General features: G+C 41.6%; 3 protein-coding genes across 3 annotated transcripts; all 3 read left to right on the forward strand.

The window, feature by feature from the left end:
• Positions 1-5,449: 5,449 nt before the first annotated feature.
• CCDC187 (coiled-coil domain containing 187) lies at positions 5,450-66,025 on the forward strand. Its single transcript, XM_063431627.1, has 25 exons — positions 5,450-5,600; positions 8,299-8,360; positions 10,073-10,116; positions 18,140-18,236; positions 19,647-19,743; positions 20,259-20,854; positions 25,202-25,291; positions 26,197-26,286; positions 30,650-30,775; positions 31,910-32,484; positions 33,172-33,263; positions 34,125-34,720; positions 35,171-35,264; positions 40,712-40,833; positions 43,814-43,914; positions 45,167-45,280; positions 47,388-47,467; positions 57,719-57,822; positions 58,127-58,197; positions 60,223-60,410; positions 60,614-60,701; positions 60,995-61,141; positions 61,717-61,877; positions 64,788-64,858; positions 65,795-66,025. The coding sequence occupies exons 2-25, from the start codon at positions 8,303-8,305 to the stop codon at positions 66,007-66,009; spliced, it is 4,017 nt and encodes a 1,338-aa protein (XP_063287697.1). The 5' UTR covers positions 5,450-5,600; positions 8,299-8,302; the 3' UTR covers positions 66,010-66,025.
• Positions 66,026-69,093: 3,068 nt separating this feature from the next.
• On the forward strand, positions 69,094-78,611 carry LOC134572579 (centrosome-associated protein 350-like). The gene is made up of 5 exons (XM_063431628.1): positions 69,094-69,241; positions 70,435-70,505; positions 71,492-73,866; positions 76,868-77,040; positions 78,152-78,611. The coding sequence occupies exons 1-5, from the start codon at positions 69,120-69,122 to the stop codon at positions 78,165-78,167; spliced, it is 2,757 nt and encodes a 918-aa protein (XP_063287698.1). The 5' UTR covers positions 69,094-69,119; the 3' UTR covers positions 78,168-78,611.
• A 5,448-nt stretch (positions 78,612-84,059) lies between these two features.
• Positions 84,060-134,337, forward strand: QSOX2 (quiescin sulfhydryl oxidase 2). The gene is made up of 12 exons (XM_063432879.1): positions 84,060-84,346; positions 95,060-95,160; positions 102,839-102,887; positions 103,904-104,012; positions 106,467-106,557; positions 110,714-110,859; positions 112,639-112,779; positions 113,596-113,725; positions 118,751-118,873; positions 118,963-119,113; positions 129,375-129,563; positions 133,545-134,337. Exons 1-12 carry the CDS (start codon positions 84,100-84,102, stop codon positions 134,048-134,050), a joined length of 1,983 nt encoding a protein of 660 aa, XP_063288949.1. The 5' UTR covers positions 84,060-84,099; the 3' UTR covers positions 134,051-134,337.
• The last annotated feature ends 9,842 nt before the right edge of the window (positions 134,338-144,179 follow it).

A 144,179-nucleotide genomic window follows, 5' to 3' on the forward strand; every position in this document is an offset into this window, starting at 1 on the left:
CCCCCCTGTTTTAAAAAAATAAATAAATTGTATAGCCCCCCCAGATGCTGGCCAACCATTTTTTAATTTAAAGTCTTCCACCCCATTCCAATGACCCCCTGTAATTTTCTGGGCAGCTCGATGAGATGCTGATATAATAAAAATGTGTATCAATGTTTCTACATATCTTGCAATCTGGCAGAACGTGTGTCTGCTTCCTGCCAGAATCAATAGATTAGGAACCCTCAAAGCTGTCCTTATGTACTAGCAACAGGCCAGGCTGTAATGGATAAACAACGCTGAATTATATTACAACAAGATCTTTTATTCAATCAGCCGAAATTGTTTATCACGAAACATTGGAGGGATAAAAAGGCTCCTCCGCTACAGCAAGGTATAATTCAGGCTGCACCCAAGCAATATATTTATATGTAAAATAACAGGGGGTCATTGGTATCGGGAGTCGAAGACTTTAAATTAAAAAAATGGGGGTCCAGCATTTGTGGTCTATTAAATATATTGTTTTTTTTAGGTTTTTTTTTATGGTTCCTAAATTCTTTCGATTACTGTCCCTCCCTGTTTCCTGCAATGAAAGGCTTCCAAGCAGTTACTCTTTGCAGTTACACTTTATTCCAGAATTGGGACAGTCTTCTTTCTGCTTCCTATGAATTTGTCATTCCTGTTACTTCGCATATTGGGACACACCGCACATGCGCAGTAGTCGCCACCATTGTAACTAATAGTTGCAATCAATGCATTGTCAGGTAACGGTCAACTCTAAAATGCTTTAGACTTGATAAGAGGATGAACTCCTGAAAGTTCATCACTACCAATTTTACCACCAATACTAAATGTGTTGGTCCAACAAAAAGTTGTAAAAATATGCTGTAATACTTCAATATTTGACATCTAGTGATTATCTAATGATTGGGTTGCGCCACCTTCTGTCACATTGTGGTCATTGCAGATATTTTGATATTCCCATATCCCATATCTATTAAAATAACTGTATTCCTAACACTATGATGTCCCCCTGCCCTCCTGCTGGCAAATAAAGGGTTAAAACTCCTTTTTCCCACTGGTTCCACCGCCGAGGTCCCTCCTCTGACGTCATGGAGTTATGTAAAGCTATATTTTGTCAGAGACCTCACTGGTGACTGCTTTACTTCCAGTGCCGTGGCTGGGAGTGCAGGGAAGGTTGTGTTCACTAATTTAAACATATCGCCATCTGGTTCGTGAGGTCCCTTTCAGCTCTTGGCATTCATCTGCCCGAGTTTATAGCAGGTCAGCCTGGCGTGAACTCATCTACCACTCAGGCCGGCAAACTGAGGGCAGGACATGCAGGAAGCACTGTTTCATAGTCTTATGGTGTGCTCGTGCTATGATTGTTGGGGACAGCTACGAAGAGTGGGACACCAGGGAACTAAGGTTGGACCGGATCCGAAAATCACTATGAAATGTACTTTCATGGACTGTCTAATTCATGGATATGATTGGTGTGCCTAACTCAACCAATCACAGAGCAGCAGGAGGTGCGTCACCCAACACAGCTCTGTATGAGAGATCGCCAATAAGCGGGGGAGTGAAGAGCCAATAAGAATAGGAGAGGGCAATGCAGAACCGTAAACAGTAGAGCCTGTGATATCCGGTGATGGTTTTGTCCCAATTAGGAACACATGGCTCTGCTGCAGTTTCTTAAAGGAACACCATAGGGTCAGGAACACAAACATGTATTCCTGACCCTATAGTGTTAAACCCACCATCTAGCCCCCCTGGCCTCCCCCGCCCTTCCCCACAGAGAAACCACCCCCCACCTTGCCTCTCTAAATATAGTAAAATCTTACTTCTATGCCAGTCTGCAGCTGCTGCCTCTGTCCCTGATCTGCCTGCATGGCTGACATCATCAGAGTGATTAGCTGAGCCAATCACATTACTTTCCCATAGGATTGGCTGAGACTGTCAAGGAGGTGGTTCAGGGGCAGAGCCAGCATGATTCAAACACAGCCCTGGCCAATCAGCATCTCCTCACAGAGATACATTGAATCAATCAATCGCTATGAGGAAAGTTAAGTATTTGCATGCAGAGGGTGGAGATACTGAATGTAAGTCACACTGTGCAGCACTGCCCCAGGAAGCACCTCTAACAGCCATCTGAGGAGTGACCAGTGGAGGTATCACTAGACTGTAATGTAAACATTGCATTTTGTCTGAAAAGACAGAGTTTGCTGCAAAAAGGTAGATCCTAAGATGTTTTAAAACTAGTTTCCATGATGCTTTGTTCTAAAAGAATGCAAGGCATCATGGGAGTTGTAGCTATGTTTTGGGCACCCCTGCTCTAGAACAATGCACCAAGTATTGATATATTAAAATTTGACAAATATCAGAATGTGATAGTGATAGGAAGTACTTACATGTACAGAAAAAGCAGTTCCAGTGGGAATGAGTCATTATTAGTCAGTAAGTAATATAACGGAATATTGAACTCATCGATCTACTCTATATTAAACTCTAATTTACAGAGCAGGGATAATAATCTGTTACCGTGTGTGCCTGTATATGTATTGTTGAATGTGTGTATCCAGCTGTGTATATCGATACCAGTGGGAATTGTGGTGTAGAGTAGTTGTACTTTAGTATATATCAGTGTATAATACAGTCTGTGTGTGTGGCAGTGTGTAATACAGAGAATGTGTGGCAGTGTGTAATATAGAGTAGATGTGTAATACAAAGTGTGTGTGCGGCAGTGTGTAATACAGATTAGGTTTGTAATACAGAGTGTGTGTAATATAGAGTATATGTGTAATACAGAGTAGGCTGGGTGTGTAATAGAGAGTGTATGTATTATATAGAGTATGTCTGTAATACAGAGTAGGCTGGGTGTGTAATACAAAGTAGGCTGGCTGGGTGTGTATTACAGAGTTTGTGTGTAATACAGAGTGTGTGTAATATAGAGTATATGTGTAATACAGAGAGTGTGTGTGTGTGGCAGTATGTAATACAGAGTAGGTGTGTAATACAGACTATGTGTGGCAGTGTGTAATACAGAGTAGCTGTGTAATACAGAGTGTGTGTGCGGCAGTGTGTAATACAGATTAGGTTTGTCATACAGAGTGTGTGTAATATAGAGTATATGTGTAATACAGAGAGTGTGTGTGTGTGGCAGTATGTAATACAGAGTAGGTGTGTAATACAGACTATGTGTGGCAGTGTGTAATACAGAGTAGGTGTGTAATACAGAGTGTGTGTGGCAGTGTGTAATACAGAGTGTGTGTAATATAGAGTAGGTGTGTAATACAGAATGTGTGTGGCAGTGTGTAATACAGAGTGTGTGTAATATAGAGTAGGTCTGTAATACAGAGTGGGTGTTATATAGAGTATATGTGTAATACAGAGAGTGTGTGTGTGTGGCAGTATGTAATACAGAGTAGGTGTGTAATACAGACTATGTGTGGCAGTGTGTAATACAGAGTAGGTGTGTAATACAGAGTAGCTGTGTAATACAGAGTGTGTGTGCGGCAGTGTGTAATACAGATTAGGTTTGTCATACAGAGTGTGTGTAATATAGAGTCTATGTGTAATACAGAGTAGGCTGGCTGGGTGTGTAATACAGAGTGTGTGTGTTATATAGAGTATGTCTGTAATACAGAGTAGGCTGGCTGGGTGTGTGTTACAGGAGTATGTGTGTAATACAGAGTAGGCTGGGTGTGTAATACAAAGTAGGCTGGCTGGGTGTGTATTACAGAGTTTGTGTGTAATACAGAGTGTGTGTAATATAGAGTATATGTGTAATACAGAGTAGGCTGGCTGGGTGTGTAATACAGAAGTATGTGTGTAATACAGAGTAGGCTGGGTGTGTAATACAAAGTAGGCTTGCTGGGTGTGTATTACAGAGTTTGTGTGTAATACAGAGTGTGTGTAATATAGAGTATATGTGTAAAACAGAGAGTGTGTGTGTGTGGCAGTGTGTAATACAGACTATGTGTGGCAGTGTGTATTACAGAGTAGCTGTGTAATACAGAGTGTGTGTGGCAGTGTGTAATACAGAGTAGGTCTGTAATACAGAGTGTGTGTAATACAGAGTAGGTGTGTAATACAGAGTGTGTGTGGCAGTGTGTAATACAGAGTGTGTGTAATATAGAGTAGGTCTGTAATACAGAGTGGGTGTTATATAGAGTATATGTGTAATACAGAGAGTGTGTGTGTGTGGCAGTATGTAATACAGAGTAGGTGTGTAATACAGACTATGTGTGGCAGTGTGTAATACAGCGTAGGTGTGTAATACAGAGTAGCTGTGTAATACAGAGTGTGTGTGCGGCAGTGTGTAATACAGATTAGGTTTGTCATACAGAGTGTGTGTAATATAGAGTCTATGTGTAATACAGAGTAGACTGGCTGGGTGTGTAATACAGTGTGTGTGTGTTATATAGTACGTTTGTAATACAGACTGTGTGTGTAATATAGAGTATGTCTGTAATACAGAGTAGGCTGGGTGTGACATACAGAGTATATGTGTAATACAGAGTAGGCTGACTGGGTGTGTAATACAGAGTATGTGTGTATTACAGAGTAGGCTGGCTGGGTGTGTAAAACAGCGTTGGCTGGGTGTGTAATACAGAGTAGGCTGGCTGGGTGTGTAATACAGAGTAGGCTGGCTGGGTGTGTAATACAGAGTAGACTGGCTGGGTGTGTAATATAAAGTATGTGTGTAATACAGAGTAGGCTGGCTGGGTGTGTAATACAGAGTAGGCTGGCTGGGTGTGTAATATAAAGTATGTGTGTAATACAGAGTAGGCTGGGTGTGTAATACAGAGTAGGCTGGCTGGGTGTGTAATACAGAGTAGGTGTGTAATACAGAGTAGGCTGGCTGGGTGTGTAATATAAAGTATGTGTGTAATACAGAGTAGGCTGGGTGTGTAATACAGAGTAGGCTGTCTGGGTGTGTAATACAGAGTAGGCTGTCTGGGTGTGTAATACAGAGTAGGCTGGCTGGGTGTGTAATACAGAGTAGGTGTGTAATACAGAGTAGGCTGGCTGGGTGTGTAATATAAAGTGTGTGTGTAATACAGAGTAGGCTGGCTGGGTGTGTAATACAGAGTAGGTGTGGAATACAGAGTAGGCTGGCTGGGTGTGTAATACAGAGTAGGTGTGGAATACAGAGTAGGCTGGCTGGGTGTGTAATATAAAGTATGTGTGTAATACAGAGTAGGCTGGCTGGTGCTGCTGTCCCACTCCCGCTGTTTCTGCCGCCTCTCTGACTGTGAGTGACTGAGTGACCCTCCCTCCAATAACTGCCTGAGCCCAACCTAGCCTAACCTAGCATTCTGAGTGTCTGTCTGTGAGCACTTCTGTGAGACTGAGTGAGTGTCTGTGTGAGTTCTCCTGTGAGACTCAGTGTCTGTCGGTGAGTTCTTCTATGAGACTGAGTGTCTGTCTGTGAGCACTTCTGTGAGACTGAGTGAGTGTCTGTGAGCTCTCCTATGAGACTGAGTGTCTGTCTGGGAGCTCTCCTATGAGACTGAGTGTCTGTCAGTGAGCTCTCCTGTGAGAGAGTGAGCTCTCTCTCTAATCTGTAAAGCAGACTGTCTCCCATTGGACCCTGTGTAGATGTGACACTTGCTCAGGTAAGGCAGGGGATGCTGTATTTAATTCTCTGTATTATTTAATGACTATATTCACTAACCCTGAATTGTGCTGACCTGCTAACTATCTACAAACTGTAACCCACAACAACACATTTCATTTTAAAAAACAAACATCATAATTGGACAATTTAACTCTGGCATTTCATGAAAACTGATTTTGCCTTGAATTTATTTTAAATGCTTTTTAATAAGTGAGTCACTGATAAAACAGCATATAATCTAAAATTAAGTTACACAAAAATGACTTGCACAAAGAGCTTGCAATCTATATAGTTACTGAATATCAAGGGAAGCTAGACATTCTCCTACATTAGTAGAAAAAAAAAACAGCCATGTATATCAATCACTTTGCTATTGGCATTTTCAAAAAATACATATAAAATTATTATATTTTTATATACCCTGATATTACCCCGAGCTGGATTTTTCCAGAGCGTCCATTTTTGCCTTTGTTTTTCCATTCAAATTTAATTTACAAAAATCCAGAATTTAGTGAATAACTGTGAGTAATTCAGGTTCCTTCTGTATTTGTGATGTTCATCGTTGATCTTGTCCATCATTTGTCTGTGTGGTCTTATGTTGGCACTATATAAATATCAAATAATAATATTAATAATAAAATATTGGGATCTGTGGGGGATTAACCAGAGAATTGCAAATTTAGACCCAAATTAGACAAAGTGTAAAACGAGTTAAGCTATTGTTGCCTGAAATTTTCCGATTCCTTGTCAATTCTCCACAATTCCTGATTTAAGAAATACGCCACGTATAGTTTAGTAGTATAAAAAAATAAATTAAAGGGTTACTCCAAGCACCACGAATACTTCAGTGACTTGAAGTGGTCATGGTGCCTGGAGTCTGAATGCGCAGAGCTGCCCGTACAGAGTTTAACCCCTTTGCTGCTGGCTCAGCTGACACTCTCAGCCAATTAAATGCTACTTGATCCTTGCACCGCCAGACGTACGTCACCAGAGCAGACTGTAGTGTTTATGGTACTTTGAGTAACACTTTAAAGAGGAATTGTCACTTAGGAGATTTTTGCACAGCCAAATGACTCATTAGATCACCTATAATTTCCTGTCTCTGTGTCTTAGCGCAGCCTGAATCCTGCGCTCAGTGCATTTATGCTTCGATAGACACATGCGCAAACGTGTCCTCACAGCGTCTGCATGCACTGCACCACTGGAGTTAAATTAATTTGCCTCATATGAGCATCCTAGTAAATGGAAAATATAGAAAATGATTAAAGAAAAAGCATGTCACAGCCTATAGCTAATTTTTTTTTCCTTAAAAAAAATAGTGCAGTCACTGTGCCACTTTAAGAGATATGTAATATATATAGGTAATGGCATACGATGCCAAAAAATTGATAAAAAAAAAACTGGTATGTAATTTTATAGTCTGTTTTTATACCAAGTGCTTGCTACAGACAGAAACTGGGGATTATTGTATAAAATTACCGGTATACAAATATTGTTTATGTTAACAGTGAAGACGGAATCTGGGAGGTGGTTTTAATTAGACTGGTTTCCGAAGGATGGAGAGTAGAGACTCATACAGCATAAAGAAACGGGATAGGCAGCTTGATAGATTCATTCTGGGAGTGAGTGACACAAGCAGAAAGTTGAGACGTGACGGTTAAAGGAAGACTCCAACCACCATAACCACTACAGTTTAATGTAGTGGTTATAGTGTTAAGAGTGCCCTGATACCATTCCACAATAGGTAGTCACTATAACCTACCTGGGTCATGCTAGGAGCCCATGGCTTCATCCCCTGCATCCATGTATCTTTTCAGAGAATTTGGACTGTTCTACAGAGCAGAGCGGTTTAACTACTTACTATTGGACAGCACTAGGGCATTCATACAGCAGTCTGACGTGGTTGTGGTGCCCCACACCTTTACTTTATTTTCTAAACTGGAAATTTTCAGGATATCACCAGTGAGATCAACATTTTAGGCAGCAACCTGACTTGAGGACTTTTTCCAATTCAACAATTTTTTTTCCTAAAATGTATGTGTAAATTTGTGAATATTCCCGGTTTATTGAATGATCCCTCACTTTGTTCATGCTTGGAAAAATACGTTCTTTTTTTCTGCGGCTCTTCACATGATATCAGCAAAATAGCTCAGTTACTATTTCAGATCTTTGGGGGTTTATTCACTAAACAGGTGATTGTAGTGGATTTTATACTAATTTGCAAAAGGTAATCTTAAAAACACAATCTGTAAACGCAGATGGTTGGTAAATGTTTCTAAATCGGCTATATTGGCCTACACAATGGTGTTTTCATTTTAATTCTCTGCAATTTGGCATTTAAACCGCTGTGGAATTTGACGGCGCTCTATAAATAATATAATAATAATAATAATAATAAAAAACCTTTTGTATTTTTACTTTTGGTCTCATGTCAGGCAGTGTGGAAATTGCTAATAAATTATAATGATATATGGTCGCATAGTAATAATAATTATTATTATAATAAATCCTGGTCACAGCCTGTGATACCTTTATTGAGAAAATTCCAATATAAAGTGTCTTAGTGGATTAGACAGTTAGTGTCGGCTGTCCTGCGATTGTTACTTTGGTTACAGCCCGGACTGTACACACATACACACCCTAAAACCATAAACTGTAATCCATAAACACAAACCACTTTCTGTTCTCCTTCATAGGACCATGTCTGCTAAGAAAGACGGGACCTCCTTTAGCATTGAGGATGACAGCTACACAGAGGGTAAGAGGGCTTGTGCCACCTGTTTTGGGGAAATTGTATAAATATCATGTTTCAATGTTGTCTGTGTCAGTGAAATACAAATACAGTTTACTGCATCCCAGTAAGGATTTACGACATAAGAGGCATAGAAAAGCAGGGCATTTCAGAGGCACGGCTCGTTTAATCCTGGGGTACCCTGGCACTATCCTGTCTTAGTCCTTGTTGTTCGGGGGGCATTGATGCGTGTACTGACTGAGACAGTAGCAGGAATTAGTTCAACTAAGCTCTTCTCAGACTCCTCTGTTGCAAATTCTATCTGCAACCTGTCATATGGCTGGGGAGGTCAATTTGTTAAAATAAAAATTGTATCTTGACTCGAGACAGTCATGCAAAATATTAAATTGTACAGCGCTGCAGAATATGTTGGCGCTATATAGATACATTTTAATTGCCATTCTAAAGAGAACTTTAAATGCAACTTGGCATACCAGCTCTGCTGAACCTGCTTGTTCAGTGACAGCAATATATGTCACTGGAAAGCCCTGCAAATTATATATCCCATTATGTTTTAGTCAGTCCTGCAAGGCATCATGGGAAAAGTATTTAACTGCCAAAATTAGCCATCATCGCTTTTGTAATTTGGGTCCCATTTGAGAGCTGTTCGATCCCTGGTAAGGTAGACTAGGCGTCTTCTTAGGGGCTTCTCGGAGGAGGTGGGGGTCTATTTCATGCCTATGTTTGTCTGTCGGCCATCTAAATTTCACACATATATTTATTTATTTACAAAGTGTTTCCTGGGTAGATCAGTTATTTCTTTTAAAAAAAAAAATGTAATTCTTATTTTGTATTTTTAAACAATACATAGGGAACAACATAAAAAAGGGAAATGAATTGGAACCATGGTATGTAAACAGGATAAAGGTTTGCTATACATATTGTAAAGCGCTACGGAATCTGTTGGCGCTATGTAAATGTCGATAATAATAATAATAATTATTCAGTGATTGAAGGGATTAAACGAGACAAGGTCTTGGAAACATTGATAGCTTTGACGATAGAGTCACGGCTCTGTCCATTAGCCAAGGCTCCTTCGTGGGCAATAAGCCTTGCCTCGCCCACAGTCTCAAAAGGTGGAAACTTATCCAGACACTTGTTTGGTTTAGGGTTGAGAATAGGAGGATTTGATAACGATGTAGATCAATATCTTTTTTGAATTGGGATTGGCAGGAAGTGGGTCGGAGAGTGGATATACATTGCGAGTGAGCCTATGACCTGCGGTTATATTATTATTATTTTATTATTTATATTGCGCCATCAGATTCCGTAGCGCTGTACAATGGGTTATAGATGTCAATATTATTTGGTGGCATCATATTATCAATAAGCGTTGAACAAGGGGGAACTAAGGGGGAGGACGGCAAGGATCGAGAGAAGACGGCCTTACACAAGGAGTGATTTCACCGGGGGAGGACTCAAGAGGCACCGGGGAGGGAGAGGGGGGAGAATAGGGGAGGGTGTATTAAAGCTTTTTTTTTTTTTTTAAATTGAATTACTATGTTTTTGTTTTGGGGTACCTGAGCAGTTACTCATTTTTTTTTTAAACCCAGCTGAAATGTACACAATTGTAAGTAGCCCCTACAGCGCTATAGAGTATGTTGGCGCTTCGTGAATAACATAAAAATGCTTATCTGGGTTTGCTTGTTGATTGGAATGTGATTATTTCTTATTTGAAGATGTTTCCCGTGCCTGGGACAGTCTGCAGGAAGCCAAACATGTGGTGAGTCAATTTTGATTTGCATTTTAGTTAGGATAAAGTAAATTCAAGTCCTGCAGTAACTGAACATGTTCATGCCGTCTGCAGCAATTGAAAATTGTACAGATGGTGTAAAATTCACATTTATATGTTAAAGCAACACTATCGAATACTATCGGGGGTTTGAGTGCCCTTTAGTGTTCCTTTAACTTTTGGTGATCAATTCAGCAGAGATGGGGATGCCAAGAAGACCCCCGGTTTATATGAAACCGTTGATATTCAGGGTAAATTGGATGATGACGTCAATGCACTCAACGCAACAAAACCACTTCAGCGAAACCACTACAGCGATCTGTATTTTACTTAGAGTGTCCCTTTAAGGGTTGACAGAAAGTTTCCCCCTGGAACAGTAAGGAAGGGGGAGCATGACTGCTGCCCAAGATTGGAGGCTGGGTTAAAATGGATACATTTGTGGTTCTTAAGGAAAGGGAGAGGGAGGGGACTCACCAGTCAGCAGGATAAGTGAGGGCTCCTGACTGTTTTTTCTCACCTGACTGGCCCTGCAATTCGAAGAAGAAACATTTAGGATAAAAAAAAAAAAAATGGATTATCACCTAAACGGTGAATTTATACAGACATTAACAGTTAGATTGCGGCTGTCATGGCTGACACTGGAGCTGCATTGCAGAGACTCCTGCAATCTTACCTGGAGACCCACGGACAAGGGGCCATGGAGGAGCTGGTGTCGGGCGTGAGGAGTGTCCCCCAGGATGAGATGGCCGGTCAATCTGCATCCCGAGACGGACGGAGGGCCAGGAGATCGAGGCCTCCGTCGCGTCTTTCTCCAAGTCCTGTTCGGTGCCAGAGGAGGGAGAGAAGTGGCGGCTCGGCCGCGCAACGGATTCGGTGTCCGGTACCCGGGAGAAGGAGGATCCGTGCGAGTGATGGCGTTGGTGTGCAGGCCCAAGATGGCGGCGGAATCCAGGGTGAAGAAAGGGCGGGAAGATCGCGCTCCCCGCGCGCTTCTCTTCCGGCCCGCCCGGAAGTCGCGTCAGCACGTTCGGTGCGTGACGTGGACGCGGCCGGAAGCAACGTCAGCACGCAAGGCGCATACGTGACGGCACCGCGCAGGAGAGCGCGGCCGTCACAGGCCTTGCGTTCCAGCGTGGTTCCGGCAGGAAGTGAGCCGGGAACCACGCGAACAGCGCCCAGGAGGGCAGCCGGAGGGAGGAGAGGCGACAGTGCAAGCATCAGCACCCTGGAGAGCAGATTGCGGTCGGGCCAGGAGGCCGGCCGTGGATCACCTCAGTCATCAGGATCCAGTTCCTGTTCGGAGGAAGGTGATGCCCAGCATCCTCAGCCGGCCAGCGGTGAGTGTTGCGCCAGCGCTTGGAATGCGCTAGCTGGGGATAGTGTGGGTAGTGAGTTCAGGGGTCAGGAAGTACTGGGGTTACTTAGAGCTGTTTTAGATAGGCTTCCAGGGGTGGGCTCCTGGGTGTCCCCAGTTTCTGTTCCTCTTCCCACCCAGGCCCATGACCAGGATAGGGGTCAGTTGCATGCCCGGGTAGGTAGGGCACAGGGGTGCTTGACAGGTTGTGAGTTGTCCCCACTAGGGATGCATGTGTCTCTGGAGGTTAAGGAAAAAATTGTTAAAGGTGAGTACGTGGATTTACTGTCCCTGGTCCCCCCGGACCGGGAGTCAGTGGATCGACCGCGGCGGGGGGATTCGGCGGACGGCGATAGAGGTAAGCATCTGCCGCGTACGTTTGGGAACTGGCTTCAAGGGTTCTCCATTTTCGCGAGTGTGCTGACGCGGGCCTTCCCTGAGAAGGCACCAGCGTTATTTGGGTATTTAGACCTAATATGGGGGGCGTACAAAGTTTATGGGGGTCAATGTTGGTTTCGTTATGATCAACAATTTCGCCAGAAGATGGCGGTGTGTTCAGGTATGGACTTTGGGGTCCAGGACGGGAGCCTGTGGCTCTTGCTGATGACCCCCAGTCGTCCGTCCCCCTTTCCGGGAGCAGCCGGCGCGCCGTTCAGTGCGCCGGCTGGGCAGCGCAGGGGAGTCTGCTGGCTCTACAATGAGAGTCAGTGCAAGTGGTTTGGATCCTGCCGCTTCAAGCACGAGTGCTCTCATTGTGGAGGGGCCCACCCAGCGCTGCGCTGCTTCAAGAAGGGCAAGCACGGGGGGAGACCCAGTAGGGAGGATCTCCCTAGAGCTGAGGACGCCAGTGAGCGTGCTAAGGATGCGCCCTTGGCTCGACCGGTACCCTAGGCGTAAGGATGCAGGGGTTCTGCTGGAGGGGTTTTCGACAGGGTTTTGGATTCCGTTTGTTTATTCGGATTCCCCTTCGCTGGCGGACAACCTGCGTTCGGTTGTAGGAAAAGAGGCTATTCTGGGGGATAAGTTGGGGAAGGAAATTCGTTTGGGTAGGATGGCGGGTCCGTTTGACACGCCTCCATTTCCCAATTTGCGGGTGTCCCCGCTGGGGTTGGTTCCTAAGAAAGAGCCGGGATCCTTTCGTCTCATTCACCACCTGTCCTACCCATCGGGTGGGTCGGTGAATGATGACATTGGCAAGGAAGAGTCACACGTTCGATACGCCTCGTTTGATCGAGCTTTAGAGTTGGTACGGGAGGCAGGGCAGGGAGCGCTGTTGGCTAAGTCGGACATTGAGTCTGCTTTTCGACTGCTCCCGGTCCACCCGGACTGTTTTCATCTGTTGGGTTGTCGGTTCCAAGGTTCATTTTACTATGATATGTGTTTGCCAATGGGCTGCGCTATCTCTTGTTCCTACTTTGAAATGTTTGCGTCTTTTTTGGAATGGGTGGTCGCTCGGGTTGCAGGGATAGAGTCGATAACGCATTACCTAGACGATTTTCTGTTTGTGGGCCCACGGGAGTCGGATGACTGCGTGGTGCTCTTAGATTCCTTTCGAGCCGTTGCGGCGGATTTTGGCGTGCCAATAGCGGTCGAGAAGACGTTAGGGCCAGTGGGAGTCCTGTCCTACTTGGGTATTGAGGTGGACACGGGGAGTATGGTTTTCCGTTTGCCGGACGAGAAACTAAATCACCTGCTTCGGCTGGTGGATTCGGTGAAAGGGGCCAAAAAAGTACAGCTGCGGCGGTTACAGGCCTTGTTAGGGCATCTGAACTTTGCCTGTCGGGTATTGCCGATGGGCAGGGCCTTTTGCCGTCGCTTGTCGTTGTCGACGGTCGGAGTCAGGCAGCCGTTTCACTTTATTCGGATTACTCAACGGCATCGAGAGGACCTGCAAGTTTGGAGTTCATTTCTGGGTAGGTACAACGGGCAATCCTGCTGGCTGCGCCCGGCGGTGTCCAACACAGATTTGGAATTGTACACTGACGCGTCTGGGTCCGTGGGTTTCGGGGCCTACTTTCAAGGGCGGTGGTGTGCGGAAGCCTGGCCCCGCCAATGGCTAGAGACTGAATTGGTGAGTAACTTAACGTTTCTGGAGCTCTTTCCAATTGTGGTGGCGGTGGAGCTCTGGGGTGTTGAGCTGTCGAACCGTAAGGTGGTGGTGCACACGGACAACATGAGTGTGGTCCATGTGATCAACCGATCTTCGTCTTCGTCGCCTCCAGTGTTGTCGCTCCTTAGGCGCCTGGTACTGCTTAGCTTAGCACATAATTTGTGGTTGGTTGCGCGCCATGTGCCTGGGGAGCAGAACATTATAGCCGACTCTCTCTCTCGGTTTCAGTGGGACCGGTTTCGAGTGGCGGCTCCCGAGGCTGCGCGGACTGGCACCTCGTGCCCGGCGGGCATATGGGACCTGGTTTCCACCATTTGAGCCGGTTGGTGAGGGAGTCGTTATCTGAGTCAACGTGGAGGTCGTATTCTGCGGTATGGCGGAAATGGAGGGATGTCTGCAAGGGCAGTGAGACGTCTTCGGACGAAGGTAGGTTGGGAGCGACTCTGGCCTTCTTGGAGTTACTCTGCGAGGAGGGGAAGTCGGCAGCAGCGGCCGATAGGTCGTTAGCGGCACTGTCTTTTCTGTTCCAGTGGTGTGGGTGGCAGGATGCTACCAAGGCATTCTGCATCTCGCGGGTTATGAAGGGCTGGAAGAAGGGCCGTAAGCGGGACTCTCGGCGTCCAATCTCCTACGAGATCTTGGGCAGACTCCTGGAGTGTCTGCCCCAGATTTGTGTCTCGGCCTACGAGGTTCTCCTGTTCCGGGCCGCTTTTGCTCTCTGCTTCTTTGCGGCTCTTCGGATAGGCGAGCTGGTGGCTCCAAGTACACGAGCGCCAGGTGCCATGCAAATCACTGATCTCAGGGTATCGACGGGCGACGTGACGTTGCTCGTTCGAAAGTCTAAGACCGATCAGGCAGGCGAGGGCGCATCGGTGCGAATTCAGGCTACTGGTGAGCGGTTTTGTCCGGTTCGGTTGGTGAGGGAATTCTTGGAGGTTCGTGGATCGGAGGCGGGGTCCCTGTTGCGACACCGGGATGGGTCATCACTCAGCCGGTTTCAATTCGCCAGGGTCCTCCGGGCAGGTGTGGTTAGTATTGGGCTGTCTCCAGGTTTGTACACCACGCACTCATTTCGAATCGGGGCTGCCACGCAGGCTAGTCAGCTGGGCTTCCCCGCAGAGGTGGTCAAGCGTTTGGGGCGCTGGCAGTCGGGTCGGTACCGGCTTTATGTGCGCCCCCATTTGCTGTAAACAAGTGGCAACAGTTATGGTTGTTTGTTATTTTCGTTGTAGGTCCTTCTCCTCGATTTGTCTGGATCGTGGGACATTCCTTTGTTTATTGGGCTGCTAGGCGAGCGGAGAATAGACCCTATGGCCGTAACCTCGGTTTATCATACGAGGTAGCACGGGTACGTTGGAGGGGGATTCGGGGTTTGTCCTGGGACGGGTTATACGCTGAATTGGTGCAGCTCCGGGGCTGCGTATCAGGGCCGGTTACCTTGGTGGTTCACGCGGGCGGGAACGATGTCGGACGGCGACGGTCGGTGGATCTGGTTCGGGCAATGCGGCATGACGTGGCCCGCTGTTTTGCGTTGTTTCGGGACCTGACCCTCGTCTGGTCCGAAATCGTTCCGCGCCCGGTCTGGCGAACCGGTGGGCATGGTAAGGCGTTAGAGCGCTATAGGCGCAAGGTTAATATGTCCATGGCCCGGTTTGTGCGCCAACTGGGGGGTATAGTAGTCCGGCATTTCGAGTTAGAAGGGGCTAATGATGATGTAATGAGACGGGATGGTGTTCATTTGTCCCCCATTGGGTTAGATATCTTCAATCTGGGTCTGCAAACTGGAATTGAGGCAGCGCTGTCGGCGGGGGGGCGCGATGCCCGCGCAGCGTAGTGCGCGAGGTGGGCATCGCGGTGGCGGGTTTCCCTGGACAGCGCAGAAGAAAAAAGGAACTTTGGGGAGACGACAGCCTGCACGGAGCTGATGGCGAGGAGCCGGCTGTCGAGGCTCATGTTACAGAATTTGGGAGAACTGCCTGTTGGGAAACACCCAACAGCTGGCAGAGTTGGACTAAGTTGAAATTGTTATATTAAATAAAGCTGTGGCCGTTGCCCTTACCCACAAGAATGAGTTGTCACTTGTATTATTGGGGGGCAACGGGTTTTGGTCGGGGACTGGTTGGGTCAGCAGTCAAGTTTCCCCCTGGAACAGTAAGGAAGGGGGAGCATGACTGCTGCCCAAGATTGGAGGCTGGGTTAAAATGGATACATTTGTGGTTCTTAAGGAAAGGGAGAGGGAGGGGACTCACCAGTCAGCAGGATAAGTGAGGGCTCCTGACTGTTTTTCCCACCCTCCCACCCTGTTTCTGGTGTTGTGGCTTGTGTCTTGTTTTTGTTCTTTGTGTTGTCACAGCTTGGCGGGTTTCCCTGGACAGCGCAGAAGAAAAAAGGAACTTTGGGGAGACGACAGCCTGCACGGAGCTGATGGCGAGGAGCCGGCTGTCGAGGCTCATGTTACAGAATTTGGGAGAACTGCCTGTTGGGAAACACCCAACAGCTGGCAGAGTTGGACTAAGTTGAAATTGTTATATTAAATAAAGCTGTGGCCGTTGCCCTTACCCACAAGAATGAGTTGTCACGTGTATTATTGGGGGGCAACGGGTTTTGGTCGGGGACTGGTTGGGTCAGCAGTCATGCATTGTTATTACCTGTCACCTAGCCTGTATATAACAGAATGTTAGTTAACTCGGTGAACTGAAGATGCTTTGCTGTAATCAGAAACCACATTTATTAATACAGAGCTACATTCAGTAAATCAGGAATTACTGGCAAGTGAGAAGAGAATTGCAGATTTTAGGATAAAACTTCTAGCTGTTAAAAAATAGCTTTATTAAATTAAGTTCCCCATTTAGCTATTTTATCCCCAAGTTTGCAATTCACTTTAAAAAAATCGCTACAAATCGCTGGAATATATTTACTTGCACGACAAAAATAAAGAATTGTAAAAAAATAAATTAAAGAACAAATGAAAGATTATTTGTATGTCCTTCGTTTTATTACCGCGTGTTATTTGGCTGAAGAAGAGAGTGATGATTTTGCAAGCCCAGGCATGTCCCACTATAATCATTAAAAATAACAGACAACGGGTATTGTATTGTATTGTGTGCGTTGGGTCCGGAAAATTACTCTCTAGGGACATTATGAGTGAGCTGGTTTGATTTTCCGTCTCTCAAAAAACCCAAACATGCAGACAACCTTTTGCCTGTTTGGCTCACGTTACCACCATTTCGAATGTCCTGTAGAATACGATTGTGCTATATAGTTAAACTGGTAACAATCTAAAAATCTGACTGGGTTATTCTTTTGTGTCATGTAACTCCCCCTTATATCCAGTAGGGACTTTCTAGAACAGTGGATTCGTGGTCAAAACGAATTGCTTGTTGACCCATTCTTCATTTGAAAATGTTAGCCCAGTGACCAATTTTTCAAACATATTTTTAATTAACATTGAAAACATGAAAATAAATTGGCTTAACCCTCTCTTTTCCAGGAAATTTCAAATTGTAGGTCCAGAAAGTGACATTATGAAGAAAAAAAACCCCTCCAAATGACCTCTCTTCTTAGCTTAGCCATTGTGGTCTAAATCTTTAACTTCCATTTTCCATTACCGTATTTATCGGCGTATAACATGCCCCGGTGTATAACACGCACCTCATTTTAAGAAGGAAATTTCCCTCCCTCCCATAGTATTCTCCCCCCCTCCCATAGTGTTCCCCCACCCTCATCCCATAGTGTTCCCCCCCTTTCCATAGTATTCTCCCCCCCTCCCACAGTGTTCCCCCACCCTCATCCCATAGTGTTCCCCCCTTTCCATAGTATTCTCCCCCCTCCCACAGTGTTCCCCCACCCTCATCCCATAGTGTTCCCCCCCCTTTCCATAGTATTCTCCCCCCCCCATAGTATTTTCCACCCCCTCCCATAGTGTTCCTCCCCTCATCCCATAGTGTTCTCCCCCCCTCCCATAGTGTCCCCCCCTCCCCTTGTCCCATAGTGCACTTTCCCTCCCCTTGTCCCATAATTCCTTACCTGACTTAAAGCGTGGGCCGGCTTCACAGCGCGCACCGCGGTACAGGAACTTAAATTTCAGGTTCCGGTTTCCGACGGGACTGAAAGGAAGTGTGCACACTGAGTGCGCACTTCCTTTCAGTCCCGCCGTAAACCGGAACCTGAAATTGAAGTTCCAGTACCGCGGTGCGCGCTGAACACCGGCCCACGCTTCAAGACAGGTAAGTAAACCTTCACATTCGCTCCATAAGACGCACAGACATTTCCCCTCACTTTTGAGGGGGAAAAAAGTGCGTCTTATGGAGTGAAAAATATGTATATCGGCGTATAACACGCACATCATTTGCCCCCTATATTAAGGGAGAAAGAGTGCGTGTTATACGCCAATAAATACGGTATCCACATTTCTCAGTTAAGAGAATAACCGTGAAATAAATTCATGGTAGGGCCACCCTTTTTCCACAAATTGATGTTTTTAATTTATTAAATCGCTGCAAATAACAGACACCAACGTTATTATGAACACAACACTGTATTCTATCTAGTTACAAAGGATTGAGAACAAAATGAGTCCCGAGGTTCACAGGCGGAAATGGATGCCGAAAACACAGAGACTGTTGTTTGATAGAGATTCATTTTCTGGTTAGTCGATTCTATTTAATTATTGTAAAATAAGTAAATATAACTTGATTATTATTATTATTTAATTTTTTTATAATTTGGGTAACATTTTTAGTTTAGCTCCATTGGCGTAAATTTGCAATTCCCTCATATGTTCTCTACAATTGCTGGTTTAGTTACTAAACATCCAATTTCTCTGCCTGTTTGTTTTTAAACAGAGGGGGAGGACAGTAGGTGTCCCCCCCCCCTTATTGTTATTTAGTAGGTCCCCCCCCCCCTTATTTTACGTGCTTTAAAGCACGTTATTCCAAACAATGTAGGAATGTTAGGTGATTTATGCCCTTTATGGATTAAAACCAGACTCTGCATCAACTATGTAATTTCCCATGGGAGTTTTGCCATGGATCCCCCTCCGGCATGCCACAGTCCAGATGTTAGTCCCCTTGAAACAACTTTTCCATCACTATTGTGGCCAGAAAGAGTCCCTGTGGGTTTTAAAATTCACCTGCCTATTGAAGTCTATGGCGGTTCGCCCTATTCGCGAACATTTGCAGGAGTTCTCATTCGCCGTTCGCGAACCGAAAATTTTATGTTCGCAACATCACTAGCCAGGAACACAAACGCTATAGTGATAAAACTGCCATCTATCCCCCTTGACCCCCTAAATCTAATAAAATCTTACCTTTATTCCAGTCTGCTGCTGCCGGGTCTGCCCCTGATCTGCCTGCTTGGCTGACATCATCAAAAGTATTGATCAAAGCCAATCACAATGCTTTCCCATAGGAACTGTGCAGCCCTGTCCCAGGAAACACCTCTAGTAGCCATCTGAGGAGTGGCCAGTGGCGTTATCACTAGGCTGTAATGTAAATACTGCATTTTCTCTGAAAAGACAAGTTTTACAACAAAAAGCCTGAAGGGAATGATTATACTCACCAGAACAAATTCAATAAGCTGTAGTTGTTCTAGTGACTACAGTGTCCATTTTAATATTAATCTAAAAGAAAACAGCACATCTCAGGTTATAGGTGGTTTAAATTCAAGATAAGTGACAGTTCCTCTTTAAATGTTTTACTGAATCTTTTATACTTCACTTGTAATTTTTAGGGTCTCTGCTGTAGATTCACATCTAGCTGCAAGGCCACTGTTCACCATCACCACTGTGTGGACGGTTACCACGTCTTGTGGATATGACAGGTGTTCTTTAAATGGTCACGTCTGATTTAATAAACAATGGCTGCACTTATTTGTTTGTGCACACGTGCAGCAAAACATTCGCAGGCCATGTAGCCAACAGGACAAGGTCAAATTTACCTTTTGCTTTTTCTGTGCATTGCAAGAAGGTGTATATTCAAATTTGGATGAATACATGCCTGCAGTCTTCAAGACATAGAAAAATATATAACATTTTTTTAAAATTGTTTTCATATACAGGGCACGATTCTTGTTTTACCACAATTAATGATCAGCTGCTCTTAGGAGACATCAAGGAACACAGCAGACGGGCAGACGAGACATTTACACTAGACAGGTACAAACTTCAACATTAAACTAAATTGACTTCGCCATTGATTCGTTAACTGTGCTTAGAACTAGGGACACTCATTTAGCCATGAATCTTCTGTCTGATAGACATTTCCCCAGTAGAATTTTGTGTTTTATAGTCCAACAACACCTGGAGATGGTTGGACAACCCTGTACTGACCCTGAAGCAACTTCCACTCATTGTTCATTGTGAAAAGAAATAAAGTATTGTATTGCATTGATACTGATGTGCATGCCATGCAACTGGCGGCTCTCCTCTTTTGCAATGAAAGGGTATTTTAAGACTTAATTTAAAATTGCTTCACACAATATGACCCAGCGTGCAAATAATGCTCCTTTTTGGAATTGGCTGCCGAATTTGTATGTTTTCTTGTAACTTGTACAAAAAGAAGAGATTTCCTCTTGCGTTGTGTTGTTTATATGTTTTTTTTTTGTTGTTGTTGTTTTTTTGTGGATATCTTGGCCATTCACTGATTAACATAAATTGCTTTTGTGACATAGGTTTCCAGAAAGGGATGACACATATGATTCTTCCATCGAAGACATTAAACTTGGCTGCTCAGGCAGAAACTTGTCTTCAAAGTCCTCATTCTTTTCAGAAAGGAAGGTATTTCCCACCGATATGGACAGAAGACATATCATGGCATATAGCACAAAGCTCGATGATCAGGACTGGTTACCAGCGAAAACTCACAGAACCTCTGGAGATATATCTTTTCTAGAAAGCAATAGACCCAGAGAATATGTGGTAGAAGATACTTTGAACACATATTTGGATGAGTTTTCTTATCCACTGACTGTCCAAAACTTGCACTCTGAGGAGCAAAATGTGCCCTGCGTTTCCGCATATCACATCATGACTACGTTATCTCCAAAGAGGGACTTATATACTCAGAAACTGGACTACCTTAAGAACAAATCACCCAATGACAAACTAGAGAGATTGAAGGAGAAGATCAGAGAACAGAAACGAAGACGGAATGCCTCAAGGGAAAGGCTACCAAACGCTTGGCAAGCTGGGGCAACGATTATCAAGCCTCTCTTGAAACGAAAGGTTTGCAAGGTGACGTTTGCCCCTCCTCCTCGTAACTTTAAAGGTAAGAAAAATATTAATCGACCAGCGTTTATTAGCATTAATAGCATCAGACTGTCTCATTTATGAATGATGCAAACCCATCTTTGTAATTGACAAAAGTACAGCGTTGTGCTTTGCAGCCATATTTATAACTGCGTGAGGTTCACATTTTCCTAACTTTCAGGCAAAGTTAGCCAAAGAGTCCTGCCAACTGTCATTGGTCACAACCAAGCCTTTTTCAAGAGACTCTCAGACCAATATAAATTAAATATATAAATTATAAATCAGATGGCATGACATTTGAAACTGTATTTATCTTCAAAACGCAGAAGTACCAGGAAACCCTCGATAAAACATATATGTATATGAACAAATTTGCCTTCACTGGCCGAAAATGAACGTGAGCCTGGGTAAATGTGAATTATTAGATTAAATTGAACAACATGCACACTCTTTGCATCCTAAGAATCTTATAATTAATAAACATTATCTGGGAATATACTGTGTAATTCGTATAACACAACATTGGGAGTACAAAATGGCGGATTCTTGATGTCCTCCATGAAATTATACGATTGATCAGATACCGTTGTAATGTTGGATTGGTTTTGGGTTAGTAACAACAGGCTGAAAAAAAGTGTAAAATGTGTTTAATTTGTAAACTGAAAAAGGGGCATTAGCTGTTTAGAGTAGACAAAAAAAGGTTAAGGCCTAAAAGATAGTTAAGCCTCATGGGAAATGTAGTTTTACAACGTGGCTCTGAGGACAGTGAGAAGAGATTACAGTTAGAGGGTGTTGCAGTATTTTAAGTGCAATAAATTGTTTGGTGATTTAGCCACTAAAATTCAAGTTGTGATGAATTAAGAAAGAATTTGTAAAATAGAGGATTATTTGCGAAAACCCGTGAGTTTATCTAGAATTCACCACTGAACTGCAAATATAAGGCGCAAAATGTGGCTGATTTGGGCAATGTTTCCCTTCTCATCTATTTCTGTCGAATTTTCAACTTGAATATCCCTGACAGCAGGGCCGGATTAAGAGCACAGTGGGCCTTGGTGCTGACAGTTATGATGGGCCTAATTACGGAATCTTATCGACCAAAAACACTAGAACAGTCATACCTCCCAAGCGTCATGTATCTGATGGAGATGGTACTGGAGGGAAACTCATAGGATGCAGCTATAAGAAAACACATACCCTATGCTAATCTCTCTCTAATTTATGCTTTCATCTTTCAAGTAAATTCATACCCCCTAACAGCAGTGTCCAGTGAAGCAGGAAGTCAATGGACGGGGTAAAAGGGTGTGCCACTGGCGCGAATCACGTGACCGGACCCGCCAAAAGGGGTAAACGTGCCCAAAAAGGGGGCATGTTTGTTCAAAGAATTGGAAGGTCAGCCTGGCATGAATGCATGCCAGACTGCCTGCCAATCATGCAGGCTGTCCAACTAAGGGCATACTATGCAGGCAGCACCCTGAGCTTGACATAAATGCGTCTAATGATGCGCTCACTCCATGCTTTCTAAGGACTGTCCCCTAGCACTGGCTGGTCCACTTGTCTCCTTACCTTCTTACTAGCAGGCAGAAGTTCCTGAGACAGAGAAAATGTGTATGTAGTGAGTGTAGAAGAAAGGGGACATGCCACAGTGTTAGAGAGACCGACGTCTGCATTACCTAAACTAATTTTCTCAGCCAATCCACACAAGTTTTGTTCCCATACATCCCTCTTAAGCTTCCAAACTTAAAGGGACACTATAGTCACCAGAACAACTACAGCTTATTGTATTTGTTCTGGTAAGTAGAATGATTCCATTCAGGCTTTCTGCAGTAAACACTGTCTTTTCAGAGATGGCTGGCCGCTCCTTAGATGGCTGCTAGAGGTGCTTCCTGGGGCAGTACTGCCTAGTGTGCAGCACTGCCACTCAGTGTCTCCACCCTCTGCATGCAGACACTGAACTTTCCTCATAGAGATGCATAGATTCAATTTATCTTTATGAGGAGATGCTGATTGGCCAGGGCTATGTTGGACTTGTGCTGGCTCTGCCACTGGTCTGCCTAGTTCTAGACAGTCTCAGCCAATCTTATGGGGAAGTATTGTAATTTGCTCAGACCACCACTTCTGATGATGTCAGCAGACAGTCAGTTCAGAGGCAGAGCCAGCAGCTGCAGACTTGAATACAAGTAATATTTTACTATATTTAGGGAGGCAAGAAGGGGCCAGGGTGGTGATTTTAACATAATAGGGTCAGAAATACATGATTGTGTTCCTGACCCTATAGTGCTCCTTTAAGCAAGAGTATGTGAAGAGTAGTTAAGGTTGCCACCTTTCTTGGAAAAAAATACCAGCCTTAATCATTTGTATAATTAATTAGTTATGCATGACATCACATGATGTAAATCACAAGGAGTGACATCAGAGAAATTCTGTAAAATCACCAACAAACTACTCACAGTTGGATTCTGCTGTACAGATGGATTGCTCCCAGTGTCTCCTTGGCTCCCAGTGTCTCAGTCTCGCAAGTCACCCAGTGTCTGTGTCCCTATGTATCACAGTGTCAGTGTCCCCATGTCTCCCAGTCCCCTAGTCTCCCAGTGTCCCAATGTCTCAGTGTGTCCCCGAGAGACATGGGGACACTGAGAGACATGGGGAAACTGGGAGACATGGGGACACTGAGACATTTAGGGAAACTGGGAGAAATGGGGACACTGAGACATTTGGGGACACTAAGACACTAGGGACACAGAGACATGGGAACACAGACACTGGGAGACTAGGGGACACTGGGACACTGGGAGACATGGGGACATAGTGTTTCCGTGTCCCAATGTCTAAGTGTGTCTCAGCGTCCCCTAGTGTCTCAGCGTCCCCTAGTGTCTCAGCGTCCCCTAGTGTCTCTGTGTCCCCTAGTGTCTCTGTGTCCCCTAGTGTCTGTGTCCCCATATGTCCCCTAGTGTCTGTGTCCCCATATGTCCCCTAATATCTGTGTCCCCATATGTCCCCTAATATCTGTGTCCCCATATGTCCCCTAGTGTCTGTGTCCCCTAGTGTCTCAGTGTCCCCTAGTGTCTCAGTGTCCCCTAGTGTCTCAGTGTCCCCATGTGTTCCTGCTGCCTTCCCCCCCCCCCCTCCATCCCTCACTTACCTGAGCTGTAGAGCTGCTGTCTGGACTCTGTGCTGTGTTGCTGCTCCCCCACAGATCAGTGAGTAGTAGAGAGAGGCAGGGATATGCTGTAACTTCCTATCCCTGCCTCTCTCCACATACAGTGACCCCTACTGGCCGTTGCTGGTATTGCAGAGTAATCTACATTTATTCTGCAAAAAATACGTGCATTTGTATTTCCGGTATTACTGCAATACCGGCATGGCCAGGCAGCCTCAAATATCGGCTGTGCCAGTGAAATACCAGTCAGGTGGCAAACCCAAGAGTAGTGTGTGTAAAAAAAATAAAAAATAATTAAATAAACATTTTTTTTTTTTTTTTTTAAATGGGCCTATTCCATGGGCCTGGGCCTGGAGCTGCAGCTCCATCAGCCCCTATGTTAATCCGGCCCTGCCTGACAGGCAACAAAAAAAATCTAGACTATTTTTCAAACTCGGCTTTATTGGCCTAGAATTTACAATGAAGTGTTTAGTGAATTAACCCCTTGGTGGCAGTGTTGCTAGCAGTCCTCCAAATAAAATAGCAGACAACCAACAACAAACAGTGGGGCTGGGGTATGAGAGGGAATGTGTTGATGATGCCCCACTCTGGAGTGACCTCTAATAAAGGGAGGCATATTGGCCTTCTTTTTTTATTGTCCCCTTCTCCTAGCTCACCTAACATTCTTCCATTTTTTCCCTACTTTGCACTTCTTACTTTACTCCTTGCCCCGGAGGTGTAGTGGCGCACTGGGCTGAACCAGAATGATCCATGCTTTTCTCACCACAGACCTCTGTCACTGCTCCATTGAGATGTAACGTACAAATGATTGGAGGAGACGGGATATGGCGTCATATCTTCCCAGTCTCCACCAAGGGGGGCTTCATGCTTTGTCCACCACAATGGACATCAGAGCCGTTCACGGTGAGAGCAGCACAGACTCAGTGCTGCTTCCTCTTTTGGCACAGCAATGTGAGCGCTATTGCAACAGCAAACCAACAAGAAAATACACGACATTTAAATGTCCAGTTTTGTAGAACAGCCATCTCAAATACCGGTTTGTCCAGGCAGACTCTGGACACGTGTCAACCGTATTTATTGTCTATACTACAGTGCAGATAGCGACCAGAAATTTTAAACATTGTTCTAAAAGCCACAATGCCTGAAGAACATAGTTTTCTATATTTTCCATAAATCCTTATGTTTCCTCTTTTTTGTAATGCTATCAAGGTATCAGTGCTCAAAGTAAGAAGACGGGCCGCTCAATTGCCGAGATGAGAGAACCCAGGAGCAGAAATAGGATGGAAACGCTACCTTTAGGTCAGTTAATGCATATAGACTGTCCCAGCCAATTCTGCTGAATATAGCTATATACAGCATTAGAAATCTCATCCTGTCATTTTTCACTGAACAAACACTGTCAAGGGTCAACTTTTCAATCTCGTCAAATTTTCTGCGGGGCTGATTAATCCAAGTCTGTTGTCATATGACACAAGGCTAAAACATTTACGAGGGGAAGGGCTTTGTTGCCACAACAGTGAAGAATGAGGCTCCTTTGGATGTTTTTATGTTAGTTTTTATATGTTTAAAGATTTTACATTTTGAATATTTGGCCACATTTGCTTAGAAGTCTGGAGGACTTCAGTAAAAATGTCCCAGGTGATACAGTGCCTAATACCCCCTTCTCTTGCACCTTCTAAAAAATGATTCCATATTACTGATTCCAGGATGTTTTTAATTTTATTTAATTTTGCTTTAATCAGATTTTGATTATGTCCCTTACAGGAATTCATGCTGTGTGAGAAATGTCCTAGTGCGATGTCCTAGTGCTGAAATCTGGGGCACTGTGTGATAGCATTTATGTAGAAAAAAAATAAATAAATAAAAAATAGTTGCGAGGAAAAAAAGCAAAAACAAAATTAAAATAAAGTTCAAATATTTAAAAATTTAAATACTCTCCCTGTCGGTGTTCTGGATTTTTCGAAATCTCTAAAATTCTCATCATTGTCTACATAAAGAAAAGAAACAAACCGCGAAAAATGGGCGCTTTATAAATCAAGCGTCTGATCTCTACGTGTTTTTCTTCACACTGTTTTATTGAGGCATGAAAATAAGAACACGTGACACTATCACCCAAGACATAAAATAAAGAGCACAATTAAAAAAAAAAAAAACTATTTTGGTTTTAATTTATTTTATATCTTTTTTTTTTATTGTTTCCATAGGAAAACCCCAAAATGCCATAAAAAAGAGTCCGGTTTTTAGGAAACTGTCGTTTGAATCCCCATCACCAGAGAAAAAAGCAAGAAGCACGGGTGAGTAAAACTAATGCATTTTACAGCGAACCCACGATCATATACAATTGATTATTCTCTGACATATTTACATTAGATTATTTTTGTATCCGGTAAAATGATAAAATACCATTTGTGTCTTGTTTCTCTCTCTTAGGGCCCGTTTAATCTGGTAGAGACTCATTTTGTGTTTATTATCAATGCCCCTCACTAATTAAACAAAGCTCTTAAAGGGACACTCCGAGCATCAATACAACATTAATGCATTTCATAGGCCTGGCCTCATTAATATGCTGTGCTTTTTCCATGCTCAATTGTTTATAATTTTTGCACAAAAAAAAATAAATGTTTAGCTCAATTCTGCACTATAAGTCTGCCTCTTTAGCCACACCCACTAATGCCAGAAATATTTCCTTATCAAATGCATGTACACAGATCAGCCACTGACAGTACTACAAAACAACCTGCATTAGGAGGAGAGGACACCCAGACAGAGATATTAAGGTTATTACTACCTGTTAGTAGTTTCTCTGCATGTCTGCAGCCAGGTTGTGACTTAGAAGCAGCTCACTCAGTGCAGTTGCGGCTGAGACTGTGTACATACATTTGATAAGGAAGTCTTTCTGGTATGAGGGGGCGTGGCTAAGGAGGCCGGCTTATAGTGCTGCGTATAACATATTTTTTGTGCAAAAGCTATCAAGAGTTGAGAGTGGGGGAAAAAACTGCATATTAATGAGACCAAAACCTATCAAATGCATTAAAGTTTTTTTGGTGCCCGCAGTATCCATTTAAGTTCTTTCTGAATATGGTATTATATACAATTCATGCCATGCCTGGTGCATGGGCATAAAGACACGCTGGATATAGCTGTAGGGAAAGTAGGAAGATGCCTACAGGCGTCTGTCTACTACCATGACTGCAAATGTGCATTTTGTTTCCTTTTCCAATGTATTTTGATATTCGTTTTTATTTTGCTACCTGGTTATTGAGTTTGTTCATTATTTACGGGGGAAGAAAGTGGATTATCATGTAGAACACAAAACATGGCTAAAGTTCAGACTTTCTTACTCGGCATCTTGACCATTTTCCCCAAATGTCTCAAAGTAAGAACCTGATGTCCTGTTGCCAAACATAATGGTGCTCAGTAAACAAGACAGAATCCTACGGACTCATCAATCACCGTGCTGCCTCCTTGTGGCCTTTTGTGGAAATTACATCATGTTATATCATTGCATAGGATTTATTTAGTATTATACCTTGTAACTTGTGTGATGGACGCCAAAATAATAGTCTTCAGCGCGAAAAAAAATTCATATGAAAAAAATACTAGTATTTGGCAAAACCTGTTTATCAATCAAAAGCTTTCATAAACAAATGTGTATAGTCCACTACAACCCTGACAGATCTCCAAGTGGCAAGTCAGTCAGTCAGTTAGACATATTATAGCTTAATAACATTAAAATATTAACAATCTTCGTGAATTATTGTTTGAAATAAATTCATGGAAAAATTGTTGGTTGTTTATTTTATTTTTTTGTACTGCTGCAAAGGAGAACAGACACTTCTCAGGAATTAAACCATTAAATAAAAGACTGTTAACCCAGGGGTGCCCAATAGGTGGGTCCCCAGATGTTTTAAAACTACAGCTTCCTTGATGCATTGTCATTCTAAAGGCATTCTAAAAGTATGCACAGCATCATGGGAGTTGTAGTTCTACAACATCTGGAGATCGTCCTTTTGGGCACCCATAGGTTAACCTTTTATAAGATGCTCTTTTTTCTTTTAAATGTACGGTATATTAAATATTTAGCAGATTACATCATAATTCAGTGCAGACAAGGCACAGCCAGGGCACGCAATGCAAATAGATAGAAAAAATAGATTTTAAAAAAATCTCTCCTCTTCTTCCTATGCTTTCTCTATGCTGACTGCCAGGTAAAAAGGACAAAGCTTATAACAATGACTGATGGGTAGTCATGATAGAAGAGCCCAGTTAAAAGATAAAGAATTGTGGATTCATACATTTAATTTTATTTGTGTCACCTCAAAAATACAAATTTGTGAAATATAGGGATAATGTAAACATCATACTAAAAATCTTGGCAAGTGACAGTTTCCCTTTAATGCAACAATAAAATAAGCCTGATTGTCAAGTTTTCCGCATGAAAGAATAGCAGATTTGAATGGCTAATGTGTTTTCTAAAAAGGCAAGTCTACTTTTAAGATACCCCTGCTTAGAAATGACAAATTACCATACGGTGCAGCAGGATCAAGTTGAAATAATTGACAAACACATTATTTGCATTTAAAACCACAGCCTTCTTGAATGTCAGAGATATATCGTTAAGTAATAACCGTGAAGGAAATCTCCGAAACCATCAATGACCTTGTATCTTGCCCGAATGACCTTGAAGGACAAGGGTCGAAGTGCATTTGTGGAAATGAACACATCATCTGCTTTCTGAGTTTGTCCTATATTTTAATGTCGTGTCAAGTTATTGTTTCTGCTGTTTAGTTCATAGTGGAAAAAAACAGAAGAATGAGAATCAATCCAATACAATTCATGCAGTGTAAATGGTCGTGATCATATAATATATTTTTTTTCCCCTTCTTCGTCCAACTGCTTAATATGCGCAAAATATCAAATTTAGACATTTAATGGATGATGTGAAAAATGGTTTTCTTCTCCGCAGAGACTGGTCGCTAAGACCATGGTCAGATGAAACATTTATCAAGATAACTGCCAGTGTCAAGAAGTCTTTATTGGTCATTAGTTTCTGTCAGCAGTGATGTCAGGGCATGACCACCGCTAAGATAAATGAAGGTTCAGAGGTCGGAGTCACCATCCTACACTTTTTGATGAATTGAAGCGGAATTGAACATTTGCTGCTGTTAACAAAAAATTAATTTGCAGTTGCTGAAACATAAAAATTCCAGAAAAAAATATATAGTTAGGGCCAAACCCAATGTAAGATTTTTAGACTAGAGAGAAATTATTGGTTTGACTGTGAGTCTTGGGTCAATCAATCAGAGTCCGGTGTTTTATCTTGGAAATACAGAACTTTACGTAGACTGTTAAAAAGAATAGGCAGGACTTCATGGGTTAAAACAGAAAGATTTTTGTATATCATTGCAATCATTAAATCAATAGGAGAACGTCAGATAGTTCTAGTTAGGTCATCTACTGAAGCGGAATATTATATAGGAAGGTTATTGGTTGGGTCACAAGTGAAGTCGATTTGTCATTTTCACCTGTTGTCCTATTAGGTGTCTACATGTGAATGCACTGAAAGACTCAAGGGTTTATTTACTAAACAGTGAAGAATTAACATGAGCTACTTTGGCCTAAATGTTGAAAATCAAGTTTCATTTCACTGATACATGTCAGCATTTTTACCATCAGATCTCATAGTGGTAAGATTGTGAAAGGCAAGGAAGAGCTTGATGAAGAAATTACCTTTTTTGGTCTTTTATTATTTTTACAAGTATTTATCTAGTTGCTGATTAAACATCTGTACAGACTCTGATAAAACCACCTCTTCAGGCAGAGAATTCCACATTCTTATTGTTCTTACTGTAAAAAAAACTTTCCTTAGCCTTAGACTAAATCTAATTTCTTCCATTCTAAATACGTGACCTCTTGTCCTTTGTATTCTCCTGTTTATGTATAGATTTCTAGACAATGGCTTGTATTGTCCCCTGATTATATTTGTATAATGCTCTCATATCCCCTCTGGGGCGCTGTTTTTCTAAAATTAACAGGTATATATTTGTTAACCTTTTTTCATAACTAAAATCTTCCATTCCCCTTATTAATTTGTAGCTTCCCGCTGTTAAAAAATGCTGCAATACTCCATTATTTTGCCCTTACTGGACTAATATGATGATGCAAAAAGCTAGCCAGAAAGAGATTATATACGTGGTTTGTGCCAGTTTGTGATTGGCGATGTGCTATGTCATGCTTTGTGAGCTATCCAGTGTTCTGTATACATCTATTCTTTTGGCTAATGACATGAAATCTGTTTTGAGCTCAGAGCATTTTTTTTAATCCCCCAAGAATCCTCATTTAAGATATCAAATAGAATCTAGCGGCAGTTCTGAGCAGAGAAGGAACAACAACTTGACTTGGGAGCAGCAGCTTAGAATTCACCTAGACATTAAAACAAGTCATAGATCATCCACTTCTACCCTAAAAACTAGCAGAACATCATGGGAACTGTAGTTAACCGACATTTGCCGTACCGGTATTAGCCATCACTACTTGATGTCCAAGCTGATTTTTCTATACTTTTCTGTTTGTGTATTTATTTTATTAATGGTTCTGGAGGATTTCATCCTATTATTATAATGTTGCCAGGTATAGAAACATTGTGTGTGTTTCCAGATCTATACGGAGCGTCCGCGTGGAGGGAGGGACAAAAGCTTGTGAAGAAGTTACTCGGCCCAAGTCCAGTTGTGTCGAAAATGCTGCGTGTTTCTCAAGAAGATGGTGGGGCTACCATGAGAGCAGGTACCTTGTTACCTTGTGCGCACCAGGGGTTCCTTCCGAGTGGGCTTTTTGTGTGTATGTTACACCATTATCTTTTATAACCCAAGCAATTCACCGCATTCCGAGCTACTTCGTAGAGTGCTAAAAAAGAAACGTATTCAGGAGATATAGATAACATACAAGAATTTCTGCATCTAAATTTAAGATTAACTACAAGTGCAGATCCTGTGTTGTCAGCTTTCGTTCTAGACTCTTTGACTTTGCAAAGTCATCATTAGCTGTCTGCTTTTGTCAAAGTCCTTTAATTTCAGTCTCACCAATTGGTCTGAACTTGCAATGGTACCAGTTGACATCTGTGTTTTTCTTTTCATATTTGATCAAATTGCAGTGTTCTCATTAGCAGTCTGATTTTGCTCTGGTCTTTCTCACCTTGAAATGTCACGATGCCTGCTTTTATTCCAGTCTATACAATAAAAAAAAAAAAGAAAAAAGTTACTTGCGCGCTATCACAGATCCCCATCCACATTTAAAGGACCACTCTAGGCACCCAGACCACTTCAGCTTAATGAAGTGGTCTGGGTGCCAGGTCCCTCTAGGATTAACCCTTTTTTTTTTTATAAACATAGCAGTTTCAGAGAAACTGCTATGTTTATAAAAGGGTTAATCGAGCCTCCAAATCCTCTAGTGGCTGTCTTATTGACAGCCGCTAGAGGCGCTTGCGTGATTCTCAGTGTGAAAAGGGAGAATCGGAGGCGGAGAGGAGAGCTCCCTGCCCGGCGCTGGAATAAAGGTAAGTTTTAACCCTTTCCTCATCCCAGAGCCCGGCGGGAGGGGGTCCCTGAGGGTGGGGGCACCCTCAGGGCACTATAGTGCCAGGAAAACAAGTATGTTTTCCTGGCACTGTAGTGGTCCTTTAATAACTGGCTTTTTTTTAGTATCACTCCAATGGACATTCAAGTGAAGCTCACCTGCCAAAAGGTATTGGGACTAATGTGTTCGATAGTCATTGCTGCCACCCAGGCGTAGTGGAAGTTTGAGCACAGGGTTTAGTTTTGTATATTTTTATTGCAGTCTGTCGAAATGTGCAGTGTTACTATTTTCTATTGCACACACACACACAAGTGTTATTAAATTGCATTTTTATTTTATTTTTAGGAAGCTGCAAAAGTATAAGTCAGAAAACGCTATTACCGTCAGATGCTCCTGTTAGTCACCTGAATACTAAAACGTTCACCCAAGCCTGTAGGAAGCCTGGTCATTGCGCAGACGTAAACCTGCACAGCTCTACACCTGAAGCCCTACAACGTATCTCTACTGAAGTACCAGGGATGAGAGTCTTAGACAGAGGCAGAGGAGTGGATATGCCAAAAAGTGAAGCTGGGATCCTTCAACATGTAGCCAGGAGGTCAGAAAGTACATCCCCTAAAAGATCTCTCACAGATTTAGTCAGCTTGGCACAGAATCCTAAGAAGGAAAATGTAGCACAAGGAGACCAGAAGCAGGGTAGAAAACACAAGATTCGAAGCTACAGTGTCGAGGAAGTGCGGGACTTCATGAAGAAAAAGAATATGGAGAGGCTGAAGCGAGAGCGAGAAGCCCAGAGTTTGTTACAAAATGCTGCGCAGTTGCGACAGAAAAGATTGCAAGCTGTCTTCAAGAAGCAAAAAGATGCTTTTCCCTTCAGGAGTGACCCCAAAGCACGTGTCAAGTACCACCAAAGAAAGCATTGTGTAAGACATAAACGTTAAAGTTATTATGATACCACTAAACAGTGGCTGTCAAAATCATATTATTTAATTACCTGAAAATCTAAAGTTGTCGTTTAAGACGCTGACCCTGTTTTACTTCTTGTATCTGCACACCTTTCCTTTCGCACTTTTTTGGGGCCATTTAGGGTCTGTGTACCATAGTGTGAAAACCACTGAAATGGAGCCACAGACTGTTCTTTACGTGGTTTGTCATATGAGATTGTTCTCGGTTGGGTTCCTTTCTGGGTGGTTGGTAAAATCCCAAAATAACTAACCTGGAATTTTTAGTTTGTGTGAAATTTGTAGGAATAACTTTAAGAAAATATATTTTTTCATGAATGAAACTTCCTTCAATCTAGACTATTTAGCCTGTGTGAAGCTGCTGTACGTAGCCCCTAGGCCTCTGTGCAGCAATGGTTTATGGGAATTGCACACCTGCATTTTTTGTCATTCTGTGTCCCACCACTTTGTCCTGCAAGTTATAGACTGCTAGTTGTTTAGTTGCAAATGTTTTTTTGCAATCTTATTACTATTATTATTATTTAAAATAAACCGTGTAAAGGGCACAATGAAAAAAATAGCAAAACAATATCAGCAGGTCTTTTGTGCACAATGTTCTGTGTGTCTTGTCTACTCACGTCACTAATCAGAATATGAATTGTCTTGCAGGAAACAACGTGTCTCGGAAGTGAGGAAAAAGGCATTCCTGAATGGGTTCAGTTAAAATCATTGGCTCTACTTAAAGAAGTAGATCAGAGCAGGTAAGTCCCCCTCATCTAGATAAAAAAAAAACTCAAAATAATGTCAGTAGATAAATTGGTGAAGATTTTTCTTAAACAGTTCATGGCTTACACAGTTGCAAGTTATGAAAACATTTTAGAAAAAAAGAAGAATAGTACAGGTAGGTAGGTAGGTAAGTACTGGTAGGTTAGGATATAGAGGAGACAGCGTTTGCTTTACTAACAGATGTGATCAGAGTCAGCTTCATTAGACCCCTGAATTATTCTTTGAAACTGGACTGTTGCCCACACTAAAGATGGTTAGAGGAAAGACACAGTTTGCTTTAACGAAAGGAAAACATAAAAGGTTCATTTGAAATAAGCATCACACAATCTCGTAATATTATTGAGAAAACGTATGATATCTCCAGTTCTTTCAAAACTTACATCTATAATACAAAAGATAACTCAACTGCCTCAATAAAATATTAAGTGACCAATTGTAACTCTGCTGTGGTCTGCTGGAAAAGCAATATGAAGGCTGTCAGCCTCAATCTCTTGAATGCATTCATATTTAGATGTTTGCTGCTGGTGGCAGGGGGTAATGCACGTTAACACAGGAAATTAGTCCCTAAATTAGTGTTTGGTTTCAACGTCGCAGTAAAGCATTGACTTTACCATTAATCCACCTTGCTCCATCCTCAATTACCAACTGTTTGGCAGTCACACAGGTGATAATGTATAAGGCACATTTTCATGATGACTCTGTGAGGTTGATGATCTAGATAGGTTAAATGTCCACCAGCCGTGGTCCCCAGGGACTCTCAAATAATCAACAGTTGACTATATGACATTCTGCAGATATAATTTATTTTTACATTGAATTTTCATATTGTATTTTAGCAGAAAAGGCACACCCCATGCAAATAAGGACCCTGTCCAAGATGAACACTCTAGTCCACTCAAACTTCAAGATTTGGATACATTTAGTATGACATTAAAAAAGCAGATTGCAGAGATCTCTTCAAAAAACGATGGCATATACGATTCTTCACCACCAAACAGAGACCCATCCCTGTCTCCATATCGAGATAACCAAGACCGTATGAAGGCTATTTGGGCTGTGGCCAAAGAGCTGGGGGAGAGGATTGAAGTGGAAGCAAGTAGGCTAGGAACAAAACAAATACCCCAAGATCCCAGTAGTAATCCAGTTCCAATACAACACACCTCACCAGCGAAGGTCAGCCCAACTGGCTCGCCAAACAACAGGATCTCCAGGTTCTCACCAGAGCTGTCTTCCATTAGACATGGAAAAGCTGCCCAACCTGAGACTGAGAGAAGAAGAAATTTAGAAAAATGGAGAGTGAGTGATAGCAGCCTTGGTACCTATACCGTAAGCACAACTTCCAGAAATGATAATTTGCCACAGACGTCTGGTCATGTTGGAAGTGACACCATGATGGAGGAGGTGATGGACAGGGAATATCACATTAACAAAGGTATTGGTAAAAAATACACATTAATTTGTTCATGAGAAAGCTAATTTAGATCTATCAATGTGATGTCTACTAAATAGCGAGTGATACAGTAATCTGATTAGGGTCTCGTTAACCAACATTGAAAGTTTGCATACTCATTTTTTTTTTTTTTTTAAAGATAGGGAATGCAAGTTTTTTTTTTTCAAAATATGTAAGTTGGAAAAAATGTCCAAATTCAGCTATTTTTCCATATTTTCCAAAACTTGGAACAAGTGAATAAGTATTTAGCACCAATTACTCAACAATTTTGATCATTGCCATAACCTTGATATTCAAAATATTTTATATATTTTTTTATTTTTTTTTATTTAGCATATTCACATGCCAGTACAAAATACAACAAATTAATAAACAAAGCAACTTTGACCAAGTGCCTTATATATATAATGAGCATTTACCGTACTTTTTAAGGGTACCGCGATCGCAAAAGGTCTCCAACCAATAAGAGACATCAGGACAAGAAGACTCGAAAAGATAGCCCCAACCGCCAATCCTCAAGCACAAGGTAAAAAATGCTCTGGGATGCAGGTTAACTTACTGTTAACCTTATTGTTAACCTGACTGTAGTTAACATCTGGTTAGTGACCCAGCACCATAACTGGGAACTCTTCCTACTTACTAGTTTACAAACTCCATGGTGGCAGCCATCTGTGGCTCGTCAAAAGAGACCATGACCAATTTTAAGACCGTGATCAATTTGAAGGTCTGATTCTGTCCCAGAATGATTTTTGAATGTAGTTCTTGATTAACTGCACGTTTTTTGATTGGATAATGTGTGTTTCCAAAGAAATAGAACTTAAAGATTGCTGCCCCCACACCCACAGTGCACGATTAAGCTGGGAGAAATGCTGAAAAGAGGCAATTAACTTAAATGTATGACTTACAAAATAATACAGTGTGGTTATAACGCATGTAATATTTTATTTTGTATAAAATTTGTTTAATTCCATTTTCCCTTTAAGAGTGGTGTATAGGTAATGATCACGCCACGTGGCATGACCCAAGATTGATCATACTGCATGCAGAACTGCATGCTTTAAAACAATAAAATGATGCACTTCTGCAGGGAGTAATTAACAAGTTCACATATGATTTAAAATTGTATCCTCTACATAACTGTATTATCACTTGCAATGGATCAATAGCTGTAAATGCTGGCAGTTCAACATTTGTCCACTTGGGAGCAGTGTTGCACAGCTCTTCGACGGACCATGGCTCTTTTTAAGGGTTTGCCTGTTGACATTTACTGACGTTTGCTTTGTTGTTGTTGTTTTGTTTTGTTTTTTTCTTCATAGAATTTTCTTTGTTGCTTTCATTTAAATAATAGAGCTATGTTTTAGATATGATTTAAATAGGGAAGATAAATAAATATTTGCGCATATGTGAAATCTTTTAAAATTTCTGGTGAATTTTTTTCATAATTACTAAAATATAAAAATCTGGGCCCTGCTCTAAAAAAATGCCTCCCGCTTTGTTATATTCTACCTGGGCGTATTATAGCATGACTGCGACTGATACCATACCACAGCATAAGTTGTGATACCGGCAGCTATAAAACATATATTAAGCACAATCCATTAGTTTTTACACCCAGAAAAAAATACTTTCTGATCCTTATTTTAAAAAAATAACTTTAACATTTTAGGAGAAAAAATACTGTTTTACACTAGTGAGAAATTAGGTGTATACAGGGACAATCATAACGGGAGCTGGGAGAACATTTTGTGCCCAATCATAGTTCTAGCATTGCCCTTAAGGTAAGCACTGGAGACTTATTATCACTCTGGACATCTTGCCAACCTATAATTCACTGGGTGACACGTGAAAGTTCTGTTAGCATGCGTTGGAACATAAAATATTCACTGTAAAATCCTCTTAACACTGACATGTACGCAAAACCATAGGGATATCTTGCCGATTGCCAATGATAGACAATGTATCTGTGGATATTCTTGGATTTGTAAAATCTTTTTTTATTTAGTGGATTTTATTATGTTGTTATGTCTGTTGTAGTAACGCACCTTGTTTGCCTCATATAAAATTTGTTGTGTTTTTTTTTTTTTTTTTTTGCTTCTTCTATCGAAGCATATGGTTTCCCTAGTGGAACCATCAAGAATTGGTTATTTGAATAATATAAGCACATAGTTTAAATCTTTTCTGATCTCCTTTTCTCGTGGGGATTAGAGTGATTTAACCTGTGGCATGGCAAAGATTAATTTAGAGTAATTGTTTTGCCTCATCTTCTGTCTTATATAAATATGATTGCTGCAGAATCTGTCACTAAGATGTATTGTTAAGTAATGGGTTCGGCTGGTTTTGGTTCTCCAAGTAACAATACATGTGCAAATCTAAGGTATATGGTGTGTTGTCTACAAAAATAGAATATTACAAAATATTTATTTTTTTAAAGTGCAAAAAAACAATATGTACATGTAATCCTAAAATGTCGGTACTGCACATGACGTGTGCAAAAAAAAAAAAATTACATAAACAAATAAAAATTGTAGAGAAAAAAAGAGAAAAGACATGACAAAAAAAGGTGGCGCCAATACAGACTAGATATGATAGTAAACAAAAAAAGTCCAAAGTACAATAGTAAATCTGAAGATAAACCTTAAAAAAGAGAGATACCAAAACAGAGTCCTTAATTATGCCAGATGGACAGCCGACGGCCTATATGGGGAGATGTTCTCTGTGTGCGCCAAATGGGGACGACTTCTTTGGATCCGTAAGTGGAGAGAGGAGAAAATAATGGTGCAATACATCTAGTACAGAAGGTAAATATTTGGACAATAGGGTCTATTATAGTCCTACTCACGTGTAGTAGAGCTTGACCTAGCTCTAGTATGAATGGCATACAGTGGTACTGTCATAGACAAAAGGTACATAAAGGGTTACAGCCTTTGCCTTAGTTAAGTTCTTCCACGTCTGCAGGGGTTAAAAGCTAAATAGTTTTGTCTGCAGTTTCTGCAGATGGTTTTTCTGTTTCTTATGAAATGTTCGAGTTTGCTTTAACTTCGCATAGTTTAGATAACACTTTCAAGTAATACACAAGATCCAACGCACTCACCTTCCACTAAACAGCAACTTCAATGTTGACAGATTTTGTTAGTTTTTTTTAAAAAAAATCACCTAATCTAGGCAAAAATAATGGGGGTTTAGTTACATTATATGATCATACATTGCATAAGCCTGCCACAACGTCAATGTACCCCATCTTTGGCAGGTCCTACTCTAGCAGCCTAATGTCTGCTGTTATGAGATTAACCCACTTACTGGGGGGAAAAATTCCATTTGGGGCTCTCTGCAGTACAAGGCTAAATAGGGCCCTGGGATGAGCTCGCCTGCTCAACCATATGTGAGTACACAATTTTATTACTTATACTCCTACGATATTTTTTTTATAGTGAGCACTATTAGTTGTCTCTCTTCTTTCTAACCCTTTCTATGGTCTACGCATTGATACGATATCTACACCTCTCCACGTATCCTATAAGTGGGGATTGTAGTGATATAGAAGTTTATGATAGATAAATCATGCAAAAGATAACCAAAGGTTCCTAATTAGATATACGAGCGCTCGGGAGAACCGATAATAAAACCACAGACTCCGTTTGTGGTTCAAAATCATCTCATCATTTAATTGCGAGAGTGTTGCATATATAAAATGGCATTAGTCTACTACGCATGTGTCAAAGCAACAATGACTTACTTGAAAGTGTTATCTAAACTATGCAAGGTTAAAGCAAACTCGAACATTTCATGAGAAACAGAAAAACCATCTGCAGAAACTGCAGACAAAACTATTTAGCTTTTAACCCCTGCAGACGTAGAAGAACTTAACTAAGGCAAAGGCTGTAACCCTTTATGTACCTTTTGTCTATGACAGTACCACTGTATGCCATTCATACTAGAGCTAGGTCAAGCTCTACTACACGTGAGTAGGACTATAATAGACCCTATTGTCCAAATATTTACCTTCTGTACTAGATGTATTGCACCATTATTTTCTCCTCTCTCCACATATGGATCCAAAGATATCTATACCTCTCCACGTGTCCTATAAGCGAGGACTGTACCGCTGTATGTCATACATACTAGAGCTAGTTCAAGCTTTACTACATGTGAGTAGGACTACCATAGACCCTATTGTCCAAATATTTACCTTCTGTACTAGATGTATTGCACCATTATTTTCTCCTCTCTCTACTTACGGATCCAAAGAAGTCGTCCCCATTCGGCGCACACAGAGAACATCTCCCCATATAGGCCGTCGGCTGTCCATCTGGCATAATTAAGGACTCTGTTTTGGTATCTCTCTTTTTTAAGGTTTATCTTCGGAGTTACCATTGTACTTTGGACTATCATATCTATTTGGACTATCATTGTACTATTGTACTATCATATCTACTATAGTCTGTTTTGGCGCAACCTTTACTTCTCTTGTCTTTTGTACTATCCTTGTTAATAGGGCTTGGGGGGGAGCCCTGTTTTAGGTTTGCTGCCTCTTATACTCTTCACTCATAGTGTTGGTGTATTTTAGCGCTGTTTCCTTTGTTTTTGCATCCTCATTCAGAAAAAAAGAGAAGACTGTATGTTTTACTCCTCTATATTTTGCATATCATGTATAAGAAATTCCATGAGCACATTATTATTTGTTATCTATGAATGTGTTTGTGTGTGTATGTACCGTACTTTTTATCACTTAATGGAAGATACATTGACAAAATATTCAGCGTCCTCTAGAAGGGCATATGGGCACCCGTCCCACCAGTTTTTGTTGAAATAAAAAAAAAAAAAAAAAGGAAATATATAGTCAATGGTAAGGTCTACTGTGATGTTTTTTTTTAATTTTCAGGGGTGGAATTTAACTTTAACAACTAAACACTTGAAAACCCATATAGTCGGATTTGACTTAGTATTTGGGTACAGGGGGAGTTTAGGATTATTGAGTTTAGGGTTACATTAGGGCTATATTAAGTACTGGGGTACATGGGGTGTTTTACAAGGTGTTATACCTAAGGGTATAGGATTATTGAGTTTAGGGTTACATTAGGGCTATATTAAGTACTGGGGTACATGGGGTGTTTTACAAGGTGTTATACCTAAGGGTAAGTTAAAGAGGGGTTTCAGGTTTAGACTGTGAGTGCTTACATTTTGGAAATAAGGAAATCGTTTGTTTAGGCTTGGGGGGAAGGAATCAATTAGGATTAGGGAAAATGGTATTTAGGACATGGGGAGTTTGAAGGGGTTTTTCCAAAGTACTCACCCTCCTATATCTTCTGTAGTCATGCCTCTTATGATTGATACCTGAGATGCAGACGTTCTTATACAGTGTGCATCACTCAATGCTGTCCCTGCTCCTCCTGTAGGGCATTTCCTGTGTGAGAGGCTGTTAGTGGGCAGATGGGAAGTGATCCCTTCCACTTCCTGTCCAGCTTCACACACAGACACTGGAGGAGCTGGGACAGCGCTGAGTTTTACACCCTCTATAACATTCCTGCAGCTCTGCTATCAAACATAGGGGCTGACACGCCACAGAGGACACTGGCCAAGGCTCCTGGTACTTATCTCATCCGACCAGTCTATTTAATCCCATAAATGCACAATATAAGTGCTGGAAACAGGCACCTCCTTGAGGACATGCGCCTGTAGGCAGGTGCCTACTGTGCCAAATGAAAAACAGGGCCTGATAAATGTATATGATATGATTTTGGTAAGTGCGAAAGTCAATAATTTCAGGGGTGTAAGGGACGATTGTCCTGTTTTTTTGTCCACTCAATGCAGCCCTTCTTATCACTGTAATAATGTTTTGTTTTAGGTCCAGAGACTTCAGAATTTGTTCATGAATTAAAATGTCACAAACTAAGTACCAGTAAACTAAAATGTAAAACGAATTTAAGTAAATTGAAAAGAAGTTCTGACTAATGACCAGGATCATTTCCTCAACAGTCCGCAGGTAATTCCAATGAAATCGGAACCCAGCTGGCATTTAGAAAAAATAACAGGAACAGAGTTTACAAGTCCGAAATTGGATCGGAAAAATTCACACTCTCTGAAAAAAGTTAACAAGGGTAAGAAATGTACATGATAAATTACATGAAAACATTGAATATTGCAATTTTTGCTTTAGACAAAAATAGCTGATTTAGAAAAGTTATCTAACTATGCTAAGTCCCAGCTTATATTGATATTTAGTCTAAATTTTCAATTTACCACAATTCACCATTTTGTGTAGGTTTTAAAAAAAAAAAATGCTTGTTATTTAATTGGAAATTAATTTTCAGCATTAGTTGTTGAACAGGGATAAAATATGTAAAGTGATGCATGGAAAATAAAAAAAAAGTAATAGAAACATATGGCTAAATTAAACATTATAGTTCATATAATTAACTAAAAAGTATAGACACTCGGTGTGTTAAAAAAAGGAAAAAATTAATAGTGCAGGAGGTATAACGCATTTCACCTAAAAATGCTTAATTGCAAAATATAGAATTCTGTTCTATTTTTTGAACTGTGATCACAAGCATAGGTTTAATATACAGCGTGCTTGTTTTAATCTATATATTTAACTATTTTTGTATTTATTTTTAAAACATACATTTAATACATGTACTGCACTATTCCTTGTTTTCTCTTTTGCCTCTGAGCCTCACATCCCTCTTTCCCCTATGTAGAGAATGTGGGTGCCTAGATCAGGCTATTCATCAGAAAGATTTTATTAAACCACAAATCAGGCCATGTCACAAATGTATTTTTCGACTATGGTGATACTTGTAATTTTTTTCCCTTTATTATCAACTGCAAGAATACTGCACGGTGACGGTTTCTTTTCCATGCTTGTTTCCATGTATGTAACATGTATATTACAATCCTCCTTGTTCTTGCATTCAGTGTAAGTATTAACCTGGGGTACTGCCAAGAGGCAAAAAGACTACGGGCTGCAACCACATATTGTTCCTTCCGAATCGCACCCTATTAGAGTTGTATGTGGAGAGAGAAATAAAATATCCAGATACAGATTTCCCTGTATCTTTGATTACAAAATCTGTCAGTAAAAGTCATTTCAGTATTCCTGAACTTCAAACACTGGGACTTGAAGGATAGCAATTCACGGGTGCTAAAATCAGACCTGGAGATTTAAAGAGACTGCATGGGGCCCCTGTCAGCCACCCCCTAACAACACCTCTGCGAGTAACTTGGGAGCTAAGAGGTTCTGTGCGATATTTTATATGTTTGGTGAACAACATTTAATTATGAGTGCATATGGCCAAGTCTCCAGTAAGTTCAGATTGATGCGTTATGCATGGAGCTATCACTGGGTACGCTGGTTGGTCTTTAGAGTTTGGGGATATAATAAATGTAGATGTGTCATGTACTCATCTGGCATTGATAAAGGTAAACAAGCAGATCGGATGAGAAACAATGCCTTAAAAACAACAAAAGTTTTCCTTAAATGGAAATACTCGATTTGTGCTTTTAACCCCTTAAAGACCAAACTTCTGGAATAAAAGGGAATCATGACATGTCACACATGTCATGTGTCCTTAAGGGGTTAAATTACAATTCGTCCAAATTTAGGCCTACTATCGTCCGAGACGCCATACAGCATATAGCTGAGCAAACAACTAGCTCGATGGCCGAAAATGTTCAATTCAGTATTCGGAGTTCCGCCCAAGGCACCAAAAAAATAAGAGAATTAATGTTTATGGAACAGGCACTAAATGTTGACTTTATTTACAAGTGAGATAAAGTAACCAATAGCTGGAAAAAGCTATTGAAATTCTATATCTATATATTATATACCGGTATATATAATACAATACAATTTAATATAGATTTCTTACCGCTTCTCTTCTTTTTCCCTATATTAGTAACTTTTTTTCACTTAATTTGTGAACCAAAGTTGTATTATGTATTTATCATCAGAATCGTTTCCCCAAACATTTTCTGGGACGATATTTGGATGAGCTGAACCGTCAACTAAACGAGTGTCTGAGGTCCCGAACAAAATTAAATTTATTTTAAAAATGGCTCTGCTGAACCGAATATTTCTGCTGTGTCCAAGTCTAGAAAATACCTACATAACACTTGCTCCCCATTCCCTTGAAATTCTGTAGATTTGTATAGCTGCTGAATTTAAAAAGCGCTCTCTTGTTTTATTTTTCAAATATGAAAATTTATTATTTATTCAATGAAATATACAAAAGGCAGAAAATTCCGTTAATGTGGCATCATTTGTCGTAATAGTAAAAGCTAGTGTACGATCACACTAAATCTGTGCTAAGCATTCTTAATAAAATGTATGACCTCCGAAGAGAGCTGCTAATTGCATATTCACTTGATCCCCTTTATTAACCATAAAACAATTTACAAGCTATTTGAAGCATAATGTGTACATTAGTATAAAGTACAGCGAGGTGCCCGCAAAGCTTTCATGGCGACATAATCTCATGTTACAAGAGCGCGGATACAATGTGATTTGGTTGGAGTCCGTAAGTAGGAGATGCTGTTTAGTTTTAAGCTGATTATTGAATCTCCGGGCCTTATTTCAGGCTAAAAAAAATAAAAATAAGCTGTAATCTTCAATTTATTTAAATATAATAAACATAAATATATTTTCTCCAAATGTTAGGGAGTAAAGTATCAACGAACTGCGCTCACAGTAACGTCTCACATACTAACGACAAAACAATACAAATAAACAGTTCTGTGTGTCTGGATGTGTGGCCAAAAGCCACATGGATATCAGAATGTGTTGGAAAACCAAGATAAGACTAGATTGTAACATACATTACATCAGCTCCCCAGGAAGGTTTTCTATAATGATGTTTTCAAATCGAATGACTAATTCTTTTTAATTTGTGTTCGCTTAAATTGGAGTCTGCAGATACAACCTCAGCATTCTTACATTACAAATAAATATATACAATTTAAACCTTAGACTGTTCCATTATTAGTTACATTTTTCCGCTGATTACATTACATTAAGGTTTTATGGCACGTGAGAAAATGTGATGTTTGGGATGTTCTTTGTTTCATTTATTTTTTTAGATAAGAGGAAAAAAATATCTATTTTATCTCCTGCAGAGGAAGGATTGACCGGTGTACATGATTTACCTCAAACCAAGACGGACATAGTGCAGACTTTGAAGGTTTGTAACACTGTACATTGTATCTCATTTGCCAACCTGCTAACTACAGTGAGCATCACAGGGGATAAGTGATTGCATTCTAAAATGGAAACATGCAGACTTAGCCCTCTGTCGGACTACATTTCACATCATTCTCTGCCAGCCATCAATTGGACAGCTTTGGTCTTGTGGGTGTTAGGGTGCAGGAGAGACATGAGGTTAAACAATACATTTATTCATTTAGGGATTCTTCCTCAGATGTAGTAAATACCGACAGGTGAATCCTTAAAGGGACACTATAGTCACCAGAACAACTACAGCTTATTGCATTTGCATAATCATTCCCTTCAGGCTTTTTTTGCAGTAAACACTGTGTGTTTAGATTACAGCTTAGGGCAGGGATAGGCAACCTTCGCCACTCCAGATGTTGTGGACTACATCACCCATAATGCTCTTACACCCATATTGCTGGCAAAGCATCATGGGAGGGGTAGTCCAAAACATCTGTAGTGCCGAAGGTTGCCTATGCCTGGCCTAGTGATACCTCCACTGGCCACTCCTCAGATGACTACTAGAGGTGCTTCCTGAAGCAGTGCTCTAGTGTGTGACTGTCATTCAGTGTCTCCACTCTCTGCATGGAGAGACTGAACTTTCCTCATAGAGATGAATTGATTTAATTCATATCTATGGGTAGATGCTGATTGGCCAGGGATGAATTTGGCTTGTGCTGGCTCTGCCCTGATCTGCCTGCTTGACAGTCTCAGCCAATCCTATGGGAAAGCATTGTGATTGGCTGAGATCACCACTTAGATGATGTCAGCCAAGCAGGCAGATCAGGGGCAGAGCCAGCAGCAGCAGCAAGATTTTACTATATTTAGGGGGACAAGGAGAGAGCCAGGGGGGCTAGATAGTGTTTTTAAAACTGTAGGGTCAGGAATACATGTTTGTGTTACTGACCCTATAATGTTCCTTTAACCCCTTAAGGACACATGACATGTGTGACATGTCATGATTCCCTTTTATTCCAGAAGTTTGGTCCTTAAGGGGTTAAAGAGATTTAAATATCTAATGGTGCATAAACTATCTTCAGATCAGAATATCTTTTAATCAGCATTTTCTAACCTGTATCACAGCACAATGTATAGATTATTGTTATACCTACATGTAAGGGACTCTGTCAGCCACATGTTTTATTGCTGATAAGGGTCCCTTTAAACCACGCAGTGCTATTCATGATACTTTGACTAAATGGGTTCTCTCCAATGAAATCAAGGCGCAGATCACCCAACAGAAAGAGGAGCTTGCAATCCTGCGGGTGAAAGCCAAGGCTGAAGCTGAAGAGGCGGAGAGATGTATGGAGGAAATGATGAAACACAGAGCAGCCTGGGTAATGCATCTCCCATCTCCTGCACCTCACACTGACAGCTTACTCAATAAAGTTAGAATTGATGTGAGTTCAAAAGGAATTCAAAATGAATTTAAAATTTCAGACCGACAGAGACGAAACATCCAGGTCAGCTGTGGTTCCAGTTCTGTTATGTTCTGTGTTATCGTAATGAAGCAGTTTGGGTGTATACCTAATGTCCATGCAGTCTCACTGCTCAATTCTCTGCCATTTAGGAATTAAATCCGTTTTGTTTCTGTTTATGCAGCCCTAGCCACACCTTCCCTGGCTGTGACTCAAACAGCCTGCATGAAAACAAAATGGATTCATTTTTAATCAGATGTGATTACCTTAAAACGTATTATCCCCTGCTCTGTGAATTGAAGTTAATTACATACTGGAGGATCCTGCTGTAGCGGTACTTACCTTATCCGGGGGCCGGCCGAGGTCCTCAGTTCCCGCCGGGCGCGTCTCGCTCTGGGCTCGAATGACGGCGGGCACTGACCGCGGGATGCGGTCACGTGTCCCGCCTAGCTCCAAGAGCGTGCCGCTCATCTCGGGCACTCTCTTAAAGGGGAAGTGGGAGCCGAAAATTAAAACAGTCTCCCATTGGCCCCTTTCATCCCACATTCCCCATACACTCACATTTTGGGGGCGTGTATATGACAGGGGCCAATTAAATTAAATGTTAGGGTTTTTATACTTACCTCTCCCTTAACTCCCTGCCCTATCGTGGTTTCTGTTTCAGTTCCCTTTAGCGCTTGTTGTGTTCAGTTGTGATTTTTCGTACTTGACCTTGGCTTTGTATTTGACTCCGTCTATCTCTTTATCCCTGTTTTGTCCTGTTTGCCGGCTTACTGATTACTGTGTACCAGACCATGGCTAGTTCTTGTTTTCGCTGTCTCTTTGTACCTTTGACCTCGGATCGTTCCTGACTCTGTATTTCTCTCCTCTACGTCGAGTCCGGCCATTCTAAGGTCCGGTAAGACGTATCTCTGCTCTATATTGTCAATTGTTGGACTAAATCTTGCGAGTTGGGGTAAACTACAGTGACACCTGCAAGGTCTAGAAAGCTATTAACAGAGCAGGAGATAAGACATTCTAAATTAAACAGAATTTACAATAAAGGAAGTGTTAACATTAGATGACAGGAAGTGTTTAGGAAGTCTGTGCAAGTCACATGCAAGGAGGTGTGACTGGGGCTGTATAAACAAAGTGATTTAACTCCTAAATGGCAGATAATGGAACAGCAAGACTACAGGGACATGATCGATACACCAAAACTGCTTCATTGCTAAAGTTGTATTGGTGACTATAGTGTCCCTTTAACCCCTTAAGGACCAAACTTCTGGAATAAAAGGGAAACATGACATGTCACACACGTCATGTGTCCTTAAGGGGTTAAACTTGAAATTCACTTTGAATTCCCGACAATTCTCACTTCATTGAAAACCCCTGTTAGATTTTCTGTCTGATCATTTTCTTGTCATTCACAAAAGTCCATCCTCTCTCTAACTCCAACCACAGGCAACTTTATATCACCATTCTCCTCGTGCATTGGATCCTCACTTTCTCCTTCTACTAGATTGTAAGCTCACATGCTATCTTGGAAATGACTGGCATAAAAATGCTAAACTTAACTTATGGGTAGTGATGGATCCTCTTTTCATTTTATACTGCCTTGTCAATGTGCTGCCTCACAGCAGTTAAGCCATTCTTTGGATACCTAATTTTGGATAAGGGGTATCTAATTTGCTGCATTTAATTGTTACTCTGTGTCAGTTGGCATGCTTGCCAACTCTGTCCTCTGTGCTTTAGAGGAATGTGCTAATCTCTAAAGTGACCAAATTATTGTTGTTGGAAGGATTTTCTTTATATTTTAGAATCCAAATTATTGCCTACTTATTTCATCTTAAGCATCCTGTTCTTGCCAATTTCCTATGTCTTTAACCCCTTAAGGACACATGAGTGTGACATGTCATGATTCCCTTTTATTCCAGAAGTTTGGTCCTTAAGGGGTTAAACATTTTTGTAAACAGGTTCAGATTCATTTAGACTTTAATCACTAGTAGTCTGATAATACGTATATTTTGTGTTTTCCCCTCTGTAGCCTGTGGAACTCGCAGAACTGGAAGGCAAACAAACTGCCCAGCAAACGCCAAAAATCAGACATGTGCATTCAGACAATTGGTGAGTTTTAACCAGTACGACATCATTCATTCGTACTCGGTTCGGGCACGTATTTGCAGATAAAGAAGATCCTTTTGTTTTTATTCCTGTTTTTGTAAAGATTCACTGAGAGCACATAACATGCTCCATTAACATTTCCATTGAAGTATTTGGACTTACTATTTACACAGACATTTTCTTTAAAGGTTAATGAAGTCGGCACATGGCAAGTCATTTTGGGTAGTGATATAATGTTCCTAAAAGTGATACTAATATTTTTTAGCTTTGTTTTTCTTTTTTTTTTCTACATTAAGATGTAGATTTAACAGGGAAATCCTGAAATGCCTGCAAACAAATACTGACAGGTAATAAGTTAAACGTATAATTAAAGGACCACTATAGTGCCAGGAAAACATACTCGTTTTCCTGGCTCTATAGGGTCCTTGGGTCCCCCCCACTCTCAGGGCCCCCCTCCCGCCGGGCTCTAGGGGGAGGAAGGGGTTAATCCCTTACCTTTTTTCCAGCGCCGGGCTCCCTCCTCCTTTCCCCGTCATCGGCTGAATGCGCATGCGCGTCAGGAGCCGCACGCACATTCAGCCAGTCCATAGGAAAGCATTGTCAATGATTTCCTATGGACGCAGGCGTCTTCTCACTGTGAATATCACAGTGAGAAGCGCGGATGCGCCTCTAGCGGCTGTCAATGAGACAGCCACTAGAGGCTGAATTAACCCATTTGTAAACATAGCAGTTTCTCTGAAACTGCTATGTTTATAGAAGAAAGGGTTAATCCTAGATGGACCTGGCTCCCAGACCACTTCATTGAGCTGAAGTAGACTGGGTGCCTATAGTGGTCCTTTAATTATTATACTTGGACCGATAACCTAGACCAACCAATAATGGATGCTTTTAAAGGATGATCTTGAGGCCCGTATCTTGCTTCCATTAGGTTCCTCTTTGTTTAGCCTGGCTTGTGACAGCTACTTGTTTGTTTTCTTACTTGTTGTGCTGGGCTACAGAACATGTTGGTGCTTAATAAATATTAATGTGGGCATTGCTATTTTTTTCAGCCTAATTTATGATGTGGTCTAATTTTTTTCTGTAGGATGTCTGGTTATCCACAATTCCTTTCTGCCTGTGAATATCCCCATGAACCACTCACTCGGGGCTTTTTATTTTTACTCTAGTCTTCCCCTCCCCAGGTTTCTCTCTAATCAGTGGTCGTTATCCCGAAAGTCATTTACAAGTCTCATCTCTGGCCAAAGCAATTTTTAACAGCAGTCAACTGCTACTTCTTTGTAACTTTTGCAAGATGCCCGTTTTTGACGTTTGATGGCGTGTTCTGTACATGCGGTTAATTTCTAAAAACGTATCCCCAAAATCTTTTTTCCTGTCGTCCACTTTAACGATCGTTTGGAGAGATATTTTTGTTTGTGACCTACTTTGGAACCCTGAAAGTCTTTCCTGGAATCTCGCAGGACTGGCGGTGAAACAGTTACTTGTATAGTGTAGACGGAGAGACAAAGAAAAGTCATTTGATTGTTGCATGTTGCTGAGCAAGCACATTTTATTATAGGTCTCATTTTACCAGCTGCCAGTTTGTGTAGCCCTTAAGTGAGTACTTGTCTCCATTAGCGGGAGAAAAATCATTTCGCTAGTCAGCCCATAATTGTTCTACCCACTCTCCCACCCTCATCAGGAGTACTGAAATCATTTAACGCATTCTGTATATTTTGTTTTGTCCATTACTTGAATGGTCTAATAGATGGTTTCACTGCGGTCCTCTCCGAGTCCAGGAAAATAATCTTAAATATGTCCTCATCATAACAAGCCCTAAAGTATTAAGAACAGAATCTGCGACGAGTGCTTAAAAAAATTGAATCACATATTGTAACGGAGGGAATTGGATGGATTTTACATATTTCGAGATTTTGTTGTGTTGTTCAAAAGCTGAAAAGCCAAGGTTTAAATTCATTCTGCGGGTTCTGTTCAAGAATACTGTCGAAATATATGTTGCAGAGTGCTTCACACCAGGTTTTTCATACAATAACACAACCCATCAAATATGGCACTGATTGGTTGGATCGCACGTAATCTGTGGGACTTTGTTTTAAAGAGTGGGAGAAAATGACCCCCATGGCCCTCACTGTAGACACCCCGCGCTTTGTAAATTTCTACTGAGCATAGCAAATCTCATTAAGTGTGATTTTTTTTTTTCTTCCAAAAACAAATCTTTCATTAAATAAGAGCTGCAACTTATATTTTGGTTAACCCATAGAAAGATGTTTTATCCGTCTGTAGATCAAGCAGCAAAGGATAAGATAAAGATCACAATATACTTTTTTATTAATTCACCAGTTTATGGAACCACTGCTTATCAACACGCACCTTATTTTCTGGCCTGCATTGTAAGGCCATTGAACATAAAAGGGCACATGAATCCATGCTCTGCGCACATGAATCCATGCTTTCATGGTCCCCTTTCACCAGACCGAAACCTGCATTCCTAATGCTTAAAATAGCTTTTTCCTTACCATTTTCCATTGCTGAGGCTCCCTTGACTACTGCTTACCTCTCCTCTTTCTGCGACATTATGGCATGCTCTCCTCCGGCATAGCCTAGTCCAGGGATAGGCAACCATCGGCTCTCCAGATGTTGTGGAACACATCCCCCATAATGCTCTTACACACATAATGCTGGCAAAGCATCATGGGAGGTGTAGTCCAAAACATCTGGTGAGCCGAAGGATCCCCACCCCTGGCCTAGTCCAATGTTCCTCATAGAGGAGCATTGGGGACCTGATGTGCATGCGCGGCGAGTGACACACATGCATCCAAGGTTCCCCATAGCAAAGGATTGAATCAACGTGCCCGAGTTGTACCTGGTCATTGCAGCAGAAGCGCCTCCATTATCTGTCAGTGCAACAGGCACTGGATGTGTGTTTAACCCATCATGGTAAACATTGTTCCTGCTTCATGGTAATGTTTTACATTGCAGGGTAAGAGGACAGGACCACTGCCCCCAGGCCATGGAGATCTGGTCTGGGTGACTTTAGCGGCTTTTTAATAAAAGGTCTAGAATTGATACCACCATCTGCTTTAAAGGGACTCTATAGTCACCATATAAAAGCAAGAAAGACAGGTCCCCCAGCCTTCCTTCTTGCTTTTATATGAACTTTCATTCATTAAAAAAAAAAAATCGGTGTTTTTATATTAAAAACTTACCTCCGTTCCAGCGCCGAGCTCCCCGCTAGGCCGCGCCCCCTTTTTCGTCAAAATGACGAAATCGCGGGGCCCAATGGGACGGCTTCGCGCTGGACCAATCGCGTTCTTCATAGAGCGGCATTGAATGCCGCCCTATGAAGAACCTGAGCGCTTTACCGCGCATGTGCGCGGAATGCGCGTTCGCGAGCTGAGCTGTCTGACTGACAGCTCAGCTCGCTTTCTAAAATTATCAATGAGGGGGGGGACCTACTGTCCCCCCCCCGGCCCCCACCCCTGTGCGGCGGGTGGGGGCCCTAAAATTATCAATGAGGGGGGGACCTACTGTCCCCCCCCGGCCCCCACCCCTGTGCGGCGGGTGGGGGCCCTAAAATTATCAATGAGGGGGGGGACCTACTGTCCCCCCCCGGCCCCCACCCCTGTGTGGCGGGTGGGGGCCCTAAAATTATCAATGAGGGGGGGGGACCTACTGTCCCCCCCCCGGCCCCCACCCCTGTGCGGCGGGTGGGGGCCCTAAAATTATCAATGAGGGGGGGACCTACTGTCCCCCCCCGGCCCCCACCCCTGAGCGGCGGGTGGGGGCCCTACAATTATCAATGAGGGGGGGGACCTACTGCCCCCCCCGGCCCCCACCCCTGAGCGGCGGGTGGGGGCCCTAAAATGATCAGTAAGGGGGGGGACCTACTGTCCCCCCCCGGCCCCCACCCCTGTGCGGCGGGTGGGGGCCCTAAAATTATCAATGAGGGGGGGGACCTACTGTCCCCCCCCCGGCCCCCACCCCTGTGCGGCGGGTGGGGGCCCTAAAATTATCAATGAGGGGGGGACCTACTGTCCCCCCCCGGCCCCCACCCCTGTGCGGCGGGTGGGGGCCCTAAAATTATCAATGAGGGGGGGGGACCTACTGTCCCCCCCCCGGCCCCCACCCCTGTGCGGCGGGTGGGGGCCCTAAAATTATCAATGAGGGGGGGGACCTACTGTCCCCCCCCCGGCCCCCACCCCTGTGCGGCGGGTGGGGGCCCTAAAATTATCAATGAGGGGGGGACCTACTGTCCCCCCCCGGCCCCCACCCCTGAGCGGCGGGTGGGGGCCCTAAAATTATCAATAAGGGGGGGGGACCTATTGTCCCCCCCCGGCCCCCACCCCTGAGCGGTGGGTGGGGGCCCTAAATACAAAGGGGGGGGGGACCCTAGTTAACCCTCCCCCCCCCCCCAAAAAAATATCTCCCTACCTACCCCCCTCACCCTAAAAATAATGAGGGGGGACCATTAACTAAAAACCGGTAAAAAAATGAGATAAAATCAACTTACCATTCGATGTTTTCTTTCTTCTAAAATCTTCTTTCTTCAGCCCCAAAAAAGGCCAAATAAAAATCCATAATAGCCGACGCAATTAAAAAAAAAAAAAAAACGAGCGCAAAAAAAAATAATCCATCTTCACCCATGGAGGGCTCCGCGCAGACTGAGCTCCGCAGGGCGGGGGAAGGCTTATAAAGCCTTGCCCCGCCCTGCAATTAGGCTAAGAACACTCTGATTGGTGGGTTTAAGCCAATCAGAGTGCTCTTTGTCATTTTACAAGCGTGGGAAAGTTCTTTGGAATTTTCCCACGCTTGTAAAATGACACAGAGCACTGTGATTGGATGGATTTCAAGCCATCCAATCACAGTGCTCTGTGTCATTTTACAAGCGTGGGAAAGTTCTTTGGAATTTTCCCACGCTTGTAAAATGACAAAGAGCACTGTGATTGGATGGATTTCAAGCCATCCAATCACCGTGCTCTGTGTCATTTTACAAGCGTGGGAAAGTTCTTTGGAATTTTCCCACGCTTGTAAAATGACAAAGAGCACTGTGATTGGATGGATTTCAAGCCATCCAATCACAGTGCTCTTTGTCATTTTACAAGCGTGGGAAAGTTCTTTGGAATTTTCCCACGCTTGTAAAATGACACAGAGCAATGTGATTGGATGGCTTGAAATCCATCCAATCAGAGTGTTCTTAGCCTAATTGCAGGGCGGGGCAAGGCTTTATAAGCCTTCCCCCGCCCTGCGGAGCTCAGTCTGCGCGGAGCCCTCCATGGGTGAAGATGGATTATTTTTTTTGCGCTCGGGTTTTTTTTTTTTTTTTATTGCGTCGGTTATTATGGATTTTTATTTGGCCTTTTTTGGGGCTGAAGAAAGAAGATTTTAGAAGAAAGAAAACATCGAATGGTAAGTTGTTTTTATCTTATTTTTTTTTTCTTTACAGGTTTTTAGTTAAAGGGTCCCCCCTCATTATTTTTAGGGTGAGGGGGTAGGTAGGGAGATAAGTTTTTTTTTTTTTTGGGGGGGGGGGGGGAGAGGGTTAACTAGGGTCCCCACCCCCTTTGTATTTAGGGCCCCCACCCACCGCTCAGGGGTGGGGGCCGGGGGGGGACAATAGGTCCCCCCCTATTGATAATTTTAGGGCCCCCACCCACCGCTCAGGGGTGGGGGCTGGGGGGGGGGGCAGTAGGTCCCCCCCTTATTGTGAATTTTAGGGCCCCCACCCGCCGCACAGGGGTGGGGGCCGGGGGGGGACAGTAGGTCCCCCCCCTATTGTGAATTTTAGGGCCCCCACCCACCGCTCAGGGGTGGGGGCCGGGGGGGGGGGGCAGTAGGTCCCCCCCTTATTTTTTATTTTAAGGCCCCCACCCACCGCACAGGGGTGGGGGCCGGGGGGGGACAATAGGTCCCCCCTTATTGATAATTTTAGTGCCCCCACCCGCCGCACAGGGGTGGGGGCCGGGGGGGCAGTATGTGCCACCCTTATTTTTAGGGCCCCCACTCACCGCTCAGGGGTGGGGGCCGGGGGGGGGGGGGAGGAGAGTAGGTCCGTCCCCCCCCTCCCTTCAACCACTATTGTGGCCAGACAGCATCCCTGTGGGTTCGGGCTTCAGCTGTCAGCTGAAGCCACGCCCACAGCAGTGCTGACAGACTGTCAGCACACAAAGCGCGTTCACAGTGCTTTGTGTGCTGATAGCCCGTCTGATGCATTCACCCAGAATGCATCGGACGAGAGGCCTTTTTAGGGCCTCTGAACTCGGAAGTCCCTCTGGTGGCCGTCTGATTGACTGCAACAAGAGGTGTTCCAAGCTTCCAATGTAAACACTGCATTTTCTCAGAAAATACAGTGCTTACAAGAAAAAGGCTCCGGGTAGTTGTAGCACTCACCTAAACAACCTCATTAAGCTGAAGTTGTTCAGGTGACTATAGTGTCCCTTTAAAAGTGAAATCCACCAAAATGCAGAATGTACCTTATCATTAAATGAGATCTACAATATAAAAAGGTTACCTTTCCTGGGCAATGTTGCAGGGGGCACCCCTCACTTTCGGTAGGCCGTATCCTCAGGGGATGGGCACGAGAGGTTAAATTGCTTCCACTAGCCCAACTTTAAAACATCAATATTATTTTACCTATGGGAGAAATTCCATTTTACACCTATTTATGAAACCTGAAAACACTCTATAGGTTTAGGAAAATTTTTATTTTAGGCATATTTTCTCTACATAGCTAGGAGCGACAACACATGCATAATCCTTCTATCAGCAAAAAAAAAAATTAAAATGTATGCGGTACAATTAATAAATAGAAAAAATAAAAAGCTTTCTGATAAGACTGAAATTAACCTAAAAATAGAGAGTAAAAAAAAACCCTTAATTTTTCTGTATTAATTATTATTATTATTGTATCTTATTGTATAAATTTATACATTGTTATTTGAAAAATATTCAATAAAAATATTTGAATAGGAAAATAGAAAAAAAACAACCAAAAAAAAACAACCCTTGGTAAGGGGCGTGTGTAATCAGATTTAGGAGAATCCAACCAAATAATCAGAAATATATAATCTTTAAAGAACAAGTTCAAAGCTGGCTTTTACTGATTAGTGAAATGTCATTTAGATAACAGGGCAGAAATCATTCAACCTTTTACCAGTAATTGCCTGGAGAGAGTCCAGACTCGCAGCCCCACTTCCAAATTCACTTTAAGAAAGAGATCAACTACACTGGTGACAATACATGACTTAATCCTGTTTTACCAGGATTGCATTTTTTCTATTATTCTTATTGGACGCAGTCACGTCCTGGCAGCCCCGCGGTCTGCATTTATCAATAGCCGTAGTCTGGAGCCAGAGAGACTGACAGGTTTTACTGCTGTTTATAAATCAGGCACCTGACGCCCCCAGTACAACAGCCTGACAGCGCAAAACATTGTGTTTTTCCTGAATACGGAACCTTGCAGAGATGCTGCTTTCTGATTGGTTAGAGTAAGAGTAGCATGTTTTGATGGCTATCGTAGGATTTTGTAATTAAAGGAGGTCCAACTATCACTGGAGACAGGGCCGGTGCAAAGAATTTTGGGTACATAGGCGAAAAATGCATTTTTCCGCCCCCCAAAAACATCTGCACCTGTGTGCCTCTTAACCTCCCTTTTGTGTTTCTTATCCCGTCTTTAAATATCTGACTCCATTTAGTGTATTTTATCTCCTATTTTTGCCTTTGTGTGTCTCCTATGTTTCCTCTTTGTATGACCCTTACATCCTACCACATTTTGTGTGTCTTACTCCTCCCAGACCCTTTGTGTAACTCCTTTTCTCCCAGCCCTTTTGTGTCTTTTACTCTTCCCAGCTCCTTTGTGTGTGTCTCTTTCCTTCTCAAGCCCCGCTGTGTGTTTCTTTCACATCCAGCCCCTCTCCCTGTCCCTTAATGGTCCCCTCCCTTCTCTGACCCTTACTGTTCCTCTCCCCTCTCTCCTCCTTTCCCTGTCCCTTAGTGTTCCTCTCCCCTCCCCCCTCTGTTCCCTGTCGCTTAGTGTTCCTTTCCCCCCTCCCTCCTTTTCCTGTACCTCAGGGTATTTCTCCCCTCCTCACCCACCCCCATAGTGGTCCCCTCCCCTTCCTGGTGTGCCTCCTACCTTTCTTGTAGCGTGGCTGAGCGGAGTGAATCCTGGTACAGTGAGTTTTTCATGTCAGTCCTGCCAGGTACAGGAAACAGAAGTTCCTGTACCACGGTACACTCCGCTTGGCCACGCTACAGTCAGGGGTGTATAAACACTGACAGTCACACACATTCAATGACAAACACACAGACGTCTCTGACAGCCAGACTCACTTATCTGACACACTCATTCATTGACAGACACTCACACGCACATTGACACACACACACAAACTGACAGACACACACACACAAACTCACAGACACACATACTCGAACACACACACACTGACAGACTCACATGCGCACACACACACTGACATACACACTCACACACACTGACAGACACACTCACTCACACACAAACTCATAGACACACTTACACACACATACTCACATGCGCGCACACACACACACACACAAAGTCACAGACACACATACTGGAACACACACACACTGACAGACACACATACTCACATGCGCACGCACTCACTGACATACACACTCACTCACACACAAACTCATAGACACACACACACACTGACAGACACACATACTCACATGCGCACACACACACTGACAGACACACACACAAACTCACAGACACACATACTGGAACACACACACACTGACAGACACACATACTCACATGCGCACACACACACTGACAGACACACTCACTCACACACAAACTCATAGACACACTTACACACACACACTAACAGACACACATACTCACATGCGCACACACACACTGACAGACACACTCACTCACACACAAACTCACAGACACACACACTGACAGACACACATACTCACATGCACACACACACTGACACACACACAAACTCACAGACACACATACACACTGACATACTCACACACACATACACACACAGTAATTAATAAAGTAATTAATAATAAATTAAATTTAAATTTCCCACCCAGCCTCCCTACCTGGAGTGCTGGCGTGGGTCTCTCATTGGTGGTCCAGTGGGGCTGCTGGGAGGCGTGCGGCTGAAGTGGATTAGGAGGCGGCGAGGGAGCTCTCTGATCTCTCTGACCGGCTCCCTCGCAGGCTGTTTTCTGATGCCGCGGGAGCCGGAATATGACGTCATATTCCGGCTCCCGCGGCATCAGCAAAAGGCGCGCGAGGGAGCCGGTCAGAGAGATCAGAGCTCCCTCGCCACCTCCTAATCCACTTCAGCTGCACGACGCGCCGCTCCGGGGATCCAGGAGGTGACCAGGCAGGAGGGAGCACTTCCCTCCTGCCGGTCACTTGAATTTTGCGCCCTCAGAGCCGGTGCGCCCTAAGGCGGCCGCCTGTGCCGCCTTATGGACGCGCCGGCCCTGACTGGAGATTAACGATAAACTAATAACCTGCAGTTGGAGGCCTCTGTGCCTGGAAATCATGTTCCGTTGATTATAAAGTGCAATTTATTTATTTTTAGGTTTTAGAAAATTATACCTCTCTAATTTATCTTACTATTTAGCAACAGTTGGAAGAAAGAATTTTCACATTCTTGTACGAGCAAGTTCTGTGCAGGAATTAAACGTTTATCGTTAAGGAAACATGATGTGGTTTATTGACCAATCGGAGAATTGGAAAATAATTGACCGAGAAATTTTATATTTTACCCTTAACCCCTTAAGGACACATGACACGTGTGACATGTCACGATTCCCTTTTATTCCAGAAGTTTGGTCCTTAAGGGGTTTTAAATAGGCGAGCAGGGAAAATTTTCCATCCCACCCTTATTGATGTGATACAGTGTGTACCACAAGTCCCAGGACACAGGTTATGCATATGCACACTCAGACTTGATCTAGGCTCACCCACAATGCAAAAAGGCAATGGCAATCATTTGTCATTTATAATGTTTGAGTATTTGTAGCGCTATAGCCTTTTTACCTAATGTTTGTATTTACGGTAACATAGTATTTTTATTTATATAACGTTTTCTTTGTTTTTAAGTATTGATAGTGCTGTGGTATTTTTATATAAAGTTTTTATTTTTTGTTTTTACGTTGTAGTGTTTTTTTATATTGCGTTTTTATTTTTCACATTTTTATATGTACAGTTTGTGTTGTGTTTTATTTCAGCCTGGGTGGTGTTGCGTATGCTGCACCTAATGAGCGGATTCTCATCCATGATGCGGTAAAGGACCGAAGACAGAATGATAAAACATACCCAGTTCTTCAAACAGGTAAGGGCTAGGTGTAGCCAATAACTCCCATCATGCTTTGACCCACATCAATTAAAGGGACAGTGCATTAGTAAACAAAACTCTTACTTTAGAGACAGTGTCAACATAGTTACATGGTTATACAGACAATGGGGCGTTTGTTTTCAATGCCAGATATATTTAAATGTGAATAGAAGCAAATTTAACAGTTTTAGATTTTGTTCTCGTAGACGATAGGGTTGAGCAATCAGAGAGATAATTTTATCTTAAAATGAAAAAGCACACGTTTTGGTAAAAATAGATATTTGTTAATGTTCAATCATAGATATCGTGGAAAATGAGCCAGTGGATGATTCGTGGGACCAGATGGAACCAGCCACGGATTCTACCAGCAAGGTGCTGTGAACACATTTATGTGGAATTAGGTACCCACTCCAGTGTGGCTAGCAAGATTCTTAACTGTGATTTGTAAAAAGTTTATCACTTTGACTAAATACTAGTAAAACGCACACCTCATCCCCATTGAGAACGAAATACAACATCCGCCTTTTACCTTCATCGTCTAAATTGACTTGATGTGTTTTAAAAATGTTCATAAAATGTGAGCATAACAAGTTCAGTTTCAGGTGCGAATACTTCGCAATCTATACATTGCGCTGCCAAATGTGTCTACAAATATACACATTTACATGCAGCCAACAGCAACATCTTATCTACAGTTTACATGAATAAAAGCTGGGGAAATAAAAATAAATAAATATAGGAATAACATTTAAAGGAGTCCTCTGAGCACCCTAATTACTATAGATAATTGAATTGGTTGTGGTCCTATTTTGACTAACTATTTTAGCGTGGCCTCGTCTGGTTGCCAAACAAATTGCCAGCTGGTCAGATAATGTGGAAGGTTCACTTTGCCTTTATCCACACATGCTAAGGTTGTTGGGAGCAGCTGAACATACCGTGGGCTTGTTTCCATGCTTGTTGATGAGAAGGTTTTTTATCGATAATGCCAACGATAGAGCTTCGCTGCTACAAATTACAGGCAGGTCCCGATGATCCAATCCTGCTTTTAGTGTCTATGTACTACTCATGTCTGCCTGCACTCATACCGATTATTACTTGTGACTACCATCTTTCATAAAATAGTGTTTACTCATTAATTACTGTGATGACTCTACCAGGACACAACAAGGTTACACTCAGTGCATGTGCACTTCACCTGTGATCATCTAAGCACGTTGCCCTTTAAGGGTTTATTTACTAAACAGCAAACTGTACAGAATTGAAAATGGGATTGCAAGATTAATGCAAAGATATAGCAGAGTTTAAAGACTTCTCCAACTTAAATATAGTCTCAGCTTGGCTATTTTTATTTGATTCCACCAGCCATTTAGTGGCTGAGAGGAATATGCACAGAATTGGCATTACCCAATCCGGAACTAGAGTTTAAAGGGACTCTCCAGTGCCAGGAAAACATACTGCAGGACCCTGCAGTGCCCCCTCCCTTTGCTGCTGAAGAGGTTAAGTGACTTACCTGAATCCAGCGCAGATGTCCCTCGGCGCTGGGTCAAGCTCCTCCCCCGCCCTCGTCAGCCGGTGGGGGAGACCTAATGCGCATGCGCGGCATGCATTAGACCTCCCCATAGGAAAGCATTATTCAATTGTTATTCAATGCTTTCCTATGGGAATTCCGGTGACGCTTGAGGTCCTCATGTATAGCGTGAGGACGTCCAGCATCGTTTAAAACACTTTTCGTGTTCTAAGAACACGGAAGTCCCTCTAGTGGCTGTCTGGTATATGGGCAGCAATTCAATGCAAAATGCTGCACATGCAGACTTCAGGCACCATGATCACTTCAAGTCAATGAAGTGCTCATGGTGCCTGAAGTAACCCTTAAATTCACTTAAACATAGATTTAAAAAAAGAAAAATTGAATAGGATGTCTTGACAGTTTTCAGTGGTTAAAATGTATTTTTCTCTTTATACTTGGATACAGAAGGTGCAATTTTTACTCAGATAGTGACTGGGAATATTTTTTGCCATTTAGCATGGAAACCAGGAGTCACTTAGTATTTAATCTCTATGCATGATGTTAAAATTGATAGCAGCCGCTAATAACCACTCGCTAACAGTTATGTTTTGCAACAGCCAGTAGTTGTGGATATTACTGACAACCATTTTAGTGATTATGGGCTTGTGAGTAACTGATTGCAGCAAGCCTAGTTATGAGCCCTACATTTGGAATTGCAAGTAACAATTAAAATACAAAAAAGAATGGTACATTTCAGATATAAGTGGCATGTTGACCACACAAAGTCAAACCTCACTGTGTCATGCTTCCCCAATATCTGTTAGCTATGAGACAGTAGATCTTTGGAGAGTAAAGCAAGTCATTACATTTTTGTTTTTGTGTCTCTGTAGTGGAGTGAAATAAGTGAGTTTTATGGTACCCCCAATATGTTCAGCCGCTATAGCCTGGAGATGGCACAGCAGTATCTGCGGGAAGAAGAACTACGGGCAAGACACCAGACAGCCCTACTGAGACTCCGCGAGGAGGCACTCAAGGAGAAGACAAGAGCCGAGCTTGCACTGCTGGAACATCGAAGAAAGTAAGATGTTTATTCATAGAAAACTTGTGTTTTGTTCAGCAACCTAGAATGTTCTAGATTTAAAGATCTCCAATTTCTGTTCCAGTGGAGAAATTGGTAGATTCGGTTTGGATTTTGGCAGCCCATAATTATTTTTACTTATCACCAAAGAAGAAAGGTAAATTCTTCATTCACCATTTCTAAATATGTTTGGTCCTTTCTAGATGTTTAGAGCTGAACAATGAGCACGGTAACGTAGAAGAAATTCTGGAACTGGAACACAAGATTCAAGAAAACCTGAAGCAAGAGCAGGTACATAATTCTTCTGACATTGGGGCAGCATGTACTATGGTTGGAATCCTTCCAGACCGTCCATTCCAGGCAGAAACATCTTCAGTTTCTGAGATCTTCTTTCTGATGGAAGGATCTTCCACTTATCTCATCTTGATACATCAGGAGTCTACTCTGACAAACTAGCTTATTTCAAGACATGATACAACAATGATCTAGGATGTCGGACATTACATCATATTATCTAAGCTTTACTCCTTTCCAATGGGAAGACGACCTATATTAAAGGTACATTTTTCCTTTTCTGTTTAAAGGCAGAAATAAGACACCTGAGTAATATCTACAAGGCAGCCCATCAGGAGAGGAAGTTGCTTTTAAAGCAGCAGAAGGACGTCTTGCGGATCCAACAGTTAGCGGCCCATATGAAGAAGAAGCTGTACAGTGCATGCGCAACTCAGCAGGTACACATGGTGTGCACTGGTGGGAATAGTAAATGATGTCACCAGATGGTGCAACTATTGGGTAAAACCTGTAACCTAGACCATAAAAAGTAAAAATCAATGCTGTGCATGTATATATGTCTATATATTGTGTGTTAGTCCTGTAATGGTAAGTGATATCTACCTGCACAATAAATTTTCCCTCCTTCCTCTTTACCTATTGTTTTTCATGAAATATTCACTATTAGATGATGTATAAGAAGTAAAAATGTCTAATATGGATATTTGGGAGATTTTATTTTAAAAACAAAATTTACAGTTTTTAAATAAAAACCTATATCTTGGGAAATGTAGGAAGGAGTAACCATTGGCGTTTGCGCAGCAGTGCCAAATACACTGCCAGCACATGAGGCTATGAACCATTCCAGATCGATGATACCACGCCATCAATTAACGAATACCAGTCACATTAAATTTTTTAAATTATGTTTTTTTAAATTGGTTTCCCAGCATGCAGCAGAACACTTTGTATATGAAAAGCGCCAAGTCTGAAACTAAAGGGATGTTTTAACAGAGGTCTTCCCTCCCTCTCGTAGGTTCCAGGTGATTCCAAAGAACAGATAACCGATGATACTTTGTGCAGTTCTGCAGTTTTATCAGTGCTGTCAAACCAAGACACCGACGCTGACCTTTCAGATCACCTGGCAGATGATGATGATGATTTTGTAGAAGACAGAAAACAGACGGACAGTGGCAGGTACCCAATTTCTACGCTCTTTCATTTACAAAACAGAGAGAAAAAAATCATTTATTTAAGCTTTAAGACTGTTAATGGCTCTGTGAGTCTCAAAGACATCCCGTCAATAAGTCCTAAGATGGCTGAAGTTTAATGTTGAACTTTTTGTTGACGGTCTTCAAATAGTGGCAGATCCATTTCCAGCAAATTTGTATAAGCAATGCCTGTTTTAATGGTCAATTAAGATATGGTATTGATCAAGACTAGGAATCTTTGTCCAGTCCATCGAGTGGAACCAAAATTTGCTCATTGTGAAACCGTTGTGCTAAAGCTTCTTGCTATCTTTGCAGCCATGAAGGTAAAATGTTTAGCTACGTATGATCCAATATGGATGTTTGATCCATAGAAGGTCCAGGCACTTAGGGGTGTAATAAGGCGGTTTTAATGAAACGTGCATATTACAAGCAGCAGCCTTTCAGTCTCACAATGAGGTCTTCATCAAGCTAAAATCTCAGTGAACAAGTGCAGCATTTATAAGACATGACAAACATATTAATTGAGGATAATAATCAAAACTAATTAAAGAATAATACCTTCACATGCCTTCCCAATTAGTCTCCACTATAGCCAGTAAAACCAAACAAAAATAAAAACGCCCCAGAATGTGCAATGAAATAAGATGCTATACATCAGATGATGTGAGGCAAAGGAGCCATTCGATGGCATCAAACGCAAAATGCTCTGTGACGTCACCTCAATAAAAAGATTAAAATCAATCGTGACCACTCGTCATCACGTAATAACGTGTGATGTTGAAAATAAATAAATATCTCAGTAGTTATGGCAACAGGTCGAGGACAAGTGTGAGAGCACAACATTATAAAACAACCATTGCATAATTGTTTTTAATAACATATCAATTGTACACATAAAGAATATCCAAATGCATTCTTTATCTCAACAAGATGTGACCTTTATGCATGAAAAGTATAAAGTCCGCTCTGTGTTGCTTACGCTGGATGTAATCTGTTAACACCAGCATTTTGCATTTCATGTCATCGAATGGCATCCGTACATCACGTCATTTGACGCATAGCGTCTTAGGTCATCACGCTTTATGGTGTGGTTTGATTTTTTTTTACTGCCCTGGCTCCGGTTGTAGTTAAAGGACCACTCTAGTGCCAGGAAAACATACTCGTTTTCCTGGCACTAGAGTACCCTGAGGGTGCCCCCACCCTCAGGGACCCCCTCCCGCCGGGCTCTGGAGAGAGGAAGGGGTTAAACTTACCTCTTTTTCCAGCGCCGGGCGGGGAGCTTTCCTCCTCCTCTCCATCTTGATCGCGACGTCATCGGCTGAATGCGCATGCGCGGCAGGAGCCGCGCTCGCATTCAGCCGGTCGCATAGGAAAGCATTTACAATGCTTTCCTATGGACGCTTGCGTGCTCTCACTGTGATTTTCACAGTGAGAAGCAAGCAAGCGCCTCTAGCGGCTGTCAGTGAGACAGCCACTAGAGGATTTGGAGGCTGGATTAACCCTCATTATAAACATAGCAGTTTCTCTGAAACTGCTATGTTTATAAAAAAAAGGGTTAATCCTAGAGGTACCTGGCACCCAGACCACTTCATTAAGCTGAAGTCGTCTGGGTGCCTAGAGTGGTCCTTTAATTGGGAAAGTACGGGAAGGTATTATTATTTTTATTACTATGCATAATGTTTGTCGTGTCTTATAAATACTACTTTTGTTCACTGAGATGTTAGCTTGAGGAAGACCTCATTGTGAGGTAAAAACGTTGCTGCTTGTAATGTGCACTTTCCACTAAAACTGCTTTATTAAAACCTTTGAGGGCATGGACCTTTGGTACTTTGGATTGTCCTAGAGGGGTATGCCAGCCCTGTTTCTAAGAAGTGTGCAGATTTGTATCTTCTTCATAAAAACATAGCTGTGATTGATGATATCAAGCTGAAAGACTCTAGCTATGTTTGGTGAAAGGAGCTAAAAGATCCAGCAATATACCCCTACTCTTTCACCTCATAACGGCAGCCAACCAAATGATCCCACTATTCTGGTAACAACCGAACCCGCCTACCCTAAGGGAATGGATACAGAAGGTGGAAGTCACGAGGGGTATGTAGGAAATATGCTTCTCCCTGACACATACCTACCAAACCTACACTCACGTGTGGAGCAGATGGTGTAGATATCTGCACAATACGACACCAGGAGTTTAGGCCTTTATGCAGACCCATCTTCCAACACCAGTCCCTCACCCACCCCCACAATTACCAGGTTGTAACTCGAAACAACACACACAGTCACACAACTTCGGAAGAGGCAGTCAAGCATACTACTGTGAATGTTAAGATGTAAAAGTATTATAATGTACTAATGCTGGCTCCTGCATACCATGTTCAGAATACTGTATTTTCTTGTACCGTATCGTTTGTACAATAAACTCATTTAATATAAAATAATACAAATAAAAAAATTAAAAGATCTAGCAATATTTATTGACATGGAACTAATAGATCTAGCTATATTCAGTAATATTGGGCTAATATATATATATCTATGTTTACCCACATGAAGCTATTTTTGATGACGAGGATATTATTTATCATATAGCTATTTTTCAAGAGTTCCACATGGAACCCAAGATGTGCAGAATGTTGTAAAGAAACCCAGGATCTGTTTTGGATGAATTAAAACGTCGTTAAGGATAATTCTGAATATTTCAGTCAACTGTATTTATCCAAGCAGTTACATATGATGTGGTTTGCCTCCCGATCTTCATTTTAAAGTGAAGTGATTCGTACACGTAATGTTTGGGGTGCTGGCACCTTAAATGTCCTATTTATATATATTTTTCCAAAGGATCGCTAGTTTGTATACTCGCAAGGTCCATCCTCATATTTGTTCTATGTTTTTACAGCATTCCTCTTCCGGATGTGTCGCCAGCAGAAGACAGAAACATGCATAAAGAAACCTTACCAAGACACCAAGGTGCTGAGATTAGTTTTTTTGCAGAAGACATGATAACAGCAGATGGCGATAGAAATAAGCGAGTACACTGGCGTTATCAGTACTGAGTATCTTCTGTGTTAGTAGTACCAACAACAATAAATGGCAGACCGTGATAACCTGACCTTTGTCGCGTGGAATATATTAAAGTGATCAGGCATCTGTTGGGGCTAGCATCAATGCACAACGTGGGAATATGTTGTACCTATAAAGTCCACATGATCCTTTTATTTAAAAAATAATATTTCAAATAACAAACAATCTTTGGGCAGGAAACTCTTTTGCAATTAGAGGGCCTATTTTTTATTTATTAATGTTGCCATAGAATTATGTAGATGTACACGTCCCTGTAGGTTTTGTTAGCCAAAAAAAAAAAAAGTCACAAATTGAAATTCCATCAGTGTTCGGAGCAACAGCAAGGGCAGACAATTGGAGTTTACATGGAAATGTATGGGATATAGTTCCATCTGAATTTATGAATTGGTAATATGTGATTGTGTTGAATATTTCACGTACCATTATCTTGTGGATAAATTACATTATATGTTAATCTCACACAGGATCCGGCTGGATAAGAGAATATACCACAAGTATCAGTGTATACTCTTTTTTTTTTTTTTTTTTTTGCCATTTTAATAATTGAATTATTTATTAGAAAATGTGTGCTTGCCTCTGATTGGATATAGCTCAAAATCTACAGCCTATCGGAGCGAGGCTTTAAACGGCTAAGTTACTGTATGTATATATATGCAAATAACACTGCGCTTTGCATGAATCGGATTTCTGCATAAATCTGTATGATAAATGGAATGCATCTGAACGAATTTATCACCACCCCTATTGCATAAATAAAATTATTAACCAAGATTGCTGGACGGGAAAGTTAAAAGCAGTAATAATCTACATTATGCATTACAGATGGGGCTGCGGAGGGCTATCCTTCATCAGGAATGGAAGAACCAATGATGGAAGCTGTTGAGAATAATTTAAGAAAACACCATCACAAGTTTCCGACGGCGGAGAGAAAACTGTGCAATCATTTACAGGCAGGACTGGCAGCTGTATTTCCTTATTTTACATTATTCATACACACACATTATTCATTCATCTACATAAGAGGGAACAGGCTGTGACTATAAATAGGCTCCTTTAAACCCGTGCGATTTATCAGTAAAAAAGTCAGGTACCAACACAGAGCCCTGCGCGGTTGATATTGACTGTTGCTACAGACTGGGAATTTTTATTATCAATTAAAGGGGAAATGTTATTAGACAATCAATGCAGGACTGTCCACCGGTATATGCCTATAAAATCTTCTTGAGTAAGCCAAACACATTCAGACTTCTGTTTCTTTTGCAATAAAAGTATTTTACTGACTTGTTCATTTTCTCTAACACCAAACGTTCCTTTCCTATGAAGGTGCAGGACCTAGAGTTACTGGAAGAAGATTCTGAGCTGTTGCAGAACTACAACCCCCACGATTCTTTGCTAGATTTACAGCTGATAAAACAATAACTAGCTGTAGTTTTGGAACAGCTGGGAATCTTGTTTTTTGGCTACCTCTGTGATAGACAAAGATTTAAGCCAGATGTATTCGTCAGTCTAAATAGCTACGTGTTCAGTGGCGTACATACCAGGGTCGCAGGGGTCGCGGCTGCGACCGGGCCCGGCCCACCAGGGGGCCCGGCCGCCCCTACGACCCGGTATGTACCCACAGGGCCAGCCTCTTCTGCTGGGGGGCCCAGGAGCCGGCCACCTCCGGGCCCCCCGAGGCTGGCCCTGCTGTCACCCGGCTGGCGGGCGCGCGAGGGAGCACTGTCCCCTGGGTGCTCCCTCTTCAGCTCCCTCGCGCACCGCACTGAAACCGGAGCCGGAAGATGACGTCATCTTCCGGCTCCGGCATCAGTACGCGGCGCGCGAGGGAGCTGAAGAGGGGGCACCCAGGGGACAGTGCTCCCTCGCGCGCCCGCCAGCCGGGTGACCAGCAACACCACTGGACCCCAGGGAATCCCCCCAGCTCTCACACAGGTAAGGAGGCTGGGGGGATTAAATTAAAAAAAACCCAGAAAAAACGTGTGTGTGTGTGTTAGTGAGTGTGTGTGAGAGTGTGTTAGTGTTAGTGAGTGTGTGTGAGAGTGTGTTAGTGTTAGTGAGTGTGTGTGTTAGTGAGTGTTAGTGAGTGTGTGTGTTAGTGAGTGTTAGTGAGTGTGTTAATGTGAGTGTGTTAGTGTTAGTGAGTGTGTTAGTGTGAGTGAGTGTGTTAGTGTGAGTGAGTGTGTTAATGTGAGTGTGTTAGTGATTGTGTGAGTGTTAGTGAGTGAGTGTGTGTGTTAGTGAGTGTGTTAGTGAGTGTGTTAGTGAGTGTGTTAGTGTTAGTGAGTGTGTTAGTGTTAGTGAGTGTGTTAGTGTTAGTGAGTGTGTTAGTGTTAGTGAGTGTGTTAGTGTTAGTGAGTGTGTTAGTGTTAGTGAGTGTGTTAGTGTTAGTGAGTGTGTTAGTGTTAGTGAGTGTGTTAGTGTTAGTGAGTGTGTTAGTGTTAGTGAGTGTGTTAGTGTTAGTGAGTGTGTTAGTGTTAGTGAGTGTGTTAGTGTTAGTGAGTGTGTTAGTGTTAGTGAGTGTGTTAATGTGAGTGTGTTAATGTGAGTGTGTTAATGTGAGTGTGTTAATGTGAGTGTGTTAATGTGAGTGTGTTAATGTGAGTGTGTTAGTGAGTGTGTTAATGTGAGTGTGTTAATGTGAGTGTGTGAGTGTTAGTGAGTGTGTGTGTTAGTGAGTGTGTTAATGTTAGTGAGTGTGTTAGTGTTAGTGAGTGTTAGTGTTAGTTTGTGTTAGTGTTAGTGAGTGTGTTAGTGTTAGTGAGTGTTAGTGTTAGTTTGTGTTAGTGTTAGTGTGTTAGTGTTAGTGTGTTAGTGAGAGTGTGTTAGTGAGAGTGTGTTAGTGTGAGTGTGTTAGTGAGAGTGTGTTAGTGTGAGTGTGTTAGTGTGAGTGTGTGAGTGTGTTAGTGTGAGTGTGTGAGTGTGAGTGTGTTAGTGTGAGTGTGAGTGTGTGAGTGTGTGAGTGTGAGTGTGTTAGTGTGAGTGTGAGTGTGTTAGTGTGAGTGTGTTAGTGTGAGTGTGTTAGTGGTAGTGTGAGTGTGTTAGTGGTAGTGTGAGTGTGTTAGTGGTAGTGTGAGTGTGTTAGTGTGAGTGTGTTAGTGTGAGTGTGTTAGTGTGAGTGTGTTAGTGTGAGTGTGTTAGTGTGTGTGTTAGTGAGTGTGTTAGTGAGTGTGTTAGTGAGAGTGATTGTGTTAGTGAGTGTGTGAGTGATTGTGTTAGTGAGTGTGTTAGTGAGTGTGTTAGTGTGTGTTAGTGTTAGTTTGTGTTAGTTTGTGTGTGTTAGTGAGTGAGTGTGTTAGTGAGTGAGTGTGTGTTAGTGAGTGTGTTAGTGATTGTGTTAGTGATTGTGTTAGTGAGTGTGTTAGTTTTAGAGTGTGTTAGTGTTAGTGTGTGTGTCTGTTACTGAGTATGTTTGTGTGCGTCTGTCACTGAGTGTGTGTCTGTCAGTAAATGTGTGCGTCTGTTCATGAGAGTGTGTGTGTGTGTGTGTGTGTGTGTCTAAAGCACTTACCTTTCTCCAGCGCCGGGCTCCCTTGGCGCTGGGGATCTCTCCGTCCCGATCCGCCTCTCAGCTCCGAATGCACATGCGTGGCTTTCCTATGGACGTTCAGCGTCTTCTCACTGTGATTTTCACAGTGAGAATCGCAGAAAATCCTCTAGCGGCTGTCAATGAGACAGCCACTAGAGATGGATTAACCCTCAGTGAAACATAGCAGTTTCTCTGAAACTGCTGTTTTCAGCTGCAGGGTTAAAACTAGAGAGACCTGGCACCCAGACCACTTCATTGAGCTGATTTGATCTGGGTGTCTGTAGTGGTCCTTTAAGTGTATGTGTTTATGCATGCACTGGCGTACATACCGCGGTCGCACGGGTCGCAGCCCTGCGTCCAGGTGCCCGCCCGCAATGTGTTGCGGCCCCAGCCCGCGCAGAGTAAGCAGGGGGGGGGGGGGCCCACAGATCAGTTTTCGCACCGGGGCCCCATGGGTTGTGTGTACGCCACTGTACGTGTTCACTGCTGTACAACGTAACGAGATGTTTAGGTAGGAAGTTAAATGTACATTCACTCCAGAGCATTATGAGTAATAATTTTATTTGTATTTTTGTTTGTAGAAGAACACGTATCTACTTCTTTTTAGCTTGCGCTAATAATATGTTTTTTTTTTTTTTTTTTTTTTTACCAAATAACAAAAAACAGCTTTCAGCCGATGATAAGGAGTTAGAAGTTGCTGGAATTCCGGCTGCGTTTAAAATGGATTCTCAGGAAAAAAACGGGTAAATACGGGACACGTTTTGTGCAAATAATTTTCGCTGTAAATGAGTATTTATTCTGTTCCAGTTTATCTGCGCATGTTTCTTGATTTATCAGCGGCTGTGCGTTGTGCTCACGGGATGTGCACTGTCTTACTGGGCACTGTAACAGGTGGGGTCCCCCCCCATCCTTACTTGGGTTAATTAGTAAGGTTGTGTTATTTTATTGGCATAATATATGGCACCGATATATTCTGCAGCACTTAATATGAGGGTTTTACAGCAAACTGTTACAGATGTTTAAGGGAACAATAGGTTGTTGAGGACTTAATGAGCTTACAATCTAGAAGACAGGGAAGGAACCCAGTATATTTTAAAGGAACGCTGTAATGTTGGGAATACATACCTGTGGAAGGCCCCCTAAAGATAATTAGAAAAAAATGGTTGAAGGGGTTTTATTCACCTTTTTTCCATTGCCAAGATCCAGTCCCTGCAGTCACCTGATCCACCTTCCACGACATCATGCTGACTCCTCCCCTTTGACATCTCCTCGTCCTCTTTAATGCGTCTCATAGAAATACGTTGGGGACGAGAAGCGCATGCACAGTGAGTGTCACACATTGAATATAATTCCTCCTTGGATGACGTCGCACTCATTTGTTGCAGCAGAAGCTCTTCCGAGTGGCTGTCATGAATACAGCCACTAGAGGTTTGTCCTGCAATGAAAACATTGCTGTGTCAACTAAATGGCAGGGCCACTGCACCCAGACCGACCACTTCCTTGCGATTCATTGATATGGGCGCCTACAGTGCCCCTTTAGGCCAATTCCCGAGGGATCTGTTCCCCTGACAGCACAGATTTCTCTCCCTCAGTCCGTCTTGGCATGTGTAGTAATACAGATGTAATTTATATCTGGAATAACATGCATTAGAGGAAACATGGGTGAGACACTTGTACTACCAGGGGCCGCACAAGTCCTCCTCTCGCTGCTATAAACGGGGTGCAAATGGACTGTGGTCTGTATTTGTATTTTTACACCCGTGTATAACTAGCGGCTATCTGCTCCCTCCCATTGCTCTCTGCATATAGCGATTACGCTGGAGGAAAGGTTCCATCTGGGTAGTGACATTCACACTAGGCTTGGAATGTGGCGTATCTAACTGTCTGCACTGTATTAATATAAAAAGTTACATCACTCGATATAATGTGATTTCAGGACAAATCAGGGTCTCGATGTACACGTGACAGACACTGACAGAACTGGGGAAGAGGAGGATGACCAACAAAGTAAGAATTAGCTATTGCCATATAAGTATTTTGCTAATTTATTGCCGATTCCAGTCAGAGACATTCCAAATTCCTTTATCACTAATGACATTTCTATAATTAAAATAGCACTGCTCAGTTGTTATCCTGTTTATTGTACATTTCCTACACTGTTCATGCAATCTGCATTTTTTTTTCTTGCAACTGTTTTGTATTGAGGATAAAAAAAACTTCACTAAAAGTAATTTGAAATAGGATAAAAGCGCTACCTCTGCCAATTAGAGGGGGTAACTTCACAGAAGAGATGGTAGAGGACTCGTTAAATGAATTCCGCAACTCAGCTTGTTTAGCAAGTAGCCCAGTATCCGGCAGAATAATTAGGTTTATTTTGATGTTAAAAACTATTAAGCTTTACAGGGTTTATTATAAAAAATATTTTTATTAAGTTAAACTGGATTCAAAGCAGATTTTACATTTTAGACAAAATAGTCGAACTGAAATGTAGCCGACTTCGAAAATGTGTCAATTTCGGCTATTGTGGCTTGCAATGTAAAATTCACACTGTATTGAATAACCATGATAGAACTACTTTGTTGTCATACTTACCAATCGGCGATTCCCTCGATGTTACTTCCGGGTTTCGCCGATAGAATTCCCGGCCCACGCACCTGACAGCAGACGCCTGCTGACCTCTCCTATCCCCCGATACCGGATTGGCCCTTAACTTATCTTTCCCTTTCAATTTCAAGTTATCTGTTTGCAACCTGCTTCAATATAAAATACCCTGCATGCTACCTGCTTTATTACAAAATACTTTACTTCCCAAGTACTGAAATGTATCTTGCTGCCTTCATTATAAAAGATACTGCTTAAAGTAAAATTACACTTTATCCTAAAAGGTATTTTTATATTTAGTTCTTAAAGTGATATACACCTCAAAGTTATTCTCTGTAGTTGCATTCCCCTTGTTCTGTACTGATAGATATAACATTTGTAATAATTTGCAGACTTTGCCCATGGTAATCGAGACGTGGAACATCCAGACCATAATGCATTGCAATCAGAACATAATAACCAGATTATTCACATGGAAGAAAACCCGCGTGTTTTATCAGATTGTTCAGCTGCAGCAACTTCTAATGAGTTCACCCAGGCAGCTGGAAATGCTGGACACGGGCATCCACTCGCAGAGTTTCTAAAGGTTTCTGCAAAACTCATCCACATTTCTGAGAGTTCAGTTTCTGGATCTGACAAAGCAGAAGAGGCCCAAGACACCGAGAGTGGAGATTCCGAGGTGTTTGATATGGAACCCTGTGAACTTCCTTGTAAAGTACACAGTGACGATTTTGAAGACCCAATATCAACTAGAGAACCTTTATCCTTCAGATCAAATGACAGGTCCTCTGGGACACAGGAAGGTCAGATTTCCATGGACCCATCTACTTTTTTACCAGACATTAATCAAAAGGATGTATTGGCACAGCATAACACAACCGGATTAGTACAAGCTGAAAAAAATGATTGTGGAAAGGGTCAACTTGAAGACTATGAAGAGCTTGTAGATCATATAATTTCAATCCAAGACCCCAAAAATACAGAAGTAATGAAAAACACAGAGATAAAACCTAAAATAGCTCCTTTGGCATCCGAATCCTTCCCAACATCCTCCGACTTGTCGGAGACCGACACAAACACCAACAGCAGAGAATATTTAATTGAAAAAAAGGGCACTAATGGAGTCACAAACACAGGACAAATGTCTTTGGTGAATCCAAAAGATATTATTGATATTGGTGGAATCTGTTCTACTGACTCCACAGTTCAACTGAAAGAAACTAATGAAAGACTATCTTTTACAGAAGAAAAACTAATCTCCAAGAAAATTGAGATGGTGCCATCCCAAGCTATATCTTCAAAAGATTTATTTCAGATTAAAAGCTTCACACTTCAGAGTGAGGAAAATGTCACATTCATCACTGATGAAGATCTGAAACCTATTGAAGATGCCTTGTCAGAAATTTTGTCTCCAGTTGATGAAATGCTTTCATACGAAAGTGCAGACTTATACTCTGCAAAAAAGGATAACTCATACCCCAGCGAAGACCTACCCTCTATACCGGAAGATGTTGAGTCAATTAAAAGTAACGATGTCGACAGCTACGATTTTCCTACACCACCAGAACAAATAGTTTTTTCTTCCAATGAAAGCATGCAAAGTAGTTTGGAGGGGAGTATAATTGATGAGATGCATTTATCACATGAGCATGGTTTACCAGAGGAAATGCTTCTTCCATCGGCAGACTTAAGCCGAGACAGCATAGGTTACTTCAATGACCAAAAATTGTCTATGTCTCCTACAGAAGATGTGGGAAAAGAAAATTTGTCTAAATCTTTTAAAATTGATAAGCCTTTTCTAACGTTATCCAAAGCGGAAGAAGACTTCAATGACCCTTTGTTTACGTTTGATCTTGCTGACCGAGTTTTGGTAAAGCTTTCAAAGCCAGGTACTCTAAAATTTAAAGGGCTGACTGCTTTTGAAGAAGGCTATTGGGCTGGAGTGGCTCTTGACAAACCAGAAGGTGACCACAATGGAACATATGAAGGAATAACTTATTTTAAATGTCCTATGAAATGTGGTGTTTTTGTAAGACCACGGCAAATAACACATTTATTGGGGGATGATAAGTCAATCTCTGAAAATATCACTGACAATGATGATGAAGGTGATGATCAGCCTTTTGATAAGAACTCTAATCCAAGTGGTAGTAGGTCATATTCCCCAAAAGAACCAGAGGAGAAGGAAAGCAAAGGAAATGTTACATATCCTGTTGAAGAAGGTAATACATTTAGATCATGTCTTCATTCACACAAAAGTAATTTCAAAGATTTCGATATACGCCCAAGGGGCCTAAACACTGAAAATGAGGACATCATAGGTGAGGAGGACAAAGAACCAACTTGGGATTTGCAAGAAAACATGATCTGCAGCAAAAAAACTAAAGTGCAAATAACGTTGGGAGACAAAAAGCAGACGTTGGTCTTAAGGATTTGTGAAGACCTCATAGCTAAGGTTATTCACGAAGCCATTTGGAAATGTACTAGAATTGTTCAACGAAAACAACCAAAAACTAGTAACAATGAATATGCATTAAAAACCAAAGAAAAGCAAGACGAAAACTATTCTCCTCCCATAAGCATTACATGTTCCAGTCCGTCAACTTTGGAAAAACAAAATGGCAGCCCAAATGGACTTGTGGAGGATTTAGCTGATGAACTAATAACTAACATAATTCAGGACTCTATAAAGGAATATAAGAAATTAAAAAGAAATAATGGAAATGGGAGAGGTATTCAGTCTTGTCACGTCTCTCAATCTTTTATGGTAAGTTTAATGTTCTTTTTGAGAGATTATTTAAGTTTTTAATTGACATAACTCCTATTATCTTGTTTTTCACTAAGCTGTGATTCATCAGGGATTTAAAGTGTGTTTCAAATTGTAGGTAAAAAAAAAAAAAAAACTAAAAACATAACTGGCTTGGAGAACTCTCACAATTCAGCCATGTTGGCCTAAAATTTGACATTCACTTTGATTTACCAGCAATTCACAATTTAGTGAATAACCTTGAAAGTATTAGCAAGGTTAAAACCATTAACCACAACGCTGAGCAGGTTTGTTTTGTAATACCTTGCCCCTCCCCAACAAATTTAATGCCAGTACTATGTATTAAACGTGATATCATTTTAAACGTGTAGAACATTTCTTTTTCCTCCATCTGAACCACTGCTTTATTTTTCTTTTGCAATTCTACCCCTTGGAATTTAATTTTGCTGCTCTACCTCCTTTTGACAAAACAAAAATTGATGTAATATTCCATTGGAGGGTCCGTGGGATGGGGCAGATCCCATCTAATAATCCCATCTATACATTGGGCACGGTATAGCATGCTTATATGTTTCTAATGGGCTAATAATTACTCCTATACCCATGGGCTTATAGCTATATGAGGTCAAGTACAATTGCCTGTCAGCGACCGCTGGGTTGCTCTACCCTATAACAGGCATCGGGATGGGTACCTGCAGGACATCATTATTACAGCATGCATTACCCTGTCACATGTCACACCTTGTTTCCCCAATCTTTAACTTGTACTGAACATGCGCCCAGTAAAGTCATACTGATGTTATGTCAGACAGATAAGCCTTAATTACATCACACATTATTCTCATAATTGGAAAGGGATGTCTCTTTGCTCCCACTGTATAGAATAAAAGGCACCTCAATACCACACAACACTACAAATTACAAGTTAGGTCTAACAATAAGGGGTTTATTAATATCCATCTCCATGTCCTTACTACTTAAGCAAATGGGTGTACCTATTTCTCCTGACTAAACATAAGCCGACAGCTGCCAAAATTAGTAATCTTTTATTTTCCTTTTTTTTTATTAAAAATGCAACAAACGTATGACGTATCAAAAGTTAACCTTAAAGCGAACAAAATAATCTTGTGAATTTCCCTATATATATAAAAAAAAGTGCAATTTTTTTTTTTTTATGCCATACTACTGTTACCATGTGAATTCAAACCTGTTTGCACCAGCTGATGTGGCAGAGCTAATATACATGTACAATATCTGCACGAACAAAATAAAGAATTTAAAAAAAAAAATGATGCTCATTCCCGTATGTTCCATCTGTCAATTCCGAACTCCTTTTTTCACACAGTTCACACAGTTCAACCCAGGATTCCCAGGTTCTTTTAGGGTCAGTCATAGGTTTCCAATAAAGTTATAAAACTTCACTCTTTTAGATGGTATTCTCCCTTATATGTACCACTCATATCCCCATATTCTCTGTTGCAACCTGTATTTTTCTTTTCAACGCTGAAAACCCAAGTAATAAAGAACTGATCGCGTACACCTTCCAAAAATACCCTCATTGTCTGTTAATAACAGAATGGTTATAATTCAATGTAATCACTGTGTGAACGAATTCAATTAGAAGTGATAGACTTATCTCTTGTAGCTGAATGCCACGTACCCCATAGAAGTCGATGGGAGAACTGCTATTCAATTATAAGACACACGCTTATCATGATCTAATAGAATGTGTGATCTGACCTACGATCCCCGATCATTAGTATAATTCTGCTGCTTTAGCGGAGGTCAGACATGAGGAGTTATTTTCATTCTCTGAACCTCTCATGAAACCTCTAAATGTGTTTGTCTAGCTTTCAGGAAGAGATATGTTTTGTATACATTGGCTTTGCATAAGGAAAAAGTCAGATTATATACTTAAAGATTGCCAAATAAGAGATTTAGCTAAAGGTTAAACTGTGCAATGTTTATCACACAGCTACTTATAACAGCTTAACCTGGGAGCAAATTATATGATTATAAACACTCCCAAAGACGATTAAATGGGCTTTGCGATATGTTTGTTTTTGCTTAATGACATTCTATATCGCAATCAGTCTATATATTTATAGAAAACTTGTCCTGTTTTAAAGTTATTGTGTTTTAACTTTATGGAATATTTTATAACTCATGTATTTCTAGGTATCACTTTTTATTTTTATTTTCTGATTGACAGCTGAGGGCAGCCCACAGTAAACTACAGAAACGAATTAACATTTCGGTAAATATTTGTTTGAGTCTTCAGAAAGAACAGCCGAAAGATAAAGTCATTTCTTCTCTCTCGTAGTAAAATCCGTGTAATGGGCACAAATAAGACAATATATGGCCAGAGATACTTTAAATAAAATGTATAGTCCAATCAATGTGGCATGCCAAATTCTGCCATTGGTATGGTATTGTTGTTACTCAAAAGCTCCTCCCGGGATCTCTAGCATAATGCAAAATAATCACGAAGAATGGAATCATTGCAGCTACCGTCTATCCACGTTCCCTCAATTCCCAGCACTTTATAGCTATACACCAAGCTGTGCATTACCCCTGTTTTAACACCTTAATTCCGAATTCAGTTAAAAACATTTTGAATATAAGACTTGACGTCTCCCCAGAGTCAGAACATATGTTCAGTTTGTAAATTTTAGGTGGCACCCTTCTTTTGGTTGATCAACCCCATCTTAATAACCTAAATTCCTGAAATATTACTAATGGTCTACCAGGTGAGATCTCCATTAATGGGCTCTTTTGCGACTTCTTGGTCAATGGTCAACAACGGCGTCGGAGTTGAACATGATGGTATCTCAACAATTTGCCCGTAAGGTGGTATGTAAGACTGTCGGTTGGCCAGAAAGGTCAGCTGTGTCAGGAGAGCTACCGAGATAGAATCCTTTAGAACGTTTGAGTAATACTGTAGTTCTTTCCATATGAGTGTAGCATCATATATTTCTTTTTTTCTATTGTTATTATTCAGGCTCTGCACAAGGACACCATGAAAAACGGAGCACTCAGCAACTATGAAGAGGCCTGGAAATCAAATGTCATGCATACCCTCTTCGAAAACTTGTTGATAAATTCTTTGGAGACGATAGAAAATATTTACGTGAATAAATCAGATTGTACTCGAACAGAAGCACCAACGCCCAGGTAAGCCTTACCACAAGAGGAAAAATATAATCCTACTTTTTAATAATTTTATTTTTGTGGCCATCATAATTGTTCATTTGGTTGTACACATTCGGCTTTTTCAACCTTAAGTTTGAAAGGTAAAAACCCATTCAGCTCATCACAACTTTGCAACTCTGTAACGTGCACTGCGCCGTCTAACCATAAAAATGGTTTTGACATATAATAAGGAAGTGAAGCGCAAGGGATCTCCAGTGGATAAGTTGAACTTTGGGTTCCTGAAATCCTGTTTCTCGTCAAACCATTTGAAAATGGTTTTACTAAAATCCTGAGGGCCTGCCCCCAGACTCCTAACAACCATAAACACTGGAATAAGTTGAAGTGGTTATAGTGTTTAGAGCAGGGGTTCCCAAAATGTAGATCCCCAGATGTTGTAGAACTACAACTCCCATGATGCTTTGCAGCCTTTGGAATGCCTTTAGAAGAGCAAAGAATCATGGAAGCTGTAGTTTTAAAACATCTGGGGTTCTACCTTTTAAGCAGCCCTGGTTTAGAGTGGCACTTTAGATAAGTCTACTGCAGATCATTTATATATCGAGGGGGGCAGTTATGTCTTGTATTAAACCAATTTTAAAAACATTAAAGTGCTATTAAAAACGTTATTATTGGCTAGCATGTTTACTCTGTATTGGTAATGGTAGAAGGGATCACTTTTAGGGAGAAACAGAATTTCAGGATCAATATAAAGTTTTAAAAGACAGCTCTATCTGCTAAAAACTGGCTTACACTATTAAACTACTGATTTATTTCAATTCCGTTTTAGCGAATCGTTTTAATTATTGGGCTCATATTAACGGAGCGCCTTTCTGACGCATTGCAGAAATATTGTAGAGCATCCACTAAAAAAAACTATTTAATTATAATTATTCTATTAAAGATTCTCAATCATGCGTCATGCCTTTCACTTTACAGAATATCAGAGCCAGAGCAGTTCATTAACTTGGAAGAAAATCTGTGATTTATAATTGGTTAGTCCCCGGTCTCCATTATTATTCGATGAGTGGGTAGAGCGAGTTTATGTACCAATGGGCTTTTTTTCTGTTACAGCTTGTTGTTTGAATTTGATTCACAGCTCCCTGAATTCCTAGACGATTAAACGTTTCTTGGAAGGAATTTTTTATCTCAGATTGTGGAACAATAAGAAAATGAAATTTTCCACTGGACGAGCTGCAGACTGCGAACACCCCCTCTTATTGGCAGGAAACAAACGTGTTTCTGTATGACCGTGTGCTATCCATCCATAACACTGCAAACTTAGGTTTGTATTCCACCTTGAGCTACACAATAAAAATCTGAGGTTGTCAACCTACCACAGTAAATTAAAATGGCACTCTATAAACACCATAACCACTACATCCCGCCACCCAGCTCCTTGCTTGGCATATTGTTATTCCGGAAGCTACCCATGGTTGTCGGGGTTAATTGCTACAAGTGATAATTGTCAGGAATTCAAAGTGTATTTTAAAATTTACACCACAATAGACAAACTGGAAACATAGCTGACCTAGAGACATTTTCAAATACTATAGATATTTTGGCCCTAAAATTGAAATTTACTGTAAATTCACTTTAAACCCCTTAAGGACCAAACTTCTGGAATGAAAGGGAATCATGACATGTCACACACGTCATGTGTCCTTAAGGGGTTAAACCCCCAGCAATTCCCACTTTAGTAACTAACGCTGTGTGAGTCTTCTTTCATACATACACACACAAAGCACATCACTGTGAGTTTTATCGCTGTGGAGCTCTGTGATAAACGTACACACGTAACAAATTTCTGTTACATTTTTGCTGTGGAGCTTTGCACTGCACTTCTGGATGTAACAGATATTGTATTCATTTTACTACAAAATAGCTCTGTGATTCTCTTGTATGTACTGCACATTATTGTGAGTTGAATAGCTGTGGAGCTCTATGATATTTGATTTCAAACATGGCTTTTAATTTATTTTGATACAATGTATGACTGTTATTATCGGATAGAATCTTACGAAAACGACAACATTCCAGAGACAATTGTATTTTATAAACATTTCATAAAACGTATTGTTGTGAAATAAATATTTTTATATATTTTATATAAAGAAGTTTTTGCGTGTTGTGAAAATACCAAATAATTATTTTGCACATTTTTTATTAAATCGTGGGCTGCTATCCTTACCTGCTTTGTTTGATAATACAAGTTTGGTGTTTTTTTTTTAAAAAAATCTTTCTTTATTTATTCGCATTTACTTACTGTACCCAATAAACAAATGTATTTTATGCACAAAAATTACTGCAAAATGTGTTTTTTTTTATTAATCTTCTTGATCATCTGACGCGTGAGTTAAAGGTGTTGGAGTGAAGCAAGTTAGATAAGAAAGTTGTGTGGAAAAAAAAACTAGTGTAGACGATTTCTTTAGAAATCTGTGTAATAACTGGTATCGGTAATTTGTGAAATTTTATGTTGCAGAGTTATGACTGCCAATTGCACAGACTCGCAGCCTGGGGAGAGGAGGGAACTTTTTACCCGTTTTGGTTTTCTTGTCATTAGCTGCGAGTTTTATTTGAGGAGGTCTTTACATTGAAGAAGATGATCCCCCACACAAGAAACAAACCATTTTGTCTGGCCTACTCAGATTATTAGGGGTCCCCCGCCAGTTTTTTCTCAAACCAAGCAGTAAACATTATCCCTTAGATCCTAGAATATAAGTAATCACAGGAATCATTTGTACCCTACTTTACACATCTTATAATCAAGAATTTACCATGAATACAGGACTGAACTCTAGGGCGCATTTAGCACCCCCCTCTCCCCCGTCCCCGTCCCCCCTGACTACCCTTACACACAGCACTTAGATGGGTAAACAAAGCTTTTGCTGATATTATAAAGCCAATCTCAACATATAGCGTAACCAATGTATATGACAAGACACCTGTCCTAGCGGAACCATACCACAGTGACTACAGTCTGTCTTAACTCAGCATGTAGTTCATTTAGCATGTTTTATAAAAACTTACGTCTAACCCTTAACCCCTTATGGACACATGACATGTGTGACATGTCATGATTCCCTTTTATTCCAGAAGTTTGGTCCTTAAGGGGTTAACACGCTTAGTTACCCTGGCATGTTATGTAATAGAAGCGATTTGTATTAGCCTGACCTAGCTGGACCATACCACAGCAAACATAGTATGTCTTAACTCAGCCTGTAGTTAACATAGCAAGTTTTATCAAACTCACGTCTAACTCTTACTATGCTTATGTACCCTAGTATGTTATGTTCTATAAGCCATGTTTATTAGCTTGTTGTATTCCTGATTATACAAAAATGGGCCGACCAAAATGCCTAACTTTGGAATGTCTTGAAAATGCTTGTAGATGCTGTTGTGGCTCTACATGCTTGTTGTCATCGTATGCACAAGAAAAATAAAAAATTTCAAAGACTACTCTACTAACATGACATTTTTAAACATCTTGTGTCGTACAAGGACGAAAAATATATTGTCACTCAGATAGTTAATAATCTTGACAATGAACCCATTTGTTATTTTACAAGTCAGAATCACCTTAGTTTTTTTCCTGTGCTCTGATTCCAAGGTTGCAAGCAAATGTTAATCTCTGCGTCCCCAAACACTTCTCTTTAAGTCTAATCAGCACTATGTAGTGGTCGTAACCCTATTCAAAGGGTTAAACAAGGGAAGAAAGTGGCCAGCACTATCTCACGATGTGTAATCCCATCAAACAGGGCACACAGAGTGGTTTGGCTGTCAGATGTACTGACCCCCTGGGTGACTTCAATATCAAGATTACTTCAAGGCGTAATCTCCTCCTTGGCTTTTTAATAGTCACAGGAAAACTTTGATCAATAAATTGGAATATCCGTGAAAGACACGATCATCGTAAATGGAAAATACTTTGTTTTTTTCTTCTAAAACAGGATCTTATTTGACAGTAATTAACTCTTTTTCATGTCAAAGAGCAGCTGCACAATTTAGAGCAGATTATTTTTAAAGCTCGCTGTTTTTAGATTAAAAGGAAACTCCAAGTCCACCTGCGGTTTCTACTTATATATTTATCTGCAGATATTTATTACAAACAATGACTGCAGCCATAGCCACGTCAGTCATCTCTACTGTATGAGATCCCAGCAAAGAACCCCCTGCCAGTATGAGAATTTGTCTGGCATAGACTAGTCAATGTTTAAAGGTCTAGGCACCCAGACCACTTCAGCTTAATGAAGTGGTCTGGGTGCCAGGTCCAGCTAGGGTTAACCCATTTTTTTTTTATAAACATAGCAGTTTCAGAGAAACTGCTATGTTTATTAATGGGTTAAGCCTTCCCCCAACTCCTCTAGTGGCTGTCTCATTGACAGCTGCTAGAGGCGCTTGCGTGATTCTCACTGTGAAAATCACAGTGAGAGCACGCAAGCGTCCATAGGAAAGCATTGTAAATGCTTTCCTATGCGACCGGCTGAATGCGCGCGCAGCCAGCCGAACGGGAGGAGAGGAGGAGGATCGGAGGAGAAGAGCTCCCCGCCCGGCGTTTTAACCTCTTTCCTCTCCCAGAGCCCGGCGGGAGGGGGTCCCTGAGGGTGGGGGCACCCTCAGGGCACTATAGTGCCAGGAAAACGAGTATGTTGAAGTGGTCTGGGTGCCTAGAGTGGTCCTTTAAGTCCTCTCCAATAGATTTCTATGAGAGAGCATGTACAGTAGACATGGACATGATCACATTGCAAGTGACTTCGTTTAGCAAAAAACATCAACTGAGAAATTAGTAGAAAATATCTATTAACGTTCTTTTGCCAATGAAAGCTCTGCAGACTGCTAGACACCAGCTTATAGGTAGTACACAGTGCTCTCATTGATAATAGGAGGACTACGATTGGCTGTGAAATCCTAGCCACTTCCTAGTCTGTGTAGATACTGCAGACTTGCAGCTAATGAATGATACTTCAGATGTAAATATCTATCTGTTGCTTTTCACTTTTATTTATTTTTATCAACTATCACCACTACTGTCTGACAAAGGCACAGCCATGGCATTTCATGCAAATTACCTGACATTTCTTATGGCTCTGATCTAATTCAAGGTAAACCGGTCTCAGCTTATTTCACTAAGTAATTATTCAAATTAGGATCACACTGCACCATGGAGCAAATTGATTTTATAAACCCTTGACATTTGCACAGACGTTATTCGGCATGTGCTAAAACCTTATATTAACCTTTACCCAGACGTTATTCGTCATGTACTATAACCTTATACTAAATAAGACACGGACACCGTTAATTCTGTTGGAGTACAAAGTCCACAGCTTTTATTAATTAAATTATTAATTACATTATTAATTAAATTATCATAAATTAACATAATTAACATAATTTAGGGTCATTGTCCAACTATACATTAAGTTCCTATACCCCCCACACAGTACCCCTGACAGTGACCCTACCAATTGAACAATAAATAACCAAATAACAATTCACTTGAAACACGGCCTACCAAAGAGGCCCCACATCATAATGTTAACTGTAGGGGTGTACCTCAGACACCCCTACACCCCCAGGTTCGTCGCCACCGAAGAGCTAGAACCAACCAGTCCTTAATTCCATCAGGCCTACACCTCGGCCTGTCCAGTTGAAACTCCACGCCAAATTCCAATTCTCACTACGTCCTGTTCCGCCGCTGTGACTAAACGGAACTGCTAAAAATTAGGGAGGGTGGGCGGGACAATTTGCAGGTAAAAGAGGCTCTGGTTAAAATGGCCCCTACTCTAAAATGGCTGCTCTTTATACTCCTTAACCCCACCCCCAAGCACCATTACCCTAACCCAACCCCCAAACACTAGCACCTGCCCACTCCCTGGCTCTGTCAAGGCCCACTCCTCCCACTGTGTTGTTCCATGGGCTTCAATCCAGCTTCTCATGATTCAGTAATACAGTATTAATACTATTGGGTAGGTAGGCTTCACGGTAGCTTTTTATGCTACTATTGTTGCATGAATTATTATTAATAATCGGTATTAATAATGTACACAGACAGGATTGGAGTCCTATTAGCTGGATATTAAAACTCAGTGTAAGATTAACCTTACCTCTTTGACGCTTACAAATTATTAACCCTCTGTCTTCTGTGCAGTATTAATACTAATACTTGGTTTAGAATAATTAATTAAAATGTACTCAGTCTAACACTATCATTGTTATTATTAACCCTGTTAGGTCTGCAAGATGGCCCCCTGTCTGTCACATAGCATATTATTATTATCCCTGTAATGTTGCCCCATGTCAGACAGTACATTATTATTACAATATTATTATAAATATTATTATCCCTGTCACACGGTATATTATTGTATATTATTATAATATTATTATTGTTATATTATCTTTGTCACACTGTATATTATTATATCATTATTATTATAATTATATAATCCCTGTAACACAATATATTATTATATTATTATTATATATTATTATATTGTCCCTGTAACACAGTATATTATTTATTATTATATTTATTATTATTATTATAATTATATAATCCCTGTAACACAGTATATTATTTATTATTATAATTATTATTATTATTATTATTATTATATAATCCCTGTAACACAGTATATTATTATTATATTATTATATATTATTATATTATTATATTGTCCCTGTAACACAGTATATGTAACATAGTATATTGTACCTGTAACACAGTATATGATTATATTATTATTATTTTATTATTATTATTATATTATTATATATTATTATTATATTATTATACTGTATTATTATATTTATTATATTTATTATTATATATTTATTATTATTATTATTATTATATTTATTAATTATTATTATTATTATTATTATTATTATCATCCCGGAGTGTAACCCATAGAAATGGACACCCCGCCTACCGTGACGTCATTGCCCGGCCCCATTCCCAGTAGCCCCGCCCCTGGTTACGGTCGCGGCCGGTGACGTCACGGTGGGCGGGCAGGCGGGGTGGAAGGTCAGGCAGACGCTGTGATGGCTGGTGGTGGCGGTGGAGATGCTGCGGGGCTCCTGCTGCTGTTGCTGGCCGGGGCCCTTCCGCTGGGGGCCCCCAAGGAGCTGTACAGCCCGCAGGACCCGCTCTCTCTGCTGGACTCCCGCTCGCTGCCCCGGGCTCTCAATAACACGGCCACCGCCTGGCTGCTCGAGTTCTACTCCTCCTGGTGCGGACACTGCGTGCAGTACGCCCCCACCTGGCGGGTCCTGGCCGGGGATGTCAAGGGTGAGCGGGGGGAGAATGGGAATGGGGGGGGATGGAGGGAGACACATGGGGGAAACCAGGGGAATGGGGGAATTGGGGCAGCAGAGGGTCTGGGGGAGAATAAGGCATTAAGGGGACTGGGAAGGAATGTGGGGCAACAAGGGGACTGGGGAGGAATGGGGGAGGTCCGGGGGAAACAAGGGGTCTGGGGGGAGAATGGGGGCATTAAGGGGTCTGGGGGGAGAATGGGGGCATTAAGGGGTCTGGGGGGAGAATGGGGGCATTAAGGGGTCTGGGGGGAGAATGGGGGCATTAAGGGGTCTGGGGGGAGAATGGGGGCATTAAGGGGTCTGGGGGGAGAATGGGGGCATTAAGGGGTCTGGGGGGAGAATGGGGGCATTAAGGGGTCTGGGGGGAGAATGGGGGCATTAAGGGGTCTGGGGAGGAATGGGGGCATTAAGGGGTCTGGGGAGGAATGGGGGCATTAAGGGGTCTGGGGAGGAATGGGGGCATTAAGGGGTCTGGGGAGGAATGGGGGCATTAAGGGGTCTGGGGAGGAATGGGGGCATTAAGGGGTCTGGGGAGGAATGGGGGCATTAAGGGGTCTGGGGAGGAATGAGGGCATTAAGAAGACTGGGGAGGAATGGGGGGCATTATGTGTACTGGGGAGAAATGGGGGCTGGGGGAAACAAGGGGACTGGGGAGGAATGGGGGGCAACAAGGGGACTGGGGGGGTCTGGGGGAAACAAGGGGACTGGGTGGAATTGGGGCAGAATGAGGCATTAAGGGTACTGGGGAGAAATGGGGGCAACAAGGGGACTGGGGAGAAATGGGGGAAACAAGGGGACTGGGGTGGAATCGGGGGCAGAATGAGGCATTAAGGGTACTGGGGAGAAATGGGGGCAACAAGGGGACTGGGGAGAATTGGGGGAAACAAGGGGACTGGGGTGGAATCATGGCAGAATGAGGCATTAAGGGGACTGGGGAGAAATGGGGGCAACCAGGGGACTGGGGAGAAATGGGGGCAACCAGGGGACTGGGGAGAAATGGGGGCAACCAGGGGACTGGGGAGAAATGGGGGCAACCAGGGGACTGGGGAGAAATGGGGGCAACCAGGGGACTGGGGAGAAATGGGGGCAACCAGGGGACTGGGGAGAAATGGGGGCAACCAGGGGACTGGGGAGAAATGGGGGCAACAAGGGGACTGGGGAGAAATGGGGGCAACAAGGGGACTGGGGAGAAATGGGGGCAACAAGGGGACTGGGGAGAAATGGGGGCAACAAGGGGACTGGGGAGAAATGGGGGCAACAAGGGGACTGGGGAGAAATGGGGGCAACAAGGGGACTGGGGAGGAATTGGGGCATTAAGGGGGCTGGGGAGGAATTGGGGCATTAAGGGGAATGGGGGGCATTAAGGGGACTGGGGAGGAATGGGGGGAAACAAGGGGACTTGGGCAGAATGAGGCATTAAGGGTACTGGGGAGAAATGGGGTGTAACAAGGGGACTGGGGAGGAATGGGGGCAACAAGGGGTCTGGGGGAAACAAGGGGACTGGGGCAGAATGAGGCATTAAGGGTACTGGGGAGAAATGGGGGTAACAAGGGGACTGGGGAGGAATGGGGGCAACAAGGGGTCTGGGGGAAACAAGGGGACTGGGGAGGAATTGGGGCAGCACAGGGTCTGGGGCAGAATGAGGCATTAAGGGTACTGGGGAGAAATGGGGGCAACAAGGGGACTGGGGAGAAATGGGGGGCAACAAGGGGACTGGGGAGAAATGGGGGGCAACAAGGGGACTGGGGAGAAATGGGGGGCAACAAGGGGACTGGGGAGAAATGGGGGGCAACAAGGGGACTGGGGAGAAATGGGGGGCAACAAGGGGACTGGGGAGAAATGGGGGGCAACAAGGGGACTGGGGAGGAATGGGGCAACAAGGGATCTGGGGAGGAATGGGGCAACAAGGGATCTGGGGAGGAATGGGGCAACAAGGGGAATGGGGGGCAACAAGGGATCTGGGGAGGAATGGGGCAACAAGGGATCTGGGGAGGAATGGGGCAACAAGGGGAATGGGGGGGCAACAAGGGATCTGGGGAGGAATGGGGCAACAAGGGGAATGGGGGGCAACAAAAGGTCTGTGGAGGAATGGGGGGCAACAAGGGGAATGGGGGGAGATTGAGGCATTAAGAGGACTGGGGAGGAATGAGGTCAACAAGGGGAATGGAGGGCAGCAGGGCATTTGTGGGGAGAATAGGGAAACAACGGGAATGGAAGGCAATGGGAGGAAACAAGGAGTCTGGGGAGAAATGGGGGGGCTGCAGTATGACTTGGGAGGAATGGGGTAATAGGGAGTTTGGGGAGTATTAGGAGGATAACATGGGATTTAGGGAGCAGTAGAGGTCGATAAGTGGGGGATGAGGGGTTAAACAAGGATGGTAAGGTGGTAACATGGGATCTGGGGAGGCAATTAGGAACCTGGGATAGTGGAGTGGCATCTGGGGAGGCTCTTGGCAACTAGTGAGGGCTAGATGTAAGAAGGGATCTGAGAAGGCAGCAAGTCACCTGGGGTGTGTGTGGGGGGATAATGAGAAATGGGGTACAGTAACTGGGGAGGTATTGGAGTTAATGCGATATGTTGAGGCAGTACTGTAACTGAGGGATGTTAATGTGGTTAACGAGATATGGGGAGGCAGTACGGTAACTGAGGGATGGTATTGGGGTTAATGAGATATGGGGAGGCAGTACGGTAACTGAGGGATGCTATTGGGGTTAATGAGATATGGGCAGGCAGTACGGTAACTGAGGGATGGTATTGGGGTTATTGAGATATGGGGAGGCAGTACGGTAACTGAGGGATGGTATTGGGGTTAATGAGATATGGGCAGGCAGTACGGTAACTAAGGGATGGTATTGGGGTTATTGAGATATGGGCAGGCAGTACGGTAACTGAGGGATGGTATTGGGGTTATTGAGATATGGGGAGGCAGTACGGTAACTGAGGGATGCTATTGGGGTTAATGAGATATGGGCAGGCAGTACGGTAACTGAGGGATGGTATTGGGGTTAATGAGTTATGGGGAGGCAGTACGGTAACTGAGGGATGGTATTGGGGTTATTGAGATATGGGGAGGCAGTACGGTAACTGAGGGATGGTATTGGGGTTAATGAGATATGGGCAGGCAGTACGGTAACTGAGGGATGGTATTGGGGTTAATGAGTTATGGGGAAGCAGTACGGTAACTGTGAAGGGATTGGGGTTAACGAGATACGAGGAGGCAGTAAGGATGGTATTGGGGTTGTTGAGATATGGGGAGGCTGTGCGGTAACTGTGAAGGGATTGGGGTTAATGAGATATGGGGAGGTAGTACATTACCAGGGGAAGCTATGAGGCACCTAGTGAGGTCTAGGGTTAAGAAGGCAAACTAATGTCTGAGGAGGGATGAAAGCAACCACAGAGCTGTAAAGGGCTGGACTTTACAAAGTTTGGAACAGGTAGGTATGGAGCAGTATAGGGCTTGGGGAAACATACATCTGACTAGCACAAAAGGAATTGGGAAGCTAATAAGGCACTTGAAAAAGGTATGAGGGTAGCAAATGATAGGTAATAAAGTCATCATCTAGGGAGGGGTGGAGCAGCAAGGGATCTGGAAAATTCTTACGTAAACTAAATTGGTGTGGGTTGGGGTGGCACGGAATCTGGAGAATTAATAATCTGGGGATGCATGGGGCAGCAGAGGAACCGTGGATCTCTGAGGCATATGGTCATGGACTGGGGCAATAAATCCTATTCAGGGAGAGGCAGTAGGTTAACTGGTTAGGAATGACTGTCCTAAGGCAATAAATATTACTAGGAATGGGGCAGTTAGGCACTTGGAGGGAGATGTTGGTAACCAGGGAAGAGGAGAAATAGAACAGTGGGTATTATGTATAAAAACAAACAAAAACAATGCACTCTGAAAAGTGTACTAATGTACTAAAAGTGGGACAGTTACCAGCAGGCAGATTGTGTTCGTGTTTCAGTTCATTTTCCCTGTTTGCACAATTTTTCAGAGTAGACGTATTTATACGTAACCACTAATGCGTCTCCTATTTGTTTGCAACGTTTGCCTTGTCTGAACCTTATTATGTTGGAACCCTCCCAGAGTAAATAGTCACTTTAAAGGGACAGTCCAAACACTAGCTTGATGCAGTTTCCCCTTTTTAGCTATTTTGGGAAGTCTGTGATTGGAAAGCCACAGTAGTCTGGGCGGGCTAGGAAGGGGGAGGGCTTGTAAAGACTGCTTACAAGAGATGTGCAGCTCTTTTTAGATATATCCCCAATTAAAAATGTTTTCTTTGAGGCATGAGTACTAAACAGTATATATATATATATATTTATTTATTTGGATTTGGGCAGGGAAGTGACACTTTAAAGGGACACTCCAGGCACCCAGACCACTTCTGCCTATTGAAGTGGTCTGGATGCCAACTCCCACTACCCATAACCCTGCAAGTGTAATTATTGCAGTTTTTTTATAAACTGCAATAATTACCTTGCAGGGTTAACTCCACCTCTAGTGGCTGTCTACTAGACAGCCACTAGAGGGAACTTCCTGATTTATAGCACAGATTATCAGATTATCTGTGCTAGAGCGTCGCTGGACGTCCTCACGCTGTGTGAGGACCTCCAGCGTCGCTCATTTCCTCATAGGAAAGCATTGAAATTCGTTTTCAATGCTTTCCTATGGGGAGCGCTAATGCGCTGCCGCGCATGCGCATTAGGTCTCCTCGGCCGGTGGGCAGGATCAGTCTCGCCCACCGGCCGACGGAGACAGAAGGAGGAGACGGCTACGAGGGACATCGTCGCTGCCTCAGGTAAGTGACTGAAGGGGTTTTCACCCCTTCAGTAACCGGGGATTGGGGGGGTGGGAGGGAGAGGGAGCCTCCAGTGCCAGGAAAACAGATTGTTTTCCTGGCACTGGAGTTTTCCTTTAAGAACGGTTCAAAAACTTGCCTAATTTGCGCTGGCCCTCTTGCTCCTGGAAGCAATGGCCACTGAGCCTAACCTGGCCATCCAATGATCCAGTCCTGCACAGCAGCAGAGGTGACAGCGATGGGCAACTGGTAGAACCTAGATAAATTGTCAAAACATTCTGGTGATGGAACTTAAACTTTCTTTCAAATTGTGTGATTTTTTTTATTTATTTCATAAAGGTCTAATTTTCATGAAATGCTCATGTTGGCTGTATTGGAATGTCCGTGAAATTCCAGCACATTTAAAAGGCAAATTGGGTGATAGTACTGGACGTACTTGGAAACCAGAGTAATCTGAATGTACCTTTCCTGGTTAAATACTTAGTTATTATTAATACTCACAGATTGCAAGATAATTAGGAAGTGAAAAATGTTGGGAATTTATTTAGTAAATAACCCTGTTAGGACACTTCCGTAGTCTGACAGGTATATTTTGCATATACATCGGTTTTGTAATCTTGGGCATATACAGCCAGTACAGCACTGACTTGTCCCCTGGTGGATGAAGCTCCAGAAATTAAAGATAAAAGAATCTTTTCAGTGTACCCCTAGGATCCCAGATCCGAAGAGGTTTGTCCAAAGCGTCCCAGAAGATGACCGAGCATCTTTAAAGGGATACTCCAGGCCACTTCTGCCCATCCCACTACCCTAACCCTGCAAGTGTAATTATTGCAGTTTTCATAAGCTGCAATATTTACATTGCAGGGTCAAGTCGTCCTCCTAGTTGTGGTCTACTAGACAGCCACTAGAGGGACTTTAGGGTTCATAGAACACTAAGTGTTTTAAAACAATGCTGGACGTCCTCACGCTATGTGAGGACCTCCAGTGTCGCTGAAATCCCCATAGGAAAGCATTGTATAATGCTTTCCTATATGGAGGTTTAATGCACGTGCGCGGCCACTGCCGCGCATGCGCATTAGGTCTCCCCTGCTGGCTGACGTCAGTGGGGGAGGAGCATGGGTGGAGTACCCCTTCAGCAACTTGGGGTGGGTGGGAGGGAGAGAGGCACTGGAGAATACCTTTAAGTGGTCATGAGGCCCTGGATCATTAGGACAAATCATAGCTAGAAGCTGCAGTAGGGCACTGGGCGAAGGATGGTTGGTTCTCAAAATGGCAAGGTCTACTAGTAGACTAGTAGCTAAGGAATGGTGGCATTCCCCATTAATGATGAACAGGGATATCTATGTATCTATCGTATCCGAGGAGAGGAAGTTTGCTGGGCGACATAAAGTGGTGAGAATGGTAATACAATATGACTTATAAAGCACTGAATCACATCAAGGATTAAGACCAGGGGGCACTAATTCATATCGGCTTTAACACAGAGAGGACAATGTAGTAACTGGTGAAATGGGAGCATTGATTGACTGATTTTCAGAGGATTGCTTGGAAACAGGCAAATAGCAGAGGGCACAACACGACATCTTGATAAATCATTAAGTTTTATTCATGGATAAGATGGCTGATACAGAGCTTGTGGGGTGTTGTATGTTGTGCTATCATAACCGCTTACAACGTGTTACCCCGACGCATTTTATCTTTGTTACATTGGTGTTGCACCCATCCTGGTCCACAAAGCTCCCAATTCTATTTGGTGGTCCTCACATCTGTTTTATTTTTTGTGGTCCTGGTGAGCATTGCAAACACATGCAGTGTGATCTGTTTATGTATTGTATGTGAATAGGATATCTGGTAAATGGTCCTGACTGCCTATTAAATCTCTGCAAAAGAAGTGTTAGCCGATAGCGACCCTGTCTGTGTAGCAGAATACTTACCAAACTGTCCTGCAGTCAGTTGTTCAAATGTTTGATCTTTCTAGAAATTATGTCATTATGTAACATATGGACCATCAGTGCCTGACAGTTAGCACGTCGTATGTGCAGTTCAGTATTTACCAATTACTTGGATTTTAGCCATTTATTTCAATCATCTCCGATCTAGCGTTGGAAAACCTGTAATACTGGCTGGAAGGATACGTGATAGAGTTGGCAACACTCATTGTACGGTAATTTACAAAAATGCTGCCTTCTCTGGTGTGAGATTTAGTCATCTGGTGTACCAGCTGTGTGTATTATAAGTTTATCGGGTTATAAAATCCGGCGAAGGTTTGATCTACTCATGATCCCCTACACCATAGGAAAGGGTCCCCACAAAAATGGTTGGAGTAACCCTTTAAAAAGGGGGGTGGGGGTTCACATGCTACTAATGCCCTATAGGGCATTATAGAGGAACATTATTACTAAAAAGGTTTGGAGTAATTCTGCACGTCTTAAACAAATACTTTGCGGGTTATTTATTGTAGTGTTAATTGTCAGGAACTCTAAGTGCTTTCCAATTTTAAAACCCAAATATCTGAACTCAAAGCACAGCTGACGTGGGAACGTTTTCAGTTTGAATGCTTTGTCCTAAATGTAGTTGTGCCCTGTGTATTGCAGTCTGCATTGACTGTACGTACGGTGTACTGCCATATGGCACATGAAGCTGTTTGTTTGGGAGTTTGCTGAATCTGTGTTTGTCAGTGACCACGTGCCACCTGGAACCTAACCTTTTCTGGTTTTCCAATTGTCTCAAAAATTCAACTTTGATCCATTAACCATTGAAGTACCAGCTGCGAGTCACATGCAATACTGGACAGTCTAACTTATCACTAGGGCTAACGAGACAGTTGTGTGACATTGACTTGGATGGGCAGATAAGTCTGTTGGCTTAGTAACTGCCCATTTCCTATCTTAAAGCACAGACATTATTGTTGCCTTAGGTTCCTGTTCAGCAGAGAGTCTCGTACAAAACTCATTGAACTGTCCCTCTCATTAGACAAGCGTTTAACACATTTTGTAGCCTCTAAAAATCAGTCTGAAGTTGTATGCAGTGTTCTCTGTATAAGTGTGTGTATATGTATGCATGTATTTATTTGGTTAACTTGAATACTTGTGGTTTGCTTGTTCAGTGTGATACCTTGAAAGCATTTTTGTGTGAGAATCCAGCCTCCTGGCTGTATGGGAGCCGTATCGGATCAGTAAAGTTTACTTATACATCATTCCCGTGGATAACCTCCACCTGCTACCCTCGCTTACTGTTCACACACCAGTAGGCCAGTGCTGTTTGTACAGGTGGTGCACACTCTCTGAAGAGACCTATGTTTGACAAACGTAACACCGTGCTGATTTAACTTTCACATCCTATGTTTCCATAGTGAAAAGCACAGTGCGCGCATCACTATCATTTTTCTTGGGGCTGGGGGGGGGGGGGGGGGGGGGGGGGAGAGAAGAATCTAAATGCAGGGTTACTTCCTCCCCTTTTCCTTACAAGTAAGAGTTCAATGGTCACAGACATCCCAGCTGGCGCAACCAAAGACAGGCCGGCATTGTCAGAGAGCATTAACATTTCAGTGCATGAGTCTTTGTGCATCAGGACCTGAGCAGTTGGAAGAGGATGGACCAGGCTGTATTGAAAAGACTGTGCATCAAGTTGCCTGAAGCCAAACTTTTCTTTTTTTTTTTTTTTGTATTCCCAGTGTGTGACTGTGTATGTAGTAGGATAGTCTGTTGCACCCTTTGTTATCTGCCCATCTGTCCCTGGATCATCACAATCCTTTTATCTGCCTAATGTAACTGAAGTCCTCTGTCGACTGATATTTTTGTCTTTTTGGAAGTTTTGTTGTGGTTTTTTTTTTTTCTTTGTGTGTTTTTTCCCTAGACATGTAAATAGTTTGTCCAGTTATTAAGGGGGGGGGGGGGGGTTAAATTTTTTTTAAAGTAGTAGTTAAAATACTGGATCTGGAATTACATACAAACTACTGCTTAGTTCTTGAAAATCGGTATTCTTGAAATTCATTATTGAATAATCTAGAATTTCAAGTGAAAGAAAGGAGACCGGAACATGATAATTTCTAGTGGTTTGCAGACGTTGGCAGCTGTTTCATGCTCATTTTGTTTGTCCAGTGGATTAAATGCTGCTACTACTACTAACCAATGCTATATCAAGCATTCAATCAATAGCTACTCTAAGGGCTTGATGCACAAAAAGTCCATAGATACACGCAACATTTAACCAAAGCAATAATGCCTCCTTTGAGATAAATGTTATCAAGATATTGCCCATATAGAGTGGATGATAAAATATAAAGGTGTGTGTATCTAATATATATATATATATATATATATATATATATATATATATATATATACATACATACACACACACACACACACACCTTGCAACAACAAATTAGCAGAAAAAATGTAATGGAAACATGAGAAATTAAACGAATAGTAAGTTTGCACAGTGCTGCTCAATGAGTAAAGCGAATGTTCCCAAGAGCAAGCATAAAGACACATAGATTGATTGTAGCTGCCGTATAATGACAATGCAGTGCTGTGAGTTGGACATCCCAAAAATCCAGCCGACTCATTCTCAAAAGAATAACATATGGTGTTGCAGGGAATAGTTATAACCATGGGCCCCAAGACACTGACTGGCAGGCAATAACACCATACTTCCCAGTCCAGACACTCCCGGTGCCAAGGTCTGTTCTAGGTGTGGACCAAAGTAGAAGTTGTAGATGGATGTGTTGCATGAGACATGGCTGCCAATATGTCTCTGTAGCTTTCCCTTAAGGACACAGTGGGGGGGGGGGAGTAGAGGGGGGGGGGGGGAGAGAGAGAGTTGGTGCGGTGGAATAATGCCCATAGCAACCCACTGCCACACATATATATATATATCAGCCCCTCAAACTCCCCGAACCAGAAGCCTCTACACAGATTCCCATTTCCCCCTAGCAAAACCCACCCATAATAATTGTGAATGTCTCGAATACGCCTGCATGTTGAACCCGCAAGGCTGCAGCAATAGCTGGAAATGTATAAATCTAGGTTTATAACCAACACTGCACAATATCTGTATCTACACCTCCATGATAAACCCCAAAATGTACAATACTAGACATTCAAAATATAAAATATTATTCCTTCTGTTTATGTACTAGAATAGGATTTGTTTATGGCTAGGAGAGATACGTTTTGATCTCTCCTCAATGTGCAACAATGGAGAGCAGACAGAAAATTGGAAATTTAGATAATACAACTCTTTAGTACCGTGTATAGAATGTATTTATTTTATATATATATATATATATATATAATTTTTATTTTTTTTAACTGCCTTCCACTTCAAAAGATGGCATAATGGATCAAACTGCTTCTCAACAGGGCTACATGTGTGGCAGTGTTCTCCAGCTGTACGTTGAACTGACGCGTTTCACATCTTCAGGAAATCTATACATCTTAACATATGGTAGATTCTAGATATTTGCCTTTGAACTCCAAGCCACTCTGCTTTTTGGGAACAATTATATAATACTGCACGTCTTGGTTTCTGTATATCTATCATAGTGTGCCCATAAACAGAATAAACAACATAATCTGAACATATGAATTCTGTCACCTGACGATCATTTTAGCTGATTCCTCGGGTCCAGTTTCAGCTTGGGTAAATCTAGGGGAATTAGCTATACATTTTCAGAGATAAGTCTCCTGAGATTTCACGTGGATTTGTTTTGTGGATTCTAGTTATTTGATAGATTAAATCACTAGTCCATCCACATATTAAATTGCCTGTGCACCATTCTTTATACGTTGTAATATCATCCGCATATTGACGCAAACGCTCTGCATAAAAACTGTTTTGAAGGTGCCATTTTATTTCTGTAAACGCCTTTTTCTCCTGGCAGACTGGGAACCCGTGATAAAGATTGGAGTGTTGGATTGTGCCAATGAAGACAATACTGATGTCTGCAAGCAATATGGTATTCAGTATTATCCATCGTTTCGGGTAAGTTGTTTATGTAACAATGCACTGTATTAGGGATCGACTGATTATTTGATTATTTTTTTTTTTTAAATTTTTTTAAATTTTTTTTTTTAGAGTCGATACCGTTAATCGGTGAACTTTCAGGCCGATAACTTACCGATAACGATATTTTGTACATTTACCATTTTGAAAAAAACAAACTATTTCTACTGTTAACTGAACATGTTTATTTAATTTTTTGCAAATCTTTATTTATTTTTTTTTATTAAGGTAAATGCACAAAATATACATGCCAGTCAGAATTTGTTTTCAAGAATGTGTGTGTGTGTGTGTAGTGGATGCAGTGAGAGTATTTAATTAGTGGATGTAGAGTGTGAGTGTGTGTATATAGTGAATGCAGTGTGTTTGTGAAGAGTGTGTGGGTATGTAATGTGTCTAAAATGGATGAGGGAGGGGCATCTTTATTTAGTAAACTTTTTTTAAATTTCTTTTTTTTTTCATTTAGTTTTAGTCCCGCCTCCCTGCTTCTTACCTGGCCAGGGAGGGGGGATATGGTATTCCATGGGGGAGCCTGCGGCACACTCTTACTTCCCTTCCCAGCAGCTCCCTTCAGCTCCACGGTCATGGCCTGCATGCCGCGGCAACGCTCCGATAGCCTGGGGACTTACGAGATTTACACATAACTGCTGAAGGGAGCTGCTGGGAAGGTAAGTAAGAGTGAGCTGGGACCGGCGTAGGCCCCCCAGGACCATGATGGCGGCCTTGGTCTGCATTATCTGCATCTTTATTGGCCGATACCAATATTGCTGAAAATACAGAATATCGGGCAGACTGATAATCGGTCGATCCCTACACTGTATGCAATTATTTGTAATAGGTGAAAAATAAAATGTATTAAGCCACACCTCTTTATCCTGCAACTGGGTGCCTCCATCTTAGCTCCCTGTCAGTCACTGTTATAAGCTGTTATAAGCTCTATCTATTGCACTTGGTAGTCGGCATAGAGAGAGTATACAGAAAACTGGAGACATTAAATTTTGTTTTTTTCTTCTCATCATTTGCGATGTTTGTTCAGGCTGTGCCAGGACTAAACTGGATTGTCATGTCCCTTAAATTCCCTGAGAGCTGAGCAGCAGGAGTCTTGAGCCGTGCCATGCACCCAATGGCAGGCAGCCTGTGCAAGGCAGTGGTGGATCCGGGGGGGAGGGAGGAACGGGGCAATTGCTTGCCCACCCCCGAGAAAACCGAGGGTCTGCCTCTCCCCTGCAGCCGGCAGGGGAGGGAGAGAGGACCCGGGAGCTCTCAGCCTCCACTAGGACCACCAGGGATTTTCCACCGTACCCCCAGGGATCGAAAGATGTCGTCCCCCCGTCCCCCCCAGCAATTAAATTAAAAAACACATATAAGAAGGGTAGGGGGGCTTTTTTAATAAGGTTTTTTTTTTTTTATATTTAATATGTATGTTTGGGTCAGTGTGTGTGTGTGTGTGTGTGTGTGTGTGTGATGAGAAGGGTAGGGGGGCTATTTTTATAATTACACTCATTGCTCCCACACATACACTGCCCCCCATACACACACACTGCAAATGTCACATATATACTACACCCCTGACATACACTGACGCCCTCACTCACACACTGCAACCTTCACACACACACACACTGCTCACACACTGCACCACTCACACACACACCACTGCTCCTATGCCCTACTACAGCCCCATTTCCCAGCAGACCTCAGGTAAGTTGTCAAACTGTTCTTAAACGGTTTGACTACTTACTCTGGGAGGGGGTCCTGGCACTATTGACACCATAACCACTACACTGAGCTGTAGTGGTTATTGTGCCTGGATTATTTCTTTAACCCCTTAAGGACCAAACTTCTGGAATAAAAGGGAATCATGACGTGTCACACACGTCATGTGTCCTTAAGGGGTTATATAACCTACAAGTGCCCCTCCCGAGATCAGGCTCTGGATCCGCCACTGGTGCAAGGCGTCTGAGGTTAGCATGCTGTGTGTGCTGACATCAGATGCATGCGTTGCACAGATCTGATCCAGCCAGCCAGGGAGAGAGCATTCCAGATGGCTCTGTGAAAGCCCAGGAAGGAGGCCCTACATAGGGAAAAAGTTATTTTTTTTTATTTTTTTTTTATAACCAGAATGAAACGTTTCTGTAACAGTCTGCAGGTACAGGTTCTTTGTACCATAACAACTTCTGTAAAATGAAGTTGTTATGGATTATAGGAAACAATCAGTTGTTAAAATAAAAAGGAAATTGGGGCGGGGCCTGACAGCCGAGCTGGCAAGACGTGTGCTCAGCGAGCTCCGACACAAACGGGCTCAAACCTACCTAATATCGGCAAAAAATCTTGACTATAGCGGTCAAGCTCACTGATTACTCAAGGCTGAATCGTGTGGGGACTCAAGGACACTCTTTTTGAGGATTTCCACCGAGGAAAACCACACTCCGCCGATGCGGCCTAACAAGGACAGCAGCCTAGTGGCAGGGAGAGGCGGCCGATCTCCCGCCCTGGCGTCCGCCAAAAGCAACAACGCTCCTGGAGTCCCGCATCCCCTCCGTCTGGACCGGTGGGGGTTACCCCGGTCCCCACTGGGGAATCGCATATACTTGCCACACGAGGCTGGACACAGTTCAGGCCCAAGATGGGCGCCGAGCAACAACCCCTGCACTATCAAGCATGCCCCACAGCCCAATCCTGGAGAGAGCAGTTTGAGGCTCGATTTGATCAAATATGCCTGACATTCTGGCAGCGTATGGAGCGTAGAACCACCTACCCTGCTCTATTTGTCACAAAGGAGAAGGAGGCCGCGGCAGCAACTTACCGGCCCAGCACCCACACGAAGTCTCGTCCATCTTGCAGACGGGCCCGCCGTCGGACTCTCCCGATGCCTCTCCGCAAAACTGCAAGACAACACCAACCACCTGCCCCACGACCTCGCAACAGCCTCCCCGCAAGTCTCTCAGGTAGGTGCAACCCCTATGCACCACCCTGACAGCAAGGCAGATTCCGAGCACAGCGGAGGCCCAGGAGAGAGGAGACGCCTAGACAAGGTGGCGAGCCTGCTGCCGCAGACCGAGACCACACGGGCGCCCGGGACCGGAGCGACCCTCCCCCGCAGCAGGGCGGACTTTTGTTCCCAGGAGGAAACAGCCTGCCATCCGCAGGCATCAGCTAAACAATCCCAGGCAGAGACAATCCCCAACATAGAGCATACCCTCACCTGCTCCCAGGGGACGAACAAACTGACTCCAATGACTCACCCACCACTCTCCCTCGGTGTACCCCCTGAGAGAAGTACTACCCGAGGGTCATGTTGCCAGACTGGCTAGTTTTCACTTTAAACTTCCAGACCCTGGATGTCACACCAACCCGGGACTGCACCCAATCTCAGTGGATGCTGTACTCTCGTTGTCATTTCTTTTTTTATTTCACTCTTATTTTCTCTTCACCATGTGATTATACCTGTTGCACCAATCTAGCATGTTACGCACTGCACATAGCCGGCTGACTCCAAGCCTAACAATCACCTCTGCAGAAACACAATATACTCACACATAGCCTGACACTAAGTACCCAGTGGCTTAAACACTCACAGTTAATCGTTGTTTAGCATATTATACAGTTAACTCTTATAAGACACACCTGCTGTCAGCATACACTCCTATAACATAAACTTGAAACCAAGCCACCCGCTGACACTAATTGTCTTAACCTGTGAACCACGTCTTGATATGCTTAAAGGAACACTATAGTCACCTAAATTACTTTAGCTAAATAAAGCCGTTTTAGTGTATAGATCATTCCCCTGCAATTTCACTGCTCAATTCACTGTCATTTAGGAGTTAAATCACTTTGTTTCTGTTTATGCAGCCCTAGCCACACCTCCCCTGGCTATGATTGACAGAGCCTGCATGAAAAAAAAATGGTTTCACTTTCAAACAGATGTAATTTACCTTAAATAATTGTATCTCAATCTCTAAATTGAACTTTAATCACATACAGGAGGCTCTTGCAGGGTCTAGCGAGCTATTAACATAGCAGGGGATAAGAAAATCTTAAACAGAATTTGCAATAAAGAAAGCCTAAATAGGGCTCTCTTTACAGGAAGTGTTTATGGAAGGCTGTGCAAGTCACATGCAGGGAGGTGTGACTAGGGTTCATAAACAAAGGGATTAAACTCCTAAATGGCAGAGGATTGAGCAGTGAGGCTGCAGGGGCATGTTCTATACACCAAAACGGCTTCATTAAGCTAAAGTTGTTCAGGTGACTATAGTGTCCCTTTAATTACCCTAGCATGTTAGTTAATATATGCATTGTTTATTAGCCTGTTTTTCTTTGTGATCATATAAAAATGTGCCGACCAAACTGCCACACTTTTGAAAATGCCTGAAAATGCCTGAAAACGCATGTGGACGCTGTTGTGGCTCTGCACACTTGTCGTCATATGCACAAATAAAATAAAGAATAAAAAAAAAAAAGGAAATTGACCTTTGAATTTCAATCTGCATCTTATAATGGAAACAGGACTTGTTTGTGTTTTCCTTCCACTAATCCATGATCTCCCATTGCGTTCAGCAGGACAGATGTGTCAATGAACAGCATATATGAGCTATTTGGGGGTTGGGGGGGCTTGCTTATGACTTAAGCAAGACGCCTAGTGGTTATAGTGTCCATTTCATGGAGAACAGTTAGTAAGACCGTTGAGCCAGATGCAATTTTAAAACTGTCTCACAATGGGGCCCAAACTATCACTAATCTCTCATCAGCTGTTTCTGTTTTTGCCTACGGGCTCAAAAAAACCCAAAGACTGCACACGACAGACCTCCCTTGACCAGACGCCAACTATAACCACTCGACACAGACCAAGCTACTCAAAAATAAACCCCCCTCCTCTTAAGCACTATCCACTCGTGACGGAATGTACTGTAACACGTAAGCTATGATATTTTTACTGGATTACATGTCTCTATTGTTCTTGATTCTACCGACCCACTCATGCTCGTAAGCTGGGTAAAAATAAAGAATTTTTAAACGGTCACACAACCCGCATTGGCTTTGAAGATACCCATTATGAAGTAATTGCATTACAGGAGGACTTTCACCAAGATAAGACGTTGTGATGGAGATCAAACTTTGGATGGGATTTTTGTTTTCTACCAGCAGATCTGACCACTTGTGCTCAAACAATTCTCATTAGATTACAAACCAGCAGAGCTGTCAGAATGATTCCGTCCAGACTAGAGGCCTCTTACAGCAATATATGGAAACCAGGACATACAGAGTGTGAGTTACTACCTTAAAGACTGCTGGCACAGAATTAAATCTACACATCTGGATAGGAGGATTGCTTTCTTTTACCTTTCCAGTTCACAATGCTTTCCAGATGTTGACTTGTCTTGATTGCAAGCTCATTTTTTTTTTTTTTTTAACACATAGACTAATCTTAGATTTACACCCTGCCCAACGGAGCTTACAGTTTATTTAAATGCTTATTTGGTGTAATCTATTGGAATGTGCAGTGTCACCGGGGGAAATCTTGCAAAGTCCCCGAGTCTGAAACCTGCCCCTGGAATGAGTCTAGAATTAAATACAAAGTGCGGCCAATCAGACGTGGTACACCTGACGACCTTAGTGTTCTCTGGAAAGGAAAAAGGATTAGACATAATTATAGTGATTTCTTTCCTAATCTCCCCGTTGTTCTTTTCCCTGTCAGTGGATTGTTTTGCTTGTTGCTTCTTTATTTTTTTTATTTTTTTTTCCTTTCTTGAAATCGCACAGATTTTATTTTTTATTTTTTCGAGAGATCACTCTTGCAGAATTTTTTTTTTTTTTTTTTTGCTTGTTCACCGTCCATCTCTGCTGTTTACATGGTGGCAGATCTATCCAGGGACTGGTTTTTCTGTAAGTGATCATTATAACCTCTGAGCTGGGATTACCTAATTGCAGACTAGCGTATGCATGGCTCCTGTAGAAATTACACTCATTATAATGCTCTTTTATGCAGCACTAGAAGAGAAGTAAAGAGCTGTATATTTATTTATAATCTTTGAGTGTTCCGTTTTACCTTTAGATTCACGCCCAATTAACTGCAGGGACTGGGTCTTTGCACAAACTACATTAAGATGGTGGTGGTTTTGGTACTTAGTGTCACAGCGCAGGGGGTTTGTATCAACGCAACCGCGCCTGATCAGTGCGGTCGCGCCGAATCTTCAGACAAAAGTAAGTCCATGATCGGCGTAGCCGCACATGAGCAGGGCGGTCGCACCGAAAAGGGAAAGTTTAACTTACCTGGATCGCGGCAGAGTGCTGCCCGAGTCTCCCAGAAGACTGGTGCCGGCTGGTGCGGCGTTCTAATGGTTGCCGGCCGCTGCGGTCCCATCCTTACTGATAAAGGGCACACTGCCCACATTAAAGATGGCGCCAATGTCGATGTACACACACTTTTTGGGTCAAAGGCCATGTAGTGACCAATCACAGCACTGAGAGGCATATTTAAACCCTGTTAATGTCTTTTCTCAGTGCCCTGTCGCGGTTTCCACTGGTTGTCAGAGAGCGCGTTCTTGGTAATATTTTCTGGGTTTTTTTTTAGTCTGGCATGTTTGACTTTCCCTAGTTCTGGTATCCTGACCTTTTGCTAGTATTTCGTATTGTCTCATTCTGTTTCCCCGACCTTGGCTTGTTATTTTGACCATTCTCTCATACGTTCTCATTCTAAGGCCCAGTATACATGGTTTGTGATCTAGTAGTCTTGACACTTGGTACTAGAGTACTCTGCCATAGGAGACACCTCGTATTTTTTGGATGTTACTACATAAATTAAGTCACCTGCAAACACTTGTCATGTTACCGTTAAAAAGAGTTTAAAAAAAAAAAAAAATTGTATCCAGTCTCAAAATGCCAATTATTTCCGTTAGAGTAGGCTGATCCCCCTTTGTATAGAGCCAGGAAGTGATTGTAGTGTCCCCATCTATCTAATCTGTCCTGCTCCTTGGTGAACCACTCTCTCCACTCTTTGGAGGTCCACTCTTTGGATGTTTTTTGGGCCAGTTTGACAGTTTTGATGGGTAACGTAATTACTTATACAGAAGCTGTGATTTACCTGCTAGTGATTGATCCTCTTTCCCTTATTTAAGTGTAGCACAGGGATGTGTAAAAATGCTGCAGCACTAGCTAATGTCCCATGATGTGCCAGACCTCCTCTTTCATTATGCAGTATGATCACATATCTTTCCCTCCATGGCACTGTATGCTTGCAGGGGCCCTCACTGACCCACAGAAACTGGATGATCGGAGTTGCAATGTTTTGAATCTTATGCCTGTTTATCTTTAACAATTTCGCATGGGCTCAAAAAATATAACTTGCTTATTTGGTTTGAAAAATGTGCAGTCTCCTGTGTAGTCGATTATTGGATCATGCACATGCCCCAGAAATTAACGTATAACCGAGCTGCCAAACTTGTTTATATTGCCTGAATCCATTCATGATCTTTTTTTTTTTTTTTTGGTATGACTGTTGGTAAGGGAGTTCTACTTTCATGCTTCATGTTTTGTGTCTGGCGTGTTTTAGCCGGCTTGAACTAACTTTCGTAGACTTTAGAAACCAGGGAGAACAGTTTGAAAATGTTTCATTCTTAAACGGAATCATTTCTTTTATAATTGTTTCTTTTCTTTCTAGTTTTTTAAAGCTTTCACCAAAGAATTTACCCAAGGAGAAAATTATAAAAGTAAGTTTGATGTTTGTTTAAATGCCCCCCTGCTGTTTGGCTCCCATCTTAACCCACTACACTACCAAGCACTTGAGGGTTTGAATGTGTATAGATTGCTTATCAGAGCAACTGTATGCGTATTCATTGATAATAATAGTATAAAAGCAAAATGCATTTGATTTTCTCACATACAGTATGTGACTAAATTACGTTATAAATTAGCTTATAGGACCCTGAAGGTATTACTAGTAGTACAGCTTACTAAAAATGTCAACAGGATGTAAAATGAATATATGCATCTGAGCATAATGCCCACATATAATAAATACAGTTATATAATATTTCTAAAATAGAGATTTAAAACTGCTATAGCAATATTTATCAATCTCCGGAGGGCCTACTTTTCTCACCTTTACTTTTGGGAATGAGAGGGTAGCTGATATTGTCAGCACACTTGCAGACATTAAAGGGACACTAAAGGCAAAGTGGTCTGGGTGCACCCTTAACACTGCAAAGCTAATTATTAAAGATTTGTTATAAACCGAAATTAATACCTTTTCAGGGTTAACTCCACTAACCCTAGAGGGACGTCCGGGGCGTTACTTTTGGCTGCCTAAATGATGCTGTACGTCCTTGCGCTCTGCATGGGGACATCCAGCGTCACCTGAATCCCCATAGGACAGCATTAAATAGTGCTTTATATAAGGGAAATCCATTGCTGTGCATGTGCATTAGGTGTCTCCCGGCTGACGTTGAGAGGAGTGGAGGCAGCGCTGGACTGTGGCAAGTGACCGAAAGGGTTTTTAACCCCTTCTGCGCTGCGTTTCCCTTTAAATGAGTGGCCAGTGGCGACTATTGGGAGTGAAGAGATTAAAGTGTCTGGACCCTGTGATCGGTCTGTAAGCCAGGAATTCTGTACAGCGACCAAAGGTTACCTGGCAAAGTATGACGTATGAGGAATAATGTCCGATAAGCATGGGCAACATTATTAACCGAATACAAACAATAAGTAATTAGTTTTTCTGTGGTTTCAGGTGGAGCTGATCACGATGTCCGAACTGTCCGGCAGGTCATAATCGACTTTCTCCAGAATTCCCCTGCGGAGAGTAAACCCCCGGCCTGCCCTTCTTTGCAGCCCATTGAGTAAGTCTGTTTCCTGTGGTCTACATCAAGCACTGTTTAAGGAACACAGTAACTTTGAAAACAAGTTCTTTTTTAAAGTTAGTATGCAAAATGTAAAATAAAGCAATAAACCTTGCCTGTAATTAGTAGAGAAAAAAAAATCCCCAACTGTCAGAATTGCTGGAAGGGAGAGCAAAAGTCCAGCTTCCAACAAATATTACCAGGGGGTGTGCCCATACAGAAGGGTATACAGCTCAAATTTCATGGTGTATACAATAGCAATAAAAAAAAAATCTCTAATAGAAAAGTCATAGAAAAAACAATATTAACAGTGAAAAAGGTGAAAAGCGGTGCTACCCATACTGGGTCTAGATCTTAAGTGGAGTCTAGCTAATATAATACAAATGTAGGGGGAACTTAGGGCAATTAGACCAATTATGTGCCTGGTATTCAATAAGTTGGAGAGACAGAGAGTGTGGGTTACCAAAAACCTGTATGTTTATTATTATTAGTACCTAGATTGTAAGGGAGATAAACACTCCTCTAGGTCTAAAAACAGTCGCAGACTAAATAGAGCATAAAGGGAGACAGTAAAATAATATATTATAAACTGTCTTCTTATGGACTTAGTTCATATAATAATATCAAGTGCTACTAGTGGTAGGAGCAACCCTGAATAGAATGTTAAGAAATCGATTAACTCTCAGTCTGGAGTGCCAGATATCTTACACCGGTATCTGCAGCTACAATGGCAGCAAGTGTGGAGGTGATGAAAAAACACCTAAATCATCCACTACTTATAAGCAATAGCTAGACAGTATCCAAATAATGGATTATGCAGACAAAGATACGTAGTAGCAACAAAGGAGAGCTTGTGAAATAGTCTTATAAGGTTGGTATAAAGCGAATTGGCTTGTTCAAGAGATCCCTAATTCTCCTGTCTCATAATCGAAATACGCTTATCCAGGTACAGCTATCGGTATGCCCTAGTGATCGTAATCATCCTAAATGTGAAACGGCTAGTCTACCGCTCTTGACAAAGGCGCCGAAACGCGCGTCGAGCAAGACGCTAGGTTTAGGCTTTTAGTTGAATAAGACGCCAGATTTAGGCTCTTAGTTAGCTTTTTAATTGCACTATGGGTTTCTCTAGGGGCTGTGCTTCTGTGGGTAGTCTAGTTGTTTCCCATATAGGATGATATATATAACATATTTATCTATTCAGGGTTGCTCCTACCACTAGTAGCACTTGATATTATTATATGAACTAAGCCCATAAGAAGACAGTTTATAATATATTATTTTACTGTCTCCCTTTATGCTCTATTTAGTCTGCGACTGTTTTTAGACCTAGAGGAGTGTTTATCTCCCTTACAATCTAGGTACTAATAATAATAAACATACAGGTTTTTGGTAACCCACACTCTCTGTCTCTCCAACTTATTGAATACCAGGCACATAATTGGTCTAATTGCCCTAAGTCCCCCCCTACATTTGTATTATATTAGCTAGACTCCACTTAAGATCTAGACCCAGTATGGGTAGCACCGCTTTTCACCTTTTTCACTGTTAATATTGTTTTTTTTCTATGACTTTTCTATTTTTTATTGATATTGTATATACCATGGAATTTGAGCTGTATACCCTTCTGTATGGGCACACCCCCTGGTAATATTTGTTGGAAGCTGGACTTTTGCTCTCCCTTCCAGCAATTCTGACAGTTGGGGATTTTTTTCTCTACTAATTATTGCTCTGGGTTATGCCCGAATTTGTTGCCCATCTAGTCCTCTCTTTGACTCCAGGGTCAGATTTATCTCACTCTGTGGTCATTTTTCTATATTAAACCTTGCCTGTAATCCAGTGCTGAGACTCTCTGCTTTGCAGGCTGGTTCATTAATCATCATCTGAGGACACGTGGCACATCTGCTTGACAGACACTAGCTGCATGTTTATGGCAAAATGTTAACATTGGTGTTTCTAGGAAACTGGAATATTTTACAGCATCCATGCACCAGAACCACCACTGCAGTAAAATGCACCATGGTTTCTTTTAAGTCACAAAAGTTACTGACCACATCTGATGACATTTTAAACCATTTAGGGTCCTATTCACTAAACCAGGAATTGCCAAAGAAATTACCTAATTGTTAATCCAAACTAGCATAGCTGGAAGTATTTTCCCACTCGCTTGGGCCTACAATTTCCTTTGTCACTTAAACATGATGATATTTCATAGCACAAAACAATCCTAGTCTATATTACCGCCAGATTGCCAGGAATTATTTGTCATATTTGCATATGCGTCAAAGCATTTAATTTCTAGAACGTATCCCACAGTCTGCCTTGTTCCTCTTTGGCACACCTAAAAGAAAGGGTGTTTTTTTCATTATGTATCTTTCCTTGTCTCTCTGCCCTAAATTAATCGGCTAGTTTTTCTTTTCTTTAATTTTACGTTATAATTTTATTTTTGTGTACCAGAGCAAGCCAAGTGGAATCTCTTATTGCTGTGAAGGAAACCCATTACACGGCTGTTATTTATGAAAGTCCTGATTCGTACATTGGGCGAGAGGTATGTTGTGTCACCCTTTGCTCACACAGACATTTGTAATTTAATCAATTTAAATGAAATGTTTCATAGACCTAAAAACAGGATTTAACTATACATTTATGATCCGGCCCTGTTCTCTCGAGTGCTATGTTGGCTGAAAAAAAATAAATGTATTTTAAAGGAAGATGGTTATTTAAAAATAGAACTCCCACCTCTGATGCTCGCCTTTAGGACTTCTCTAGGGCTGCACCATTCCTGTGGAACTCCCTTCCCTTCTCTGTTAGACTTTCATCCAGTCTCCATTCCCTCAAAAAGAATTATTGAAAACTCCTTCAGGAAAGCTTGGCAATTAAACTGTTAACAGTTTTCCCTCCCCGCCACCCTGATTGCTCTCTTCGCAACTGTCATCCACCAAAAAAATTAATAATAAAAATAAGGGATCAACCAATATTTATTTTTTAGAGCAGAGTCGGATATCGATAATCTGTGAACTTTCAGGCCGATAGCCGATAACTTACTGATACCCAGGGACATATCTTACACGAGGCAAACAAGGCATCTGCCTTGGGCGGCACTTTGCAGGGGGCGGCAAAAAAAGGCACCCCAAACGCCCAGGCAGATCCCTTGCTTGCCTCGTGTCCTGGGGGGCTTAAGAGCTGGCCCACTGGCCACTTTTAAGCCCCCGCGGCGGGCAGCGAGGGAGCATACTCACCTGAGCTCTTCCTGCTCAGCTCCCTCCGCGCCGCTTAATGAAGCCGGGAACTGGCATATGACGTCAGACCGGCTCCCGGCATCACAAAGCAGCGCGCGAGGGAGCTGAGCAGGGAGATAAAAGCCTTCCCTGGCCAGGTAACAAGCAAGGGAGGTTTGTAATATATATTTTTTTATTATTTTTTTTTTAAACCCCTCCCCCATTTTACACAAATTACATACTTACAGAAACACACACACACACACACACACAGCATTATACACACACGCTACACAAATACACTGTATTCACTATACACACTACACATACACACTCTGCATTCATTATATATACACACGCTACACAAATACACTGTATTCACTATACACACTACACTACATTCATTATATATACACACACTACACACTGCATTCATTATATATACACACGCTACACAAATACACTGTATTCACTATACACACACTACACTACACACTCTGCATTCATTATATACACACTACACACACACACTGCATTCCTTATATATACACACGCTACACAAATACACTGTATTCACTATACACACACTGCATTCATTATATATATATATATATACACACACACTGCATTCATTATATACGGTATATACACACACTGCATTCATTATATATACACACATTACACAAATACATACAGCTCCCCTTTACATCTCAACTGATCTTTGAATACTTCTATTCTGCTTGAGATCATCAATCAGCACAAAGAAGGGAGTGGGTACCTCTATATCCCACAAAGTTGGAAATCTGAGCCGATTTTTATGGCTCTTAGTTTCAGTGCCTTTTCATCCATTTATTGCACTTTCCTATTTATATTGGCTATATTGCACTATTATCTGTCTGTTTATATTTTATTCCTAGAACAAATTGGTCCAGGAACCATTCCAACTTTAAAACAAACAAGAAAAATACTCCACCTTACATTGTATGTATACAGCTCCCCTGTCTAAACACGCTGCATCCACTACACACACACACAGCTCCCCTGTCTAAACACACTGCATCCACTACACACACACACAGCTCCCCTGTCTAAACACACTGCATCCACTACACACACACACAGCTCCCCTGTCTAAACACACTGCATCCACAACATGTGGCATGTATATTTTGTGCATTTACCTTTAGAAATAGTAAATTTTTTCAAAATGGTAAATGTAGAGAATATCTGTAAGTTATCGGCTATCTGCCTGAAAGTTCACAGATTATCGGTATCTGCTCTAAAAAAATCAATATCGGTCTATCCCTATATATAATGAATGCTGTGTGTTTGTGTTTGTGTGTGTTTGTGTGTGTTTGTGTGTGTTTGTGTAATGTGTGTATAGTGAATGCAGAGTGTTTGTGTAGTGTGTGTGTGTGTGTGTATAGTGAATGCAGTGTGTGTTTTTGTGTAGTGTGTTTGTGTAGGGATGTTTGAATTTATTTTTTTAAATATTTATTTAATATTTGTAAAATTGTGTTTCAGTCCTCCCTCCTTCTTACCTGGCCAGGAAGGGGGATATGGCATTCCCTGGTTGTCCAGTGGCATGGACTGTGCAGAGGGGGCCCAGCACACTCTTTCTTACCTTCCCTTCAGCTCCCCTTTCTAACTCTCGCGGCCTGCGTGCCGCGTGGAGCGTTGCCATGGTAATGGCCGCAGGACTCGCGAGAGTTAGACAGGGGAGCTGAAGGGTGCTGCTGGGAAGGCAAGTAAGAGTGTGCTGGGCCCCCCAGGACTGCCGCGGGCCCCCTGAACCCTGATGGCAGCACTGGTCTGCAATATCGGTATCTTTATTGGCCGATACCGATATTGCTGAAAATACAGAATATCGGCCGATAATATCAGCCAGACCGATAATCGGTCGATCCCTTACAAAAAGCCCTCAGTAAATACCTTTCTAGCAACCCATTTCTCAATCCTACCCCTACCTTTTGTGTCACTATACCCCACTCTCTCTAGCATGCAAGCCCATTAAACAGGGACCTCAGCCCCCTCTGATTCTGTGCGTCCAACTCGTCTGATTACAATTACGTGTCTGTTAATCCACCCATTATACAGCGCTGCGGAATCTGTTGGCGCTTTATAAATAATAATAATGTAACAAAACAAGCATAGGCCTCATTTAAGTCTTAACTGCTGAGTATCTTCCCCAAATTGTGCATTTATTTTGAGATGTTATACAAAGTGTTTTCATTGAGATTTGATGTGTCATGGTGACCTGTATATTATATGCCTGTATATTATATGCCTGTATATTATATGCCTGTATATTATATGCCTGTATATTATATGCCTGTATATTTGTCTTTGCATTACAAACAAAAACAATAAAACAACCGGGACAGGCATCTACGTAGACTCAGAAAGCTGGATATCCCTGATACCCCTGGTCTCTAATAATCTCTGAATTTGCTAAATTCACACTCATATAGACCAGGATTGATTATAGGCCATCATAGCACTGGAAGTGCAAATGTTTTCCAAAATCTTTTATATTCGCCTTATTTTACCATTCAGAGTTTAATTTGGAGTTTGATGAATAACGCGTGAAGTGCCTCTCAAAATGACACTCCAAACACCTAAAATGCTTGAGCTTGTTGAAGTTTAAAGTGTGTTCCCTTTTTTACATTTTTATAAAATACTGATTTCAGTAGTAATCAGTGTGGACTGAGAAGGAAGGAGAGGGCTTGCAGTAGCTGCAGACACTAAATCTGCAGCTTTTGCAAGCTAAGGTTTCATTTACCCCTGACGAAAACATTGGGAAAAAAAATACAAATGTATTTTTGGGGGTTATATCTCCCAAATTGGTGAGGGTGTTTTTTCTGATGTCTTTTTCAGCACCTATGCAATAGACTTAATTCCTGCATCTTAGAGAAAAGCAGTATCTCTTATTTAAATGAACACTTCACGCACCATAACCACTACAGCCTGCTGTAGCGGTGATGATGCCAGGAGCGCTCTGCCACAGACCCAGAGAAATGTGCTGAATGGGTTCCACCAGATGACAGAGGCTGCAACCATGCATCCGGATTTCCCTTGTGGGAGAATCTGATTGGATCCACTGAGCTAAGCAGGGCTGTAGGGTCGCACTTATCAGCTTAGAGTGACATTACTGCGACCCTCTATCAGACCTGCTTGGAATAATGAAGACATTCATCTTCTTGTAAAGGAGAAAAAGGACATAACAAGGGCGCCTGAGAAATTCTGGTAAGTTGTCAAATAGTTCTACAATGGTGGGCTTCAGTGGTTATAGTGCGTGGGGTATTTTAAACTATTTTTATTTCTTTCCCATATCGTTATTAAGACAGGCTGGTAGCAGGAAAACCCTTCACTCTATTTACTCTGTAACTCATTTTATATACTCCTGCCAGGGAGAACATTCATTGTACTTACCTGTTCTGTCCCCTATGCATTGCATGACTTACCCCTCCTCTCCTTGACTGACAGGTAATATTAGACTTTGTTCAATATGAAGGGCTGGTGGTAAAGAGAGCACTGGATACGGATAAGGAGGCTCTGCAGAAGCTTGGTATTGTCTCCGTGCCTTCATGTTACCTGATCTACCCAAATGGTACACATGGATTAATTAACAAGTAAGTACCTAAGTGTTTGTAAGAGATACTGGACATGGGGTTCGTTATTTTCCCTCTGTGAGTGCCAGCTGTGTGCTCAGTGCATTGCTTTGGGATGTCTGGCTTCGTACGGGTTAAAGACAGGCGACATTGTAACTGTATCCACTAACCTCCTTTTCACATTCATCCAGCATTCTCTGCAATGATGGCCTAAGGGTTAAATAGAAACCGTTCAAAAATGGAGCTTGTTGTCAGTGGTTTTTCTTAAAATTAATTGAAAAATTTCTAATGCAAAGCAAAGGTTGAGTATATTTGTATGTCCTGAAAGCCCCGGGACCAGGCCTTGGTGACCCGATCATTAATCAGTTTGAGAGGTGTCTGATTCTTCTCACACCCACCATCAGGATTAGAGGAGAAAACAAGGGATGTGCAAAACCTCCATTTGTTGTTTGTTATTCTATTTATTAAGCACCAACGTATTGTGCGGCGCTGTACAAAACCTACAAAAACAGACTGATAGTAGTCCAATGTAGGGGTACAGGGTGAAAAGATGATAGAAGCACTTAGTCAATGTTTTAGAAAACTTTCCAGCAGTCTGAATGGTGGTTTTGTTAAATTCTGCTCATTGTTAACGGTCTGTTGCTAGGTTATCGGTGAAATGTCAGACACAGGAAACTGGTACATAGCTGCTTAATGAGCGACCCTACCGCCAGTGCCCCTAATGCTTAGTCCCTATGTTATTGCTGTCCTGCAGAACTTTGAGCATCTCCTATGCAGCTTGTCCTAACCTCGTACAATGTGACTGTCAGCAGGCCTACTGTCATCTTGGCATTGTATCCCAACAAAGTTACTCACTGCAGTGAGAATTGCTTTAAATTCAAAGTGAATTTCACGATTTAAGTCGAAATAGCGCAAATGGAAACCTTGTCCAAGTCTGTTCGGTTTTCTGTTTGGTTACTTTGAATTCCTGGCAATTCTCATTTTATTGAGTAACCCTGTATGTGTCAATTTGAAGCCTTGCCATCAATACCTGTTGAACAGTGTTATGTAGGATAAGATCAGACACCAGAGACTGGAATGAACAGCTCCTGCTTGGCAGAGCGTCTCTCTGTTCTGGGCAAGGCTCGCTGCTGTCTGTCTGGGGAGATTTTAAAGGGTAACTGTTACTTCTTGGGATTCTTAATCTTATGTTTACTTATCTCTCTATTTTACAAACATGCATTTCTGTCATGTGAAAAATAGAATTACGGTAAATGTAGGTTTCCACGCCCCTTTATCATGCACCTGGACACCTCCATCTTAGCTCCCTGCCAACCATTGTCACACGCTCTGTCCTTCCCACCTGGCAGTCCGCGTATAGAAAGCTCACAGAGAGAAGGAGGAATATTGTTTATATTTCTCATCGTAACTTGCAATGTTTGCCCCGGCCTTGCCTGGACTGGGCTGCATTGTGGGGTAATTTTGCTAAATCTTTAATAAAAATGTAAAAGGTTAACAAATGTATTAGTTGATTTTTTTTTTTTTTTTCAGTGCCTAATTCAATAGTGTAATATCCAGAAAAGTGGCAGTTCCCCTTTAAAAAGGAATATATTTCAGTTTTTCTTCTTGTTTCTGCTTATTTGTACAATACATTGAAAATGTGGGACACGTCATGCCCGCAATGTCCTTTTTGTTGAACAGATTTAAAATGATTTTAACGTATGGATTGGTTTTCATTTGCTGCATTAGGACAAGGAGCGTTACAAAGCGCAGCTAAGGAGAGGTTTATATGAACTAACCAGGTGGTTTTCTGCCTTGCAGCTTAGAACCTCTGCGCTCTCTGTTCTCGTCTCACTTGAAGTCCCTGCCAGGAGTGAGGAAAAAAACGTTATCCAGACCGGAACTGACCACAAAACCAACGAAACCGGATAAAATGACAGAAACGTGGAAGGAGTTTGAGAAGTAAGTAAAAATCCAGTCTTTAATTCTAGTTAACCTCATGATTCACACAGGGAGATTTAAAGGGACACTACAGGCACTCGGACAACTTCAGCTCATTGAAGTGGTCTGGGTGCAGTGCACCTGTCCGTTTAACTCTGCAACGGTGATTGCAGTTATTGATAAACTGCAATAATTACATTGCAGGGTCAACTCCACCTCTAATGGCTGTCTACCAGGCATCCATTGACGTCTGGGTCATTAAGTGACTTTTGGTCGCCTAACTGACTCTGAACGTCCTAACGCTATGCATGAGGACATCCAGCATCCTCGAAAACCACCTACGGGGTTGTACTAATGTGCTCAGGAGAGGAGGAGTGAAGGCGTGGATTCAGGTAACTGATAAAATGGTTTTTAACTCTTTCTGTTCTGGGGGGGGTGGGGGTGGCACAAGCCTAGTCTATAGTTTCCCTTGAATGCTTCTTGATCAGGTGTGAGCGTCACTTATCGAAAGATGGTGCGTGAAAAATTAGTCATCTGTTTGAGACCTCCACCTTCTTTTCCTGTCTGATGAAGTCACATCCCTGATGCGCTCTTGACGCATGACGATAGGAACAAGTATTTTCTCACAGCAATCCTCTATAGATCTTTTTTGCACGTGTAATTTATTGGATATTGTCTAGGAAGACGCGGTTCATATCATGTCGCCAGTGATGGTTGGTGGCAAATGACAAGACGTGGTACCCTGCTATATCTTCTGATTAGTAAGCTCTGCTAATGACTGATATTAAGTTGTAGACCTATAGAAATGCTAATTACTCTGCAATTTATGACTTTTAGGTCCAAGATGTACATGGCGGACTTGGAGTCAGGATTACATTATTTGCTGCGTGTGGAAGTCGCGACACACCAGATGTTGGAGGGCGATGAATTGAAGGCCTTTAAGGATTTTATAACCATCCTTTACAAGGTATATCCATTTTATCCGGTTACATTTACTTCTCTCTTTGCCCATTAATTCTACAGCACTATGAAAAAAAAAGTACTTTTAAAAATCAAAAGGGGGGGGGGGGCGGGGCTGGACCGCCGAGCTGGATGGTCGCTCGCAAGACCAGCTCCAGCAAATGCAGACTAATTAAGCTGCAAAATTAAGATTTAAAATATAAAAACCGCTCAGTGACGGCGGCCCTTACCGGGTGGAGAGCACCAGAACCAGGGCGAGGCTGACCCGAAGGGTTTTAGTCCCCTGGAGGAAGAATCCTCACTGGCACACCGAGGCCTACTCCAGCGGTGAGCGGGGCAGACGGCCGCTGCCCAGCTATCCCGCCTACCGATGCTCCGCCAAGAGCCAGACCCATGAGGAACCGGCTCCGTCCCCCCCCCCTATGGACCGGGGGGGTGATCCCGGTCCTCACCCTTGAGCCCCGACCACCACACAGCACCCAAGGTGCCGCAGCAAGGGCGCCCCCGACCCGCAATGGAAACATCGAAACTAAGATGGCGGCGGCCGCGTGTGTGGGCACTGAAACCAGCAACTACCTGCCTACTTGGAGTGGCAACAACCAGGAGGGGTTGAAGGCATCTGCAGCACAGTCCACTACTGCAGCCACCCACCCACAGGCACCCCCGTCTTTAAACAAACCACACAGGCGTCGAAGCTGAGACAGGGAAGGGGATAAGACCGCGACAGGCAGCGGGGAAGGAAGCTACACAGGCAAACACCGGCCACACAGAACAAACCGCAGGACCCTGAACTGCAACTGGTCATCACCCCGACACAGCGATCCAGGAGGTACCCTGCCGGGAGTTATACTACTCAAGATCTGCCGCACGGTGCCCACCGAGCGACCCTGACAGAGATACGCCACACACGGGCAGCTGACCTGCGGCGGGAACACACTGAGTCCAAAGCAAGCAGAGACTATGGCGATATACGAGAGAACTCTTTGAAAGCAAGTCTCATTGCCACACAAATTTAGTCTGTAACCCTGGACTGAACAAGTAATTGGGGGGCGAGGGGGTGATACCTAGCACTCATCAGCGACAGTTAAAAGTGTTTGCATGTTGCCCACTTCTCTAAGCGTGACACCTTAATTTGTATGCACACTCAGTTTAGCATGCCCTTTATACTCTGATGTTTGCCTTTAGTTTAATGTTTCTTGGAAAAAGGCGCAGACTCCATCCACTCTGGGGGCATTGCAAAACGTTAATGAACCTATAAGTAACCTATAAGTGGCTTTTCTTTTATGCATAGCCGATAATACTGTATGTTTCCCTAGCCCTCAGAAATGCCAAAAATGGATGCAATTTTATGTTAAGCGACAACAATTTACAAAAATGTGCTATGATTTCTAATGCCTAACCTATGTAAATCTATGTCTGAAGATTCGCATGCCCTAGCTGTTATGGCAGTGTGTGCTGTTTGTAACTTTCCCTGCACAACTAAAATAAATAAATAAAAAAAAAAAAAAAAAATCAAAAGTGGAAAAGAAAATCCGTTTGTATTGTTCTTTAGTATTTTTTTCCTTTTTTTTTTTTTCTGTTAATTCGAATTCTCTCCTTCCCAAATCTAGAGAGAGAGAGAAAAAATCATTTAAAAAAATTTGCCCAAAAGTTAATCATTTTAAATGCATTACCAAAAATATTAAATAGAGGTCCAAGTCTCTTACTCCTTGAAAACAATCGGTGCTTTCCTTATTAAATATAACGGATTTTTATTTAATTTTTTTTCCTCCCCTGTAAACACAGCCTATACAAAGCAGTAGAGATTCCGAGCTATGATAAAAGCTTACATTCTAGTCTCTCCCTAGCACAAGGATTTAGGTACACGAGACAAAAACAAATGGTTATTAACGTGGTGGGGGTGTTAAAGAGCTTCTTAAATGCAAAGAAAGGCTGCTTGAATTGCCAAAATCTGTGGCTGGCCTCATTTCTTGGAAGAAAGTGCCGTGCTAATCTGTCTGTCATATTATCTCTAAAAAACAAAACCCTCCTCTGGCTTTCTGATGGATGCGGACGTTCTAATGCAATTTATTTTAACTGCTCTTAGCCGTTAAGTCGGAATGTCCTCTCTGAGTTGATCTGACTGACTTGGCAGCATGGCGAGAATTTGGGTTGTTGGGCGACAACAACAAAATAAACACGATCCGTTTTTATTTGCTAAATGGCAATCAGGATTTAGTAATATGTGTATCGTGAAAATGACTGCAAATGGAGGTAATCGTAAACGCCACATCCCTAATTGTACGATACTACAGATATTGGAGTCTCAATATAAACTGAGGAGCTGATATTACGGATTGACTTTAGTACAGATATAGTAGAGAAAAAAATCCCCAACTGTCAGAATTGCTGGAAGGGAGAGCAAAAGTCCAGCTTCCAACAAATATTAACAGGGGGTGTGCCCATACAGAAGGGTATACAGCTCAAATTCCATGGTGTATACAATATCAATAAAAATAAAAAATCTTTAATAGAAAAGTCATAGAAAAAAACATATTAACAGTGAAAAAGGTGAAAAGCGGTGCTACCCATATTGGGTCTAGATCTTAAGTGGAGTCTAGCTAATATAATACAAATGTAGGGGTAACTTAGGGCAATTAGACCAATTATGTGCCTGGTATTCAATAAGTTGGAGAGACAAAAACCTGTATGTTTATTATTATTAGTACCTAGATTGTAAGGGAGATAAACACTCCTCTAGGTCTAAAAACAGTCGCAGACTAAATAGAGCATAAAGGGAGACAGTAAAATAATATATTATAAACTGTCTTCTTATGGACTTAGTTCATATAATAATATCAAGTGCTACTAGTGGTAGGAGCAACCCTGAATAGAATGTTAAGAAATCGATTAACTCTCAGTCTGGAGTGCCAGATATCTTACACCTGTATCTGCAGCTACAATGGCAGCAAGTGTGGAGGTGATGAAAAAACACCTAAATCATCCACCACTTATAAGCAATAGCTAGACAGTATCCAAATAATGGATTATGCAGACAAAGATACGTAGTAGCAACAAAGGAGAGCTTGTGAAATAGTCTTATAAGGTTGGTATAAAGCGAATTGGCTTGTTCAAGAAATCCCTAATTCTCCTGTCTCATAATCGGAATACGCTTATCCAGGTACAGCTATCGGTATGCCCTAGTGATCGTAATCATCCTATATGTGAAACAGCTAGACTACCCACAGAAGCACAGCCCGTAGAGAAACCCATAGTGCAATTAAAAAGCTAACTAAGAGCCTAAATCTGGCGTATTATTCAACTAAAAGCCTAAATCTAGCGTCTAGTGTTTTTGAGAAAGACGCTAGATTTAGGCTTTTAGTTGAATAAGACGCCAGATTTCACCTTTTTCACTGTTAATATTGTTTTTTCTATGACTTTTCTATTAAAGATTTTTTTATTGATATTGTATACATCATGGAATTCGAGCTGTATACCCTTCTGTATGGGTACACCCCCTGTTAATATTTGTTGGAAGCTGGACTTTTGCTCTCCCTTCCAGCAATTCTGACAGTTGGGGATTTTTTTCTCTACTAATTATTGCTCTGGGTTATGCCCGAATTTGTTGCCCATCTAGTCCTCTCTTTGACTCCAGGGTCAGATTTATCTCACTCTGTAGTCATTTTTCTATATTATTAGTACAGATATAGTTTTTTCTTTAAGAGCAATCATATTGTATATTACACAGTTGTACCCTTTTCATTCTCTAGGTACCTGTTGAGAATTTTAAATTCTGATTCAATAAAGATCCTTCTTTAACCCAAGGACTGGCGTACAGCAAACCTGCTTTAAAGGAACACTATAGGGTCAAGAACAGAAACATGTATTTCTGACCCTATGGTGCAAAACCCACCATTTAGGTGGCTTGCCTCCTCCCCCCCCCCCCCCCCACCCAACCTTAAAAGCATGAAAAATTCACCGTATATCTAGCGCTGTGTGGGTCTGCTGGCACTGGCCCTGCCCACCTTGGTGACATCATCAGAATTGCCAATTTTTAGCGCATTGGATTGGCTAAAATTGGCCACGGGGCTGGGCTAAACACCGTTTTGGCCAATCAGCACCTCCTCATAGAGATGCATTGAATCAGTGCATCTCTATGAGGAAAATTCAGCATCCCCATGCAGAGCGTGGAGACGCTGAACGGCAGAGCTGCCTACTGTGCAGCACTGAGCCAGGATGCACCTCCAGTGGCCATCTGAGGAGTGGCCACTTGGAGGTGTGCCTAGAGGCAATGTAAACACTGCCTTTTCCTTGAAAAGGCAGTGTTTACATGAAAATGCGTGAATGTAATGATTATACTCACCAGAACAACTGCATTAAGCTGTATACTGTGCATTAAGCTGTATACTGTGCATTAAGCTGTAGTTGTTCTGGTGACTATAGTATCCCTTTAAATTTGGTGTTAATATTTAATTTAAATGTACAGCTGCTTCATTCATGGATTTTTAATAATGGATTTTTCCATTTCTATATTTTGCTAATTACTCTTGCTTGTATGCTCTATGAACGTAATCTGCAGCAGGAATAGTGTCTGGAATGACTATACTCCCAGTGTAGAAGTGATATGGTCTAGTGATGGATTTCAGAAGATGTAAATAAGATTTTAGCCTTCTGTTCGCTCAAATATAAACGTATAGTTAAATAAACACACTTCTGTCCATTATCATTATAGGGCTGTTTCAATCTAAAAAAAAACAAAAACCATAACCTTTTCTATCCAGTTCCACATCTCCGGCAGCAAAGGGGTTAAACTTGATACTGCTAGTGAAGTGGCCATGGTGTTTGGAGTAACCCTTTTAAATTTTCCATGTCGCCCCATCAGTTTTTTCTGCACTCGATACTGTACTTAAAGGATATTATAAAGTCAGTGTGACAGTCTGAAACAAGCTGATAAGGTTGAGTGAATCCAGATTATCTGCAAAATCTGCACAAATATTTTTTTTTAATAAAGGTTTTCTCCCCCCCCCATCCCCCCCATTCTTTTGCCTTCCAGTTATTTCCCGGCCGCCCACATGTTGCGCGGCTCCTGGAAACGCTGCAGGATTGGCTAGTAAGCATGCCATTAGACAAGATCCCTTACGATGCAATATTGGACCTGGTCAACAATAAAATGCAGGTAAGTGTCCCTCTGAAACGGCACAGGGGGGTTCCAGTCTAGGATCATTTCTCGTCTATCATTGTGTTTGTATATCTTTCTTGTTCCAGATTTCTGGGATCTATCTGACTAGCCACGTCCAGTGGGTTGGATGCCAGGGCAGTGAGCCAGGCCTGAGAGGCTACCCATGTTCTCTCTGGAAGCTGTTCCACACCTTGACTGTGCAAGCTGCTCTCCAGCCCAATGCCCTGACCAATACCGGTAAGCCATGTGGTTTATAAGGAGTCATCTCTCCATGATGGTTTACCTGTTGGCCTTCCTTGTCCTAAAGTTAAGAAATGTCCCTTAATTCACCTGCTGTTATACAGGTGCGCGTGTTGCTTCCGATGACTCTGTGGAGCCAATGAAAGAGTAGAAAACCTCTATGGCTGCCACGTAGGGATTTCAGCCCCAGTTGTAAGAGTGCGGAATTCTATCGAATTCAAATATGACAGACTGCAGACACAGAGCATTTGAGCAAGCTGAAGTGCTTTTTGTATGGAGTGTTTCTTTAATTTTCACATATTGGAGCCCATTCCCTCCTCCAATCTATCCTGTGGCCCCCTACTACGGACAAACATACTCTCCAGGCTGAACATGACGCATTCTATTTTTGTTAAAACAATATACTCCAATATGTAGTTCCCCCAATCAGGAAGTGACTGCTGTTCACTCAAGGGTTACTCCAATATTTTGTTGGTGTAATATTTCCTATCCTGGCCCCCTTTCCACTAACAACATTAAAACACACTTTACTTTCCATCACCAAAGTTCTTCCTCTACCCCCTGAAGTAGTTATGGTGCTTGGTTTAACCCTTTAATCTCTACTGAGCTTATTCTACAAGCAGTGCTTCTGGGAGTTGTAGTTTAGTTGTGCTAGAGATATTGCATCACCCAGAAACCCAAGTAGTTACATCATGTAATACAACGCCCGAAATATTGGAGTTTTAGGGAAGTGATAGAAAGTCGTAAGTTTGGCTTTGGGGCAAAGCGTTTTTTAAAAAGTCCAGAAATATGTCCGAACAGACACTATTACAATGGATTCGCCTGACTCTAGGTCTGAATGGCTTAAACACTTTCAACTAAAAGTAAAGTGACTATATAATTTGTGTGTGAGAGGTTTCGTCAACATTTTTGGCTGATGGACAATCAGATTCATTATATATGCACTACACTTGGGCAAAGATTTGTTTTGGCTGGTTCGTCCAAATCAACTTCCTTTTAATCCACAGCCATGAGTGAATTGATCCGGCCAGTACCTGTGGTGTACTATTCAATGACTCTATGGGTAAATCCCTGGTCAATCGGTTCGTTCACATGTGGATAAAAAGGAATTCTGTTCAGATAAACTGACAAACACATTTACACTTTTTTTTATACAATTTTATACACTTGTTTTTTTTTTTTGAATAGTTCAGAAATGTATGTATGTATTTTTTTGGTCCTATGTAATTAAACAGTATGCTTACTCAGGGGGTTCTTCACCATTGTACTTCTGTCACTATAGAGAACTGTAGTGGTAATGGATGCTTTGAGTGTTCCTTTAAAAGGAGGCCGTAATGTAGGGTTACTTGAAATAATCTGAATGAAATTCATTTCTCTAGTCTGATAACTCAGCTGACCTTATCTTATTGTTCCTCTCTATCCGAATGTATAATTGTTTGCGTGATGTTGTACTACTCATTGGCCTATGTGACTGCTTTGAAATTAAAGTGGTTTAAAGACCCGTTTGACTGACAGAGAGTAGGTGTTCAGCACAGGTTTGTATTCCAGACCTTGGTGTCCAACTGAAATAAAAAAAAAAAACCTAGAGCTCTCGTTTTTCATTTCCATGTGTCTGGACAGGAGCAGGCAATGTCAATCTATTATTGACCCACCCGTCCAAAGGTTATCTTTTTAAGGGCATAACCGTAAGTCATGAATGAGGCGCCAGTGCCACAAAATAGCCATACAAATATCTTTGGACTCTTACTCCAAATGGCTTTCCCTGTGATCAATGAATAACAGCATTTCTAAAATCAAATAATGATCCAGAGTTAAAACAAAGTAGACTACAGTCAATTACTCGGCCGTATATCACCGGCTCTAAAGTGCATACGTGAAATGCCTTAGCGTCGTGTCTTTCAGCAGTCGAGATTTATGGCTCTTCAAGTAGCAAGTGACAAAAAGGAGATCTGCAACAAACACTTTTAAAGAGTCTTTGGCAAGAACTGCCATTTATTATGGTAACAGATTAGAGCAGAATAAAAGCTTTACTATACGCTGGTGAGAGGGAATTCTCTTCCCATTCTTTACGTTAATAAAGGTCTAGATCATGGATAGGCAACATTTGGCACTTCATATGTTGTGTACTACACCCCCTCCCCTTCCTGATGTTTTGCCAGCATCATGGCTCTTCGAGCATTATGGGACTTGTAGTCTACAACATCTGCAGTACCAAAGGTTGCCTATCTCAGGTCTAGAAAATGTTGAAGTTGATTAAGGCTAACACACTTGCATCTAATAAGATTAGGTGTCGTGTGCCCATCTCCGGTGGTCTCATCTGCCACCGATGGTAAATGCTACAGGTAGGTGACTACCACGTGTAAGAAATGTAAACCTTTTTGCTGCTGTTGATGTCACATAATCCCCTGAGAGCCATTTGCTGTTTATTTGGCTGGGGCAGGTTTCTGAGCGTTGTATTCCGTGTCTGGGGCTCTGTGTTTCACTAGACCCGCTATAATTTATTCCAGATTCATACAGCTGGTGAAGCCTACCGGGCTTAAGGTAATTTGATTCGTCTTCCTGTATAATTTAAACGATGTGCTACGATAATATTAGCTGGCTTGTATATCGCACATGGAGTTAAAGTTCACCCTGGGATCATCTGCGATACAGTAACATTTAAAACCATTACGCACTATTGCTTTCGATTGGCATGAACCCACCACATACTGCCATGTTTTCTAGTTCCCCAGAACTGAAGACACAGATAAAGCTATTAAATACATTCATGCCAGATGGGTATTTTGGGTTTTTAATTGCAGCTTCCTGTAGAATTCACACAGTGTTACTTTTAAGCTGAAATACTTGTTTCCCTACGAAATATGCATCATGCAGCGTTGACATAAACAGCTCATCTTAACAATACACTATGGGTTTATTATCCCAAGCCATTCGTAACTCTCGCAGTGCTGGGAACATTGCAGGAATTACTGAGCAGGCAGAGGGATTAATGCCCATCTAAAAAGACCCCATCCGAAAGCCAATTGCATATTTATTATATAGAAATGTTTCAAATTGCAGCTGCTATGTCCTAATTTGAGCCATGAACTCCAGCTGACATGGCAACCCCAAAAATGTGACAGAGCCTTTTCCTGGAGTGTCGTTTATTCAGTTAACCTAGCACGTTTAGCAGCATACACTCTTTGCATTCGAAGGTCAGGGAGAGATTGAGACGAAGTGCTCTTGGCCTTGCTGTGTGATTACCAGGATAATAAGAGCAATGAGTTCTGGTTAGTGCCGTAAGATACAATTACATCCACTACCTGCTTTCCTTATTGTTTAAAACATCTCTCTGTTAGATGAACTGTAGTGATATTTTAACCAGTGTTTTTGTAAACCAGATGTGGTTTCTCAAATATATGCTGGCCTTAACCAATCTCCAATGTTATAATTTTTATTTTATTTTTTAAACGATAGAAGTTTAAACAAATAGTGACTTACAGGATTATTCAAAGCACCATGTCTACTTCAGTGATTAAAAGTGGAGATGGTACCTGAAGTCTATATGTGCAGCGATTTGCTAGACGTTGCTCATACTGAGTTTAACCCATTTGTTGCTGACACCATCATATTCCTATGCACAGAATTGCATTCATTGGTTAAGAGCGGTCAGCTGACTCTCGCATCCTTCGGGATCTACTCCTGTCTTCCACAGCTCTTTAAAAGCCGGACGCCGTTACTGGCCAACAGAGGAGGAACTTAGCGGGATCCAGGTTAGAGGGCAAATTGTTGCAGCAGGCTGTAGTGGTCATGATACTTGGAGTAACTCTTAAAGTGATATCAGTAACATGAGAATACATGTAATATATGGGTTTATACGCTAAACATTGATTTGCAAAATGCAGGCAAGCTGAAATGGAAAAATTGTTCTGCTGGGCTGTCTGCGTTTAAACTTTAAACTTTATTTTATTTTATTCTTCACTTCATTGTGCAAGACTACTTAGAGGGTGTATTACATATGGCGTCAATGAAAAATACATTCTAATGATCCCCCCCCAAACATGTGATTATTGGCAGTTTTCGTACCAGTAAACCTTCTCCTGTTCCGGCTAAGTGGTCCTGCACTTGACGACGGCTTGATCATTTTCAGACACCATCAGCAATGTGATGAGAGCATCTTCCGCTGGAAGAATTGGGTCAGTTTTGAGTCGACCGGATTAAATCTTGGGAGGTTTTCTCTCTCTCCTTATATCTTGCTTTAAATCCCATCTAGTAAAAAGCCTGCTAGCTTGTAATCCTCCCACCAACAGGTAGGAATTTAATGGTTATTGTCCACTTTAGAGATTAGGGTAGCCCAGAATTTGCAGCAGTTTGGGGAGTAAGGAGAAAAGGAGGATTATGCGATGATACATGCCAGATGTTGGGAGACGATCTAGGCAGGGTCTTAGACGCGGAAAACACTGGGCCGCACAGCTATTTTGTATCTTTACTCGTTTTATGTTCCGTGCGTGTCTTGCCTTACAAATGGAATAGTGTGGCATCAATAACGTCCATTAAATCTTTCCCATTTTCGCAGCCTTTATTTTTTACTTGCCTGGATACTGCTGGGGAAATTAGAGACATTCCAAACACCATAACATAAAATCATTGCATTGGCTATGGTGGAACCAGGTCGCCTGTATGTGTCCCTGCAAGTTCCCTGCCCTAACTCCAACATCGCGGAAGGAAGTTGTGCTTCCCCCTTGATCCTACCTGTAAAACATGCGCCCACTCAGGTCCTGTCCCCTCCTTACAGTAACAGGCTCCGTGGTATTGACAAAACAGATTACTTTTTGTAGAAACTACAATTGTGTGCATAAATTGCTGTTCAATCTACACACCTAAAATTCCAGTCTGTTTGTAGACTGATAGACTGAAATTTTGTTGAACTGAATAAAAACGAAGAATATTTTCTACAACTCCTGAAGTGCACCTCTCCTTGGATAATAGAAATATATACATACCATGAAGGCACTACAGTCCGTTCTATTTTCTAACAATTGCTTGAGAATGTAATTGTCTGCATACAGTTAATTGTTTATTTCCAATATATTTTACAACAATTGCTGTAATGCTAGGAGACCTACCATTTACTTACCCCGCCCCCAAGCTGTAGGGGTAGAATTGTTTCAAGTATCCTCTTGCTGTTTGGTAGGGGGCGCCTGTCATTTTCAACTCATTGCAAGACTTTAAATGGGTGGTATGGATTTCTGGCAGAGAATGTATTTCCTCTCTGCAAGCTGGTAACCATCCCTGGGGGTATATGGTTTTATAGACTAAATAGTGTTTATTTATTTTTTTGTTTTTTCTTTGCAAAACAAATGAACGCAAAAATGTGTATACTCGTTTTTGGTAATGGGGGATATGTGGTTTTAAGTAGACTATATTCATTCTGTCACATGATCAGTTTGATGGAAAATGTGCCTGTGAACATGACAAATTCACGATAAGCTTGTGTGTTTTGGATGCTTGAGTTTGATATCTTGGGAAGTAGCGCAATTGGTGCTCTGAAATATTGCTTTTACAGGAAAGTGCAATCCAGGAACCCTGTGCTTGTTTCATCTGCATGGCGTTGCTTTAACTTGTGTTACAGTTATGAAAGGTTTTACCCCAAAGTTGCAAAAGGTGGCGCCTTGTCCGCTCTGCCCTGTTCCTTTCAGCTATGGTCTGAAGCTTCAATCAGGTACCTTTGGACTGGGCACTGCTGATAGGTTGAGAATGTTATCCAATGCTCTCAGCCAATCACTAGCGCTTCATAAAACTGTTGGGAGAAAAATACATACCAAGAATGTACTGGTGTTTGCCCTTACTTCCCCAATCTTGCCATATTAGGTATTGGCAGACTATAAAATCTTGACCTTAAAGGTCACAAGTCCATATACTCTGTAGTTTTGTTTTTGTTTTGTTTTTTTATTTAACATTGGTTAATTTAATCACAGAAGTCTTTTTGAGTCCCTTTTCTTTTCATTTTTAAAAAAAATATTTATTTTTTTCCCTTGTCTGAAAAAAGGCACATTCAGAATTAATACTTCATTAAAATTTAATCTGGTTTTCGGTAAGAACTTGGCTCATTATGTAAAAATAAAAAATAGTCTCAGGGTTCATAAATAACTATCCTCCAGAGCCACGAGTTGTCTGCATTTTGACTGATTAGGGGATTTTTTAATTTATTTCTAAAATTCTTTTAAACCATATCTTTAATACAGGCATTTAATCTGCTTTAATATTATCAACAGGTATTTTATTTACATGTCTCCACTCAATCACAACAGTAAGACAAGTCACTATGAAGATAGAAGAAAAATATATCTTTATATCCATATTGAAGGTATTAAAAAAAATAAATAAAAAAAAGTTAAGTATTTCCTTGGCAATCTTAGATTCTATTATAGATAAACTGCATTTAACCCCTTAAGGACCAAACTTCTGGAATAAAAGGGAATCATGACATGTCACACACGTCATGTGTCCTTAAGGGGTTAATGTGCATTATAATTTTGTACTATTATTACAGGGTTAGAACACCTTCAAGGGATGGCTTTTAAGTTAAATAACGCTACAATACATCCAATGCCAATATTTCAGGTTGGTATCCCTTTAAGGCCGACCCGTCACTGTAAAAATCCTGCTATTGCAAAGCACCGTATAGGGCAGAGGCCAAGAGAATATAGCATTTTAGATTTACTTAATCCATTATTGAGCATTGGCCGTTTAACTTTCATGATTTGTTTGCTTCTGAGCAAACACATTAATGGACTTTCCATCAGTTTCATTTATTGTGTGAATTTTAAATTTTAGGCAGAAATGGCAAAATCATTTTGGGGGGAAAAAAACTGTGTTCTGTTTTAGACTTAAGCTTTAAATTCCCGTTGTGTTCCCAACCCTTCACACGTTAATGAGTAACCCTGCCAATAGTTAAAGGGACACTATAAACAACTTTATCTTAATGAAGCAGTTTTAGTGTATAGGTCATGCACTGTTCAATTCTCTGCCATTTAAGCGTTAAATCACTTTTGTTTCTGTCCATGCAGCCCTGGCCAGATGTCCCCTGACTGTGACTGACACAGCCAGCATGAAAAAATTGTTTAATTCTCAATCAAATGTTAACTTACTTTTAGAAGTTTTTAATCTACTGCTCTTTAAATTAAACTTGAATCACACACCGGAGGCTCCTGCAGTGTGTAGCAAGCTTTTAACAAAGCAGGAGATAAGAAATTTTAAACTGAACTGATTTTGCAATAAAGCAAGTTTAAACATTAGATCTATCTTTACAGGAAGTCTGTGTAAGTCACATGCAGGGAGGTGTGACTAGGGCTGTATAAACAAAGTGATTTAACCAAAATTGCAGAGAATCGAGCAATGAGATTGGAAAGGCATGAGCTATACACCAAACCAGCTTCTTTTTGTGATTGTAATGTCAATTAATGAAGGCAACAACTCAACTGAACACTAGAAATAATTATGCAGAATTCTACATTTCCCTGTTTTTGTTGTTTAATGATTTAGTATAACAAGTGTGTTTGTGGTGAGATTTCATGCTGCTGATAAGGCCAGGGACTAATGAAAGTATTTAGAAAATTGGGCAGACTAGATGGGCCGAATGGTTCTTATCTACCGTCACATTCTATGTTTCTAAATGAATTGAATTGCCTAACTCCATGATGCTTGTTTGAACAACTTCAGAAACAGCTGGCCCTACCAGGAGTCAAACCTGCAAACTGATTGAATTCACGGTTTAGCCCGAACGCTAAATGCATGTGGAAGCAGCAGCTAAGGATTTGTGTGATCCGTCTCCACCAGTCTGATTAGTAGACATTGATCCCAAGTAACCGTTCATGATTTTATTTAATCTGTACACAGACCGCATAGACGCTGAGGAGGGGCGCGGGACAGAGTCCAGTACTAGAACGAAATAAAGTGTTCAATTAATTAAAATATACAAAATAAGTATCTGTTCTAGAAGGGTGTTGTTTTTGCATTTTAGTAGAGATGGGCTGCTGGATCTACAGATAGTATGGGTTGCTAGTTATAAGCACAAGAGAATAGTAAAGGAAGCGTTGGTGTATATCAATGGGGTAGCGTTCTAAACACACTGATCGATGAAGGAATCTCCGGAAATTGGGTTGTATTTTAAACTTCTCTTTTTTAATGTTTGGGGATATTAACTGGCAGTGAGTTGTATGGATTGATGTTATATGAGAAGGTCCTTTAGTTGTTCTTTGACTGCATAGCTGCTTGTTTACCTTGACTGTTTATTTTAATTTTACACCCACAAACCCCTCCCTCCATTTCCATTATTTTCTATGGCTGTCTCCCTGTCCTGGCCATTTTCTTTCAGGGGTTTCTAAAACCCTGCTTTTGGAGGGAGTAACACTTGGTGGCATTATCCCCTGCGGTTAAAAGAAATAAGAAATAAATAAAGGAAGAATGTACCTTCCTCCAGCACGCTCATCCGGTGGTGACATCACTCACCCTCTCTGCAGGGGAAGGTACATCCTGCTGGGCGGCTTGGAGGGGGAGAACTGACGACAGATGCCAAATATGCACAGATTTTACATTAGCCATCACGGAACTCTCCATGAGCTGTAAAGTTACAATAAACTCCTCCTCCTCCCCCCTTTTTTCTTTTTATATTTTAGCTTCTATAGTCATATATTCAAATATTTTTATTGTGGCGACTATCCCAGTGTACGAAAAGTGACTGTCTTTCAGGGTATCTTGTGTTAAAGGGACACTATAGTCACCTGAACAACTTCAGCTTAATGAAGCAGTTTTGGTGTATGGAACATGCCCCTGCAGCCTCACTGCTCAATTCTCTGCCATTTAGGAGTTAAATCCCTTTGTTTATGAACCCTAGTCACACCTCCCTGCATGTGACTTGCACAGCCTTCCATAAACACTTCCTGTAAAGAGAGCCCTATTTAGGCTTTCTTTATTGCAAGTTCTGTTTAATTTAGATTTTCTTATCCCCTGCTATGTTAATAGCTTGCTAGACCTTGCAAGAGCCTCCTGTATGTGATTAAAGTTCAATTTAGAGATTGAGATACAATTATTTAAGGTAAATTACATCTGTTTGAAAGTGAAACCAGTTTGTTTGTTTTTTCATGCAGGCTCTGTCAATCATAGCCAGGGGAGGTGTGGCTAGGGCTGCATAAACAGAAACAAAGTGATTTAACTCCTAAATGACAGTGAATTGAGCAGTGAAATTGCAGGGGAATGATCTATACACTAAAACTGCTTTATTTAGCTAAAGTAATTTAGGGGACTATAGTGTTCCTTTAAGTGCCATTGGACAATAGCAAAATATCCCCCCCCCCCCCCTAGATTCCCTGTGGCTAATTTGATGCAGTCCTGATTTAATTTTGCTCTCATACGCCCATTCTGCTAAATATGTGACATTTCACCCATCCTTCGCAGCAGCTCTGTTCCGTATCTCTGACATCAAGCCTATTTTGTCAGCACTGAAACTAATGCCTCCTCTCTCGAATCCTGATCCCCCCCTTTCCCTCTCATCTTTCCTGCCTCTGTTCCTGATAAGCAACAGCAAAACATTACTGCTGCGAGAACGTTAAATATTGATCTAAGTAAAGTGGCCAGTGGCACGATGCCAGGCCATTAGGTGGAAAGAGAAAACCGCTAATGGATGTGCCAGTGACCAGTCTAGTGAGATTCAGCGATGTTCCGTTTACGGTGACATATTGTGTCTGTGAGTAAACTTCATGCGCTCTGTACCTGCCGCCATTACCAGCATTGGACGTGTTAAACCAGACTTGTCCCCTGAAATCCATTACATATCAATCAGTCAAACATATTATTAAAAGTGACAATGTAACAAACTTGGGAGCAATCATAGTACTTTAAAGATGGTTTAATTACTATTATAGAAGGGGAGTAAAAGTTGTGATGCCCACTTTTGGTTCCCGTGGGTACAGCGCACCAATTAGGGAGAACAGAGAACATTTGTCTCCTCTGCATATTGTTCTGCAATCTAAAGTCAAGACAATTTTATCTTTTTTTTTTTTATTTTATTTTGGAGGTGCCTTCTATTAATCCAACTGCAGAAACTGGGTCTGAAATGGGGAGCATGATAGATTGTGATGGACTTTTCCTTTTGAATTGACACTTTTTTTTTTTTTTTCTCGTTTTGAGGCTAGTTTGTTTTGTATGTGTTACTGAAACTGTGCCTGTATTTATTGTATTTAGCTGCCTTTTAAGTGAGCTTGCCTCTGTCTTCTTCTAGCATTTGAAGGAAATTCTCAAGCCGTTCTGCAAACCATGAGACAGTACATCAAGCACTTTTTCGGTTGTCGCGAGTGCGCTGGGCATTTTGAGTCGATGGCAAAAGAATCAATGGATGATGTAAAAACCTTAAAAGATGCTGTTTTGTGGCTGTGGAGTAAACACAACAAGGTCAATAAAAGACTTGCCGGTATGTTAAAAGAACTTTCACTGCTCAAATACAGGAAGCAAAAAAATGGAAATCTGTTTAGTAGATATACCCTCAATGAAAACATGCATTTATTTATTTTTTTAAGTTTGGCTTTTTGGGAGATATATGTAAAAAACGTTTGTAAAACCTTCTCTTGTCTGCTGCCTTTGCAAACCCTCCCCTTCTAATCCCGCCCAGACTTTCTGTGACTGTCCAATCACAGACTTCCCAATGCAGCTCAATGAGAAGTCTTTGCAAGGCAGGTGCTCTGGGCAATTGCTGCCTTTTGAGTTTATTTTGATTGAGCTAAACAAACCAGGAAGTAACAGGACTGGCTGGGGTGTAACAAGGTTAATTTATACAAGTGCCAGTTTCTATGAATATCTGCTTGTATTTTTTTGTTAACGTAAAAAGAGGACACAATTTGTACATGTTAACCACTTCAGCAAGTTAAATTGCTTTCGATGTTTGGAGTCTTATTTTAATATAAAACTGTGATAATTACAGGATATTTGTTCAGCTTAGAAGCAGGTTTCTGTCAATTGTCACATTAAGATTAGCTGCAACTACATTTTAATAAGGACTCTTAATTTTCACCCATCGTTTAATCGTATCTGTTTTCCACTGACAACCTGAATTCGGCTCAAATACTGTTTTCCCATTAGCGATTATTGTTTTGAATTAAACCAGTTGTATACAACTAACGGCCTTGGTAGATTGAAACTTTCTAAAAATAGGTACGAGCCCTGTAGGATACCTATATCAAAGTTAACTCCTCCTCTACAGTGCATAGTTGGCAAAGCAACTTTATCTTAATGAAGCCGTTTTAGTGTATAGAGTATTACCTTGCATTCTTACTGCTCAATTCTCTGCTATTTAAGAGTTAAATCATTTTAGTGTATGCATCCCTAGCCACACCTCCTCTGGCTGTGACACACTTCCTGTAACAAGAGATCTAATTCTGAAACTTCCTTTATTGCACGGTGTGTTTAAATTAGAATTTCAGATCTCCTGCTCTATTAAAAAGTTAGTTATTTTGGTGCTTAGTGATCCTTTAAAGTAACGCTAAATATTTATAGATATCTGGTGGAGATCAGACCAAAACAGTTGGCTAATTCTTACAATAACTGAAAACAGACGGGGAATTTCGTATTTTAGACCAAACTTACCCACATTGGGGGAAAAACAAAAATGCAATTCCTCGGTCTATTGCCTGTATCTTCCCTTTTAGTAAATAAAGCCCCAAAGTTTAACCTTCCGTGTGATTCAATGGCTCCTTCTCACAAATCTGAAACTGAGGGTCTCCAGAATAACCTTTCACCTCTCCAGTGAGCTGTGGCCAAAGGGTCTTACAGAGCAGAGTGCGCTTTTCGCGTGTGCACTTTGACAGACACAATCTGCAACATGAAAATGGCCGGTTTCTACACGGTGCGTTTAATGGGATTCCTAATCCTGCTCAGACTTTTACATTAAGCAGCCAGAGCTGAATTTAAATGCCCAATCAGCTCCGTGTTTTCACATACACCGCGTTGTGTGAAATGAAGTTTGAGTAATCACCCATTAATGAATCGTGCTGGCTCTCCATGATTAATACCAATACTGTCAGCCGCAGCATTCCAGAGACGCTCAACCCGTTCTCACAGCCCAGACAGTGATCTATGATTATAATATGCGCTTAAATCTGTACGTTGTGTTAGAAAGAGATTTACACAAAATATATCTTCTTTCTCATATAGCTCCATTCATTTAAATGCATAAATAAAGACATGCACTACGCCATTCAAGAACCACATCGGGGATCTGGCCTGCTCTGTATTTTCAAATATGTTTATAAAATGCATTTATTTTATTTGTTTAATTAAATTTTTTGTCCTGTTCTCCATGTAAGACAGAAGAGAAGCACTTTTAGGCTATTGCATCAAAGACCGACGTTCACATACTTACCTATGTTTACCTTCATTCAATGCAACTTCTGATTAAAATGGGGTTTATTCACTAAACCGAGCCTGGAGAGTTAGTAAGACCGTTTTATAATTCAAGCCAAAGGCATCGACAGCAGTGCAAATTCCAATACTATGGATGGCAACAGTGACATAGCAGTTACATGTAAACTAGAAATCATATGATAATCAGGCTGCTGGGGCATCATTCGGAAAAAAGGCTTATACATATCTGATACTCCAAGATTAGCATTTATCAATATAGAGTGATAGTTGGATATTTTATTTTTCCTTCCTTAAAGGCTGGTTTTGGCTGGAAGTTTACTAATCATAATTCAGAATGACAAATGCCTTGCAAACATTCTTCAGCTTTTAAATTGGTAAGCAAAAAAAACCCAAACCTGTACAACTCCTTTGATTTTAAGGTTGTTGTAATTTTTTATTTATTTTTATTTTTTTTTAAGTCTTTTGGGTGGAAGTTCACAGAAAATGTTCATGGGTGGGAGACACTCTCTTGATAGGCACTGTCGCATTTCTATGCCATTTAATCGAATTAAGGACGGTTTCCACGTAGTCTGGGTTAGTTCTCCCTTTTGTGCTCTGTGTAAGCTCGCGGTCACACCCAATGAATGAAGCTCTATTCGCCCAGGAGTAGAACAGGTGAAGTTCTGTTTAAAAAATTGTTTATTTTTTTTTAAATTGCCCGAGTCCTGGGAGTGTGAAGATTTAATTAATGTGCAGTTAATCCATTAACATTGCTGTGAAAACAATTCAGCCTAAATGGATTACTTGTGTGATAATTGAAGCAATGCTTAAAGCGTCAGATGCTGTGACAGGAGCCCTGATAGGATAGCAAAACGTAATTCCCGCATCCCGTGTATTGAGATTTTCATTGACCATTAAATATTTAAAGTCACAGGGTTATTCCCTAAAGTATGAGTGGGGCAAAACCGTTTGTTTATGGTGATATTTAAACTGCTACTTTCGGCCATTGTTCAGAAATAGATGAGGAGAACATGAATTTGTCTATAGTAAACGAACGCAGACCAAAAAAGCGAAAAAGACCACTTTCAAAACCTCCATACAATAAACATACCAAGTTTTCACCCGTGGAGTTCTCTGTGTTCATAGACAAAGCAAGGTAGGAATTTTGTCCTTTTTGTGCTTTTAATTGTGAGTCAGAGCGCCTTTTACTAAATTTAGCTGGAATTATTGTTCCCTCCCCCAATACCCCACTAGTTTTATTAATACCGATTTTTAAATTCGGACATCGAATGCATCCAGTTGGTGCAGATTCTGTCAGGAGGACCACATTTTGTTTTGGGTTTGTCTTTAATAAATACGGTCGTTTTTACAAAAGTTTGTCCATCAAGACAACATTCTTGACAGTCCTAAATGCTTTTTAACCCCTTAAGGACCAAACTTCTGGAATAAAAGGGAATCATGACCTGTCACACATGTCATGTGTCCTTAAGGGGTTAAAACACATTTAATTGGCAACAAACATCCCAAATGACCAAGCTTTTGAAAGACAGTCCAACTATGGGACTCAAATTCCTGTGCCTTTTCCTTTCAGTCACAGAGAGAGACTGTCTCTTCAAAAAGCAGGATTTTAATAAGGTATATTTTCCAATAATCAACAAGTTTTTATCCTAAACCCTTCCACATGGTCAGCCTTTGGTACTGCAGCAGTTTGACACCTATCTGACTTATAGGCTAGGTAGTTCTCAAACATCCGCTGTACTATAGGATTGAAAACCACTAGGTTAAACTGGCTGAACCCCCCTTCTGTGTGATATAATGACAAACAATATAAACTGCTTGACACAAGCTTTGCACACTAATAAGGTAAGAAGAAAACCTGCTCTCGTACACTAATAATAATCATGATATGGGCTATTGACAATACTGAGATGGTTTATCCCCCTTTATACAAGAATAATTAACAGATCTGTTTTTTTTACATTCATTTATTTTAAATTTCGGTGATTCCAAGTAATGGTATTTTAATAATATTTACATGGGCTTTCCTTTAATGTAGGTGCTGCAAGTGAAGATGTCAAAAGTCCCAAGGTCGACTGGCCAACCCCCGATATGTGCCCCGCGTGCCATGGAGAGGTACAGGGCGTTCACAACTGGAATGAAGAGGAAGTGCTTGTGTTCCTTAAAAAGCATTACGGGAGCCAAGATATTTCCCTGCTGTACTCCGATCCAAACCACGACAGGATAGAAGTCAAGATACCTCCATTCACCAAGCCTCCAGGACATGTGACAGGAGATAAGAAAGACCCAAAACACGGGCTTAAATCGGACACTTTAGATAAACTGGTACCAGACCACCTAGACAAAAATAAAGCTGGTGATCTGGTTGATGATCACAAAGACATCAAACTTTCCAGTTTTCTAGGACTTGGGTTTTCAAATATAGATATGAGTCTGTGTGTCGTCCTCTACATCACATCAACATTGTTTTTAATGATTATGTACTTCTTTTTCAAAGTTCGCTCCAGGAGGTGGAAAGTAAGGTATAATAGACCGTACGTGTAATTATTTTTTGTTTTCTATTAATATTCCGTAATGAAGAAGACTACTAAAGGCCGCAGACTTTTGTGCTTGATCAGGGATTTTATTTTTTTCCTTTTTAGTTTGTTTTTGAATCGTGTTTTGCCTGACTTCCTCAAAGTGTTGTTGAAGAGCACTTGGGTTTACTTCTGTGAAAAAGACCAAAGAACCCGAAACATGCAGCATACGGGTGATCACCTAAGACTTGTGCCATAATATTACTGCCAAATTGGTGTGATCCTCTCAAACAAATAAAAAGCTCTCCTTTTCAACTCTGTCGCCTACGATTTGGGATTGAGAGTTGATCTTACTAAAATAGGTCTTGTGGCATTAAAAAAAAGTTATACAATGATGAGCAGTTGTCTTGACAATATAGCTATTTTACATATTGTAATCTGGAGGGACCGCTTAATCACAAGTCCAAGATTCACACTTCTGGTCATTTTCCAGAATCGGGGTAGACCTTTGTGCAACAACCAACTGGTGTTAATGTCATCACATCTGCAGTTCCAAAGAGGTTTTGATTTCAGGATACTGTACCACACACAGAATATTCCCCGTGGCGATGTTTTTGCCATTTCCTTGTGTGTATTCTGAATCCCCTCCGTTACACGTGGCCACCTAAAGCCTATTCAGTTTTTCCCGAATGCATTGTATCAAGAAGACTCATCAGTTCCTAGTACTACAGCCGATATCAAATTTCTGCTACTTTTGTTATTAACAAAAATAGCAGAGCTTTGTTACAAATCCCCGTCACCAAAAGGACATCTGTTAAAGTGACGTGGAGACCTCCTTCTCTGCTTTATATACTGTTGGCTGTGTGTTTATATTTATATACGGATGCCTGAAAAGTTTAATTTTCTGAGGGCTTGAGATCCTTGTTTAAGCCAAGGAAATGGCGTTTGTATATACTGTAATTATGTCTTTTTAGCGTGTTACATTTTTGTTTTTTAAAAGGGATGTAAATACTCAAAGGAATGTATTGTGTACGGACAGAAGCAAGAAATGGCTTGGGGCAGGAGGATTAGCCTAATTCACAACACATGCACAGTGTTACAATAGTTAACGATCATTTTAGAAGTTTCTAACTACCCCATTCACACTTCTGTCTGCTGGGTTTAACTTTGGGGCCAAATCTAAATTAGTTTTGGAAAACCTAAATTAACTGGATCTGCTCTCTAATTTTTATTTTTATTTTTTTCAAACATCCATTAAAGTGTTTTAAATGCCAAGCATCATTTAAGAGAATCTGAAATCGTTCTGGGTTAAAATTAATTTTGTATCCTTCATAATAGCACCATTATATAACATTGTTGGGATTTGGGAGGGGGGGTTATAGGGGGTTAGTCAGACTCAAATTGCTCCACAACCAGCTGAACAGAACGGATGGCCAAATGTTGCTTATATTTTGGACTGAAACTCCCATTGTGATCAGACCTCAAAGATGCTGGCTAAGCATACTAGCAGCTGTAGTCTACGTAAACTGGAGAATGCCTGTACTTTTTTCCTAAACACCTCCTTTGCGGTCTTAAGAATCTGAGTATTAGCCATGCTTTGCCTTGGGGTGTCAATATTTTAACAAACTGTGCTTTTTTCCTGTAGGCTGGGGGTGCCTATATAGGGTAAAAACTAAAACCCAGTTGAAGTGCTGGTAAATATTTATATATCTGCCAGACCAGCCTGATGTATATTGATACCCCTCTCAGAGAGCACTTACCTGTCATCTGGGATACTGTTAATATTCAGCGACCATTATAAATAATGCAGCCGTTTGTTCTATGTTTCATAGTATGGAGGGTGTAGATGTCTGTGTGTTTACTTGTCATGCATTCACCACAGTGTGCAACATGGAATTCTGGAAGGGGTAGGGAAACGTCTGCCATATAACGAAGCTGTGAGATCCATTTATTTTTAGATCTGTCTAATTGGCGGATTATAGGTCATTTTATTCAAACAGTAGGTTTCTAGATTTTGAATTGGCGATGTGTCAAACAACTTACATGTTATGTTTTGCTACCAGAAGCCACCGCCTTTTCTTGTAGTAGTTCTTTTTATCAAGACTACGGTTAGAAAAACCTAATGGCCGTGGGTTTGGGAAATCTAATTCCAAAAACTTGCATTAATGCCAAAACCTTACTAAACTTACTAAGGACGGTCCATGTGAACTGCCAGAAACACTAAGTGAATTACAATTTTTAGGCCGCAGTAATTGAACAGGAAATTGACTTGGGAAAATGTCTATTTCCCTGTGTTCTATATGTACTAAACTTTTTAACCCCTTAAGGACACATGACGTGTGACATGTCATGATTCCCTTTTTATTCCAGAAGTTTGGTCCTTAAGGGGTTAAAGGGACTGTAAAGATTTGTCAAAAAAATATCAAATCTGTCTGTTCACAAACTTGGATATAAAGTCGTTTTGGCAACATATTTCTTGGCGCTGTAAGAATTAATTCCATTTTTTTTTTTTTTTTTTTAATTCATATTGAGCCAGCTTTGCTACGATGCAATGTAATATTGGAAACGCCTGTGTAGCCATATTAACTTCGACGTTCCATTGGCAAATTAACTCACTGAGTCGTGAAACACATTGTAGCGCTGTATCACCTTAAGCTACCTCATTGCAAATATAAAACTCCTGGGCCTGCAACAAGGCACATACAGCGCCTATGAAAACCAAATAAAATACTGTGGAAAATTGCAGTGAATATTTTATGTCTCGGCTTGTGAATGTAGAACAGTTATCAGATTCATATACCGATACTTTTTAAATGCCCGTCTAACAAAAATCTTTATATTTTCATTACATTGTAACTTTCTACATTACAAATGTGGGTAATTGATTCTGTGAAACTTACAGTAAATGTAAAATATTGAAAAATAAAAAAGCCGCCATGCCCACCTTATACGACCTAAACACTCAAAACCTTTTCAAACTGGCTGTAAAAGTATTATTTACTGACTTTAATTTAACGATTTCTGTTTTTACATTTTCTTACAAGGTCCAATGCCGTCTGTGTGTATATATGCAGATACATTTTGTAAAGTCAGGAGATCTGTCTATTTTGAATTGAACAATTTGAAACGTTATCCTTTAAATAAATGACATGCAAATTGAGATTTCTTAGTCTCTTGAGTATTTCATTTTAATTGCATTTATTAAACTGCGACTTGTGATTTTGTAGAATTTCAAAATTAGAATTTGTGCATCCCTCCTACTACGATTGGTCTAAAATCTTCCATTCGTTTCTCTAGTTATCGCAGTTTGCTACTTAATGTAGTTCTGTCACTAAACTGATAACCCTGTTTAACCCCTTAAGGACACATGGCATGTGTGACATGTCATGATTCCCTTTTATTCCAGAAGTTTGGTCCTTAAGGGGTTAAAACAATCTGAACATACAAATATTTGGAATATTTCCACGTAAGGCAGCAATATTCTTGTAACTACCAGTTCTGACTGGTTCAGCGTGGAGGCAACCATTTTGAAATGATCAGTTTCCAAACGTTGATGTACCAAAACTTACTAAAATGTAGAGATCATGTGATGTCGGCAGCCAATCCGAATCTGCAGTCACTGGAATAGAAAAGAGGGGGAAAGCTAAACTGTTGCTCTGTTACTAGTACTGCCTTGTCAGCCAAAGTTTATTGATGGGCACTACATGAAAAGGGTTGTCCTGCAGTATGTAGAATTCATATGCCGCAGTATTCCTCACTGATCTCTTCCTACCTGCAGCGTTTTGAACATGGCATACTGCCGACCCGCAATACGTACATGTGATGTGTCAAAGGGAGCCTTGGCGAGTGAGTTTTTAAGGCAAAACTATTTATTAAGCAATTCTTCATTTTCTGAAAAAAAAACTAAATTTATTATAGATTTAAAAGTGATGAGAAAAGGTATGGGGGGTGAGGGGGAGGGATTTACTATACACTGAGATACTTCAGTAAGTCAACCTAACCATTACAATTAAAGATTCTAGTTTTACCAGCAGATGGCAACTAGGAGTCTAAACATAGACACTAAATAGAAATATTCATGAAAGTGATCTGCCGTATGTGAAATGTTATACACCTCGTTTGGTAAGGGACCCAATTTAGAGTCACGGGGGAGGAAGGGAGTGTAGGCTGCCACAAATACTACTTGTATCAATATTAAATGAAGCCATTTCAAAGCTGGAACTTGTCAACAAAAATTGTATTCAGCTTTAAAAATTTCTAAATGTTGTACTCATTTCTTCTGTTGGAAATCTCTTAAACTGCTGAATGTGCGCATGTTGGGCCTATTTCCATTTAGCTCTCCGATGTTATGTTCTCGGTGCACTTTACTTGATTCCTGCACCAGTGCGAATACCGCTTACAAAGCTTTTAATGCGTGATGACATTTTCCTGTTAATTTTAATATTAACCCATTTTACTGTTTGAAAGAAATAGACAAAAAGGGGTTAGGTGGTGGGAAAAACCACCACCACTGCCCTAGAAAGGGTTACAGGAGGTATAAGGGGCTTAACCCCAGGAACTGATAGTAAAGAAACTGAAGGAGTGGGGTAGAGAATCCACCTACGTAAAACAGGTAGAAAGTCCAACCCACTAGAAATACCTCCCAAAGTGGAATGTCACATAAGTAGGATAAAATAACCTTTATTGGGAAAAAAAAAATAATAATAATATACAAACACTAATTACACCAAAAAAGTGTGTGTAAGTAGTGAGAAAGTAAATACCAACACCAATAAAAACCTGGGTAGGTTAGACCAACAAAATCACTTTAGCTAGAGATAAGATAGAGGTGGATAAATAGTATGTGCCTAAAGGCAATCAGAGTAGAATCCCCTAAATTATCTCAGAATAGAGCGAACGGGTTGGTCTAATTCAAAGGAGAAAGCGTAATTGGGATAATGATCTGGCAGTGGTTGTAGTGCCGGTAATGAAAAGAGCGGCAAGGCTCAAGTGATAGACAGGGGCGTCTAGGACTAAGTCCTGAAGTATCTAGAAAAAAGGAAAAAAACACCCTAGTAAATAACACTCTAATTACCAATAAGGTAAAAAAGGTAGAGAGAATCCCTAATGGATTAAGCCACAATGGGAGTAGCATGTCCGATAGTATAGTCAGTGACAGAATAATCAGGACAAAAATAAATTAACCTTGTGGACACAAAAGGTATCCAAATGTGGGGGTAAAGCATAAGATACCCTAAGCTAACTGTCTGAACGTACAACCGCTCATTGCTGCTTCATGGCAGCCTAACAAAATCCCTCAAAGCTATAATCATAGTATAGGACGCTAAAATAGCGCCATGGAAGCCCAGGTAAGTGAAAGTAAACGAAGAGTAGACTTAATAAAAGATCATAGCATCGGCTACTACCAACTCGACGCGCGTTTCGGCGTGTTAGATACGCCTTTGTCAAGAGCTACCCGGCAAATGGAATAGGGGCTGCTTATAAAGGGGTAAGGACACGCCCCTCCAGACGAGACCTCCAATCAGACGTACTACCTATAGAAGAGTGACAAGTTACTCCCCAGGAGTCCGGACCAATCAGGGGCGGTGGGTGTGGTAGTCCCGATCTCCGTGTCCAAAACGGAGGGAGGAGATGAATACAGGAGGGGGGAAGGCTCAAAAGAAGTCACTGGCAAACGGAAAGAAAAAAAAAAAAGGAAAAAAGCGATGAAAATGCTACAATTAAACCAGAGCAGAGGAATAGTTGAAAAAAAATGTGGTATAAAAAACTAATGTATAACGGAGAGAGATGAATACCTGAGTAAAGTGCATGATATTATTAAAGATAATGTCATTGAAACAAGTATATCAATACTAGCCTGTTCAGAAGAGGGTAATTGTATCCGCATCTGTTAACATTGTTGCTATTGAGTTCAATAAATGTAGCAAAACCTTTTTAGATTCCAACATGTGGCCAAATAGAGCAACTCTTAAAGGAACCCTATAGTCCCCTAAATTACTGTAGCTAAATAAAGCAGTTTTAGTGTATCCCCTTAAGGACAGAGCTTCAGAAGCTTGTCTTTCACTTAATGACAATTGCATTTTTTGCTATTTGCTATTTGCGTTCAACTGCAATTTGCATTTTACTAATTTATTGCACCGACACATATTATATACCGTTTTTTAAAGGACAGAAAGGGCTTTAATTTGATGTAACACATATACATATAAATGCTTATTTATTATAAAAAAAATACAGAAATATGCAAAAAATTGAATTTTTGTGTGTTTTTTTTTTACAGTTTTTGCAATAATAATGTGTACATAATTAGTGCAGGTTAAGGAAAGTAATTAAAAATAAATTCATTTAGTTGTTCTGAATTACAGAATATATAATGTGTCTGGGATTTTAAGTTTTTTTTGGTAGTTACAGGTCACAAAGCACAAGGAGTAAAATAAACTTTTTATGTGGAGCGATTTTAGAATTTGGTATGTTTGTCTTGTAAGCCTAATAGCCATAAAAGAAAACAAAATTGCCACACAAAAGTATATATTTATATAAAGTAGACACCCCAGGCTATTTACCTAAGGTTGTTTTGACACTTTCTACGTAGCCATTTTACCGCCAACCTCTGCTAAATATTGGAGTAAAATTGTGTTTTTTGGGGGTTTTCGCACACAAACTTATAACAAAGAACTTCTCATGTGTATTTTGTAAAGTTGGTGTGTGCTATTCCTGTACAAAGTTTTATTATGTGTTCAGTTACTTCTGCTGAGTACAACGGTACCCCCATTGTATGTCTTTGGCACTATTTCGTGAAGCTACAGTGCCATATAGGAGACCTGTCCTTGTCAGTATTCACAGTAGAATTTTGAGAGACGGATTTAATGAGCCTATGCTTCCATTTGGGGTATTATAGTAGTTTGACTGTTCAAAAAAACCCCACAAAGGCCTACCATTTGTAAAAGTAGACACTCCAGGGTATCTCATAAGGTGCATATTGTGCCTTAACATGCCCCCATTTTTTTACCATAACATGCCAAAGTATGTGGTAAAACATAATTTTGTGCATTTTTTACATACGGATTGCATTTTTGCTGGGCATTTTGTATATTTCATATGTGCCACTAAGTTCAAACCCCCCAAATTATGCTCAGCTAAGTCTTCTGAGTAAAAGGACACCCCCATTGTATGTCTATGGCACTATTTCGTTAAGCTACAGTGCCATATAGGAGACCTGTCCTTTTCAGTATTCACAGTAGAATTTTGAGAGACGGATTTAATGAGCCTATGCTTCCATTTGGGGTATTATAGTAGTTTGACTGTTCAAAAAAAAACCCACAAAGGCCTACCATTTGTAAAAGTAGACACTCCAGGGTATCTCATAAGGTGCATATTGTGCCTTAACATGCCCCCATTTTTTTACCATTACATGCCAAAGTATGTGGTAAAAAATTATTTTGTGCATTTTTTACATACGGATTGCATTTTTCCTGGGCATTTTGTATATTTCATATGTGCCACTAAGTTCAAACCCCCAAAATTATGCTCAGCTAAGTCTTCTGAGTAAAAGGACACCCCCATTGTATGTCTATGGCACTATTTTGTGAAGCTACAGTGCCATATAGGAGACCAAGCCATATCAGTTTTGACCGAACTTTGAATTTTGACGCCGGGCCTATGTGCAATTTCCAAGCATCTTTGCAGGTTTTAAATTCAAACTACCCCACAAAGGCCTACCATTTCTTAAAGTAGACACCCCAGGGTATTTCAAAAGGCATATTTTGAACCTTAGCGTGGGATCATTTTTCCGCTAGCGTGTACCAGGTGTAGTGGTTATAAGCGTTTTTTCCCTTCGTATAGTGGCAGTACTCACAAGTGGGATGTTCCTTCCGGTCTTGGGAAAGAAGCTCCCCCTTCTTTTAGATTTATCTTCTGTGCTCCGCCTGCTGCCTCTATAAAGCCTGTAAGTCCTGACCACACACCAGTTCTTCTTGTCCCGACAAACGGGACGGACGGATTTCCCCCGGTCTGGTGGAGAATGGTGCGATCAGCACAGGCTGCTGATCGAGGAGGTTAGTGCCCGATAGCTCCCCGGGCGGGATCTGAGTGGCACAGTGCTTCCGGTTCGCGTTACGGAACGCGACCGGGTGCTGTTCTTTATGTGGCTTTGCTCGTTGAGTTCCCGGGCGGTCCTCCTCGTGGCTTTACGCATGCGCACAGCGGTGGAACGCACGCCCGGGAGGCGTTGCGTTCCACCAAACACGGAATCGCGCTACTGCGCATGCGCGAGACGGTGTTGGCGCAAAATGTGAAAAATTTTTTGTTTAAAAGCTGTGCAGAACCTTACTTACCCCAAGGGTGGGTGTCCAGTCTGGTGCTCCGTGTCTCCAGCCCTCCTACACGGACCTTAGGTGGTTTAAGGTGAGGTTTAACGTTTTAAACACTCCTTTTATTTCACCTATGCTTATGCATGCTTCATTAAGGTATTTTATTAATTTTACTATTCTGGTTTTCCACAGATATGTCCAGCCCTATATCTCCAGATAAGGCAGATAAAGACAAGATGTCAACATCTGCTCCAAAAAAAGCCACAAGCAAGTCTAAGCATTTATCTTGTCTGGAATGTGCTGTACCTCTACCAGACGGATGTCGCAAAAAGACATGTAATCAATGTGCTTCAGTATTACTGGAGAAAACAAAACAGACGGATATGGCATCCTTCCTGGGCTGGTTTCAGGAAAATTTGTCCCAGACATTTGAGTCTTTTAAAGATTCTGTAAAGAAACAGCCGGCTATTCAAGAAAGTCTGCCTAGAAAACGTAGGAGGAATAGATCTCCTTCTCTGTCTGACGTCTCGTCAGGAGAATGTTCTTTTTCTTCCCCTTCGGATATTTCCAGCCTGGCTTCAAGTGTGGAGGAGGGCTTCCCACCAGAAGAGCTGAAAAAATTTATTAAAGAAGTAACGACGGCTGTACAAGAAACTGAACCTACCAAGGGTAAGGTTAAAGGTTTCCCAATGCCCCCTAAGATTTTGGATGTCCTTCATAGAGAATGGAAGAATCCGGAAAGACGGGCATTTATTTCAAAGCATTTTAAACTGATGTTTAAGCTACAGTCTGAAGACAAATGGGAAGATCTTCCTAAAGTGGATATTCAGATTGCCCAGCTGTCAAAGAAAACCACTATACCCATTGGAGAAGTCTCAGGTCTTAAAGACCCAATGGACAAACGAGCCGAAACTTCATGCAGAAGAATTTTCCAGGCCGCAGGATATCAGTGCAGAGCTGAAATTGCAGGTTCAGCAGTTCTCAGAGCTCAGAGCATGTGGCTTCAAGCCCTGGAAGATTCCCTTATGGGAAAATCCGATACAGATCCTTCCCATCTCATGTTCCTATTGAAGCTATCCAATGAATTCCTTTCAGATGCCTCTGAAGAGTTTCTTCGTCTATCAGCAAGAATCATGGGGTTGTCATCGGTAGCCAGAAGGGCACTTTGGCTGCGAACATGGACAGCTGATTCTGCATCCAAGGCAGCCTTATGTGAATTACCCTTTGAGAGGAAAAAACTTTTTGGTACTCCCTTAGAAGACATTATCAAGCAGATGTCTGATACAAAGAAAGCCCTACTTCCGATTCCTACAACTCCGTAGCTTTGCAACCACAGACGAAATCAGACTCGCCGCCACGTCCACCCTTACCGAATTCGAAAAAAAAAGCCTCCACTCACCATCCCGAAAAAGCCAAATATCAGACCTGTACCTCACGCTAACAACCCACCACTCACAGGTAACACTACCATACATCGCAGCATGGGAAAAAGATCTAGGCCCCCTACAAGACCCCACAGAATGGGCAGACATATGGGCGGCCACTAAATCAATCACAATTTGCGTCACCCACAAAGAGCAGGCCTATAAAATGCTCTTCAGGTGGTACCTCACACCCCAACGCTTGATGGCCATGAAACGGTCCACAACAAACCTCTGCTGGAAAATGTGCGGAGGCACCGGCACCTTCCTTCACTGCTGGTGGACATGTCCCAAGCTAGTCCCCCTTTGGAAATCCATCACAAACCTCCTAACAAAAATCCTCAGTAGACCAATGCCCCTTGACCCGTGGGCACTCCTACTATCCAAACCCATAGACCCCTTCACCCGCAGCGAAAACAAACTAATA

Source organism: Pelobates fuscus, chromosome 9 (assembly GCF_036172605.1).
Source record: "Pelobates fuscus isolate aPelFus1 chromosome 9, aPelFus1.pri, whole genome shotgun sequence".
Classification (NCBI taxonomy): Eukaryota; Metazoa; Chordata; class Amphibia; order Anura; family Pelobatidae; genus Pelobates; species Pelobates fuscus.

What these genes read in the sequence shown, in the direction of transcription:
- LOC134572579 (XM_063431628.1), top strand. Translation starts at nt 69,120, where the DNA reads ATGTTTTTTTTTTTTTTTTTTTTTTTACCAAATAACAAAAAACAGCTT. An exon ending in AGAGGAGGATGACCAACAAA is followed by an intron (nt 70,506 to 71,491) that starts GTAAGAATTAGC and finishes AATAATTTGCAG; the next exon opens with ACTTTGCCCATGGTAATCGA. An exon ending in ACGTCTCTCAATCTTTTATG is followed by an intron (nt 73,867 to 76,867) that starts GTAAGTTTAATG and finishes GTTATTATTCAG; the next exon opens with GCTCTGCACAAGGACACCAT.
- QSOX2 (XM_063432879.1), top strand. Translation starts at nt 84,100, where the DNA reads ATGGCTGGTGGTGGCGGTGGAGATGCTGCGGGGCTCCTGCTGCTGTTG. An exon ending in CCTTCTTTGCAGCCCATTGA is followed by an intron (nt 104,013 to 106,466) that starts GTAAGTCTGTTT and finishes TTTGTGTACCAG; the next exon opens with AGCAAGCCAAGTGGAATCTC. An exon ending in ACGTGGAAGGAGTTTGAGAA is followed by an intron (nt 112,780 to 113,595) that starts GTAAGTAAAAAT and finishes TATGACTTTTAG; the next exon opens with GTCCAAGATGTACATGGCGG.
- CCDC187 (XM_063431627.1), top strand. Translation starts at nt 8,303, where the DNA reads ATGTCTGCTAAGAAAGACGGGACCTCCTTTAGCATTGAGGATGACAGC. An exon ending in TGCAGGAAGCCAAACATGTG is followed by an intron (nt 10,117 to 18,139) that starts GTGAGTCAATTT and finishes TATTCTATCTAG; the next exon opens with TTACAAAGGATTGAGAACAA. An exon ending in TGGGGCTACCATGAGAGCAG is followed by an intron (nt 30,776 to 31,909) that starts GTACCTTGTTAC and finishes TTTTATTTTTAG; the next exon opens with GAAGCTGCAAAAGTATAAGT.